The 144179-nt window shown below is 32.9% G+C and overlaps 11 protein-coding genes and 1 pseudogene across 13 annotated transcripts in view; 9 read left to right on the plus strand and 3 right to left on the minus strand.

The window, feature by feature from the left end:
• Nucleotides 1-40644: 40644 nt before the first annotated feature.
• Nucleotides 40645-42806, minus strand: LOC133285053 (uncharacterized). Its single transcript, XM_061482210.1, has 6 exons — nt 42764-42806; nt 42576-42690; nt 42186-42355; nt 41659-41938; nt 40996-41159; nt 40645-40805 (listed from the first exon to the last, which is right to left on the minus strand). Exons 1-6 carry the CDS (start codon nt 42804-42806, stop codon nt 40645-40647), a joined length of 933 nt encoding a protein of 310 aa, XP_061338194.1.
• A 6264-nt stretch (nt 42807-49070) lies between these two features.
• Nucleotides 49071-61739, plus strand: LOC133285029 (lysM domain receptor-like kinase 3). The gene is given in 13 exon segments (XM_061482177.1): nt 49071-49108; nt 54150-54859; nt 55432-55465; nt 55580-55587; nt 55734-55898; nt 56095-56303; nt 59492-59581; nt 60224-60317; nt 60416-60567; nt 60655-60749; nt 60964-61099; nt 61225-61323; nt 61412-61739. Coding segments are annotated over 13 exon segments (1995 nt in total). The 3' UTR covers nt 61577-61739.
• A 2065-nt stretch (nt 61740-63804) lies between these two features.
• Nucleotides 63805-68629, plus strand: LOC133285030 (lysM domain receptor-like kinase 3). The gene is made up of 12 exons (XM_061482178.1): nt 63805-64423; nt 64749-64782; nt 64879-64886; nt 65013-65171; nt 65265-65437; nt 66768-66857; nt 67242-67335; nt 67431-67582; nt 67665-67744; nt 68033-68162; nt 68290-68382; nt 68465-68629. Exons 1-12 carry the CDS (start codon nt 63805-63807, stop codon nt 68627-68629), a joined length of 1797 nt encoding a protein of 598 aa, XP_061338162.1.
• Nucleotides 68630-70091: 1462 nt separating this feature from the next.
• On the plus strand, nt 70092-78194 carry LOC133285054 (lysM domain receptor-like kinase 3; annotated as a pseudogene).
• Nucleotides 78195-85692: 7498 nt separating this feature from the next.
• Nucleotides 85693-89343, plus strand: LOC133285031 (lysM domain receptor-like kinase 3). The gene is made up of 12 exons (XM_061482179.1): nt 85693-86323; nt 86492-86525; nt 86626-86630; nt 86735-86896; nt 86987-87189; nt 87531-87620; nt 87849-87942; nt 88027-88178; nt 88268-88359; nt 88572-88710; nt 88851-88949; nt 89179-89343. The coding sequence occupies exons 1-12, from the start codon at nt 85693-85695 to the stop codon at nt 89341-89343; spliced, it is 1866 nt and encodes a 621-aa protein (XP_061338163.1).
• Nucleotides 89344-93135: 3792 nt separating this feature from the next.
• Nucleotides 93136-94297, minus strand: LOC133285055 (protein MAIN-LIKE 2-like). The gene is made up of 3 exons (XM_061482211.1): nt 94004-94297; nt 93322-93932; nt 93136-93235 (listed from the first exon to the last, which is right to left on the minus strand). Exons 1-3 carry the CDS (start codon nt 94295-94297, stop codon nt 93136-93138), a joined length of 1005 nt encoding a protein of 334 aa, XP_061338195.1.
• A 2299-nt stretch (nt 94298-96596) lies between these two features.
• On the plus strand, nt 96597-99517 carry LOC133285056 (UPF0481 protein At3g47200-like). Its single transcript, XM_061482212.1, has 2 exons — nt 96597-97178; nt 98789-99517. The coding sequence occupies exons 1-2, from the start codon at nt 96597-96599 to the stop codon at nt 99515-99517; spliced, it is 1311 nt and encodes a 436-aa protein (XP_061338196.1).
• A 1427-nt stretch (nt 99518-100944) lies between these two features.
• On the plus strand, nt 100945-107913 carry LOC133285072 (uncharacterized). Its single transcript, XM_061482227.1, has 3 exons — nt 100945-101155; nt 104189-105490; nt 107357-107913. The coding sequence occupies exons 1-3, from the start codon at nt 100973-100975 to the stop codon at nt 107582-107584; spliced, it is 1713 nt and encodes a 570-aa protein (XP_061338211.1). The 5' UTR covers nt 100945-100972; the 3' UTR covers nt 107585-107913.
• Nucleotides 107914-110233: 2320 nt separating this feature from the next.
• On the plus strand, nt 110234-112540 carry LOC133285057 (receptor like protein 22-like; the record flags this gene model as incomplete). The annotated part of the gene is made up of 1 exon (XM_061482213.1): nt 110234-112540. A coding segment is annotated over one exon (2238 nt), but the record flags the coding sequence as incomplete, so codon positions are not given.
• An 11507-nt stretch (nt 112541-124047) lies between these two features.
• Nucleotides 124048-131626, plus strand: LOC133285036 (CSC1-like protein At3g21620). The gene is made up of 11 exons (XM_061482185.1): nt 124048-124361; nt 125464-125610; nt 125923-126058; nt 126621-126722; nt 127625-127744; nt 127921-128001; nt 128629-128969; nt 129241-129486; nt 129738-130062; nt 131048-131281; nt 131567-131626. The coding sequence occupies exons 1-11, from the start codon at nt 124048-124050 to the stop codon at nt 131600-131602; spliced, it is 2082 nt and encodes a 693-aa protein (XP_061338169.1). The 3' UTR covers nt 131603-131626.
• On the minus strand, nt 131539-137247 carry LOC133285037 (uncharacterized). 2 transcript variants are annotated; one of them, XM_061482187.1, is made up of 5 exons: nt 136936-137247; nt 136756-136792; nt 135447-135530; nt 133732-133830; nt 131539-131674 (listed from the first exon to the last, which is right to left on the minus strand). In XM_061482187.1, the coding sequence occupies exons 1-4, from the start codon at nt 137245-137247 to the stop codon at nt 133778-133780; spliced, it is 486 nt and encodes a 161-aa protein (XP_061338171.1). In that variant the 3' UTR covers nt 131539-131674; nt 133732-133777. The 2 variants fall into 2 exon arrangements, with proteins under 2 accessions (XP_061338171.1, XP_061338170.1); XM_061482186.1 differs by lacking the exon at nt 131539-131674 and having other exon boundaries at nt 133624-133830.
• Nucleotides 137248-143125: 5878 nt separating this feature from the next.
• Nucleotides 143126-144179, plus strand: part of LOC133285078 (polygalacturonase 1 beta-like protein 2) — a 1958-nt gene continuing 904 nt past the window's right edge. The window contains exons 1-2 of one of the 2 annotated variants that reach the window (XM_061482236.1): nt 143126-143197; nt 143284-144179. The exon at nt 143284-144179 is cut by the window's right edge and continues 904 nt beyond it. In XM_061482236.1, coding sequence (XP_061338220.1) covers nt 143126-143197; nt 143284-144179 — 968 coding nt within the window. Of the gene's footprint in view, nt 143213-143283 lie in introns of both variants that reach the window. The other variant, XM_061482237.1, reaches the window with a different exon arrangement.

Raw genomic sequence — 144179 nt, forward strand, 5'->3', positions numbered from 1 at the left:
CTGGTTAAAAAAAATGCTTTTGTTATTATTCTCTTTCCTCCCATTTAATGCTGGTGATAAACAAGTTACAAAGAAATCTTGGCAATTGGACGTTCAACATGTCTCGGGTGTATAAAAACTTTCTCCGAATTGAAGTGTCGTGGACATAAAATTTTTGAACGGAGATGTGCTGGTGGTGTGTAACTTAATTCTATAGCCCGAATTAATCTGTTGCAATCCCAAATTGAACGACAATTATATGAGAATTTCATTAACAAGCCTTGAAGGACCAAGAGTATAAGCTAATTTAGAGTTATATGTTAGAGGTAGAAATATATATGTCTAACGAATTCATTATGATTAGTTTAGTGGTGAGGAATTTGAACACTCTACGTGATATTTTAGCTACAAACATATATATATATATATATATATATATATATATATATATATATATATATGAGGTAAGATCCTTTTACACCAGTGTTAAATTTAAAATTTGACACCTCATCTCAGAGTTATTATATCAAAAAAATCAATGGTGTCACACAGTGGCGGACACACACACTTGCTCGTGTCTGCACTTGCAGACACAAGTTTGAGATTTTTTTTTGAAAGGGTGGGTGATTTAGGTCAAATAAAATAAAATAAAAAGATTTAGGAAGATTGAAAAGAAAAAAATAAACATAGGTCCAACCATAGTAGTATAAATCGGGATCTTACCTAAAATCGGAAGGAGGATAAAAAATCATAAAATGTAAAATCCTAACATAAAAAAAATCGTAAAAAATCATAAAATCGTAAAAGTGCTTGAAATTTTGATGAAATCGTTTTGATTAAAAAAATCTTAAAATCATAAAATCACATATTTAAATATGAATTTTAACTAACATGGACCTAACCCAACCAACCCCCATTATTCTTTTCTTTTCTTGTTTATATATTTTTTAATACATTTACAATTTTCTTTAAAAAAAAATATCTTCGGGGGCACTACCCCCGAACCTCCACCTTAAATGTGCAGACATAAACTTTTTTTTTCTAGGTCTGCCACTGGTGTCACATGCTTAGAAATTAAAGTCGTTGATCTTTTTTGATCTAATAGCTCTGAGATGAGGTATCAAATTTCAAATTTGACGCCGACGTCAAAGGATCCTACATATACATACATACATATATATATATATATATATATATATATATATATATATATATATATATATTCGCTACAACAGTTTCTTATTAGAGGTTTATATTTCTCATATTGCATGAGAGAATTTTATCTTATGCACATGCAAAAAAGTGGATGAAACCAACTTCTTTACTTTTTGGGTTCGCTTTTTCTGCAGTTACTGCAGATAAGTTATCTGCAGTAAGCCCAATACGATGTTGTTTTGGGCGGAAATCATGATATTTTTGTAATTTTAATTTATTTTAGGGTTATAATAGTCTTTATATTTATAACTTTTTAAGATTTCAATACCAAAACGATGTTGTTTTGAGAATAAATGCAGATAACTCATCTGCAGAAACATTTTTCCCTTACTTTTTCTTTTCTTTTCCTTAAATGGTTCACACCCTTTTTTTTGTGTGTACATGAGACAAAATTGTCTCGTGTTATATAAAAAATATATTTCCCTTATTATTATTATTATGGAAACTACTCTTAACATTGACATGGAGTATTAGATTTTTTAATTTTATTTGGCCTTCGAAGGGTATAGAAATAAATCTTCTTTGTACTACTACAACTATCCCTCACAAGTTTTTTTTTTTTTTTTCAAGCTTCATATCTTATTTTTTTTTTAGTGAAAGTAGCCTTGAATCTCTCAAGTACGAGTTCAAAATTATTTTTGTCACTTTCTATGTAAACTAGAATTTTAATGTGGAATATAACTATTCGATATTTTTTTGTCTATCCCTTTCACTTTTGCATAATTTCTGTACGTATATGATAAACTAGAGTAAGGATATTCTAACTACCAAAATTTTTTATTACTAACTTATTATCCATCACGTCACTATTGAATCAGAGAAAGAATGTTAAAAAGTCTTTGAAGAGAGAGAAAATATTAATCTAATAGTGATTAGATAGGTAGTAACTTGGTAGTGGAAAATTTTGATAGTGAAAATATTCGTCCTTGATAAACTAATAAATAATTAACATATTGTACGATAAGAATCTCTCTTATTTTAGGGTCTATTTTTGCATGGATAATAAGAGAATAGATAACTACATACACTATATATGCATGGAGGAATCGTCATGTGGAATTCTTATATGCATTAATTTTAATAGATTTAACTTTTTATCTTTGACCTGAGTATTGATGATAGACTAATTTTCGATCACTGTTTCAATAAATTTATCTAATCATCAGAAAGCGTATTATACTTTTTTTTTTATAAAAAAGTTAACCTACGATATTCTCAATTATTTGCAATTTTATATTTTTATCCTTTTTTCACTATATGTAAATACAAAATACTAACATATTGATTGACACTACATGTTTGTTAATTAATATTTTTAATTAAAATAAAAAATTTAATAATAAAAAGTGTTTAAGTGAGAAGCTAAGTAGTAAGAAGTTGAGAAATAATTGAAAACCACTAAGGAAAGTAAGAAATATGTATAACTTTATCCTTTTTCTGTTTATCTTTAAATCTTTATATCAATAATAAATTTTTTTCTATCTTATATTTTCTTTAAATTAATAAATTAGTAATTAATAATTTTTTTAAGAAATTGGATTACTAATTAGAGAATTTCTTTATAATAATATAGAATATAGAACATGATATAGCATAAAAAAATTGGACCTCACTATAATAACACCTTTTAAATTCTAAATTTTGATTGAGAATTTAAATAAATTTCTTTACTAATTTATTTAATTATAAGATTCTTACCCAATTTTTTAACAAGCAGCAGTCATACTATAAATAGCACCTTTGTTGTATTGGCAGCGCCAGCAGATTTCTTTAATATCCAGTATTTAACTTTGTTCAAAAAATAATTTTTTATATCAAACATGTAATGTAATGTAGTGTAGGAGGTATTAATTTTACATTTTTTTTTTTTGGAGTTACCCAACCCTAATTATCTCTTTGAGACGAGTTGGCTCCCTCCGGTATCCCCACGAGCTTCGACTCTTTGAGCCGGCTATGAGACTAATCCGGAGTGCGGGGGAACAGTGATGGCTAAAGGTTCAGCCCCCTCCCCAAGAATGCATTCAGCGGGAATTGAACACATATTCAATCCCACTAACTCAGCGCCAAGTTACCAATTGAGCTGCACCCATTGGGTATTAATTTTACATTTAATTATGTACAATAAGTGTTTCTTTAAATTTTATTAAACAAATACGCAAGATTACTCAAACGCTCTGTTTTACCCTTTTTTTTTAATTTTAATTTTTCACTAGATGTGTGCAAATTTATTCCCTTGTTTTCATATCAATTGTGGAAGGTGTTGGCATAATCTGTAGTAAGAAAAATTAATATGATCAATTTTTTGTTTTTTTTGTGTTGGAAATAGATAATTACACGTAAATCAAAAAATAAAAGAGAAAGAGAAAAGATAATTTTGACACAGCGATTTTTCATAGTTCATCCATATAGGTTATGTCCAAATTGTCTGTACTATATTCACCTCATCGTCATTCGTTACAAGTCACTTGGTTTACAAGAAGAATATAAACAGGATTAGAAAATTCTAACAACAGCTATTCATGGATCCAAGTCCAAACTACTAAAAAAAAGAAAAGAAAAAGTTATAATAAATCAGAGACCCACAACAGTACATAACATCTACAAGCTTGGGGTGATGTCTCTCGGACCCCGCCCGCTCGTCTAGGAGTGAGACCCTAGTTGCCTTTCTGTTGACCCCGCCAATAAAGACCATATTAGCATACGAAATATAAGCAATACCCAACATTTTTAAGTATAATAGCAAACTAGTGAAAATTTTCCTAATACTTTTTTAGTGTGTTAGAAAATAATATAAACTATTAAAAAAACGCTCATCCAACATCTTAAGATTTTGGGTTGAAGTGGTTCTTTACATGATATCAGAGTTTCAGTGACCACAAGATCACGAGTTTTGGGTTGAAGTGGTTCTTTATATAGTATCAGAATTTCAATGACCACAAGTTCGATACTCATCGGCCTCTCCTTGCCCCCACGTGTGAAATTAAATAAGCATTCAAAAAAAATTGTGCCTATATAATATTCGTACTTCAAGCCCAAATGACTCTTGCGTGAGAGAGTATATTATAGAATAATATAAACTATTAAAAAAATTCTTGTCCAACACATTAAAATTTTAGATTGAACTAATTCTTTATACTAAACACTTTTTATAGTAGAAAGAAGATAGGAATATATGAGAGTCATTGGGAAAAAGAAGCAAGCTATAACAGGAAGGGAAAAAAAAATCAATATCATAGAAAACTTTTCCTTCTCAAGGACAAAATGGACACTTTATGTAATTTTTTACCGGCATTTATGTGGAGGTAGATGATAAACCAAAAATTAGAGGGATAAGTCATGATAGATTAAACTGGGTATATCTAAACTTTAGACTAATGACTTATTCAAGATTTCGTACCGAGCATGTGCTCTTGATGATCACATTTTCAAATCAAAAGTCTATTAATTATCACAAAATTGTTGAATGATAAGTGCCACATTAAGAAAATTATGATGGGTTTCTCGTATCTTCCTCCTCGAAGTTAAAAAATGATGCATGCAATTCTTTTTCTAAATATTTTCTGACTTTGATTCAACTATTAATTTTCAACGCTTGCTTTGTGAGTGACTGGGAAGCTCAAAAGAAACCATTTATTACCAGAGCGCGTGGATGGTCCGATAACAAATCATCAATATTTTTTACTTGCCTCTTCAAATCGTGATGGTGGCTTAGCAATTTGCATTATTGATGCAAAATTACAGGGAAAATAGGCTTTCAGGAAAATGCAGAAGTTTTCTGCTATATTATCATTCTTCAATAATCAAAAGTCTTCCCTCACATCCTTCTAACCAGCCTTTTAAAGGCAATACAAAAAGTAACTGACAACAAAGGACTATCAATGGTCTTAAAAACTGATACAAAACGGAAATAACCATAAACAAAACATAAAGTCATGCAAACTGAAACGTCTGCAATTATTAAAATCCATAAAAAGCTTTAAAACTGAAACGTCTGCAGTTATAATAATTTATGGTGACTTAAGTGCATCAATTATCTCTTATTGATAGGGGTGTGCATGGGTCGAATCGAACGGTACTGTTCGAAAATGATTCGATACGATTCAAAAGTGACTCAGTTTGATTAGAAACGGTTCGGTTCGGTTCAGATGGATCATATTTTTAAAATAAAATAAAAATAAAAGATTTAAAAAATAAAGTTATAAAAATCAATTTGGTTCGGTTCGAAAACTGTTTGGTTCAGTTCAATTCTTAAACTGGTTCTAAAAATTGGTTCGGTTTATGAATTGATTCTTTAAAAACCAGTTCGGTCCATGAACTGGTCTTTAAAAATCAATTATTTTAAATGCAGTTCAGTTTGATTCATGATTTGATTTAATTTTTTGGTTATTTTATATACTCTTATTGATTGAGCATATCCAACATATATATTATGGTATGTCACTTTTTATTTATTTTCCAACTACACAATAATTTGGCTCAACACTAAACCATGGTATTCAAAAATCAACACGCGCACAACAAAAAGGCTATAGCTGGAGCTGGTGGGCGTCCTGTATCGAGAATTAGTAAGTGCACTTATTCCACGCGGTGTGGACCACAAACCCCACCTTACAATTTCACAAACCAAAACCAAATAACTCCCCCATTTCCCTCTGTATTTCAGTGCATGGAAGTGAGAGATTTTCTACAGCGTACACCATAGTTGTACCTTTTTTTTATTATTATTGTAACTACTAACTACCCTACCATTTTCGAGTAAAACCATTTTATTAACTTGAAAATGAAAAAAATAGAAAATAGGGGGAAAAAAAAGTACAAGGCTGAGAGGTTCTGGGACCTCAATGTTATGTAGGTAGGGTGAGTGCATGTGAACCCTATCAATCTTAGCTGCCAACAAATATTCTTGTGTGTGCACAAGATGGTGGAGTTATCTTAATTATTTGCATGGTTGTTGTGTGAAGTAATGGGTATTTAACACAGCGCATTCAAGGTTTGGGGCCTATGACACCAGAGGAGGTATGATGAGTGAACCGTTTAATGACTGATGACTCAGTTCTTGCTATTTCATTTTCAAATATTTTGAACTCAAAAGGTCCCCCCCCTATAACAAAGCTAATTGATCTGGTAGAACTTGAATACAAAACCCAAAACTAAGTGTTTTGTGATAATTGCTCTCAACAGTTGTTTTCAAGAGAAGACATAATCCCAAGGATTGACTAATGAAAATTCAGACTCTGTACTCAACAATAACAACTACTAACGCAACCTCAAATAGTAGAGGTTGATGCTTTTCATTTTCTGAATTCCTCCACTTTCCCACCGCAGCAATCAAATAATAAGAGTGGAGCCAATGAAGAACGAATCAAACTGATGGTATAAAGCATATAATTGTGATCTTAAAATTTTGGCTTCAGTTAGTTGCAATGAAACAGGAAACTTTCGTTAAGGCAAAGCAAATGTAAAAAACTAATCACACAAACTCTAAATTAATTTATTTATTTATTTCCATGCTTCCAAAAAACTCAAAATCCTCTTTACCTTCTGTACAAAGGCTCTCTACCAATTAATCTAGCTAACTATTCACTATTTCTAATATTATCACATACAAATGCAACTTCAATTCTGCTAGCATACATCATATATATATATATATGTATTCCCTGTATATGACAGACAAATAAACTAGGGAAAGAAACCATATCTGATTAAACCATCTGAATAATGGATTTTGCCACCAAAAACATACGACATCAAGCTATCTCTTGTTGTGTAAAGGGTTGGATCCTGTAGGAACTCTGCGCTTCTCTGACTTGAACTCTCTAGTTCTGCTACTGATTGGAGAATTGACCCATGGATGAAAAGCTTCTTGGCTTGAAGTTGAAGGGCCTGAGAACTTGGTCCGAATGGAGTAAATTCTTGGTGTAAGGAACAGAAGAGTAAAGAGGATGAAGAAGTGGAAGTGCTTCATATTCAAAGTTTTTTACAATGTCTCCAAGAAGACCAAAAGAATGGAAATGCAAAAAATTTGATCTAGGCTAGCTTTGTTATGTGTGTGTATATATATATATATATATTTATATGGACATGGTTTGGTTCAACATCTGCATACTAAATCTGGTGATATTTATGAAACACTTGTCGTGTTTTCTGTATATTAGGATTGTGGGACATGGCCTTATTACCGTGTGATTGTGATCAAATGGTCAATGATAGCTGGATATCAATAGTGTTAGAGTAGGGTATTACATGGGATCAGGGGGCTTAGAATGACGGTGGTGGGGGTGGTGGTGGGGTGGCAATATTCAATGGGAGATAATGACAAAAAACTAAACTAAACACAGACTCATAGTAGGTGCATATATCTGTATATATGTGAAAGCTTGAAAGCTAAGAGAATGGACTTCGTTTTGCAGTGACTTTTTAACTTCATGGAAGACCAAAATACCTCTTATTCATTCAATCTGCAAGAATCAAAATAAGCAACACCCAAAGCATGCTAGGGGCGTTTTGGTCATGAAAAGTCAAACATCACCGACGTATTCAATTGGTCATATAGGAACGGCAAACAATGAGAGGCATGCGGTATTGTGTTAGCTACATCTATGATCTATCTAATTAATCAAATAGAAATAACATAGTAAACATGTAGAAAGGGACCATACTAGTTCTATTAGGAATAGCAAGAGAAGAAGGGGGTAGGTAATCCTTCCCTCATCATTTATAATTTGGGAATAGTTCAGGAATCTCTATGTGTTTACTCTTTATCATTTATATTCGTAGGGTCTATTTGATGTGATGTATAAAGTCTAATAGTATAAGTTTATACTATAAATTATGATATTTTTAGTTCTTTGATATGACTATTATATAGTATAAGCTTATACAGCAGGATTTCTTTATACAACAAAATAGTGTATAACTTAATTATGCTTAGAGCATATTTGATATACAGTATAAGATAAGGTCTGATTGTATAAAACCTGATAAAATTATAATACTATCTAGCGTTTGACATGATATTGTATAAGATAATATATTGTATAAGATAATATTATCTAATATTTGGTAATGCTCTGTATAATACTAGATACGATAAAAATAAATATTTTTGACAAAAATAGCTTTTAATAATGAATTTATATAATTCTCCCAAATATATCATATGATATTAATTTTTATAGAAATTTGTTGATCAGTGTATCCAAAATATATATTAACTTTTATAAAAACAAAAATCTCCAATATTTTAAAAGTTTATATATTGAAAAAATAAAAAGTTTATATATTGAAAAAATATTTTTATTTTAATATGTTAGTATTAAAATAATATATTAATTCTTGAGAATTGCATTGGTTAATATATCAATCTATTATCAAGCCTAATCCTACCCTCTTAGGTCTGATTATGTTATACATCATTTTGATGTATTAAGGGATACTGCTATATAAGCTTATACTATACGATGGTCACACCAAATAACTAAAAATGTCATAACATATAGTATAAGCTTATACTGTCATGCCTTATACATCACACAAAACAGGTCTTTAGGGGGTGAGATTAGACCTGATAAGAGATTGATATATTAATCTAAACAATTCTCAAAATTAATACATTATTTCAATATTAATATATTAAAATAAAAAATAAATTTTCAATATATAAAATTTTAAAATATTAATTAGAGATTTTTAGTTTTATAAAAATTAATATATTTTTTGAACACATTGATCAATAGATTTTGTTAAAATTAATATCATATGACATATTTGGAAGAATTATAGAAATTATTTATTAAAAGGTATTTTTGTCAAAAATATTTATTTTTATTCTATATAGATTATACATTGCATTACTAAACACTGAATGATATTATCTTATACAATGTATTGTCTTATACAATATCATGCCAAACGCTGGATTGTATTAAAATTTAATCAGGTCTTATACTATCATATATATCTTATACTATCAAGCCTTATCCTATAGTATATACCAAACATGCCCTTATGTTTTTTTTTTCTTATCAACTATCTCTTATGATTTTTTCCGTCCAAGTCTATTTTTAACACCGTAAGTAATTGATCTAACTTGTTTATTTGACTCCTATTTTAATTGCATAAAAAGTTGCTAATTAATCTGATATAAAGATTTTAGTCGCCGACAATAAATTTATTTCTTCTGTTAATGTAAAAACCAAAAAATTCTTTTCAAAATAGTTCTTCTGATTATTTTATGGGATTTATAAATATAATGTTACAGGAAAATCACTACATCATGTCGCACAAACACCAAAAGTGGGTCCCACTATTGGTTTTTCAAAAAAATAAAATAAAAATAAACATCACAAGTATCGATGAGTCTGCCGGAAACGTCCGACTTTTCTGTTGCATGAGTGATTGAAAGCGCTTATTTTATCTTTGACATCTGCCGCAAAAGTTAATCAATTCTATGTATCTCATGAAAGTGCCATAGCTAGAATTCAAGCTCAGTTTTTTCGTTCAAGATTCAGATTGCCATTTACATGCTGCATACTTACGAGAAAAAATGTATTTAATTTAGTTTCCAGTTTGACCCAGTTAATATTTTTATGTAGGTTTCTGACCTTAGAACTAGCGTAAATGTTGTGAATGTTGCTGCAAAAGAGGCATGATATCTTTGTCTTTATACTGAAACATCTTTTTGGCAATTTGGTTTCCTTTCTTTCTTTTTTCAAAATTAGAAACAAAATTTGAATGTTGCGGTGATTTTCTTTTCTTTTTCAGATCAGGCATTCTGTCAAATTAAAGAGAGTTATGCAAACAATACTTTCTATAGGAAATGCTTTGAATCAAGGAACTGCCAGGGGTATGTTAAAACAAATGCACTTAGATGCAACATGAATCATGCAAGTTTGGATAGCAAAGAAAAGTACCATAATTTTTAGAGCATATTTGTGATTTATATAGCCTTCATGCCTGGTGCACCTTCATTAGACTGCTTTCTTATTTTTTGATATTGTGATCTTGCATGTGTAAATATGCTCTATACACCTTATTATAGTTTTCTTTTGCTTTCGCCTGTTACTTAATTTTTTTTTCACCTTGTTTTGAGAGTAGACCGATAAAATAAGGGTATAATTAACAAGTTAGTTCAAATACTAAGGGTGCTAAAACTGAATTTGGATGAAAAAAATAATAAATAAGTAATTGATAAAAAAAACACTGATGTATAAATAATAAAAAAGTAAACCGCACGGGGCATATGAGCTTTTCCAGTATAATTAATTTTATGGGTAGATAGAGGGAATTAATTCTTTCATATTAAAATTTCACATAATCTAATCTGTGAAATTTTTATGTCTATCTCTCTCTTCATTAACGATAATTAGAACTCACATATTTAATGCAGGTGAAGAGAGAGATAAACAAAAAGTTTCACATGAACAACAAATCATATAAAATTTCAACATGAGAGGATTCACTCCAAATACTTATGAGTATCCGTAGATAGATTTTAAGGATTTAAAATAGAAAAATTATAAAATAAATAAATAAATAAAATATGGTGTGTCTGAGCCAAGTGGAATTTTAGGAAATTAAAATATGGTGTGTCTAAGCCAAGACGTAGAATTTTAGGATTGGTCGGTTTTCATGGATTATATAGTTCTTCAAAATAATGCAGACTTCTGTAAGATTTATTAAGCCATCACTCCAATAGAAACCTCTTTTTATTTTATTTTATTAATGATCCAAGTTATAATAGATTATGGGTCTCGTAATGTGAATAGTCATGTTTTAAATCATTGTGTCATGTGCATCACACATGAAATTAGTATAATATCTCTAGACAAAAAGAAGAGGAGCATATTAGTAAAGACGAGGGCACCAATTAATACTCAATGGCAAATCTAGTGGATGGTGTATTTTCTTGCACGGGTGGGAATTGGAAAGGCCAAAAGGCTTCATCCTTAAGCGTCTTTATTTAGCTTTTAGCTTTTTGGTATGATAATAAATAAACCATTTATAATGTGAAAGACTTTTTATGTATTCTGACATTGCTGTTTTACACTCAAAGCTGCAACCATGAACAATTCCTCAAAAGGGTTATATATATATGCCTTATAGTTGAAGACTTGAAGCAGTTGGGTGAGCGTTAATTCAAGTTTAAATGTTCGATTTAATTAAGATAAGTCAATAGTCAAGATTTCAAAAAGGATAAATCGTGTGATGATAGACAATTAAGTAGCTTAGAAAAATGATGGATTTGAGATGAAAGTTCCTTGGCGGAAAGTTATTTATATTATCTAACAGTAAACAAACAAAATGGTAATCCTTCTTTATTACGTTTAATAATTTATCACAGTAGCTCCAATATGAAGTGCAAAAGAAACACAAAAGTCATACATTGTTTCATAAAGTTCAGAGAGAAATAATAAGAGGTCAATTGAGGCACTTTTTAAGCTTGTACGGTTCAAGCCTATCACTTTCTATCCAACAAAAGTAAGAATTTTGAGAATGTGTTGGCACCTAAATTCCGCGGTCCGCCCACAAAGGCATTTTACCTTTCAAAGATGTGTTCATGGGAGCATATGCATTTTTAACCGAGGGGCAGGGCATATTGTACTATATAGTACTATCAATTTTATTATTCTATAGTGTAATGTGAATGTGAGTTTTACCAATAAAAATAGTGCAATGTGAGTAATGCTAACTTGGTAAGAGGCTAAAGTAGAACGGAAAAGTCAGAAAAAAAATGAGGTTAGTTTCCAACTGGAATGACCCCACACAAATACCCCCCCTATAAAATAACATCTATCCTTGTGTAAGTGATATTTATGACTATTATCTAGCAACTAATGAGTGGTTTCATGCGCGTTCAAAGTATTACTTTCATAGCTGTCACATAGAGACGATTCCAATCTAACTTAAGATCTTAGTAATAGCCATCAAATGTTTTGTTGACTATTATGGTTTATAATTAAACTTATGTCTCCTCTTGGGCTTCACCGTCAAAATCAAGTAAATTTTGTAATTATACATATATAGAAGAGCAATTGATTAATCAATCTCTCTAGTCAATTATTGAAGATTTCTGATTTGTAAGTTTAAACCTATCCTTTTTGCCCCGGTAAATAGTCTAAACCTATCCTAATTTATAGTTAATAATTACGTCAAATATCATTAGTTAATTATATTAAAGGTAAGTAACTGTTTTTCATATATATTATAAGGGTAATATTTCTCTTATGTTGCATAAGAGAAATATTATCTCATGCTCAAACTAGGGCCGGCAAAATGGGCTGAGCCCGCCGGGCTGGCCCGCCCCGCCTGCCAAATGGGGTGGGCTGGGTTGAGTCTTTCAACCCACCAGCCCGCCCAACCCGCCCCGCCAAACCCGCCAGCCCATATGGGTCAGCCCGCCACGGGGCGGGCTAGCCCGCCAAGTCATTTTTTTTTTTTTTTTTAGGTTACCCAATTGTTATGTAGCTCCGTATCTTAGATTTCTCTGCTTGCAAGTGGCTTTTTTGAATTGTTGTGGACTGCTCATACAACACTTTGTTACTTGTTTTGTTATTCTATTTTATCCTGATATGATTTTATTTTTTTATTATTATTTTTGGATTGAAAGATGCATATTTATATGCAGATTATTAAACACTGATCTTCTTGGTTTCATAAGCACATTAGGATTTTATACAGATTTTTGTATGCTTTTATGCAGATTTTTTTATGTGATTTTATGCAGAATTTAATTTTTTGTATTTTATTTTTATATTTTTTTTATTTTAGGCGGGCTGGCCCGTAGCCCGCCAGCCCACTCATAAAACGGGCCGGGTTACTCAATTCAACCCATTTTGTCAAAACGGGCCGGGGCGGGCCAGCCCATTTTGGGCGGGCTAGTGGCGGGCCGGGGCGGGCCGGGGCGGGCTGGCCCATATTGCCAGCCCTAGCTCAAACAATAGTTAGGAGAGAGAAAAAAGTTGAAGGTGAGAGAGAAAAAATATTGTGGGACCCATTTGAAAAATGTGAGTGTAGAAGATAATAATTTTTTTATGTAACATAAGAAAAGTAATTCTTATATTATAATCCATATTTCAACCTTCAGATACTGATTGAATAGGCTTTGTTGCATACATAGGTCAGTTCTAGTATAAAATTGGCTCTCATAGCTACTATTAATTAGTCACATTTAAATGGATTGCCGAATAATATTGTGGGCCAAATATGGAACATAGAGTTAGGGAGGTAAACAGGTTAGATGACCTATTAAGAATCTATGGTCCGGCCTACATTTGATTAAATTTAACTTAGTATATTTAATAAAATAGAACAAGTTCGGATCTTAAAAAAAGCTTATTTAAAAAATAAATTGTACGCCTACTTTTACAAGGTTTGACTTACTAGTCTCTGAGTCAACCTAAATTATATTATTTATTTTAATTAAAATAGATAAAACAGTTATTTATATAATTTTATTACTAAAAAATATCATTTTATATTTTTTTCTAATTCTTGATATGCTTAAATAGGTTAATACATATAGACAAGGCCTTTTGATGATTAAATACAGGCCAGACTAGACGTATAATTTAGCATACAGTAATTTAGTAGGTCATACCAGACTTACATATACATATTCTGCAGTTTAAGACATATGAAACCAGACATCTTGGCTTTCGTATAATGGCTACTCCTTTTACTGAATTTACGTTTCATATTCAAAATTCCTTTCCCTTCTTCATGGTTACATTTTCCAATCAAGCAAAGGACTTTCTCTTTTGTGGTTGAACCATTTGCTATATTTCCATTCTCAGACTTATTCACCACATTCGACTTAGAGAGTACTCCTCTAGACATCATTTTCCTTCCTGGAAGAAATGTCACCTTTTGATATGGAACATCGTGGTGAATTTGCTATAGAAAATTGTTACCACACTCAACTAATATTTTCGCCCCCACACACCTAATTTCCTGGCTCTGCCATTGACAATGGACTATTGGCCCTCTCCTATCACTCTACCCTCCAATAATATTCGCTGCAAATTTTTTTACCGCTTTGCACTGTTCTCTCTCTTTCTTTGCAAACTTTTTTTTCTCTCTTTCTAGACAATGTTCGTTGCACCCGATAGCAAATTTGTGAGAGACCGACACATTTATTGCTTTTGTTTAGAACATACTGATATTATGACCACTTAATTCGCTATTACTAACAGCGAATTAGGTGGCCACTAGAAACGTGCTACGTCTGCATTTCAAAAATTTGACCACTAAATTCGCTACCTGTTACAACAAATTTGCACACGTGGTATTTCAAAAAAATTTACTATTTGTGTGGTATTTGGGCAATCTTTTTTTTTTCAAAAAAGGTGGCAAATGGGTTACTATTCCCTCTAAAAGGTTATAAATGTGGGATATTAATATTGAGTCTAACCTGCTGAGCCTATATGTAATTTTAATATTTATTTCATACTTGTAAAAAGTTTTGGACTACCATTGTTCCCGCTTAATAGTTAGGTACTTGCTCATGCAAAATCAATTACGCTCTTTTTTATATTGTTTGGCTTGCAGCTAGATGCATAAGCTCTGTTCCTTTTCTTTGAAATATAGATACATGCATAAGCTCCTTTATGTGGGTAATATTAATGTCTTAATAGTTCACGATTTATAAAGATAACAACACAGTACCTAAAATAATAATTGTAATAACAATATTTCATAACTCTTGCATGTATGACCATCTTAATTAATTCCAGGCGTAATTAGGCCAAGAACTTTAAATTCAGCTTCAAGTATGCAACTATCGTTCACCAAGAAACCATTATCTGGGTCTTTAAATTTTGTCAAGGCCACAAGCTGTCTGGATCCCCATGCTGAACTCGAATTGGAGAACTTTTGACAGGCTACAAGAGAAATAAGTCAATAGTTTAGGATAACATTCAACAAAGCTATGACTGAAGAGCAAGGTCAAGAAAAAGAAAAAATAACATTTTTGTTTTGGGATAATTCTATTTTAACAAGAGTGAAGAATAATGTGTATCGTTGGAATATTTGAGTTTGAAAGCAAACATGGCCTCACATTTTCGTTGAACATGGTTCCCACTGATTTGGTCTTTTGCACGCACAGTGTAATCCACAAGTAGTTTAGTGTCGGGGGGGAGAGTCGAGACCTCGACAGCTAAAAATAATGAGATACTATTGCCCTTGCCCTCAACGTGTCCATTAGGACATAAATTAAGCTTCCTGAAAAAAAAAAATGGCAAATTAGCCAAAAAAAAAACAATATGCATTAAGAACATACCAACAAAGAATAATTATTAAATTAATCGATACACAGAGATATCAAATTGTTACTCAAAACATTTTGTGCATTTATTTGATCCTTAGAGAATAATATAAACCACTAAATAGGCTCTTTCCCCATATTATAAGGTTTTGGGTTAAATTGGTTCTTTATATAATATTAGATTTCAATGATCACAAGTTCACGAGTTCAATCCTTACTGCTCCACTTTCTAGTAGAATTAAATAAGCACAATGTAAACAAAAAATAGGACCTATGTAATATCCACACTTAAAGTTAAAAGGGCTCTTGCATTAGGGGTGTTGTAAAGGATAATATAAACCATTAAATTAACATTTAAATAAACAGCAATTCATTCTAATTTCAATGTATTAATTCGAACATTCTTTAGGAAAGTTAGAAGCATGTATAAGTTTGTATGTATTTATATAGATATACCATTTGTAATCTCCACCGACAAACGATACAGACTCGTACTCTTCTAAATTAGCGATTGAAAAGTTGTTAAATTTCCAACTAAATGAATGAGTGACAGATTCATGAATCATTGATAAGCAATCGCCTTTATTCATGGTCTTGACAACGAAAACCTCAACTCCAAACGCACATGTATCGTCAATGAGATATCCATTTGAAGGGTTGTTAAATGTGTCAAGGTCAATGAATTTTGGGATACCCCGCTCAGTTTTCAAGACATGAAAACGCCTTACAATTGCATCTGCATGCATTCCAATTTTCAAATATGTAATATATGATAAGATATTAAAAATTTAATCATACATTTCCGATATTTTTGAAAGTGAGATAGAAAACAAGTTTCACTCGGTCGGTCATAACAAGTGAAAATGGATTAATGAATAAGAAGAAAAAAAAAGAATGGAAATGCAATGACAAAGAAATTGATGAACCTTACTAGTTAGCTACAAATGTAAAATGATGATAAGTACTGCACTCCAATTCTACCTTGAGTGGCAACATACTCATCGTTGAGAAAATTATAAACAGAAAAATTTATAATGGCGTTGACCTCCCAATCAACAGGTGAACGACATGTATTCATAAGCACCAAATAAATAGAAACATGATCGTGCCCATCTTCTTTTAAGTTCCCAGTTGGGTATATGGACAGGCTCCTGCATTAACGTCACATCCATTGAGCATCACATTGAATATATACATAAGATGAAAAAGGGGAGGGTTCATTTGAAGGGAAAAAAAAGCATGCATACCATTTGTGACCCCCTGCTTCAAACTCTTCCGAGACACATTTTTCTACTAAGGATTCGGAAAGCAATGAGAAGGACTTGATTTTGAATGAGTAATGACTTGGTGGAGCTTTTCTTCCTAAATTAAAAAGACCAGCAAATTTGCTGAGTTGTCATTATTTAATTATATTTAATTGGAGAAACAGATAAAACAACGATTGAAGAGAAGCAACACCTTTCACGGGTCTGATAGAGGACAATATTGGATTTTCAGTTTTCATCTCCACGATTGATGCAGGCAATTCTAGTATTATGGTGAGGACCGGGGAGCTGTAATTTATAATTTCAACTGGTTCATTATAATTTCAACTGGTTCATTATAATTTCTTCCACATTTCTGCTGCAACAAGGAAAGGATTGCTTGCGAGTTATGTAATTGGTGATACTATTATCAGCATTGCTTGCGAGTTATGTAATTGGTGATACTATCAGCATTGCTTGCGAGTTATGTAAGTAATCTCCCTGATGTTAATTGTAGAATAACTACCTTTTCAAACACTAGTTGAGTTCATATATAAAACCTCTGTTTACATATACATATTCTGCAATTTTTTTCTTGTGACTATCTAAGCACTACAAAACTGAACATTTGAAGAATCGATTACATTTATCAAAATCTTAGCACACACTATGGATTTGTTTTGTAAATCCATTTGAAGAATCGATTATATTTATATAAGATTAAAACTGTAGTATCTTTAATTTTACAATTGATTACATAATAAAATTGTAAATTAATTTTATTCTTTAGTTATAGTATCTTTAAATATATAAGATTAAAACTCCTGCATACACTTAATACCTACAACAACACTCCAACTTACGTCTAATTAATTTATTAGCTGGCAAATGTGTTTGTTAATTAATTTCTTTTGGCTAATATTTAATTTTTGCTTGTTACTCAAAGCAGCCACGCTAATGGAGCTTTAGGTATTTTATGTAATGAAAGTGTTTCTCAATATGGAGAGCAAATATGAAAACTCTATTTTGAATGCTTTAATAGTATACACAAAATACTTTTGTTTTTTTAAAAATATTTATTATTTTTAACAAAATAATGTTTTTTTTATGCAACATTATTAGGGTTAACGATTTCCATGTAAAAAGTGGTGGGATATTAATACAGCTTTCTGTCTATGATGCACGGACACGGACACGGGACTCGACACGACACGACACGTTAATTTTAAAAAATGTCATATTTGGACACGTTGGGACACGTTTTGATATTAAATAAATTTTTTAATATATATAATATAATTTATATTTAATACATATAAGGGTCCATAATAAGTCATATAACTAATCAAATATTTAAATTTTATAACATAAATAAAAATAAAAATAATTTTTCGTACTTTGTTAATTTTTCATATCAAATTTCATAATAGAAAAAATTTAAATTATAAATTATTTTTTTTATATTTAGTTAATAAAATAAAATTAAGATTAAAAAAAAAACGTGTCCGAGCGTTGACTGTGTGTCCGAAAAAGTTGACCGCGTGTCCAAAAAACGTCTCGGAACTTGTCGAAGAGTTGACCGCGTGTCCCCAAATGTTGACCGTGTGTCGGAACGTGTCCGTGTCGGACACGTGTCCGACACGCAAAATTTTCACAGGATCACGTGTCGGTGCTTGCGAGCTTTCTGCCACTAAAAAATATTCAACTCTTTTTCCACCTATATCAAGTTTAAAATTCAAAATTTAAAAAAGCAGTGAGATATTAATACAGATGTTTGCCACCAAATAATTTTGAACTCTTTTCCACTTATATAAAGTTTAAAATTCAAAATTTAAAAAAATAGTGGAATATTAATACAAATGTCTGCCACCTAGGGGATGTGCAAAAAACTAGTTCAGTTGTCCTGCTCTTGATCTGACCTATAAATACCCATTTTTTTGAACTGGATTTAAATATCAACCCACTTATATTTTGGTCAATTTTAAACTTGACTTGTTTTAATAATTAAGCCATTGATTCAAAATTTGACCCAAACCATTTTGTGAAAAAAAAAATCAAAGGCAATTTGGGAATTATGTTTTCTCTTCTACGAATCTCTGTTGGAGGAATATCAGTAATGTCATGTGATTTAACTTTACAGTGTGGATGTCTATTTTGTACGGTACCATTCTTCGCGATGCAGAAAGTCTTCCATCTCTAATCTGGTTTCCATTCCCGATCAATATGTCATTATCTGAATACAAAATAGAGAGAGAATTTAGAGGTCAACTTAGAGAAATCACATATAAAGTGTGAGTTAGCCTGCACAAAGCTCTCTCATATCTTAATATAGGGTTGGCAAAACGGGCCAACTCGGCTCGACCCGACCCAACCCGTATTCAATTCGAAAAAAACGAGTCGAGTTAGGCTTGGCTCGAACAAAAATAACTAGCCAGAAAACCCAACCCGACCCGAGCCGGGTTAGGGTTGGCTCGCGGGTTGACTCAAAAATAAACTCGTGAATTGGCTCGGGAAAAAGCTCGCGGGTTGGATCAAATGGAAGACAATAAAAATATAAAAATAAATAATAAAAAGACTTCGGCATGGCAAAAAACCATTCAAATGCAGAGAAAACACTTCAACACCAGCTCCATAGACTAAAGTTCATCCATATCTAGTATCCAGCAGATTTAGTATAATGTCATTGAATCAAAACTTAGTTAACCGAAGAAAAGAAACTCAATCCATTCAAGGCATAATATAACACAACATCCTTATTTGAAAAAAAGAACTACTGTCATAACGTTTTCTTTATCATGATAGCATTAATCACTAATCAGGACTAATCAGGAAGCGGCAAGTTTGCTTCGAACAGAAACAATATATCTCGGTCTTTAGAAGAGAGGACACAAACAACAGGTTTTTGATATTATTATTTTTAATTAAAAAAAATCCCAACCCGCGAGCTAGCCCGTTTGACCCGCGGGCTGGCTCATTTTTGTCCGAAGTGACTCGAGTCGAGTTGGCTCGGGTTGGCAGCTCATTTATGTCAACCCAACCCGACTCATTTTTGACGAGTTACAAGCCAACCCGACGGGTTGGCTCGTTTTTACCAACCCTATCTCAAAACAAAGAAACTAGAATCAACAACATAAATGATGCTTTCGAAAATCACAAATATCCAACTCTCTCTGTTTAAAGCATTTCTTTCTCCGCAATTTGGGGAAGAAAACAAAGATTTGCTTTTTCTTCTCCATCAGGCAAAAGGGAAAGTTATTTTAAGATATTTTAGGTTTCTTATGAGTGGTGAGGACCATGGGGTAGATATTTAAATTACATTCTTTTATTTATTCAATAAATATCAAATTTTTATATAATTTATATATTTTAAAACAAATAAATAATTAAATTACATGAGTTTAAAAATCAAATCAATAACTATAAAAAAATCAAATCAAAAATAAGTTTTGAAAGCAAGTCAAAAGCGGGTCAGGTCGAATTTAACCCAATTTCAAAATCAAGTCAGACTCACTTCAGAAACCAAGTCAGGTCAGATTTAACCCAGTTCAGAACTAGTTCAAAAAAATTTAAATTGGGTCAGATCTGACTTGGATCAAATTAAATTGAGTAATGTCAAAATACCTGACCTACAAAATCAAGTCGGGTTGGGTCGGCACAAAAACCCGACCCGACCTGCCCCATGCACAACCCTACTGCCACCAAATAATGTTAAACTCTTTTTCTACCTTCCCAAAAATTATTTTTTTTGTTACATGATTTTACAATGCAATATGAAAAAAACAACAAACTTAAAATAACACCGAGAGAGGTCATCAAATCTAAATAAGCAAAATCAAAATACACTTAAACCAAGCTTGAAGACAACCAAACATAAATTAGTCAAACAAAATAGAACCCATGTCATCGTCAGATTCTTCAGCTGGCTCTTCTTTCTTTTCCTCTTCCTTGGCGGTGGCAGCAGCTGGTGAAGCATCAGAATCTGCAGCAGGTGCGGTAAAAGCAGCTACAACAAATTTACTTGGGTCCAAAATGTTAAATCCAATACCTTCAAGAACTCCTTAACCTTGTCTTCCCGAGGGAAAAAATATTCTGTCTCAACTGCTACAACAAATATAAGTGATAAGAATTATAGAGAAAATACTTGTAGAAGAAAAACAGATAGAGAAAAATGTCATACTTTCCTATGAGGAAGTATAAAAGTACATATCTTAGAGATTTCAAATCATCCCATTGATTTTGCTTTACAACAGAGCTGCAAAAAAATAAAATATATTACATGTTCATCTAATAGAAGAAAAGCTTGAGAAGATGAAATAGATAAACAGACAGAGAAAAAAAGAAAAGAGATATGTGCACAGAAGCTGATTAGAAAATGAAAAGACCATGTAACACATTCTATTTATACACGAAATAATTTTGTTCTTTTACAAAATGTTTATAATTATTTTTAACAAAATAATGTTTTTTTATGCATCATTAATAGGGTTAACAATTTCTATGTAGAAAGTAGTGAAATATTAATACAGTTGTCTATCACAAAAAAGAATGTTTAACTCTTTTCCCACCTATATCAAGTTTAAAGTTCGAAATTTTTTTACCAAACAAAAAAAATTGAATTTTGAAAAAACAGTGAAATATTAATACAGATATTTGCTACCAAATAATTTTGAACTCTTTCCCACTTATATCAAGTTTAAAATTTGAAATTTAAAAAAGTAGTGGATATTAAAACAGAAGCAGCAAAAGAAAAAAATGGAGCAAAAATCTGCCATGCATGATCCGATTTATACACGCAATTAAAGAAATTTTTTTAAAAATAATACACTTTGAAATAATACATACATTTAACAATTCCTATTTATTTTATATTTTTGTATTCTTCTTTTTTATTAAAAGAGGAAAGATTTTAAATATCTCTAGTGTGAACACAAACTTGAAATTGAAAGAGAGAACGACACGTCAGCAAATTTGTCAAAGAATGACATTCCTTTATAATATAAGATAGTAAACATGTAGAAAGGAACCATACTAGTTCTATCAGGAATAGCAACAGAATGGGGTAGGTAATCCTTCCCTCATCATTTATTATTTGGGAAAAGTTCAAAAATCTCTATGTGTTTACTCTTTTATCATTTATATTCTTATGCTTTTTTCCTTATCAACTATTTCCAATGATTTTTTCTCCAAATATATCTTTAACACCGTAAATAATTGATCTAACTTGTTCATTTTACTCCTATTTTAATTGCATAAAAAGTTGTTAATTTATACTTTGATATAAAGATTTTAGTCACTACCCACAATAAATTTATTTCTTTTGTTAATGTAAAAACCAAAAAATTCTTTTTCAAAATAGTTCTTCCGGTTATTTTACCTTTGACATCTGCCGCAAAAAGATAATCAATTATATGTAGGGAAAAACTAATGTTATGTAACATGAGGTAAAGTTTTTTACCCACTCACCCATTGGTTTCCGCACTATCATTTTTTATTTTTTGTTTTTATTATATGTATGGGACCCACATATATTTTTGTTTGAGTAGGAAAATGTTTTAAGATTATGTTACATGATACTAGTTTTACCCTTATATGTATGTCATGAAAGTACCATAGGTAGAATTCAAGCTCAGTTTTTTTCATTCAAGATTGAGAGTGCTATTTACCTGCTGCATCCTTACCAAAAAAAATGTATTTAATTTGATTTCATGTTTGACCTAGTTAATATTTTTATGTAGGTTTCTGACTAGGGATGTTAACGGGTCGAGCCGACCCGAATTTTGGTCTTAAAAATCTAAGCCTGTGTTTAAATATGTCAGGTTGATCAAGCATGTTACCTGTTATAAATAAAATTATCGGTCTGTGACCTAACTTATTTACAAAAAATGAAAACCTGATATAGCTTGTTTAAAAAAAAATAAGATAACAAAATTTTATCTAAACAAATTGTATAATCAACACTTCAACGGAATTAGTAATTTCATAAATATTCATAAATTTAATGTATATCTAAATAACATAATATACTTTTTATGCGAGCAAATTGTTCGAAGCTTCAATTTGGCATATAAATCCAGTGTAGGAATGCAAGCAGCTATATTTTAATGCATCATTCTAGTAAACATTACTCTAGAGAAAATCCACATCTATATTTTAGAGCCGTGGTCCACATCTAAATTAATTGGGTGGGGCGGCATATGAGAGAAGAATATAAAAATAGAAATAAAACATAACACTATAAATAAAACAAAAAGAAATTAAAAATTAAAAAAATTAAAAAAATTCCACAAAATTTTTCACAAAGCACTTTTTTAAACCTAACTTTTATAATTCATTTAATAAAATTGTATTTCTCATTTCATTTGAAATTACGGCATGAACACCACTTCATGGAAAATATTTAATATGTTTTAGGATCATCTAATGATTTAGTGTTCCCTCTCACAACACTAAATTTTTTTTTTCTTTTTTACTCTTACTATTTTTCTTCTTTTTTAATTTTACCCTTTCATTTATATTAAGGGACCACCCAAAAAATAGTGGTCCCGGACCAGAATAAATTCTCTCCACTCCATGGTCAGCTAAGAAGACAGTAGACAAGTCTACCAAAAAAAGAAAAAGAAAAAGAAGACAGCAGACAAGACACGCTGAAATCTAGCTAGTGAATAAATGTTTTTCTTTTTTTCTTAAAAAAACATTTTCTTGTATTTGCTAAGGTACGTCCAAGACTGAATCCCCTTGAGCATGAGAAGGGACAACCTAACATTTAAATAAGATCAAAATTAGTCCCACCTTTCTCTTCCTCTAAACGAAAAGCGAAGACTGTTCAAAGATAAAAGTCAAACGCAAAATTCTCCCATAAAGATTTTACACACAGCCCAACTCAGATACGTTCCTTACTAAAATAAACTTTCGCCATAAATTAATCACTTTTTTATGGCTTTACAGAGTTTCATCTCATTAATGAGTTATTGATCTTCTAAGCCTTTTGACTTTCGAAAACAAAATCATGCTGGATAATCCATTCAGCACATAAAGACAAACCCGCGCACTTTATTCAAACAGCAAGAGAATCACTAAACATTCCGTTTGTATTCCTTGCATGTATATAATTTTGTGGGCTCTGTCATCTAAAAAAGAAAAAGAAAAAGAAAAAGTGGTACAGTTGTCGTCGAAGGGTGTGTAGCAGAATAGTTTTTCTTATAAACATAGGGAAAAACTAATATTACGTTGTAGGAAAGTTCTTAGGTCATGTCACAGAGATAAGAGATTGTGGGGTCCACTATTTTTAAAATAAAATAAAAATAAAAGAATTGATGGGCCCACTTTTGTTTGTGTAGGAAGATTGCTTGTGTCATGTAAAAGGAGGAAAACATTACCCATAAACATATCTGTCCAAATGATTAAAACTAATCCAAAAAAGTGAAAAACCATGGATGGATGTGCTCACAATCTCATTAACATCCCTACACTTGCCTAACCTTGTATTACTAACTTCCAATCGTTCATGCAGAGTCATCTAAAGAAAATAAAATAAGATTATAATGAAATGATGAAGAAAAACAGAGATATAATTACAAATACAACAGTAGTCCGCTTGAAATACCTCGCAGTCTTCTCCAATCTCTTTGACCAGGCACCACAACGACGAAACAACTATCGTCACACCATATTGCCAATCGCATCAACTCAAATTACAGTTTCAAACCCTAGAAATGGAATTCAACTTGGCAATCTTATAATCCAGAACCACCCAGCGCTTAAGATGCTTCAGCAACTCAAAACCCTCATCCAGTTTTGCCTTTTCTGATTCGTCGTTGGAGGGAGTGAAAGATGGATACGCTTGGGAAGAAGCATCGTAGAATGAAGTTCTCAGCAGCTTGAGATACACTTGAGAGAAATCTGATAGGAAATAAAAATAGGGAATGCTACGGTCTGAATAAGGGGAATACTATATATAGGAGCCTGAGGATGTTAGGGAATACAATATCTTTTTTAAAGAATAGAAATATAAATTTTTTAAAATTCTTTTCTGCAAAAAATAATGTCAATTGTGGAAGTTTAAAATTTGTCAAAAAATTCAATCATTTAGAGGAGGTTTTCTTGACCTACACTAAATAACCTCCCGTAATCAACCATTTTTTTTGTAATATATTATCGGTTAGACAAAGTGTAGTTTGTAAGTTTGTAAAAAAAAAAGTTCTTAAACAGATTTTCCCGTTAAACTTATGTCTCCTCTTGGGCTTCACCGTCAAAATCAAGTAAATTTTGTAATTATACATATATATATATATATATGGAAGAGATTGTTAATCAATCTCTCTAGTCCATTATTGAAGATTTCTGATTTGTAAGTCTAAACCTATCCTTTTTTCGGTAAATAGTCTAAACCTATCTTAATTTATAGTTAATAATTACGTCAAATATCATTAGTTAATTATTTTAAAGGTAAGTAAGTGTTTTGCATATATATTATAATCCATATTTCAACCTTCAGATAATGATTGAATAGGTTTTGTTGCATATATATATAGGTCAGTTCTAGTATAAAATTGGCTCTCATAGCTACTATTTAGTCACATTTAAATGGATTGCCCAATAATATTGTGGGCCAAATATTGAGAGTTAGGGAGGTAAACGGGGTTAGACGGCCTATTAGGAATCTATGGTCCGGCCTATGTTAGATTAAATCTAACTTAGTATATTTAATAAAAAATATATATAAAAAAAAGTATATTTAATAAAATAGAACAAGTTCGGATCTTAAAAAAAACTTGTTTAAAAAATAGATTGTACGCCTACTTTTACAAGGTTTGACTTACTAGTCTTCACGTCAACCTAAATCATATTATTTATTTTAGTTAAAATAAATAAAACATTTATTTATATAATTTCATTACTAAAAAATATCATTTTATATTTTTTTCTAATTCTTGATAGGCTTAAATAGGCTAATAGATATAGACAAAGCCTTTTGATGATTAAATACAGTGCCAGACTAGACATATAATTTAGCATACACTAGGTTAGTAGGTCATACCAGAGTTACATATACATATTCTGTAGTTTTAGGCATACAAAACCAGACATCTTAGCTTTCGCATAATGGCTACTCCTTTTACTGAATTTACGTTTCACATTCAAAATTCCTTTTCCTCCTTCATGGTTACATTTTCCAATCAAGCAAAGGACTTTCTCTTTTGTGGTTGAACCATTTGCTATATTTCCATTCTCAGACTTATTCACCACATTCGACTTAGAGAGTACTCCTCTAGACATCATTTTCCTTCCTGGAAGAAATCTCACCTTTTGATATGGATCACCGTGGTGAATATGCTATAGAAAATTGTTACCACGCTCAACAAATATTCTCGCCCCCCACATATCTAATTTCGTGGCTCTGCCATTGACAATGGACTATTGGCTCCTCAAAGAAAGCCTTCTGACGCCACCCTCCAATAATATTCGCTGCAAATTTCTTTCTCGCTTTGCACTGTTCTCTCTCTTTCTTGGCAAACTTTCTGCTCTTCCCAGACAATATTTGTTGCACCCCGTAGCGAATTTGGGAGAGACTGATACATGTTTTGCTTTTGTTTAGAGCATACTGATATTTTGACCACTTAATTCGCTATTACTTTTAGTGAATTAGGTGGCCATTAGAAACATGCGTCTGTGTTTCAGGAATTTGACCACTAAATTCGCTATCTGTTGCAGCGAATTTGCACGCGTGGGATTTCAGAAAATTTTACTATTTGTGTGGTATTTGGGAAATTCTTTTTTTTTTTAAGGTGGCAAATGAATTATTGTTCCCTCTAAAAGGTTATAAATGTGGGATATTAATACTGAGTCTAACCTGCTGAGCCTATATATGTGTAATTTTAATATTTATTTTCATCCCTGTAAAAAGAAAGTTTTGGACTACCATTGTTCCCGCTTAATAGTTAGGTACTTGCTCATACAAAATTAATTACGCTCTTTTTTATATTGTTTGGCTTGCAGCTAGATGAATAAGCTCTGTTTCTTTTCTTTGAAATATAGATAGATGCATAAGCTCCTTTACATGGGTAATATTAATGTCTTAATAGTTCACGATTTATAAAGATAACAACAAAGTACCTAAAATAATAATTGTAATAACAATATTTCATAACACATGCATGTATGACCATCTTAATTAATTCCAGGCGTAATTAGGCCAAGAACTTTAAATTCAGCTTGAAGGATGCAACTGTCGTTCACCAAGAAACCATTATTTGGGTCTTTAAATTTTGTCAAGGCCACAAGCTGTCTGTGCCCCCATGCTGAACTCGAATTGGAGAACTTTTGACAGGCTACAAGAGAAATAAGTCCAAGTTAAAATCAATAGTTTAGGATAACATTCAACAAAGCTATAACTGAAGAGCAAGGTCAAGAAAAAGAAAAAATAACATTTTTGTTTTGGGATAATTCTATTTTAACAAGAGTGAAGAATAATGTGTATCGTTGGAATATTTGAGCTTGTAAAAGCAAACATGGCCTCACATTTTCGTTGAACATGTTGCCCACAGATCATTTGGTCTTTTGCGCGCACAGTGTAATCCACAAGTAGTTTAGTGTTGGGGGGGAGAGTCGAGACCTCCACAGCTAAAAATAATGAGATACTATTTCCCTTGCCCCTACCGTTTCCATTGGGATAAAAAAGGAGCTTCCTGGTAAAATAAAAATAAAATAAATTAATAAAAACAGATTAGGCAATGAACAATGATATTCTGCTTTTACATTTTGCAACAAGAACATACCAAGATAGAACAGATATTAAAATTAGTCTTTAAAGATACACAAGATATTAATTTGTTACTGTTGAATTTATAAAAATAAAAAACATCAATTTAATCAATAGTAGACATTAACTTAGTGTGCTTTAATTGATAATTAATATAAATTATAAAGAAGCATATCGTTTAAAAAATCATTTGTTACTTAAATTTATTATTGTTTTAAACTAAGAGAATACAATTTCTTCAAAAAATCTTCATAAAAAAAACTAGGGTATATCCTTTTTTTTTTTTTTTTGGGTAACAATATCGTGTATATCTTTAAGCACTAATTTGTCCATTAACAAGAAGCTGATATTGAGTAAGAAGCAATTGAATAATTAATGAGTACTTAAATATACCATTTGTAGTTTCCCCCAACAAACGATTCAGACTCATACATATTTGAACTAGCAGTTGAAAAGCTGTTAAATTTCCAACTATAAGAATGAGTGACAGGTTCATGTATCATTGATAAGCAATCGCCTTTATTCATGGTCTTGACAACGAAAACCTCAACACCAAACACACAGGTATCGTCAATCAGATATCCATTTGAAGGGTCCTTAAATGTGTCAATGTCAAGGAATTTTCGGATACCACACTCAGTTTTCAGGACATGGAAACGCCTTACAGTTGCATCTGCATGCGTTTCAATTTACAAATATGTAATATATGATAAGATATTCAAAATTTAATCATACATTTCCAATATTTTTGAAAGTGGCATAGAAAAGAGGTTTTACATGTTCGGTCATAAGAAGTTAAAATGGATTAATCAAGTAATCATGACCCGGATAAATAAGAAGAAAAGAAAAGAATGGAAATGCATGCAATGACAAAGAAATTGATGAACCTTACTAGTTAGCAACAAATGTAAAATGATGATAAGTATTGAACTCCAATTCTACCTTGAGTGGCAACATACTCGTCGTTGAGAAAATTATAAACAGAAAAATTTACAATAGCTTTGACCTCCCAATCAACAGGTGAACAACATGTATTCATAAGCACCAAATAAATAGAAACATGATCGTGCCCATCTTCTTTTAAGTTCCCAGTTGGGTATATGGACAGGCACCTGCATTAACGTCACATCCATTGAGCATCACATTGAATATATATATATATATATATATATATATATATATATATATATATAGGGTCAGGATCATTTTACACTAGTGTAAGTTACATTCTTAATCTTGTCCGTTAATCGCACTTATATCTAAGGGCTCAAATTTTTTAGTAATATGAGCCATTGGATACAAGTTGATCAATGGTCAAGATTGAGTGTAAAACTTTTAACTCTTACACCGGTGTAGTGTAAGAATATCCTGCCCTATATATATATATATATATATATATATATATATATATATATATATATATATATATATATATATATAAGATGAAAAAGGGTATATATAATAATATATATTATCATTATTGTGAACTAGTTCTGAAGGTAAGCTAGGTTCAACTCGTATATAAGCAAAGGGGGGGAGTTCATTTGAAGGGAAAAAAAAGCATGCATACCATTTGTGACCCCCTGCTTCAAACTCTTCCGAGACACATTTTTCTACAGAGGACTCGGAAAGCAATGAGAAGGACTTGATTTTGAATGAGTAATGACTTGGTGGAGCTTTTCTTCCTAAATTAAAAAGACCAGCAAATTTGCAGAGTTGTCATTATTTAATTATATTTAATTGGAGAAACAGATAAAACAACGATTGAAGAGAAGCAACACCTTCCATGGGTCTGATTCTGATAGAGGACAATATTGGATTTTCAGTTTTCACCTCCACGATTGATGCAGGCAATTCTAGTATTGTGGTAGGACCGGGGAGCTTTAATTTATATTTTGGAATTTCTCAAATATTCTAACTTTAGCGTGCAAGTGCGGCAGTTCTTTCAACTGGTTCGTTATAATTTCTTCCACACTTGTGCTCCAACAAGGAAAGGATTGTTTGCGAGTTATGTAATTGGTGATACTATCAGCATTGCTTGCGAGTTATGTAAGTAATCTCCCTAATGTTAATAATAGAATAACTACCTTTTCAAACACTAGTTGACTTCATATATAATTTTACAAAGCAACTCACCCGTGACCAAACAAACAAATTTCCTTCCACTAATTAATATATTCCATGTACCTGCAAATTGTGTTCCATTAATCAATATCATTCCAAGTACCTAGTTTTCTTCCATCAATTAATATTATTCCATGGACCTACAATTTTTCTTCCATGAATCAATATCCTTAATTTGCTGTACCTACTTTAATTTCCTTCCAATACTGATTGTTCTCGTCCAATTTCACTACTTTACAATTTACTTATATGTGTTGAAAAGAAAAATAAAAAAAACGAGAGGAAAATAATCTGTGTGTACGGAGTCAAAAAATATTTTAAGGAGGAACAAAATTGCAACGTATAAGTTTAAAGGCTTATGTAAATTTAAAAAGAAAATAAATATCCCATATATATAGCTCCTCCCTCCTTTCACTAACCAATAATCAAAACATACTAATATAAGTGCATCAATTAGATGAAGTAAAGAATGAAACACGAGGTTCATGTATAAAATAAAAAAATAAAAAAAATTGAATGAAACACAAGGAAATTTTTTTGTCAAAACAATGGTGCCATATTATGAATATTTCTGTGTGTTTATTCTTCTTCTACTGGGATAATTATATACATAAATGAGGACTCTAGGTCCATTACAAATTAGCTGTCAATCAGCTATGAATAAGGAAATGAAATAACCTGTTACTATTTCTATTTAATACAAAACTCCTATGATTATGTCAATCAACTGCAAATAAGAAAATTAATATATTTAATACAAATCTCCTATGATTATGTAATTGTGTAATCAATGATTAAAATTCCAACAACTGTACAACTCAGCAAATAATCTGTGTAGGGAAATTGAATAATTTTTTAATGTAGGGAAATTGAATAATTTTTTGATCTAGCTTTTCCTTGATAAAGTGTCTATATATCCACTTCTACATGCTTGGTTCTGTCATGTTGAATTGGATTATGGTCAAATTCAATAGTAGCTTTATTATCACAATATAACTCCATAGGCTGATTGTAGCAGATTCCTAAGTCTTGTAGGATGCTCTTAATCCACAACACTTCACACACTCCATGTGCCATTCCTCTAAACTATGCTTCTGCACTCGATCTAGCCGCAACTTTCTGCTTCTTACTCTTCCAAGTAACTAGATTGCCTTCAACAAAAGTAAAATATCCCAAAGTTGACTGTCTGGTAGTTTTATCTCCAGCCCAATCTGAATCTCTGTAGCCTTTAATTTCGAGACTATTATTTTTTGAGTAAAGCAAACCTTTCCCTGGACACCTTTTTAAATACCTCAATATTCGATACACAGCAGTCATGTGATCCTCACTTGGATTGTGCATAAATATGCTCACAACACTAATTGCATAAGTAATGTCTGGCCTAGATTGTGATAAATAAATTAGCCTCCCTACTAGCCTTTGATATCTGCCAACATCAGTCTATACTTAATTAGGATATAAACCCAATACATGATTCATTTCAATTGGTGTTTCTGCTGGTTTACATGCGGTCATTCCTGTTTCTGTAAGTAGATCTAAAATGTACTTTTTTGTGACAAAAAAATTCCCTGATTTGATCTAGCAATTTCAATTCCAAGAAAGTACTTTAATGATCCTAGATCTTTCATTTCAAACTCATTTTCTAAGTGTCTTTCCAATAACTCCATTTCAAATAAATCATCACCAGTCAAAACCATATCATCAACATACACTATTAACACTGTTACCTTTCCTCCATTATGTTTTATGAATAGGGTGTGGTCTGCATTACTTTGTTTGTATCCAAACTTCTTCATGACTAAAGAGAACCTGCCAAACCAAGCTCTAGGTGATTGCTTGAGGCCGTATAGTGCTTTTTTTAGTCTACACACTTCATTTCCCTTCAAGTTGGCATGTTTGGCGCCTGGTGGAATTTCCATATATACTTCTTCTTCTAAGTCTCCATTTAAAAATGCATTCTTTACATCAAACTGCTTGAGTGGCCAGTCCCTGTTAGCTGCTATAGAAATCAGAATACGAATTGTGTTCAATTTTGCTACTGGTGCAAATGTATCTTGGTAATCAACCCCGTATTTTTGTGTGTATCCCTTAACAACTAATCTGGCTTTATATCTGTCAAGGCTGCCATCTGCTTTAAGCTTCACAATAAACACCCATTTGCATCCAATTGGTTTCTTCTCGGTTGAGTTTTTTTATAAGGCCTTTATTTCTACATTCATGGCTTCCTTCCAATTTGGATCATCCAAAGCATCATGCACATTGTTAGGAACAAATATACTAGACAATTGATTAACAGATGCAATATATGATTCTGACAACCTATGATTGGACATGTAGTTACCGATAGGAAATTTTAACCTTAGAGTTTGGATCTGGTTCATAAAGCTGTTTTGGTACACCTTTATTTGGTCTTTGTGACACTCTAACAGGTAAGATGAGACCATCTATGCTAGTAATAGAAGGTCCATTTGAAGAAATAGGAGTAGGATTAGTGTTTACCTCAGGTATGGATTCAGGAACAACCAGGGACGATGCCTCAGTTTTAGGTGTTAGACGCGTAGCAAAATCATTCGTGGGAGGGGTAACATCCGGTCTAGGAGTGTGTTGAAGAGTTATAATTTCTTCTCCAGTAGTAGGTATCTCCCCCTGAGAAGAAGTAACATAATCTCCCCCTGAATAATATGGTTCCAATTCTTGGAAAGACAAGTCCATGGTGACAAGCATTTTGTGGAGAACGGGATCATAACACCTGTAACCTTTTTGTACATTAGAGTAACCCACAAATACACATTTTTTAGCACAAGGATTCAATTTGTTTCGTAATACCTTAAGGATATGGACATACACCGTGCACCCAAAAACACGAGGCTCAAGGTTGGGAATGTGAAGAATGGAGAAATAAGATTCCAGAGTCTGTTGTGGAGTTTTAAAGTGAAGGGCGCTGGATGGAGTACGGTTGATGAGGTAGGCAGCAGACACAACAGCTTCACCCCAATATGTTTTAGGAAAATTCATACCAAAAAGGGAGGTACAAACCACTTCTAGTAGTTGTCTATTTTTCGTTCAGCTAGGCCGTTCTGTTGGGGTGTATAAGGGCAAGAAGTTTGGTGTCGGATCCCCTGTGTGCTCAAGAAATCAATAAAACAGCCATCTAAATATTCCCTGCCATTATCAGATTTTAGAATTTGAACCTTAGACTGATATTGGGTTTGGACCATGCTGTAAAAATTTTTGAAGGCATCAAAGACATCACTTTTGTGTCTTAACAGTGACAACCAAGTCATCCGAGTACATTCATCAATAAAAGTCACATAATAGTAAGCTTTTGAGAAAGAAGGCACCTTTGCAGGCCCCAAACATCGGAATGAACAACTTGAAATGGAATAGAACTTTTATTAGTACTAAAAAAATAAGGAACTCTGTGACTCTTGGCCAATTCACAAGTGCTGCATTTGAAATCAGCATTATTCAAATGGGAAAACAACCGAGGAAATAACTTTTTCAGATAACTAAAGGAAAGGTGACCAAGTCTTCGATGCCAAAGCCAAATGGTAGCACGGGATTGTTCTGGACCGGTTATTGCACATGTAGTAGCCAAAGAAGAATGGCTAGGATCAGGGACCTCCAAGAAGTAAAGTTGGCCACGTCTAACACCATAACCAAGAGTAGTCCGAGTGGGGATGTCCTGAAAAACACAGTGAGAGAAAAAAAAAGTTATTGAACAGTTAAGCTTTGAAGTTAATTGGCTCACAAAGAGTAAGTTGTATTCAAGAAAGGGTACAACCAACACAGAGTCTAGAAATAAGCTATCAGAATGGGTTAAGGATCCTTGACCAGTAATTTTTGAGGTACCCCCATTGGCAGTGGAAATAACGGATTGTGAAGAATTACAGAGATTGAACAACTGTGAAAAATCTTTAATCATATGATCAGAAGCACCTGTTTCAATTTCCAAATATTATTCCTAGACAATGTATAGAAAGCAAGAGACTTACCCAAAATACCGGATTGAGTAAAATGGGCAGCATGGACAGGAGCATCTCTAGCGGAGACAATAGTCATGGCTTTGGCAGGTATTTTCTTCCGGGAACGTTTATTGAAAAAATACGGGGTTGAAGATTCAGAGGAGGTTTTGAGATTATTCATGGGAAAATGGAAATTCGAATTGGGTAACATAAAAAAAATTCGAGTCAGGCAAATTGAACAATACGATGTGGAAAGTTTAATGAAAATAGGTTCCTGGATCAGAAACGCTCTGATACCATGTCAAAACAATGGTGCCATATTATGAATATTTCTGTGTGTTTATTCTTCCTCTACTCGGGTAATTATATACATAAATAAGGAGTCTAGGTCCATTACAAATTAGCTGTCAATCAGCTATGAATATGGAAATGAAAGAACCTGTTACTATTTCTATTTAATACAAAACTTCTATGATTATGTCAATCAACTGCAAATAAAAAAATTAATCTATTTAATACAAATCTCCTATGATTATGTAATAGTGTAATCAATGATTAAAATTCCAACAACTGTACAACTCAACAAATATTATCTCATTTCAACAAATTTGAATCCAAAGAATGCCATTATGCATGTCCAATGTAGGACATTTTTTCACAAGCCACCCTTCATCTTCCCCTCTCTTCTTTAACAACTTCTTATTCATAATAAATACTAATAATTAGGTTTACCAAAAAAAAAATTACTAATAATTAGTAACGTGCATATGTGATATTTTCTACAAAGTGGATTAATGGAACAAATTACCTTCCAATCTAAAACGCATACCTGGATGCACGATGTAGCGATTTTCTATCTAAAAAGTTTTTAAACGGAAAGAGACCAAATTAAATAGAGCAGTCGCAAAACAAGTTAAATTCAATTAGTTTTATTTTACTTAAATATTATGGAAATTAAAAAATATAGTTTCATCCCTGTAAAAAGGTTTCTTTTGGAAACACAAAAACACGATTCGACATATATAGTGAAGATCTCCTAAGCATAATGGAATATATATTTTGATGATGACAAAAAAATTACAAAAAGTCTCAAATTGAATATGGAGTTTGAAAATACATATGGTTAGGTATTTCTAGAATTTTGTCACACACAATATTATATCATAAAGTATCTACCTAAGCTCCATTGCATGCCAATACATATTATTGCATATCATGCTAACTTGTACAAATAACACTGTCACGTTGATTTACTCATTGGTTTCTAAATAAATAAAAGAAAAAAAATATATATATATATATATATAGGTAGGATCCTTTGACACCGGTGTCAAATTTAAAGTTTGACACTTCATCTGAGAGCCGTTAGATCGAAAAAGATCAATGGTATCACATGCTTACAAATCAGAGTCGTTGATCTTTTTCGATCTAACGGCTCTCAGATGAGGTGTCAAACTTTAAATTTGACACTGGTGTCAAAGGATCCTGCCTCACATATATATATATATATATATATATATATATATATATAACTAATATTATAAATTGATTTTTCAAACGGAAAGTACAGTGGTTCAGCTTTGCTTTTAAAGGCTATACTATATAATAATAATAAAAAGTATAAAAAGAAACTGATTGCGGCACCTTTTCGGTAAAAACAAAAGTGATCAGAATTTTGTTGTATATAATAATAAAAAAAGAGAGAAACTTTTACAATTACATACATCTTTCACAGTACCTATTCTTTTACGCTCTCTGAAAGAAAAAATCAAAAAGAAGCTACGCGAACCCTATTCCCAAGAAAAGCTCTCCAAATTTCGTGATTTTGCACTGTGCTATTTCTATTGCATTTACTCTGCAAAAGCTCTCTTTCGTCCATTTTGAAAATTTTCTTAGAGAAACAAAGGCATTAAAGAAAACCATTTCAGATAGATTGAGTTTTTTTGGTTGCGCTTATTGCTGGGTTATCTGGATGCACTCTGTTATGATTCTCTTTTTTGTACGCGGTTTGTTCTGGATCTTTATGTGAGATCAATGAAAATTTTCAGGTTCTTTAACTGAAATATTTGAGGCTTTTTACGGTATACTCGAGAAACTCAAATCTTTTGTGAATCTTTGATTTAAAGCTTTTAATATGAAATTTCTAGATCTATTATTCATATGCTTTAAGGATTTTGAGTTGTTTTATCTGAATATTAAATTTCTTGAGTTGTTCATTGATTTAGGGATTTATTGTTAAAATTCTGAATCTGATTTTTATATTTACATTGTGATATTTTCTGTATAAATCAGATTTCTTGGTACTCATCGTTTAGAAAATTAATTGTGTAATATCCAAGCTCCTTGGTGCATTAATTTTAGAGATTTTGTTACATATGTCATTGGTTTAATTTTCTGCATATGGCATAAATTTGTGGAGCTTAATTTGATATTACCGTGATATATTTGGTGTGATAAGACATTGTATTTTTGGGTTATTTCACTTGTTACAGTTCTGAAAAATTTTGTATTGGCTATTAAAGTGGAGTAGTTGCGTGCTGTAAATCTGTCCTAGGTGTGTGGGTGCAACTGTGTGAGTTGACAACCTTGTGCTTGGCTTGAGAGTGTGTCTCAAGGCTTGGAGCCTCAAGAATCCACTAGGGAGAGTGGAGGTCTTGTGTGAGAGGAGTTGGTGAACTCTGTAGGTTCGGCTTGAGAGTATTCTCAGAGCTTGGAGCAGTGTAGGCACTAAGAAAGTTTTTGATATCTTGTTTGATTGCATGTGTGACGCGTGTTAGTAAAACAGATACACTTGAGATAAATAAAATATCTGCAACGACTTCAGTTTGAACGTAGCACTCTACTTAGGCTTAGTGGGTGTGAATCAGGATATATCGTGTGTCTCTTGTCTCTTTGATTTAATTTCTGAATATTCTGTTTAGAGAATTAAAGTAACACTGATTTCTGGTTTAAAAGTGTTGTAGCAGAATTAATATTTTTCTGTTTTGTTTAAGAAAATTACATTGCTGCGTTTATACTCTATAAATTGTTAAGGTACGCATTCTGTTACTACATTGTTCTTAGCATTGTGAAAAATTATTTTGGGCATATAGGGACTGAAGAAAAAGTTTTTGAAAAAGTTTAGAACACCTATTCACCCCCCTTTAGGTGTTCCGTAAGCGTTCTGTGTAAGAAGTCACTTGCCCAACATATAGTAGCACATTGAGAGGAAGTAGGAGAATACTGGATACCAAAGTTGGAGATTTCAGAGAGAGAGATAGGAGCTTGAAGGAGACTGAGCAACATTGATCCTTTTTTTTTTTCTTCTTCTTTTTATTTCTTTGTTTTGTTTATGCCAGATATGTCTAGTTAATTTTCTGTTGTAGTTAGGGTCCTGGATCCGATGTGAACCCTTTATGATTTCTGAATTGTTTTTATAATTATTTTAACTCAATTTGTTTTATTTTACCTTGAATGAATTTTTCCATATCCTTCTTAGAACTGATCACTCTATTATACGACTTTGCGGGTTAGAGCTCACAATAGGCATATTGAGATTTTAATTCATATTGGGATAAAATAACAATTTGTGCATGATCTAGACATAGACTTGTATAAATTACAGACTTTTTAATTCATCTACTTAATACTTGATTCAAGAGGGATTACTAGAACACTAGGATTCTAATTGGGTTAAAAGGTTAAATACACTAAGACATTAGGGTTTAACTAATTGATTTGAGAAAGATGAATTGTCTAAACTAATGAGTTAATTAATTATAAGAATTAATTCTGATTTCTAAAGGAGGATTAAAGGTGAAATGTATCCTGGCTACAATTATGTATTACAATCTTTATTCGTATTTTTTCTGCGTTCTTGATTATTCTTGAATGTTCTTGATTTTCATTGCAATTAATTTCAATTATTTTTCTTTTAATTCAAAATCTATTTGTTAAACCAAATTGGATTTTCCAAATTAAGGGAATAGTTAGGATAATACTTGTTTTAATCCTCGTGGAACGATACTTTTCTCACTGCTTTATTACTTGAAACGATTGGTATACTTGCCGAAATCATAACAGGTGGGAATGGAATTGGAAAGGCCAAAAGGCTTCATCGTTAAGCGTCTTTATTTAGCTTTTAGCTTTTTGGTATGATAATAGATAAACCATTTATAATGTGAAATACTTTTTATGTATTCTGACATTGCTGTTTTACACTCAAAGCTGCAACCATGAAATGTAAAGAACCTTGAGATATACCATCCCAAAAGCTAGCTCAAAGGGTGGGAGTGCCCAAGGCCTTATAAAGGCCACATTAGTTGCCCACACAATCAATGTGAGACTATATATCTCAACATGCCCCTTCACGCAATAGCCCTTTGGGCTAGAAGCGTGGAACTGCACATGCCCAATTTTTGGTTTACCTGGCGTCGTGAAAATCGAACTTGTGACCTTAAAGTCAATCAAGCTCTGATACCATGTAAAGAACCTTGAGATACACCATCCCAAAAGCTAGCTCAAAGGGTGAGAGTGCCCAAGGCCTTATAAAGGCCACATTAATTGCCCACACAATCAATGTGGGACTATATATCTCAACATGAACAATTCCTCAAAAGGGTTATATATATATGCCTTATAGTTGAAGACTTGAAGCAGTTGGGTGAGCGTTAATTCAAGTTTAAATGTTCGATTTAAGATAAGTCAATAGTCAAGATTTCAAAAAGGAAAAACCGTGTGATGATAGACAATTAGTAGCTTAGAAAAATGATGGATTTGAAGAATAAAGATGAAAGTTCCTTGGCAGAAAGTTATTTATATTATCTAACAGTAAACAAACAAAATGGTAATCCTTCTTTATTACGTTTAATAATTTATCACAGTAGCTCCAATATGAAGTGCAAAAGAAACACAAAAGTCATACATTGTTTCATAAAGTTCATAGAGAAATAATAAGAGGTCAATTGAGGCACTTTTTAAGCTTGTACGGTTCAAGCATCACTTTCTATCCAACAAAAGTAAGAATTTTGAGAATGTGTTGCCACTTAAATTCCGCGGTCCGCCCACAAAGGCATTTTAACTTTCAAAGATGTGTTCATGGGAGCATATGCATTTTTAACCGAGGGGCAGGGCATATTGTATTGTACTATATAGTATTATCAATTTTATTATTCTATAGTGTAATGTGAATGTGAGTTTTACCAACAAAAATAGTGCAATGTGCGAACTTGGTAAGAGGCTAAGTAGAAGGGAAAAGTCAGAAAAAAATGAGGTTAGTTACCAACTGGAATGACCCCAAAAAAAATAATCCATCTTGACTCTCTCCGAATTCCCAGTTCTTCAACATTTCCCCCCCTATAAAATAATATCTATTCTTGTGTAAGTGATATTTATGACTATTATCTAGCAACTAATGAGTGGTTTCATGCGCGTTCAAAGTATTACTTTCATAGCTGTCACATAGAGACGATTCCAATCTAACTTAAGATCTTAATAATAGCCATCAAATGTTTTGTTGACAATTATGGTTTATAATTAAACTTATGTCTCCTCTTGGGCTTCACCGTCAAAATCAAGTAAATTTTGTAATTATGCATATATGGAAGAGATTGTTAATCAATCTCTCTAGTCAATTATTGAAGATTTCTGATTTGTAAGTCTAAACCTATCCTTTTTTTTCGGTAAATAGTCTAAACCTATCATAATTTATAGTTAATAATTACGTCAAATATCATTAGTTAATTATTTTAAAAGGTAAGTAAGTGTTTTGCATATATATTATAATCCATATTTCAACCTTCAGATACTGATTGAATAGGTTTTGTTGCATATATAGGTCAGTTCTAGTATAAAATTGGCTCTCATAGCTACTATTTAGTCACATTTAAATGGATTGCCAAATAATATTGTGGCCAAATATGGACCACACTTAGGGATGTAAACAGGTTAGACGACCTATTAGGAATCTATGGTTCGGCCTACGTTAGATTAAATCTAACTTAGTATATTTAATAAAATAGAATAAGTTTGGATCTTAAAAAAAACTTGTTCAAAAAATAGATTGTACGTCTAGTTTTACAAGGTTTGACTTACTAATCTCCAAGTCAACCTAAATCATATTATTTATTTTAATTAAAATAAATAAAATAGTTATTTATATAATTTCACTTCTAAAAAATATCATTTTATATTTTTTTCTAATTCTTAATAGACTTAAATAGGCTAATAGATATAAACATGGCCTTTTGATGATTACAAGCCAGACTAGACATATAATTTAGCATACACTAAGTTAGTAGGTCAGACCAGAATTACATATACATATTCTGCAGTTTTAGGCATATGAAACCAGACATCTTATCTTGGCTTTCGTATAATGGCTACTCCTTTTACTAAATTTACGTTTGACATTCAAAATTCCTTTCCCTTCTTCATGGTTACATTTTCCAATTAAGCAAAGGGCTTTCTCTTTTGTGGTTGAACCATTTGCTATATTTCCATTCTCAGACATATTCACCACATTCGACTTAGAGAGTACTCCTCTAGACCTCTCCTATCACTCTACCCTCCAATAATATTCGCTGCAAATTTCTTTCCCGCTTTGCATTGTTCTCTCTCTTTCTTTGCAAACTTTTCTCTCTATCCAGACAATAATCGTTGCACCCCGTAGCGAATTTGGAAGAGATCGACACATATTTTGCTTTTGTTTAAAGCATCCTGATATTTTGACTACTTAATTCGCTGTTACTAATAGCCAATTAGGTGGCCACTACAAACTACATCTGCATTTCGGGAATTTGATCACTAAATTCGCTACCTTTACAGTGAATTTGCACGCGTGGCATTTCAAAAAAAATTACTATTTATGTGGCATTTGGGCAAAATAGTCAGTTACTTGCTCATGCAAAATCAATTATGCTCTTTTTTATATTTCGCTTGCAGCTAGATGCATAAGCTCCGTTTCTTTTCTTTCAAATATAGATAGATGCATAAGCTCCTTTATGTGGGTAATAATAATGTCTTAATAGTTCACGATTTATAAAGATAACAACAAAGTACCTAAAATAATAACTGCAATAACAATATTTCATAACACATGCATGTATGACCATCTTAATTAATTCCAGGCGTAATTAGGCCAAGAACTTTAAATTCAGCTTCAAGGATGCAACTATCATTCACCAAGAAACCATTATTTGGGTCTTTAAATTTTGTCAAGGCCACAAGCTGTCTGGACCCCCATGCTGAACTCGAATTGGAGAACTTTTGACAGGCTACATGAGAAATAAGTGCAAGTTAAAATCAATAGTTTAGGATAACATTCAACAAAGCTATAACTGAAGAGCAAGGTCAAGAAAAAGAAAAAATAACATTTTTGTTTTGGGATAATTCTATTTTAACAAGAGTGAAAAATAATGTGTATCGTTGGAATATTTGAGCTTGTAAAAGCAAACATAGCCTCACATTTTCGTTGAACATGTTGCCCACTGATTTGGTCTTTTGTGCGCACAGTGTAATCCACAAGTAGTTTAGTGTCGGGAGGGAGAGTCGAGACCTCCACAGCTAAAAATAATGAGATACTGTTACCCTTGCCCTCAGCGTGTCCATTAGGATATAAATTAAGCTTCCTGAAAAAAAAATGGCAAATTAGCCATAAAAACAATATGCATTCAGAACATACCAACAAAGAATAATTATTAAATTAATCGATACACAGAGATATCAAATTGTTACTCAAAAGATTTTGTGCATTTATTTGATGATTAATTAGAGAATAATATAAACCATTAAAAAAGTCATCTCCCAATACTTTAAGGTTTCGAGTTAAATTGGTTCTTTACATGGTATCAGACATTCAATGATCACAAGTTCATGAGTTCGATCCTTACTGCCCCACTTTCGAATAGAATTAAATAAGCACAATGTAAACCAAAAATTGGGCCTATATAATATTCACGCTTCAAGCGCAAAGGACTCTTGCGTTAGGCGTGTTGTAGAGGATAATATAAACCATTAAATTAACATTTAAATAAACAACAATTCATTCTAAATTAAATGTATTAATTCGAACATTCTTTAGGAAAGTTAGAAGCATCTATAAGTTTGTATGTATTTATAAAGATATACCATTTGTAGTCTCCACCGACAAACGATACGGACTCGTACTCTTCTAAATTAGCGATTGAAAAGTTGTTAAATTTCCAACTAAATGAATGAATGACAGATCCATGAATCATTGATAAGCAATCGCCTTTATTCATGGTCTTGACAACGAAAACCTCAACTCCAAACGCACAGGTATCGTCAATGAGATATCCATTTGAAGGGTCTTTAAATGTGTCAAGGTCAATGAATTTTGGGATACCCCGCTCAGTTTTCAGGACATGGAAACGCCTTACAATTGCATCTGCATGCATTTCAATTTTCAAATATATGTAATATATGATAAGATATTCAAAATTTAATCATACATTTTCTATATTTTTGAAAGTGACATAGAAAACAAGTTTCACTTGTTCAGTCATAACAAGTGAAAATGGATTAATGAATAAGAAGAAAAGAAAAGAATGGAAATGCAATGACAAAGAAATTGATGAACCGTACTAGTTAGCTACAAATGTAAAATGATGATAAGTACTGAACTCCAATTCTACCTTGAGTGGCAACATACTCGTCGTTGAGAAAATTATAAACAGAAAAATTTACAGTGGCGTTGACCTCCCAATCAATAGGTGAACAACATGTATTCATAAGCACCAAATAAATAGAAATATGATCGTGCCCATCTTCTTTTAAGTTTCCAGTTGGGTATATGGACAGGCTCCTGCATTCACATCCATTGAGCATCACATTGAATATATATATATATATATATATATATATATATATATTTATATATATATATATATAAGATGAAAAAGGGTGTATATAATAATATATATTATCATTATTGTGAACTAGTTCTGAAGGTAAGCTAGGTTCAACTCGTATATAAGCAAAGGGGGAGAGTTCATTTGAAGGGAAAAAAAAGCATGCATATATACCATTTGTGACCTCCTGCTTCAAACTCTTCCGAGACACATTTTTCTACTGAGGACTTGGAAAGCAATGAGAAGGACTCGATTTTGAATGAGTAATGACTTGGTGGAGCTTTTCTTCCTAAATTAAACAGACCAGCAAATTATATTTAATTGGAGAAACAGAAAAAACAATGATTGAAGAGAAGCAACACCTTTCATTGGTCTGATAGACAAAATTGGATTTTCAGTTTTCATCTCCACGATTGATGCAGGCACTTCTAGTATTGTGGTGAGGACCGGGGAGCTGTAATTTATATTTAGGAATTTCTCAAATATTCTAACTTTAGCGTGCAAGTTATGTAATTGGTGATACTATCGGCATTGCTTGCGAGTTTTGTAATTGGTGATACTATCAGCATTGCTTGCGAGTTATGTAAGTAATCTCCCTAATGTTAATTGTAGAATAACTAACTTTTCAAACAAAATTGCAACGTATAAGTTTAAAGGCTTATGTAAATTTAAAAAGAAAATAAATATCCCATATATATAGCTCCTCCCTCGTTTTACTAACCAATAATCAAAAGATTCAAAACATACTAATATAAGTGCATCAATTAGATGAAGTAAAGAATGAAACACAAGGTTCATGTAATATATATATATATATATATATATATATATATATATATATAGGCAGGATCCTTTGACACCGGTGTCAAATTTGAAATTTGACACCTCATCTGAGAGCCGTTAGATCCAAAAAGATCAATGGTGTCACATGCTTACTAATCAGAGTCATTGATCTTTTTTGATCTAACGGCTCTCAGATGAGGTGTCAAATTTTAAATTTGACACCGGTGTCGAAGGATCCTACCTCATATATATATATATATATATATATATATATATATATATATATATATATATATATATGAATGAATGAACGAAACACAAGGAAAAAATTTGAATCCAAAGAATGCCATTTCGCATGTCCAATGTAGCCACCCCTTCATCTTCCCCTCTCTTCTTTAACAACTTCTTATTCATAATAAATATTAATAATTAGGTTTACCAAAAAATAAAAAATAAACTAATAATTAGTAACAATATGTGCATATGTGATATTTTCTACAAAGCGGATTAATGGAATGAATTACCTTCCAATCTAAAACGCATACATGGATGCACGATGTAGCGATTTTCTATCTAAAAAGTTTTTAAACGGAAAGAGACCAAATTAAATAGAGCAGTCGCAAAACAGGTTAAATTTATTGGGCTAGTTCAAATAATTTACAAAAAAATGTACGAGAAAGCTAATAAAATTTAGAAATAGCCTGGAAGTTGGGGTTCGTAAAGTTGAGCTGGAAGAAGACGCTTCAGAAGTTATTACGATGCTTGCTTGTAGAAGCAATGCAGCTTGTCTACCACACATAGTGGCAAGAGTACAAGCTCTTATTGATCAAGATTGGACAGTGGCTCTAAAGCACATCTCTAGAGTAGCAAATGAGTGTGCTGACTGGCTAGCTAACTCTTCCATCCAAAGTTCATTTGGTCTATAGTACTATAAGATTATGCCTGCGGACCTGATTCCCTTTTTTAATTTAGATCTCCAGGGAACATCTCATTGCATAGATGTTGATCCTGGCTAGTTTGAGTACTTTTCTTGTCTGTTTTGTTTTCTGTTTTCTTGGGGCTTAGCCCCTACCTGTTATAAAAAAAATTAGGGAGGGTTATATTGATATTTTTTTTCTTACAAACTACATTAAGTCTGACTAGTCATACTTCAGTCAAGAATGTCTGACCAGTCAGACTTAATGTTAAGAAAAAAAAAATCTTAATATAACTTTCTCCTAAAATTCATGTTTGAATGTAATTTAACTCAATTTACCTTAATCTGATTTGACTTGCTATCCGTCTCGGGGGTGTTTTTTTATCTTGTCTAATTTTTAAAAGAAAAAGCTTAGACAAATATATTTTAATAAAACTATTATTATAAAAAGATTTTAATTTTATAATGAATGAAAAACTAAAAGCTCATGGTCATAGGAGGAACTTCTTAAAAATATATGCTAATATTTTCAGGGCCTTTTATTTATTTTTCTGTTAGACTTTTATTCTAAATTTGTATTTAGAAAATTTACCCTCTACCCTAATGATAAATCATTCGATCTCCTCGTTCTCTCCTCCAACACGCTGAGAACATCACCACGAGTGTTTGTCCCCGAAATGTACTTACCTTTGGTTCATCTCTTTTCTTTTGCACAAGGTAAGCCTTTATTTTTAATTTTTTGTATTTTTTCTTTTCATCTTAGCATGTATTTTAGGTTAGAATTAGTATTAAACAAAAAAGTTATGATTGGAGAGTTAAAAAATTCATATGCGCCAAAGAATAAGCTTCTCCACCATTTATTTTCTTCTTTTTTTTCTTCCAAGTTTTGGTGGTGAATAGTGAAAAGAAAGAAAATTAGATGCTTGAATAGAGTTTTAGAAAGAAAAAAAACAATAAATTAAGAAATACGGTAGGTTTAAGCACTCCAAATTGTGGTAAGGTTACTCCACATTTTGTACTCATGCTAGAAAAGTATTACAAGCATAAGAGTGTTGTTAGAGACTTAGAGCTAAGGAGGAGATAATTGTGAGAGAAAAGAATGAGTGTAATATAATGTAAAGATAGAAAGGGTATATGTGAATCTAAAAAAAAAAGAAAAAAGAAAGAAGGGGTATTTAGGAATTAAGTTCATCATTAAACTTTTGGCAAGTAAAATGGGTAGAGTCACGTGTGTTTTTGTGATTTGATCCATCCATAGAATTTTTTTTTTTTGGTAGACATCCATAGAAATTTATTAAGGTTAAATGATTGAAACTTTTTTATTTTTATTTTCTAGGATCTCTCCACTAATTTACTGATTAATCGACTATTTCGATTCAAACTGCGTGCTTGGTGTTAAATTTTTTTCACTTGACATTTAGGAGATAGACCCTCCAAAAATGTAAGCAAAAAAAATAATAATAATAATAAGAAATGAGTGATATAAATAGCCCAATCAAATTCTTAAAATTCAAGATGTTGAGGTGAATGAAATATCAATATATTGAAAACGTATTTATTTTAGTAAAAAAAATACTCCCCGTTAAACCCGACTAACAAGTGTGAGATGAAGGAAATCTTTGTACGCAGCCTTACCCTCGCATAATTCTAAAGAGTAAGTTTCTTGCATAATTGCATAATATTTTTTATAATATTAATATATTTAAAAAAATTAAATTTTATTTACATAAATAAATATTTGATTAATAAAAAAATTCAAATATATATTATAAACTGATATGTTAGTTTTTTTTATAAATAAATTCGATTTTATTATTAAATATATTGATAAATAAGTATTTATTATTTTTATTACGAAATTTTATTTTTATATATTATCATATTATGTTTATTTAAATAATTTTCAATTATATGTTTTTATTACAATTTAATTAGAAATAGAATTTGTGGAAGTTATTTGATCAAATCAATTATTTGTAACTTGAATTTCAAAGTTATTTTTAAATTAAAATTTTCACTTAATCACCAATTCACTTTTAGTTGTACTTTTTTAAATCTTATTTTATAATTTTTGCTTAAAATTTTTTTTGTTAAAAAAACTGACTCGAGTGGACACTAAGCTAAATAATGTCATAATTAACTATATTATAATTAAGTTTATTAATAGAAAAAGTTACCTAATTATAATTTTAAAACAACTATCCATTTATTCTAAATAAAAATTAATTTTAATTTTTTATTACAAATAAATATAATTTTTCAAACACAATTTAATTAAATTAATTAATTAATTTTAATTTTTTTACCTGGCCTAATTATATTACTAAGTAAAACAAAATGTGAGACTTGTTGAATTGTCCGTAGCCTGCACAATGCTCCGAACTATACTAGGTCTGATTTTATTTTTATTTTTTTTGAAAACATACTTGGTCTGATTTAATTACATTGGATTGGTTTCAATGGGTTAATTACGCCCTCCAAAATTGACACTTTGACTTGTGTTAAAAAGGTCAAAAAATTATATTCAATCTTTTCTTTCTCCTTATTTTTAGTTTTCAAATTAAATACAAATTTTTTATTACAAAAAATAAAAGGCAAAATCAGTAATCCAGGTATATAATATTTCATGCGTTAAGAGTTATTTTGTGGTTGGTAGCTGTGTTATTAAGTCCGACTGGATGTTAATCCCGCGAAGATACTGAATTATTGGATCATTAATCAGACCGGTGGATAACTGATCGGATCATTGGATCCGAATTAATGTTATAAGAATCGGACCGACTCGGTTGGGTTGACTCGGAAACCGGTGAACCGATCATGTAACCGGTCCGGTTTTCATATTGGACCAGCCATGTTACAGAACCGGTGCGACCCGACCGATTTTTGCAAAAACCGGTGACCCGGTCGGTTCAACTAGTGACCAAGCTCGGTTTGCAAAAAAAAAAAACTAATTTATTCTCATCAATTGATTTCTTCCTTTTTTTAACTCTCAAACACAAATAATTTGTTTTCTTTTGAAATATTTGAGCGATTTGTAGCTTATTAATTTACATAGATTATGTATATACAACACTAATATTATCTTGGTTGTGCAATATGTAAGAAATTTTGATTTGGTGTATAGTTAGATATGTCGTTTACTGAACCTGAAACATTAGTATAACAAATATTATATGTTTGATTACTTTTTTGTTGGACAATGATATGTAATTTATTATTTTTCGGAAGAGGTTATAGTTACTACATCTTTTTCTTACTACCTCTTATTACCGAATCTTAACCATTGATTTTCGTTAATCTAACGGTATAACTTATTAAGTCATACTTATTAATTAATTATTAATTTTCAATAAATTATAACCGTTGAATTGACAGAAATCAACGGTTAAAATTTGATAATAAGAGGTATGAAGAAAAATAGGTAGCAAGTATAATCTTTTCCTTATTTTCATATTAAAATATTTAAAATTGATATATTTTTTTACAGGTATTTAAGTATATTTATAATTTTTTTAATATAAATTATAAATTTATATATATTTACCGACCGAGTCATGCGGTTGAACCAGTGACCCACTGATTGAACCAGTGACTCAGTAACCCAGTACCTCGACCGGTTCGATAACCGGGCCGGGTTTAATAACATTGCCCGAATATATATAAATATATATAAATATGAACATACGAAATTAAATTATATTTTTCATATCTAAAATGAGTTAAACAAAGTTTACTAAATAAGCTAAAAAATTACTCAATCACACTTTTAGAAGCTTATGAAGCACAAATAAATGAAAATGCACTCTGTTACTATGTCAATTTAAATTGCAACTCAGAATCTCTGGTAGCATATCTCTTAATGACATTGAGCTCATATTTTTCAAATTCATCTATATTGAAATGACATGTCACATTTTTTTAATTTGATGTTCCGCAAATTGTTTCAGTACTGGAAGCTGAAATTTGAAGTAATTGTAAAAGAGTATATCATTAGCAAATAAAATTATAAATTTTTTATATTACCAAAAAAAATTACAAATTTTTTAAAATGAATTATACATTTTTTTTTTGATAAGGTGGAACAATTTTCATTTTATTTATTTATAAAAATACACGACCTGACTGAGTCACTGAGTTTGATCGATTTTTTTGCCGGGTCCAATACATGGTCAGTCCAATATTTAACTTGAGCTGATCCGATAATCAATTCGCCATAGCTGGGTCGGGCGGGTTGGTTTGCAAAAATATAAAAAAGAGAAGACGAAGAAGGAAAAGAGAATGGGAGAGAGAAGAATCTGGTTGGAAGAAAGTAACTTTCTTTTTTTCTGTCTCTTCCACATTTGGTCTTTTATAACAATCGATTTGAAATCAATAAATGCTAATAATCAATATTAATATCAATCGCAACTAAATTAATATCAATATAAATATATAATTATTTTTTGATTCTCATTGATATCAATAATAATTACTTGATATCGATTTAATAATTAAAATGCTAAAAAAGGTAAAGTTAACTAATTAGGATTAATTGATAACAATATAATCCTTTATTGATAAAGGTATAAAGTTAAGGATAATTGTGTGTCTTTTTAAAGGATATAAGCTGCGTTCTTTTAATTTTTTAAGCTATGTATTACAAATGGGTAGTACATAAATAGTGATAATATAAAAAATCGTTTTCTTTTTTCTCTTTTCACATTAACAGAAATGCCTGTGAGGAGAGAAAAATAATAATAATTTTTTCATATTATATCATGGGGAAGGATATACATATCACCAAAAAAGTTTACAACCTTTACAACCAACTTAATCACCGTTGATTTCCGTCAATCTAACGGTTAAAATTTATTGAAAATTATTGGATGACATTTATTAATTAATTATTAATTCTCAATAAATTAGATTGACGAAAATTAAAGATGATTAAGTTGGTTGTAATTGTGGTAAACTTTTTTGGTGATAAGTATATGCTGCCCCTTATATCATATATTATCCATAATACATAGTGTTAAAAATTAAAAGGATACTTGGTTCCTAAAACTAAATACTAATTTGATATTAGAGTGGATGGATTTTGAGAAACTAGTAGTTGAAAGTGGACAAAGAGCCTTTTTTTTTTGGATAGTTCCACTGATTTTCGGGGCTTCGACCCGACTATGTCCAGTCTGACCCGAGTAAGTTACTTAGCATTGACAGATAAGTCTCCAGCGAGAATTTTCTGCATACACAAGGTCTCGAACGAGTCCTTAAAAAGGCTAAGCTTTTGTATTGATGCTCGTGGACGAATTTCTCGTAGCAGTTGAAGCATAGTCCATTGTCACGTCTCAAAATGTTAGGGTATGTTCATTGTGGTATCTTCATATTCTGATGGTTTAAATCGACATCGAAGTGCATGTACGAAAGTGTCCCAATTGGTGATGAGACCCTTGTCCACAAGGCCTTGGTACCACCTTGCCGCTGGTGCATCAAGATCAAGGTACGAGAAGCGTGGAAATGTGAGGTGATAATTGAGGACCATCGCCCATAAAGGCATTGCACTTGATTGTGGGGGCAAGGGTTTTCCTTGAGGCTTTCGTCCCTTTTGTCTAGTAGTTCCCATATGAGGATCTCCACTGTCAATTGCTGGTTCTTGATGGCGGACACTTGATTAATTTCAGAATCGGTGGCACAAATTTGTGATGGCTTCCTCTTATTCCTGCGATGAAAGCACTATTTTAACTGTTAACTAGGGTGACTCTATAGTTGGTTGGTAGAATGACAAAGAGAGAAGATAAAGAAGAAAGAATAAAAGACTACAAGAAAAAAAAATAGTAAAAAAAAAATCAAATGTGTTATTTGTCTAAATAAAAAAAATAAAATAAGAAAAAAAAAAGATCAAATATATTAAAAATCACAAAAGTGATAGAAAATATTAAAATTAAAAAAAATAAAAAGAAAAAAATTATACTTACTACTATTTTGGGCTTATTATTCTTACTACCTAGTGTAAAGAACTAATTCAACCCAAAAGCTTAAGCTATATTGGGTGAGACTCCATTAGAAAGAAATTCCACTAGAAAGAAAGTGGGGGCAGTGAGGATCGAACCTGGTACACTGCTGCTCTGATACCATGTAAAGAATCTAGGGGTGTCAATATAGGTTTTGACACGCGGGTCGACCCGCGACACGACACGAAAATTCGTGTTCGGGTTGACCCGTAAAAAATTCGTGTCGTGTTCGTGTTGGAAAAAAATGACACGCAAAAAATTCGTGTCGTGTTCGTGTTTATGAATTCGTGTTCGTATCGACCCGTATTTTTTTTTAATTATTTTATTTTTATTTTTTTATTATTTTTTAAATTTTTATTAGTTTCGATATATTTTTTTTAAATTTTTTATCAATTACCGTTTTGACCCCTATTTTGCGTGTTATTCGTGTCGTGTCGTGTCAACCCGCAAAAAATTCGTGTCGTGTTCGTGTTATTGTATTCGTGTCGTATCAAATTCGTGTCGTGTCAACCCGTTTTGACACTCCTAAAAGAATTATTTCAACCCAAAAGCTTAAACTATTGGGTGAGACTCCATTAATGGTTTTATGTATCTCAACACCTAGTTGGTTACCATTGAATCAATTTGAAATCAACGCTTAAAAATTGGAAAGAAAAAAATAGATGTCGTTGATTTCAAATTGATCAAATGATAACCGATAAGGTAGTAAGAGTATTAAGATTAAAATGGTAGTATATATATATATATATATATATATATATATAACTTTTTCCTATATGTATATAGGGTCCATCAAAAATTCAGTCATTGTATATAGCTATAATATTAAAGTTATTTTTTTTCTCTCTCTCCACATTAGTCAACAAGTTTCTAAAGAGAGAAAAAAAAACTTTAATATTATAAATATGTATTTCTCGAAATACATAATTATAAGGAATTGACGGGATAAAACCTTATATCCAGTCCAATGACAAACAATTATAAAAATATATTGCAAAGCCATCTAAATTGCCTGTACATTTTATTACCAAAAAAATTGCCCACGCATTTTCTATTTCCTATGAATGTATATTTGTGTAGAGAATCATTGAGAGATATTGTAGGAGAGAAAGCAATGGACAATTTCTTGGGCGGAAAATGGACATTGTTGGTATGGCAACGTTGGGTGTGGCATCAAGTCCATTAAGCCTGAAAGGCATCTTTTACCTTTGTGCGGTTGTTTGTCTCACAGGTCACTCGGTTGGTTGTTGAACAAAGTTTCAATTCAGTACTTGTCTTTATGATGCCAAAATATAGGTAAGTCAACCCACTTACAATAAGTGCTGTTCATATTATAAGTTGCTGGTTGTTGGTTAGGCAAAAAGTTAAGGAATTGCCATTAGTCTAGGCCTAGAAAGGCACTTTCACACAAGCACCCTTGCCTCTCATCTTCACAATTTTGTACCTAGGATGGTGGCCATTTACACTCCCAACAAGACAACATAGAAGATTGAACTCATCGCCTTCCGCCCATAATGGCAAAACCAACATCCCGATGATAGTTTCTTAACATATATAATAGAGAAAAACTAATATTATGTAACATGATATAAAATTTTTTACCCACTCACACATTGGTTTCCGCACTAGCATTTTTTATTATATGTATGAGACCCACATGCATCTTTGTTTGAGTAGGAAAAATTAGTTAGGTTATGTTACATGATAGTAACTTTACCCTATATAATATGCTATGCATATAAATCTTATATTAATTCAATTTAATATGTCTCCTTAATCTCTTTTTTTTTTTTTAAGTTTGATAAAACCCCACATTTTCTCTACTTGGGCTATCATTTTATTTCATTTTCTTTATAATACGATATATTTTTTTTTTTTGATAACATATAATACGATATTTAAGAGGATGGGAATTAATTATATTCAACGTCAAAGCATGTTACAACTTACAAGCTTCAACGAAAACTTCTGATAGTGTTTACAAGATGCGATATGGAAATAGGACTTTCCTCGAGAAAAAATCGACGATGGGTTTAGGTTAACATTATACCCTCCAGGCCCAAACGTATTTGCATGGGCTACGAGCCAGTCAACATCCCGTTTAGTGGTGTGCCAAAAGATGAGCGAGCAAGGGCAAAGTCCCCATTTATTACTTGATTAAAGATTGAAGAATATGTAAGATTAAATTACATTTTAATCATTGAAGAATTTAAATATTATAAATAAGCCTAAAGGAAGGCAAGTTGCAAGAATTATTTAATTCTTAAATACCAATGGATGCCTCTTTGGTATAGGCGTAAGGAATTTGAGGATTTAAATATTGAGAATTGGATTTTGGGGCCCATTTAAAGAGTTGCTCATGAGTAGTAACATTTCAAAACATCATAAATATATCATAGAATCTGTAATATTTAAATAATAATTATCAATGAAATACATATTTTTCCGCAGATCAAAATGTAATTTAATTCCCAAATATCATAATGTAAAAGTTCTTAAATAACGGAGAATTTTCTTTTAGTGAGGGAAAAGCTTTCTAGTTTAGTGCATATTTCACACTTCTCATTGATGCAGATTTCACTCGTGAGCGAATAATATCTTACATTAAATGAAATACAATACGAGAAGAGATTAAATAAATAAAGGATTCTAATGTGTTAAAATTTTGGATTAAAACGCAATAATAAATAAATTTTTGCGATTCCTTATCTAACTCAGTGTAAGAGGCTAGATTTTCGCTTAAATAAATTAGGTCTGTGTGAAAAAATATTAGGTCTGGCTTGGCATATTAGCCTGTATAGGCCTCAAATTACAAGTCTGGCCTGACCTATATTTAAAAAAAAAAAATTAGCCTAGGCTTGTTAGTTTGTTTAAGCCTATTAAATATTCAATAACTAAAAAATAACTAAAATAATATTACTTTATTATTTAAAATTATTAAAATAATAATTTTATTTATTTTATTTAAAATAAATAACATATATAGGCCGGTCTATAGGCTTATAAGCTCAACACGTACAAAAAAGCCTATAACCTGTTTTTTAAATAGATGTTTTTAAAAGTCTAAACCTGTTCTATTTTACTATTTGTAATAAGTCAAATATGATCTAATAAAGACTAGATCGTAAGCCCTTGTAGATGAGCCTAACCCATTTAATAAAAACTTCCATAATTCTGTGTTTGGTTGGTTGGTTGGCTTTGCATACCTTGTTGCAATGTAAGTTTATATGGCTTATACACGTTTTAACACTGGATCAGCACAAAGTGATTCTTATTATTATTTTACAAGGGTTCTGAAGAGCATATAATCAAGGGAAGACAGATGATAAATGTGAGTGGAATTTGATCAAATCAATAACTCAATAGTCAATATTATTATCTTATCCGGTTATATTTATTATTATTTTAATTTTGTTATATTTATTATCTGATTGATTATTGTTAGATTAATTTAAAATTAACTGTTAAAAAATAAAAAAAAATTAATTATCATTAATTTTAAATTAATCTAACAATAACCAATCAAATAATAAGAATAATAAGCTTAAAATTTGTAATAAATATAACATTTCATTATCTTTATCGTACAAAATAGAAAATAAAACTATTTTTAGATTTCATTTTTCCTAAGTCGGGTCGTGTCATTACGAAGAAATTCTTGTCCAGACGAGAAAAAAAGGTCGGAAGTAGAAGCTGTTTTTTGTCAACATTGAAAACGGTTGAAGTGTGATGGAGTCAATGATGACTGTGACTGTGACTGTGAGTCTGAACTTGTCGTGTGGGCAATGTTACATTACAGCCCCAAAAAACGGGGTAATTGCCGCTAACATACCTTCTCTGATGACAGATGCTCTGTGATTACCATTAAGCCAACCCCCAACACACTTCACTCTCCAAAGTACATACTATCTTTAAATCCACGCTGAAACGTGCTAAACTTAACTACCTAATTAACTCGCTAGAAAAAGAAACAAGGTTCATTTTTTTTTCTCTTCCGAAATTAAAACTTTGGTATAAGAGTAACAAGTTTCAATTTTTGTTTCTGCTTCTCTTCTCCAGCACCCATTTGCGTATTCATCATACCCAGATTCTTGTTTTGTGTTCCTCTTAATAGGTTTCACAAGCTTTTCTACTCTACCCAATGGAACCCAGATTCAGATTATCACTTTTCATCTTGTTGCTGGCCTCTATATCCTTCACTGCAGAATCAGGATGTAGCAAGGGTTGTGATTTAGCTTTAGCTTCATACTATCTTTGGGATGGTTCTAACCTCACATATATTTCAAAGATTATGTATTCCCAGGTTCTTTCTAAACCTGAAGATATTGTCCCCTATAACAAAGACATAAAAAGCAAAGACTCTGTCCAATCCTTTACCAGAGTGAACGTTCCATTCCCTTGTGATTGCATCAATGGTGAGTTTCTGGGTCACACATTTCTGTACACGTTTCAGCCAGATGATACTTACACATCAGTTGCAAGCAAGCGTTTTTCTGATTTGACCACCGATGAGTGCATGCAAAGGTCAAACATTTATCCACCAGACAATATTCCTGATTTTGAATTGCTTAATGTCACTGTTAACTGTTCCTGTGGGAACAGCGAGGTTTCCATGGATTATGGATTGTTCATCACATACCCACTTAGACCTGAGGACACTTTGCATTCAATTGCAAACCAGACCAACCTTGAGCCCGAGTTGCTGCAGAAGTACAACCCGGGTGTAAATTTTAACCAAGGGAAGGGTCTGGTTTATATTCCAGGGAAAGGTACATTCTTATTTTGCTGCCATGCTTTGGTTTTCTGATATGAACGAACTCATGAGGTTTTTTTAACATACTATGAGATTGGTATTTTGGGCTCTTCTAAAATAAGTGGTGCATTTTATAAAGAAAAAGTATGGAATTATAACTATTGATTAAAAAAAAAAATTAACAGATGAGATTGTAATAAAATACATGTAGGCATATATTACAAATCCATTCTTTACCTAGTTGGGAAGGCTGTCGCTGCTATTTTTTCCTTACTTTTTCAGTGATGCTCAAATAAAATAATAGTCATGTCACTTCCACATCAACTATAGTTTTGGCATTAGTGATGATGATTTCTTTTTTAGCTGTTGAAAAGCATGTAATACATATACGAAGAAATGGTGATGATTTCTGATTATCTGATTAGTGTTACCTTCAAATTGTTTACATGGTAAGAAATGCATTGAAGAGTATGCTTAATTTATGATCATCATGCTTATAGCTGTATGTCTGTATCTTTCAATTTGTTTCTGGTGAACTGTAAACTTTGAAGTATGTGCCTCACATTTTCATGTTCCTTCACTTTCCAGACCAAAATGGTAGCTATGTGCCCCTTCGCCTAAGGTGATTTTTTTTTCAAACCTTACTGTCCATGGTATTTGCACATGAAGTTGAATAATTTTTCATTCTTTAATAACCTGCTAATCTTAATGACTGTGTTTTCATTTTCCTTTTCAGCACTGGAGGTTTGACTTTCTCACTCCTCAGAAAGTTGATTTATTGATGAATGTTTAATACTTGATTTTGATATGATATCAGACACAAGGTAAATATATCCTAAAAGGAGAATGTTAACCTACTTTCAGCTCATATATTGTTTCTGCATAAGCAGGTCTAGCGCGTGGGTTCATCGCTGGAATATCTGTTGGAGTAGCAGTAGCAGGACTTCTGCTATTGGCATTTTGTGTGTATTTTACATATTACCGAAGAAAGAAGGTATTGAAGAAAAAGTTGCTCTCTGTAGAAAAGAGCGTGAAGTCTGTTCGAGTTAAGAATGGTAAATAGATTTCTACTTATATTTCATATAACCTGTTCTTCCCTCCTTCCCTCTACCTTTCCCCTTTAAATGTGGGCAAATAGTAAAGTGTTTGAAGACTTAGTAGCATATAGAATCATACTCAAATTATGTTATAACTTGTCAGTATAGTTTGATAACAGGGGAGAGTAAATTTTATTTATCATCCCTTTTTCAGATAAAGCCTCTGGTAATGCTAAAGACGAAGCTGCAGATTCTGGTGGTCCTGCTGCTGCAGGTGGTACTAACACCATAGGCATTAGGGTGGACAAATCGGCTGAGTTTTCATACAAAGAACTAGCCAATGCCACAAATAACTTCAGCATGGCTAACAAAATTGGTCAAGGTGGTTTTGGGGTAGTCTACTATGCTGAGCTGAATGGCGAGGTTTGTAATCTGTGTGTTGTTAGTTTTGATTTTTTACTCTATGTATTTGAAAGAAAAGTTGCATAATTTTTTAGTTAATGAAGAGCTTACAATTATTGAAGCATATATTCTGTAGCTGTTTAACTGATTCTTTGAGAGTAAGTGAAATGTTAAAATTCAAATATAATACTTTCATTTTGTTGGAACATTCTACCAAATGTAGAACAGGTGTTATAGAGTAGAGTTGGAGACTTGGAGTAAAGTAAACCTAATCAGACAATGTTTTCAAATTTAAAACGATGAGAATCTTGACAATGTATAATTAGTCAATGGCATATACCATGATAACTAAATTTGTCTTACAATTTCAATATTAAAATTAAGGATTTGCTCTATAATATGCATGATGGAGATGTCAGATAAATTAATGAAATGCTTTTTTTTTTTAAATTTCTGAATGTGTTACTGTGTCCTCCGATCTCAATTTGTTTGAGATAAAAGTGATGTTGATTTATGAATGTCAATGTGTTAACCAATACTTTCAAGAATCATGGGAAAGACAAGTCACTTTGGAACTTGTAAAGAACCTTGGGATACACCACCCCAAAAGCTAGCTCAAAGTGTGGGAGTGCCCAAGGCCTTATAAAGGCCACAGTAGTTGCCCACACAATCAATGTGGGACTATATATCTCAACACGCCCCCTCACGCAAGAGCCCTTTGGGCGAGAAGCGTGGAATTGCACAGGCCCAATTTTTGGTTTACCTTTTTGTGCTTTTTATTTTAATTCCACTTGAAAGTGGGAGGCGGTGAAGATCGAACTTGTGACCTTGTAGTCACTCAAGCTCTGATACCATATAAAGAACCTTGGGATACACACCCCAAAAGCTAGCTCAAGGGGTGGGAGTGCCCAAGGCCTTATAAAGGCCACATTAGTTGCCCACACAATCAATGTGACTATATATCTCAACAGAACTCAATTCAGAAATGAACTAGTGAAAAAGGGTTAAGAGACACTTCCAATGTGTTTTAAGAGCCACATTGGATGAGAGGAGATGAAATGATGAATCGGAGATTTATTAAGGTTTGATCAAATATTCACCTGCACTCATTTCGTGCAAACAAAACATATGTAATTATTTGTTATATCTGTGCCTTTTTGACCCCAAACAACAGATGAATAATTTTTTTTTTATATTGAATAGATAGTTTAAGCAGCACAGATGTTACATATTGTTGAATATCATAGATACAAGAGGAAATGATAGTAATCCTTGTTGTATAAAACTACACAACATTGATGCTATTATATAGCAAACCAATTGAAGAATACAAAGAGACACACTCAATGTGGGACTTCTACACTATTAACACTAACACTCTTAACACTCCCCCTCAAGCTGTAGCATATAGATCATATGCTACAAGCTTGATACATAAATAATACTCCCATTAGGAACCAAAAACAACAATGCTACATCAACGAAATGAAATGACTAAGTACAACAAATCAACTGGAATGACCATCAGTGTGAAGAGCTGATAAAGAGACAGTGCTGGAATGGACATCAGAGCATGGATGGTGCCGGAATTATCATCGGCAAAGACAACTGAGCTAACCAGGACATCAGCATCAAGATCCCTCTCAGACATTTCATTTAACAGTTGGTGAGCAGTCGTGGTTTCCCCTTGACTATGCTACAAGCTTATTACAAGAAAGACCAAGTAACATAACATCAAAATAAATCTCCTAAATGAGAAACCAAAAATCAACAATGTGCTAAAAATGGCGTCAAAATGAACATCAACATGGAAGATGTCGGAATGATCATCGGCAAAGACAATTGTGCTGGAATGACCATCAGCAACATGGACGGTGCTCCCCCTCAAGAGGAACTTCTAAACAGTGCCGAAATTATCATCGGCAAAGACAATTGTGCTGGAATGACCATCAGCAACATGGACAGTGCTCCCCCTCAAGAGGAACTTCTAAACTACCGGAATTATCATCGGCAAAGACAATTGTGCTGGAATGACCATCAGCAACATGGACAGTGCTCCCCCTCAAGAGGAACTTCTAAACAGTGCCGGAATTATCATCGGCAAAGACAATTTGTGCTGGAATGACCATCAGCAACATGGACAGTGCTCTCCCTCAAGAGGAACTTCTAAACAGTGCCAGAATTATCATCAGCAAAGACAATTGTGCTGGAATGACCATCAGCAACATGGACAGTGCTCCCCCTCAAGAGGAACTTCTAAACAGTGCCGGAATTATCATCGACAAAGACAATTTGTGCTGGAATGACCATCAGCAACATGGACAGTGCTCCCCCTCAAGAGGAACTTCTAAACAGTGCCGGAATTATCATCGGCAAAGACAATTGTGCTGGAATGACCATCAGCAACATGGACAGTGCTCCCCCTCAAGAGGAACTTCAGTGTCGGAATTAACATCAGCGCAGACAACATCAGCAACTTGGACAGTGCTCCCCCTCAAGATGGATGATGAATCGTATAAATACTCCATCTTGGGAAGAAAGAAGATTAAAGAAAAACAAAGCTTCGCGGAATCGGAAAAGTCGCCGGAGACGGCGGTGGGTCGTTGGAAAAGTCTTCGGAGATGGTGGTGGATCGCCGGAAAGTCACCAGAAAAGTCACCGGAAAAGTCGTCGGAGACGGCTGTCAACGGTGGACGACGCGGTCAACGGTGGTCGGTCAACGACAACGGTGGTCAACCCAACAACTTCCCAAGGATCATTCTTTTCTGATGTGACAGATCAGTCTAAGCTGCAGTCACAGAGCGTACAAAGAAAAACCCGAAAAAGAAATAGCAACGGGAATCCCTCAAGGAGGGTGATATCTCTCTATAACCATATTGAAATTATGGAAAATAGAACTAAGTTAAACGGATTAAGATTCCTCTTGTTAGGCTCTAGATACCATGTTGAATATCATAGATACAAGAGGAAATGATAGTAATCCTTGTTGTATTAAACTACACAACATTGATGCTATTATATAGCAAACCAATTGAAGAATACAAAGAGACATACTCAATGTGGGACTTCTACACTATTAACACTAACACTCTTAACACATATGATGATGCTGTTAGGATAAATCTGCAATTGTTCCTATTTGTAGCTTTCCCATGTTGCCCCTTTTATTATTTATATCTCTTATAATGAAGTCCTCTCTAATCACACAGAAAGCTGCAATAAAAAAGATGGACATGAAAGCATCGAAAGAATTTCTTGCTGAACTGAAAGTGTTGACACATGTTCATCACTTGAACCTGGTAATATTTGAAACTTAATGCATTCTTTGCTTTTAGTTTTATGTTCTTATAAAATAAAAAGGATTGTTGCTTTAAAACCTGAATTGAACAGACAGTATGTTTTCTTTTTCCTGTATTTTTTTTTTTGTTCGATTTTCCTCTACTTATATAAGATATTAGATGAACATTTATTCCGAGAAGATAATGATGGTTTTGATGAAGGGGTTTAACGTTATCCTGGGAATAGCATGGATATACACCGGAAAGAGCTAGAGCCTGCTATACCTAAAAGGAAAAATTCAGGAAAATGAACAAAAGAAAGAAAATGTCCTCATATTTGGCTGAAACTGATGTATCAATATATTTGGTATGTGAAATCTAAAAGAAAAATTGTTTGTTTTGGAAAGATGTTGTGACTTGTGACTCAAACTAGTGTTATAAGATTTTCCTTTGTTTATGTTAGTTCGAAACTAGTATCTTTTAAGTTATCTGCTTTTATATTTTGTGGAAGGTATTTGATATTCACTGCTTCTGTCAGTGTTAATTGTGTAGCTACACATAAAGAATTTGATCCACGGTTCTCATATTTCATAGATTGTTTTATCTTTGTTCAAATGATCTTCTTTCTTCATATGCTTTATCTATCTATTGATAACCATGTAGGTACGCTTGATTGGATATTGCATTGAGGGTTCCCTTTTCCTTGTCTATGAATGCATTGAAAATGGAAACTTAAGCCAACATCTACATAATTCAGGTGATAAAAGGACATAGCAAATATCTATGTTCAGTGCCTGTGCATTAATGTGATTGTAATGAGTAATGGCTTAGTTAATTAAGTCAAACTGTTTCCAGATGTAGGACCTTTGCCATGGTCTACACGAGTTCAAATTGCTCTGGATTCAGCCAGAGGTCTTGAATACATTCACGAACATACAGTGCCTGTATATATCCATCGTGACATAAAGTCAGAAAATATTTTATTAGACAGAAACTTCCGTGGAAAGGTATGATCTATTTAATAACTTTTGAGAGCTTGTTACTATTTTTATACTGGGATAACTTTGAGAGATCCTATATTATTTTATTTGCAGGTTGCAGATTTTGGATTAACCAAGCTCATTGATGTTGGAACTTCATCATTTCCCACTGTTAACATGGCTGGCACATTTGGTTACATGCCACCAGAGTATGATAAATTATGTGTCTCTCTTTAGGTTATAGCCAGCTTAATAGGAGATAGGATTTGAAGTTTATAAGGATCATAGAATCTTGTTTGAGGCCAAATATGATAATATAAGTTTGTAGCTGACACATATTCATTTGTCTTTTTAGACACAAAAGGGAAAATCAGTTAACTTTTCAAGAGCATGAATTTAATGATATCATTCTCTTATCTGCAGATATGTGTATGGCAGTGTTTCTCCCAAAATAGATGTATATGCTTTTGGAGTTGTTCTTTATGAATTAATTTCTGCTAAAAAAGCTGTGATCAAGGATGGTGTGTCTGGTGCTGAATTGAAGGGCCTTGTAGCTTTGGTGATTCTTGACGCCCTACTGTTTATTATTTTCAAATGGAAGCCTGGTGATTTTACATGAACAATTAAGAACTACATGTATCCTTTCTAGTTTTTAATTTATTTTTTTGGTGATGTGTATGGCAGTTTGATGAAGTTTTTGATGAGCCAGATCCTACAGAAGGTCTTAAAAAACTGGTAGATCCTAGGCTTGGAGATAATTGCTCAATTGATTCAGTTCGCAAGGTATCAGTTATCACAAAGCATTTAAACTTTTTTTTTTGGTGTTTCTGATTTCAACAGTTTTGGCCTTTTTTATTTTTCCCACTTGCAGATGGCACAACTTGCCAAAGCGTGTACCGAGAGAGAGCCACAACAACGTCCAAATATGAGCTCTGTTGTGGTTGCTCTTACAACACTTACTTCAGCTACTGAGGATTGGGATTTTGCTTCCATCTACAAAAATCCTGCTCTTGTAAATCTAATGTCTGGAAGATAGGAGTAGAATGTAGGATACAAATATCACCGTTTTTTTTTTTTTTTTGTTGGTAAGCTCAAATGTCTGAAAGGTTGAAAGGTTATGGGTCATATATTTGAATTCAGGAAACTGCATCTTTGTAATTATGTAAGGGTAAGACTGTGTACAAGTATTATCTCCACTTCACACTCATTAGTCGAATTTAACGAGAAGTGATTTTTGTTTTTAAGCTGAAATGTCACCATTTAATTCCTCAGTTGCACAACAAATTTTGGAAAACAGCACTGCAAGTAAATTAGTTTTAAGATAACTTGCCAAACAGGTTCATTTTATATTTACAAAATTTCTTTACCTAATTCCCTACAAGTCACTCTAAATATAATTATACTTTAACTTATTTTAAATAGTTCATGTGATGTGAGTCTACCTTGGCACTCTAGATATATTAAGTCATTTTTCTTTTTCTTTTTATTAAGTCATTTTTCATATATTAATTAAGGCTTTAATAGCTCTCCTGTTGCTGCAGATCAAAATATTTGCAGCAACACTTACTTTCACCAGGATCCAGTTCCGTATATTATGTAAATATATTTGCTGCAAGTTTTTCCATCAGCAGTCACCCATTAATTAAAGTCAACAAATGTTCATGACAAAATAATATTTGAGTAAATATCCTTTTTGGTCCTCAGCAAATTTCACGACGCCCATTTTAGTCCCTAGCAAATAAAAAGGCCCATCGTGGTCCCCAAGAAATTCAAAATGGACCCATTTAGTTGAAATCGTGGTCCCTCACAAATTCAAAAAAGATTCATATTAGTCCCTAAAAGGACTAAAATAGATACATTTTGAATTTATTAGGAACCACGATGGACCTTTTTATTTGCTAGGGACTAAAGTGGATATCGTGAAATTTGCTGAGGACAAAAAAAAGTATTTACTTATAATATTTGGATAATTAATTCCCAATAGTCTCATCCTGGCAAGTGGGGTTGCCTACGATGTTCATGACAAAATAGTATTTGGATAATTAATTCCCAATAGCCTCATCCTCGCAAGTGGGGTTTCCTAGGAAGAGTGGTTATATTTTATTTTATTTATAATGCTAATATTCAAAAGACTATATTAGTTTAGAGGTAAGATCCTTTGTCAAATTTAAAATTTGACACCTCATCTAAGAGTCATTGGATCAAAAAAGATTAATAGTGTCACATGCTTACAAATCAGAGCCGTTGATATTTTTTGATCCAATGACTCTTAGATAAGGTGTCAAATTTGATTTGACACTGGTATCAAAGATCCTAACTCACATTCAGTCCTATACAAATTACCAAGTTCAGGATTTAGAGCTTTTTTTATATAAATTATTAATACTATTTTCTTGAATCTCAACACTTAATTAGATGAAAAAAATGGAAAACAAAACTAAAAACCAGATTTCCTCAATGAAAGAGGCCCAATGAACCTAAACTGTATCGTTGAGTTTAGGTTCATTGGGCCTGTCTCTTTAAATTCATTTAATCAGACAAGCCTTTGGCCAAAGCCATTAAGCCATAGCTTAACTCAAAATATCTTTATTACATTTTGTCTTTAAAGAAAATTACAAAACGCACCAGAAGGGGAAAGACCAAGGCTCGTGATGAATTCTGTTCGGTTCCCAAATTTCAAGATAACATTTTAAAAGTAAAAGTCAACACAGCAGCCTTGAGAATGTGCATGACAATGACAGAAGTACACAGCAGCCTTGGGAATTTACGTCCACACACAAAGTTTCTCTTCTCCCGTTAACATCAACCTAACAACATTACGCTTTCCATTTTAAAACTTCAAACCCAATCCCAAACATTCTTAAATTAACCAACCAGCTAACTATCTTTTTCTCCTCTAAAGTCAAAACCTTCGTATAACTGTATCAAACGGATGTGGATTCTATTATGTGAAAATTCATATAAACATGTCATATGGAAAATTATAATCATACAAAGGTGTATCAATGATAATAAAAGAGGAGAGATAAAAAATATTAAAATAAATAATTTCAAAATCATAACTGTTTATTTACCTTTGTATGGTTGTGATCTTCTGCGTCTATCATATCATATTTTTTTTTTTTCAGGATTCATTTCCGTATCAAACTTACGACTTGACTTTCTTTTTGTTACTACAGCCACCACCCATTCGCATATTCAACACACCAAGATTCTTGTTTTGTGTATGTGTGTATTTTATCTTTGACTTTTTTCATCTACCCAATGAAACCAAGATTCAGATTTTCACTTTTCTTCTTCTTGTTGGCCTCTATATCATTCAGTGCTGAATCAAAGTGTAGCAAGGGTTGTGATTTAGCTCTAGCTTCCTACTACCTATGGAGTGGTTCTAACCTCACATATGTTTCAAAGATTATGAAATCCAAGGTTCTTTCCAAGCCTGAAGATATTTTAAGTTATAACAAAGACAAGTTGACCAACAATGATTCCATCAGGGTTAACATTCCGTTCCCTTGTGATTGCATCAATGGTGAGTTTCTGGGTCACACATTTCTGTATACGTTTCAGCCAGAGGATACTTATACATCAGTTGCAAGCAAGAGTTTTTCTAATTTGACCACCGATGAGTGCATGCAAAGGTCAAACATTTATCCACCTTACAATATTCCTGATTTTGAATTGCTTAATGTCACTGTTAACTGTTCCTGTGGGAACAGCAAGGTTTCCATGGATTATGGGTTGTTCATCACATACCCACTTAGACCAGAGGACACTTTGCAGTCAATTACAAACCAGACGAACCTTGAGGCTGAGTTGTTGCAGAAGTACAACCCTGGTGTGGATTTCAGCCAAGGAAGTGGTCTGGTTTATATTCCAGGGAAAGGTACTTACTCTGAAGTTGGTTTTCCATGTTTGTGATTGTGAAAGGTTACTTAGTGTTGGATATTTTGATTTTAGATCTTGGGAATGAGCATATATAGGACTGAATTGCAGTGCCGTTGAACTAGTCAATCAATCTTAGCTTTTTGCTTGTAAAATTGAGGCTCCAAATTGCTGAGTTTAGCAAGACTCATATCTCCTTGATCTTTAACAAAGCTTAATTGATGAGCATCATGATTTCATGCCTGTAGATGCAACTTTCAAATTGTTTCTTCTCACTTTAAGTTTTGAATACTTGCCTCACAATTAATTTCCCTTTCACTGTCCAGACCAAAATGGTAACTATGTGCCCCTTCACCTTAGGTAAATATTCTTATCGTACTGTCCTTGTTCTTTCACATAAAGTTCCTTCATTATTCGTTCTTTGAAAAACGTTCATGTTTTCATTTTCCTTTGCAGCACCGGAGGTTTGATCTTCTCACTCCCTCAGAAAGTTGGTTATTTTGTATTCTTATGAGACCCAAGTTAAGGATATGCTGTAAAATACAATGTCAATGCTATTTTCAGCTCATGTATCTTTTCTACATAAGCAGGTTTAGCAGGTGGGACTATTGCTGGAATATCTGTCGGAGTAGTAGCAGCACTTTTATTATTGGCACTTTGTGTGTATATTTACTACCACAAGAAAAAGGCATGGGAGAAAAATTTGATCTTGGATGATTCCACAGTGAACTCTGCTCCAGTTATTCAAGGTACATAATTTTACTTATATTTCTTCTAAGCTGTTCCTTCCTACTTCCCTCTACCAAGGTCTTTCTGGTAATGATGAATATATGAAACTTCAGATTCTGGTGATCCTGCTGCCATTGGTGGTACTGGAGTCACAGGGATTAAGGTGGACAAATCACCAGAGTTTTCATATGAAGAACTAGCCAATGCCACAAATAACTTCAGTATAGCTAATAAAATTGGTCAAGGTGGTTATGGGGTAGTCTACTATGCAGAGCTGAGAGGCGAGGTTTGTAATCTCATGTATAGTTTCAGTTAAATGTATTAGAAAGAAAGTTTGCTTATTCTTTTAATTTACGAGGATTGTGAAGAACCACTTCAACCCAAAACTTAAGGTGTTGGGTGAGAGCCTTTTTAATGGTTCATATTATACTCCAACACGCCCCTCACACGAGAGCCCACTGGACTTGAAGGGTGGATAATACACAGGTCCACTTATATGTGCTAAGAAATTCCACAAGAGAAAGTGGGGGCGATGAGGATCGAACCTAGAACACGAGGCTCTGATACCATAAATATTAAGCTTTTAGGTTGAATTGGTTCTTTACATGGTATCAGAGCCTTGTGTCCCGAGTTCGATCCTCATCGTCCCCAACTTTCTTTTGTGGAATTTTCTTAGCGCAGGTAATTAGACCTGTGCATTGTCCACCCTTCTAGCCTAGTGGGCTCTCGTGTGAGGAAGCGTGTTAGAGAATAATATAAGCTATTAAAGAGACCCTCATCCAACAGCTTAAGCTTTTGGATTAAATTGATTCTTTACAAGGAGTTTTCAATTAATGATGCATCTATATTTGCTGTTTCACTGATTCTTTTACTTCTTAGCTAAGAGTGTCAATGAAATGTTTTAAAGGGCCGACCCAGTTCAAACACCCACTTCGTGAGTGTCAATGAAATGTTTAAATTGGAAAATTATATTTTCTCTGTGGAATATGGGGTTCTACCAAATATAGGAGTGGTGCTAAGAAGCAGATTGAAGTAAAACTAATCAAAGAATGTTTTCAGATTTAAAGGCTGAGAATCTTGGTAATGTGTAATTAATCAATAGAGCATTGTATAGAGAATAAATTTTTCTTGCATGTTGGTATTCGCAAAGAAATATTCATTGTGGAGATGTTAGATAAGTTCATATAATTTTGTTGATCTGAATGTCAGTGCGTTAGCCAATACTTTCTTGGTCATGGAAATGACAAGTTATTTTAACACTAAAGCTAGAATGAACTAGTGTCAACGAATTAAGAGCCGCTTCCAATGTGTTTTAAGGGCCAGACTAGATGAGAGGAGATGAAAAGGAGATTTGTGAAGGTTTAATCAACATCCACTTACAATATTTTGTGCGTACAAAACAAATGTAATTATTGTTGTGTATTCATTTGCCTTTAAATTAAAACTACAGACAAGTACAGTTTTTTCATTGAATAGATACTTCCGCACCACATATTATTATATACATGATAATGCATGTAGAATACATATGCAATTTTTTCTGCTATATAGCCTTTCCATGTGCCAATAATCATGTTTACATTCTTATATTAAATAAGCCCTCTCCAATCACACAGAAAGCTGCTATCAAGAAGATGAAGATGCAAGCATCGAAAGAATTTCTCGCTGAATTGAAAGTCTTGGCTCATGTTCATCACTTGAACTTGGTAATCTTTTAAACTTGAAGCATGCTTTGTTTTTTATTTAATGTGCCTATAAATAAATATGATTGTTGTTTTAAAACCGGAATTGAAAAGAATCTATATCATTGTTTTTTACTACTTAGATGTGATAGTATTTGAAGATTTGAGATTTTCCTTTGTTTATGTTCATTTACAGCGGGCATTTTTAAGTTATCTGCTTCTATATGTTGTGTGGAGAAATTTGTTCATTGTTGCCTCTTTCATTGCTCTTGTTATTTCAGTTATTTCTTGTGTTTCTGCTCACAAAAAATTAGATCTTGCTTGCTATGTTTCATGGATTGTTTTAAGTTGTTGTATACAGTATCTTCTAATTTCTTATGTTGTATACACCAATTGGTGACTATGTAGGTACGCTTGATTGGATATTGCGTCGAGGGTTCTCTCTTCCTTGTCTATGAATACATTGACAATGGAAACTTAAGCCAAAACCTACGTGGTTTAGGTGGGATAAACACAAGCCAAATATGAAATATCTATTTTTAGTGATGATGCATTGTAATGACTTAGTAGTTAATGATCAAGTCAAAATGTTGCCAGAAAGAGAACCTTTGCCATGGTCTACAAGGGTGCAAATAGCTCTGGATTCAGCAAGAGGTCTTGAATACATTCACGAGCACACTGTTCCTGTATATGTCCATCGTGACATAAAATCAGAAAATATTTTATTAGACAGAAGCTTCTGTGGCAAGGTAGGAATTGTATTTTTTGAAGCTTATTGCTATTTTTCTTATTGGGGTCATGATGAGAGATCCTATATCATTCCTTTTGCAGGTTGCAGATTTTGGATTATCCAAGCTGGCTGACGTTGAAAATTCAATCGTGGCGGGTACATTTGGTTACATGCCACCAGAGTGAGATGATTCTGTTTTGGCTCTTCAATTGCCAGCTAACTTTGCCATAGGAGATAAGATTTGAGGTTTTATGGGGAAGGAGCAGAAAACCTTGTTTGAGGCCAACCAATGACTATGATATAAATGTTCCTTGGTTCTAGCTCCTTGTTTATCTTTAAAAATACTTAAGGGAGAAGTTTTTAATGTTAACTTCACACATATAATTCATCTTTGTAGACATAAAATAGAAATTAGTTCACTTTTCAAAAGCTTAAGATTAGTGATTCCATTCTCTTGCCTCATCTGCAGATATGCGCGTCGCCATGTTTCTTCTCCCAAAGTAGATGTCTTTGCTTTTGGAGTTGTTCTTTATGAACTTATTTCTGCTAAAGAAGCTGTAATCAAGGATGGTGCTGAATCAAAGGGCCTTGTAGCTTTGGTGATTCTTGACGCCCGAGTGTTTATTATTTTCAAATGCCAGCCTAGTGATTCTGCATAAATAATTAAGAAACATAGTATATTTTCCTTTCTTGTTTTCTAATTTTTTTTGTTGATATGTGTGGCAGTTTGATGAAGTTCTTGGTCATCAGTCAGATGGTCTTAAAAGTCTGGTGGATCCTAGGCTTGGAGATAATTACTCGATTGATTCAGTTCAAAAGGTACCAGCTATTTAAAGCATTTAAAATTCTTGTGCTTCTGATTTCAACATTAATCAAACTTTGGCCAATTTTCAACTTTCAGGTGGCACAACTAGCCAAAGCATGTACAGAGAGAGATCCGCGACGACGTCCAAGTATGAGATATGTTGTGGTTGCTCTTATGACACTTAATTCTACAACTGAGGATTGGGATATTGCATCCCTCTACGAAAATCCAGCTCTTGTAAATCTAATGTCTGGAAAATAAGATTAGGAATATAGGATGCAAACGTAACCATGTAATTGTTTTGTGGAAAATATAATTTGGGAAAACAGTGCTGCATTTCCTGCAGTTATCTACACTGAATTCCATGGTCTGCAGTCTGATTTGCAAGCTGAGTAAAAAACGTGAAATATACAACAAACATTGATAATAAAAACCAAAAACCACTTCCCATTAAAGGCTGTTTTCCGGATTCGAATCCGTGATCTTTCAGTCACAAAAGAGCAGCTTTACCACTATTTCAAACTCACCCTTTTTAAACATTTATAATAGTAATAGGGGAAAGTACTTCTTATGTGACTGCAGAAGGGAAAATTTGCAGCAACATAGGATACGCGTCCGAATCCTGGATTTTTTTAGTTTTTTTTGTTTTGATAGGATCCGCACGTGTATCCTAGGATCCGCACGTGTATCCTAGTGTTAAAAATTTGCTGCAACTTTTCTCATCAGCAGCAACATGAGAACCGACGGACCCATAGTAATATAATAAAAACAAAAAAAAATTCAAAATTATAGTATTGTATAAAATGCAGCACTAAGATATGCTATAGAATCTGATTAAATTAAGAGTGCAAGCACGCTTTGAAGTTTGAAGAGGCTTAAAGTTCCAAATGTTAATGCTAAGAGCTACCACATGTTAGCTAACTCTCTCCACGCCATTCCAAAATCCAGCACCTTTTTTCTATACAAAATACATGTTTAACTTGCAGCCGTCCAAAAATCTTATACTAATGGTATGTTGGTAGCAGAAAGTTGACCTGAATAAAAAAAAAGAGGGACGGGAGAGGGTGGGGGCTTCTACAACATGAACCTTCAAATTTCAAACCAATACCATCCATATTGTAAAGAACCAATTTGTTTGTTGAGATATATAAAATCATTAATGTAGTCTCACCCAACAGCTTAAGCTTTTGGGATGAGGAGGGGCCTCTACAACATGAACCTTCAAATTTCAAACCAATACCATCCATATTGTAAAGAACCAATTTGTTGAGATATATAAAATCATTAATGTAGCCTCACCCAACAGCTTAAGCTTTTGGGATGAGATATATTATAAAGAACTAATTCAACCCAAAAGCTTAAGCTGTTGGGTGAGGCTACATTAATAGTTTTATATATCTCAACACAATTCAACCCAAAAGCTCAAGCTGTGTTGGGTGAAGTTACATTAATGGATTTATATATCTCAACACGCCCCCTCGCACGAGAGCCCAGTGGCATGTTACGTCAAATAGTTAGTTACCAAAATACAATAATACAAATAAAAAAAAAAAGTCAAACATGGCATGTTCCCCCATGAAACAACTGTTTTGGAAACCACATGTCAACCTGGGATGGGATCTCTAAATAGAATATCCTAGATATCCTAATTTCTGATTTGGGTTCATTGTACTTCTTTTTATGTTCCTCTCTGCAGCCATTTTGATTTGCTCTCCGTGATCAAATGAAACTCATAAACGGTTTATTGTTGTTGTTTCTGTTGCTTGAGTATGTCTGTTTCAATGCGGAATCCAAGTGTAAAAAGGGGTGTGATTTAGCTTTAGCTTCCTACTATGTCATGCCTAATGTTTCACTCAAAAACAATATAACTCGCTTTATGCAATCAAATATTGTGTCCAATTCTGATGTTATAACCAGCTACAATAAAGACAAAATATTCAATGGTGAAGCACTATCCCCTGAGAAACTCAATATTCCATTCCCGTGTGACTGTATAGATGGTGAATTTCTGGGGCATGTGTTTGAGTACTCATATGCTGCCGGAGACACCTATGATGTGATTGCCAAAATGTACTATGTCAATCTTACATCAGTTGAACTTTTGCAGAGGTTCAACAGCTATGACCCATATGATATACCCCTTAATGCCAAGCTTAATGTCACTGTCAATTGTTCTTGCGGGAACAGTGACATTTCAAAGGATTATGGACTGTTTATTACCTATCCTCTCAGGCCCGGGAATAATTTGCAGGATATTGCCAAAGAGACTAACCTTGATGCACAGTTGCTAGAGAGTTACAATCCTGATGTCAATTTCAACCAAGGGAGTGGAATAGTTTTCATTCCAGGAAGAGGTTTACTCTCCTTTTCCCATCACTTTTTGATTCTTGCAAGTACATTGGTTTATGTTTGGTTCTATCTTTAACTTTTCTTTCCTTCTTTTACTTTCCAGATAAAAACGGAGATTATGTTTCCTTGACCCCTAGGTAAATTTTATTGTGTTACCTTTCATGCTGAATGCTCATAATAATGTATATTGGTTTATATTTGGTTCTATCAATATAACTTTCATTTTTTTTCCCTGTTGCAGAATATCTGGTTTGGCCGTCTAACTTCTCAAACAAATTGCTATAAGATGATTATTTTCAGCATGTTCATATAAATATGAGGAATGAAAGAAGGATAGTGCCTCTCTGAGCTTAAATTTCATTTTATGTAAGCAGGTATAATAGCCAATGTAGTAACTATAGGAGGAATATGCGGACTTCTGTTACTAGCAATTTGTAAGTATGTTAGACACTTTCAGAAAAAGATGAAAAAAGAGAAGGCTAAATGGTCACCAGAACATTCTATGGCGCCTTCTACTGAATATGGTATTGAAATATGTGTTGAATAATATGGGTGAATGTAACTGCACTGAATAATATGTGTTGAAACTAATCTCTTGCTTATTTTTAACTTTCACAGTTTATCGTACTACCAGGGTTGGTACTGGCATCAGATTTATTACCACGGACAAATCACCTGAGTTTTCATATGAAGAACTAGCCAATGCCACAAATAACTTCACTTTGGCTAATAAAATTGGTCAAGGTGGTTTTGGGGAAGTCTACTATGCAGAGCTGAGAGGCGAGGTTTGTTATCTTATGCATTGTTAGTTTGATTACATGTATTTGAAAGAAAAGTTGCATATTTAATACGATATTATGCCTTTCTCTTTTTCATGTCTACTTTACCTATTTCTCTTCAACACTATTAGATCACAATCTTAATTGACTTTTACCTTTTCTCTCTCCACCTATTGTTAGTTGAGATTATGATCTAACAGTACTGAAAAAGAAGTAGATAAAATAGGCATTAAAAAAGGTGGGAGAGGTTATATTTACTACCTCTTACTATCACATCTTAACCGTTGATTTCCGTCAATCTAACAGTTATAATTTATTGAAAATTTATAAATTAATAAGTATGACCCAATAATACAATCATTCGATTGACGAAAAATAAGTAGTAACTATAATCTCCCAAAAAAAGGTAGGCATATATCCTGTCCTTATTTTTTAATTGGGAAATGTTATTCGTACTATTTTTTTTTTACTACCTCTTATTACCAAATCTTAAATGTTGATTTTCATCAATCTAACGATTATAATTTATTAGAAATTAATAATTAATTAATAAGTGTGACTCAATATATTATTACTGTTGGATTGACGAAAATTAATGGTTAAAATTTAGTAGTGAGAAAATAATAATAATAAATATAACCTCCTTTTTTTAATTATACGAGGACTCATCAAAATGACGCATTTCAATTTGCTGGGAGGCGAGGCTTGTTATCTAAAGTCACTCACACTTTTTTGTTGTGCTACAAAATTTATCTAATTATTACAGTATACTCTAACTAGGTGCCTTTAGCCCCAAACTACAGACGAATACAACTATTTGATTGATTGGATTCTTCCTGAAGCACGACAGATTATATATGATAACACATTAAGGATATATATGCATTTGTCTCTAGTTTTTGACCTTTTCCGTGTGCTTATTTGAATATTTATGTTGTCTTATTAAGTAAGCTCTCTTCAATTTCACAGAAAGCAGCAATCAAGAAGACGAAGATGCAAGCATCAAGAGAATTTCTTGCTGAACTGAAAGTCTTAACACGTGTCCATCACCTGAACCTGGTAATTTTTAAATCTTAAAAGCAATTTTTAAACTTAAAATAGGAGTAGCAGAAATAAGGATGTCAAGATGGATGTATAGTCATACAAAGATGGATCGGATAAGAAATGAAGATATTTGATGAAAAGTTTGACTAACAACGGTGGAAAAAAAAGAAAAAGAAAAAAGAGAGAACATGGGTTGAGATAGTTTAGGCGTATTCTTAGAAGTAAGAAAAGAAGTTTGACTTGAAAAGAAAAGTAAATATTATTGCTAATTTGCTATTGTAAAGAACACATACAAAAGATTAGGATATATGGAGAGACTAATGAGCTTAAAGGAATAAACCCAAATATAAGGAATCCTAAGAAGATAAGGAAACAAATAATCAAAGATAATTACAACATTAATTAGAGATAATTCTAATATTTAAGTTGAAGAATTAATATTTATCATTCTCAGCTTGTTAGTGTAAGTTCTTGAAATATGTCTGTAGAAAGTCCCTTAGTCAAGACATCAACTAGTTGACGACTATAAGGAATATATGGAGTAGTGATTAGTCCACTATCTAGTTTCTCTTTAATGAAGTGGCAGTCAATCTCAATATATTTGGTTCCATTGTGTTGGATCAGATTGTGGACTATACAGCTGATTGACTTATTATCACAAAGTAACTTCATAGATCCTTCGCATCTCACCTAGAGACTATCAAGAATGATTTTCAGCAATAACAATTCACAAATACCTTGAGCCATGGCTTGAATTCTACCTTTAGACTTGACTTAGTAACCACATTTTGCTTTTACTTTTCCATGTTATTAGGTTTCCAAAAATAACCATGTTATTAGGATAGAATGAAGGAAAGCTATAAACATTGCCCGGAAACAAAAAATTTCTCTGTTTTTATTTATTTATTTTTTAGATCTATATGTATTTATTATTTTTCATATCTACTATTTATTTTCCCTTATCCTGTCCTTGCTTTTATTTAGTTTTATCTATAAATAAAGATGTTTATGTTGAATGTGCCAATATCTTCAATTGTTTGTTTATATTATATTCCATTTTGTTATATTGTAACTTGTATCTACGTATTGATGAACAAGTAGGTACAGTTGATTGGATATTGCATTGAGGGATCTCTCTTCCTTGTCTACGAATACATTGACAACGGAAACTTAAGCCAACATCTACGGAATTCAGGTGAGATATGCACACTGCAAATATCTATTTTCAGTGATGGTTCATTGATTAGAATCTATTGACTACTTATTGATCAAGTCAAACTGTTTCCAGAAAGAGAACCTATGCCATGGTCTACCAGGGTAAGAATTGCTCTGGATGTAGCGAGAGGCCTTGTGTACATTCACGATCATTCAGTGCCTGCATATATCCATCGTAACATAAAATCAGAAAATATTTTATTAGATAAAAATTTCAGTGGAAAGGTACAATATATCTCGATATCTTGAGAAAGCTTCTTATACTATTGTTCTTCTTGGGATAATTCCAGTATATCTTATTATATTATTCCATTTACAGGTTGCAGATTTTGGATTAAACAAGTTGATTGACGTTGCAAGTTCATTAGATGCCACTGTCCATACGGCGTGCACCTTTGGTTACATGCCACCAGAGTATGATGAATTCTGCATGTCTTTTTAACTGATCTCTCTATCTTCAAATTGATTAACTTGTGTTGCACACAAATAAAAGCACTAACAAGGACATTCAAATATTTTAACACAAAAATAATGAACTTAAAATTGTGAATTACTTTTTCATAATCGCATGCAAATCTTATAAAGATTTATTGGATTATTCTTAGACATAAGAGGACAAACTAAAAACTATTACACTTCCTAAGTTTAATTATACCATTCTATTTTTCTACAGAAATGCACATGGACATGTTTCTTGCAAGATAGATGTCTATGCTTTTGGCGTTGTTCTTTATGAACTAATTTCTGCTAAAGAAGCTATGATCAAAACCGATGAACCTAGTTCCGAGTTCAAGAGCCTTGAGATTACGGCAGATGAATCTAGCGCGGAATTCAAGAGCCTTGTAGCTTTGGTGATTCTTGAAATTCCTCCATTTATTATTTTTCATAGAGGAAGGTTATATTGACAAACTGTTTATTTCTTACAAACTACATTATGTCTTATCGGTAAGATTTCACTCAAGAGTGTCTTACTGGTAAAAAATATAGTGTATTTTGTAAGAGTTTGTAAATAAAAAAATTGTAAATATAATCTTTCCCTTTTTCACATGATGGCCTAGTTGTACACATTTAAAGTGCTATGTTTTCATGTTTTTTCTTAACTCTTTTTGTTGATATGTGTGGCAGTTTGATGAAGTAATTGATCACCAGGGAGATCCTACAGAAGGTCTTAAAAAACTGTTGGATCCAAGGCTTGGAGATAACTACTCAATTGATTCCATTCTCAAGGTATCAGTTATCATAAGCATTTGAACTTTGTGTGTTTCTGATTTCAGCATTAGTCAAGCTTTGCCTGTTTTTTCCACCCGCAGATGGCACAACTTGCCAAAGCTTGCACAGAACAAGATCCAAAAAAACGTCCAACAATGACATCTGTTGTGGCTGATCTTATGACACTGTATTCTGATATTGATGATAGGATACACGTGCGGATTCTATCAAAAAAAAAATCAGGATTCGGACGTGTATCCTGTGTTGCTGCACTTTTTTCCTTCTGCAGTCACATAAGAAGTACTTTCCCATATATATATATATATATATATATATATATATATATATATATATATATATATATTTCATAATAACTGCAAATGAAAGTTTTAACTTAAAAATTGTAATTACTTTTTGTATATATATGTATTACTATAAGGGGCCGTTTGGTTTAAGAGTTTTTTTGGGATTCTCGAAAAACTAAGGGTGTGTTTGTTTCAAGTTTTTGGAGAGGATTACTGGTAATCCTTCTTTGGTAAATGTAATTACCACGTTTGGTAGGAGGAATAAATTACGATTCCCGGATATCCAAGGATTACCGATAATTTGATTTATAAAGAAAAGTCACTATTCAGATTACCAAAAATAATATGGTAATTCGAAATACCAATCAGAATACCAAGTAAAGGGAAAGCAGAACAATAAATTTTGAGACAAAAATACCCCAATACACATAAAAATCTAGACCCGATCTATCAATTACAAAAGTAAAAATAGTTTGGGGTTATTTTTGTAAAATAACCTCATATTCCGTTCTAAACCAAATATGGAATCAGTAATTTTTACCCAATATTCCCGGTAATATTTTAGCGAACCAAACACCTCTTTCGTAAGATTCCAAGTAAACTCAATTTCTACTGTATTCCCATCAATCATGATTCCCGGTCACCAAAAAATTTCTCTTGTACCAAACACACCCTAAAAGTGGTAATTTTATTTACCTAAATCTGGTACAAGATTTTTAAAATTTTCTCGGGAATCTGATTTTTCTGGAATTTTATTTTGTGTAATTTTTTTTGAATATACCGTCCAAAATTACTATCCAAAGGGTGGTGTTTTAGGATTTCTATGGTAAGGTAAAATTTAATGGGGAAAGTACTTCTTATGTGACTGCAGAAGGAAAAAAGTGCAGCAACACATGATATGCGTCCGAATCCTGGTTTTTTTTTTTTTATAGAATCCGCACGTGTATCCTAGTGTTAAAAATTTGCTGCAACTTTTCTCATCAGCAGTCACATGAGAAGCGACGGATCCAAATTTAATATATCTAAACATAGCATCAAGAAAATTAACCCAACATTTTCGGGAATATTTTAGTCTACCAAACAACTTTTTGAAACATTCCCAGAAAACTCATTTTCTCATTTCTCATCATATTTCTGGAAATCGTGATTCTCGGATAAAAAAAAAATTCCTCTACCGAACAAGAAACAACTCTTTTAATTTATCAAAGATAAAGTGTAATTATTTGGTTTAACAGTGTTTTTTACACACAAAGTTATATTGGTTTAAAACTAAGATGTTTCGGTTGTTAGATTAAAAAGAAGAAGAAAAAAGAAAGTGGGTAGCATCTATTTTTTTCTTTTTCTCTTTTTTTTTATTGGGTGTCATTCATTTTTTTGTGTTGCATGAGACGAATTAAATGAATTGTCTTGTATAACGTGAGAAACATAATATGAATTTTAACAATTTGTCTCCTTGGTTATGAAATTTTTTGGTGTAGATAAAATTTGAATTTTAACACATAAAAGATCTCTAAAATTGTGGTTTGATCTTATCAGGTTTGCTAGATCTATTGATGTACAAAAATCATTTGCAGGAGTTTGCTCAAAGGGAAAACATAACACTTCCCAAGTATATATAACTAGAGTAAATACAATTTTTTAGTGTCTAACAAAAAACACGGTTCCCACTTTAGTCCCTTACAAAAATAAATTAGTCAGTTAGTCTCTAACAAATTCAAAGTAGACTCATTTAGTTGAAATCGTGGTCCCTCACAAATTCAAAAAAGACCCATATTAATCCCTCAAAAGGACTAAAATGGGTTTACCTTAAATTTATTAGGGACTAACTGACTATTTTATTTTTATAAAGAACTAAAATGGATACCGTATTTTTTTGTTAGAGATGAAAAAAGTCTTTACTCATATAACTATTAACGATGATCTGACCATTCCCCAAAGTTTAGGTCAACGGTACGTGTGGACGGAGTGAGTTACATTTCTAAGAACACTTTCTCTAAACGAAAAGCTGTTGAGCAAGATGTTGTCAGAATTGCTTTTGAGAATCTTTCTGCAAAATTTAGAGTTGAAGGGTGCCCTCTTTGTTTATTGTAAATAAGTTCCAATATCAATTTTGAAAACGGTTATCGAATTTCAAGCCAAAATAGATTGCTTATTCATAGTATCTCAGTAATTGTGTCGTTGTACATTGTTTTGTGGTTGAGTATTTGTTTAGTCTCTCGCCGTTGTGCGTTTAGGGTTATCCTCTCTCTCTCTTTTTTGGAGATTTTTTTTATTTTTTTGATAACATTTTTGGAGATTTTCTTAACTAATAAAAAAGGCATATTGTAATCAATGTATAGAAAATTTCTATAGCGTCACCCGGTGTCCTTTGGTTTAGGCTATGTTCTTAGGTTCCTTTTTTTTGGTTGGCATCGCAGCTACAACACGTTGATTGGGAAGTGAGAGAATTTGACGTGCCACTTACTGAGTGTGAGAAGTTTTTATGTCAGGACTGCTAACCCTTTTCCCCAATCTAACCCCTTATAAATACTTACCCTCACCCAGTGATTCAGTTAATAAATACTTACACACTAAAACATATAATAAAGCGCTTTCATTCTGTTCACCGTAGCTCTATAGCGGCATGAAATATGTACCACCTTCAAGCACCCCTTTCATTGTGTCTGTGTTCCATTCATATGCAGATACACAGCCAGCAAGCACAACATCAAACCCCGCTCCTTTACCTGTGATGATTGTGGCCTTCTATGCATTTGTCTCCATGGGCTTCGTATTACTCTACCTTCGTTATTGCTTGCTCTGAGTGTAACATGTGGGCTTTACACAAAAATTTGTCGTGTAAGCTTGCTCTCCTCTGATATCAGCGACATTGCAATTCCCATCCCAATGCTCACGTCCAACACCACTACGTACCACACCTCATGAAATGGAGCAACAGCTTCACGCGGTGCCTAATGACATAGAACAAGGACAAAGCAGTACCTTCGCAGGCTCAGGTCAGGGATAGCAGCATATGAAGAACCTCACACTACTCTATGTCCTGTCAGGTTCATGTAAATTTTTATTTTAGGCCATATTCTAACCTAGATAATAAAAATATTTTTACACGAAAAGTTATTTATATTTATTTTCAAAATGATGTCGTCTTGGGTTGAAAATTAAAAAATTATAATGAAAAAGACTATTATAATCTTAAAATAAAATAATTATAAAAATACTTTGATTTTCGCATCAAAACGACGTCATTTTGAACTCAATATAAATAAGTTATGAACGGAGAAAAACATAATCCTAACAATATTAATGTACAACAAGTTTGCCCCTCTAGGCCCTAGGCGAATTTTCGTTCTTATAATTCAAATCTAGTAACAACAATGTGGAGCGGCGGTGGTGGTTGTCGACAGGATGTAAATGGATTCGGCTAGGCTAGGTTTTAGCTTAAATAAGTTAGGTCCATGTAAAAAATATTGGATATGGTCTGACCTATTAGCCTGTGTAGGCCCCAAATTACAAGTCTGGTCTGACCTATATTTAAAAAAATATTAGCCTTGGTCTAAGCCTATTAGCCTGTTTAAGTCCATTAAACATTCAATAATTAAAAGAATAACTAAAATAATATTATTTTATTATTCAAAATTATTAAAATAATAATTTTATTTATTATGTTTTAAATAAATAATATGATATAGGCCGACATGTAGGCTTATAGATCTTCCTGTAGACTTATAGGCCCGTTATGTACAAAAAAACCTATGACATATTTTTTAAATAGGTTTTTTTAAAAGCCTAGGCCTATTTTATTTTATTATTTATAATAAGTCAAGTCTAACCTAATATAAGCTAAGCTGTAAATTCCTGTAAGCCGGCCTAATCCATTTACACCTCTAGTTGTGATGGTTCTGCGGTGCACAGCCCACATGTTTCACCAATAGACCAAACAAATGATGTTAAAGGATCCAGGCCCAAAATAATTAAAAGCAAGCCCAACCTGTTTTTGGACTAGTGTTAGCAAGAGCCCAACATCTACCCCTGCACATTAATTAGTTTCGCCTACTTATTTTCTGGGCAGTTATAAATTTTTTTTTTAATCTCTTAAGCAGTTCTGTCTTTATCCTTTATTAGTTAGTTTGATTGTTATCACTGGGATTTGGCTTTTCAATTACTTATACCTTATCTTTAGCATAATTTTAAGTAGTTTCAATTACATTGCAGTATTAGGATTATTAAAAAAAAAGGAGATTGTAATCATATTCGACAATGAATTATTGATGAATTCTCACATCTTCCTCTCTCTTGCCTTCTCCTTTCTTGATTTTTGCTAAACCCATACAGACTATGTCATTTTTATATAAAATTTAAAATAATATCACTTTTATCTTGTAAAAATAGACTTGTAATATTAGGAGAGTAACAAAACGTGAACAAGTTACAAGCTAAGAGTGTAACTTTGGTTGTATTGAACTCTTTCATCACATGTCCGCACTTGCGGACATGAAAACTTTGATTTTAGTTTTTTCTTTTCTTTTTTTTCTTTGTTGGAGGTATTTATTTATTTTTTTGGTTCAATATTTATATTAATCATTGTTAATTTTTGTGTTGAGATTAAATGTCAATAATTTTTATGGCAGATTACTATAGTAACTGAAGAGATAATATGACTTGATTTTCTGAGTTTGCACAGTTCAATCACTCAACTCAATAATAATTGGACATAGCTTCACTAGTAACCTTTAATTTATGGGAAAAGTGTTTGTCCTTTTGAATAACATAACTTGTGCCATTTCACTCTCACAAAAAGGTGAAACCAACACCTTTATTTTTTTTTTTGTCCACTTTCTCCCCCATGATCTATCTCTTTCTCTCACTTAAAATGACACAATTTTACCTCCTTTAAAATGACACACATTTTTCCCTTAATTTATACATCATCTTTTACTAGTTTATGTTTTTATCAGTCTAGAATTGCTATTTACCTTATATATTTTTCCTACATTAATAAGTCAACTCTTCCATATAAAAGTTATATCAAAAAATTTCGGAGGCGCTTCCGCCGAACCCCTGTTACGCGGACATGAATTCTTTTTTCTGGATCCACCGCTTAGCCTTATAGATATTACCTATGAAGGGGTAGGCTGTCAAATCGGGTTTGATGGTATTGGGCCAACGATGGAACGTTTCTGTATCGAATTGCATTCATGCTCTTCTAATTAAATCGACTCTTACCATTCCGACGGGGAAAATGTCTAATGAGGGGTCCACCCAAAATCGACGAAGGTAAAGTAAGTGCCTAAATTTTTTATGCAAAAAGTATACAGTCATTTTAATAGATGTAAAGTTATGTCATTTTAAAACAGAAAAAGAGATAGATAAAGAATAAGAGAGTTGACAAAAAAATAAAAGTGTGGTCCTACTTTTGTGTGAGAGTGAAAGAATATAAGTTGTGTCATTTAAAAAAATAAACACTTTTCCAATTTATTATTTATAAATTATACTATATTTTACGGTAAAATATTAATATAATTTATAAATTTATAAAAAAATGGTTTATGAATATAATTCTCCTTGTTATTAAAAGGGAAAAATGTCTATCATTTAAAATTACACAACTTACATCCTTTCACTCTCACAAAGAAGTGGGGCCCACATCTTTATTTTTTTTGTCAACTCTCTCTCCTCCTTTATCTATCTCTTTCTCTCTCCTAAAATGACACAACTTTACATCCTTTAAAATTATACACACTTTTCCCTTATTAAAAACATCCAAAATCGATGAAGGAAAAATAAGCGCGTACATGCCAAAAAAATTAATGAGAGTCATTAAAAAGAAAATGACAAAATAAAAGATCGTGTGTTGAGATGAGATCACGAGACTACTTTCATCCCACACGGTTTATTAAATTGTGATTTGATGCCTCCCTCTATTAATTCTAATTCAACCTAACCTCTTACGTTTCAGAAATGCCAAATGCCAACTGTATATTGATTCTATGATGTCACTTTAAGAAAATAGACTTTCTGTCTTATTGAACTCTTGTATGAACGAAGCATATGAGCTTAAGTTAAACCTATCTAATCTCATTCAACATCAATTTTCTCATAGGCTAGAGACTTAACTAACAAAAAAAAGTTATGCTTTATAATTTTCCTTGTGTACTATCTTCGAACCAAGTGCATATTAAAAAAGCATGAATTTTTTTAAAAAAATCAATGAAAAAGACTACCTTTAATTTGCAAGGTCAATAAAAAACACAATAAATAACGGCTACTCCTTTTTTTAATAATTATCAATGAGTATTCAGCATGTATTATGTGAAATTGAATTCAATTTATTAAATAAAGAACATTAGAAAAGGGAGGGTGAAAAACCTATGAAAAAAAGGGTTTCAGTAGTTTGCATTTTGTAACTTTATATGAGGTTATAAGTTTAAACCCTAGTGTTACCATTATATCAAAAATAAAAATAAAAATCATGCTTGAGTGTATACACGCGTGTTTTTTGTTTTTTTGTTTCTTTAATGTCATGCTTATTAATAATGTACGCCTATTTCTTGGATAAATTTATGCACCATTCTTAATAATTATTAGTTAATATCAATGGAAATAGATGAATATAAGATGTTGAATCGAATTACTGATCGGTTATTTAGAAGGCACAATTTTATAATCTCATTACATTTTTTATCCAAATTTAGAAATATCAAAATTGGTCATAATTGTCTTTGTTTGCCATCAATTTTGAAAAATGTGACAAAAAAAGGTTACAAAACTTCGACGGTTTATCCATTAGATGAACAAACATTTTTCATATTTATGCATTTCTTAAATTAATAAATAAAAAAATAAAACTAAAATTAATAAACTTAATCATTCATTTACATTGGTAATATTAACTACACAACTCCCTTCAAATCATTAAGGACTGAGGTACAATATTTGTGCTAGCACAATTAAAATTGTGATTTTTATATTTAACTGGAGAGGTGAGACGGTACTACCACGTGTCAGCACAAGAGAAAATGCATTAATTCGCCATGGCTATTTGATTCGGCATCACATGTTCTTTTTAATTTTTTTAAATAAAGGCCGCATTAATTGTAATTGCGCAGCTCTTTCAACCTATCGCTTGTTAATTATTCTTATCTCAAACACAATAAATATGTTCAATTTTGAGAAATTTGTTACCAAAAAAATGATTGACTACATCCGAACGACTGTTAGTGAATAAGAACTTATTTGAATTTTTTTAAAAATATAGGGTCTCTTGTATTATGTTTTTGTTTGTTATTAAAAATATTTTGTAAAATAATTAATGAAATAAGTATTTTTCTCTATTCTTTTTTGTTTTAAAAGTTAAAAATAAAAATAACTTAGATATATTCTCTAAATTTGATTCTAAAAACTAAAAACGAGTTATAATTTTTAAAATTATTTTTATAAAAGAGGACTTATCAAATATGTTTTTTCTTCTGAAAATCAAAAACCTATTTTTAAAAACAGAAATTCAAACCCACCTTGTTCCAAATTATATACTTTGTCCTATGTTTGTGAGTATTAGATATAACAATTATTTGGCAAAAATGGTAAAAAGAACAAATTAATGGTTATTGTTGGATCCAACAATTATTATTCAAAAGTTATAATTATTAGGTCATTAGGATTTATCTAATGGTGAGGGCTTTGGATAGTTTGTATTAGTTATGTGTTGAATTCTCATAAATGTATAAAAAAAGGTTATAATTACTAGTCAATACATAAATTCATTTCTTTAAATGTTAATGCTAATAATATAATATAAAACAAATGTACTAGAATAAATCATAATCTTTAAATTTTTTTCAAGTATTAATATAAGAATATAATGTATAATCAAACAAAATTTCAGTCAATTATGATTTCTCAATGTAAGATACAATATTTCCAATTATGGAAAAGACCCGGTCTTTAAAGTGGGCAAGTCATGATATACGCATTTTTTATTTTAAAATGCATCAGGGTGCTAAACGAGCTAGGGGCCTTTGACTCGGCTCGTAAAGGCCTGAGCTTACATGTCTAAAATTGATGGTTGGATCCAGACTTGGACTTGTATAAAAGCTCGTTTAGTAAAAAGGTCTTAGGCTCCAATTCAAAAGCTCGGCCTTAGAGCCTCTCAGGCTTGCTTAATATATTAATTTTATTTTTTTATATTTTTTATACTACTTGTGATAGCCCTCTCTCTTTCGTCAATTCATTTCATCTCATTTTATTAATTAAACTGACTTTTTGAATGATTTTATTTTATATTATGCTATTTTGATATACATTAAATTTATGAATATTTATGGAATTATTAGTGCTCTTGATTGTATATTTTGTTTGAATAAATTTTTGTTGTCTTATTTTTTTAAACAGGCTAACAGGTTAAAACAGACTTTTATTTTTTGTAAATAAGACAGGCCACAGGCTGAAATTATATTCATGACAGGTAACAGGCTTGGCCTTAAATACAGGCTTAACCTTTTAAGATCAAAGCTCGGCTCGGTCTGTTAACACCCTAATCATAATGTTAACAAACTCAATAATTTAAGGGTGTATACACCTTTTTACTCGCTTGAAAAGATTATTTTCCTACAATTATATATAAAAAGTTACGTTAACCTCATAGACAAAAAAACTTTATACACTCATTTGGTCAAAAATATCCTTTGTGCACTCATTTTGTCAAGAAAATTAGCTCATCAAAGAGTACATCAACTAGCCATTCCATCCTTTTGAAGTTTTAGGTAGAAGTGCCCATTTGTTTAAACTTTCTTAACACCAGCACTTTCCTCCTAGATGGGCTAATAATGAACTAAATAAGATACAGATGAAACAAGATAATTAATCCAAATGTTATAATATCACAAATCACCAAATTGAAGGCAACACAAGACTAAAATGATGACACTTTCAATTATGGATGACTAAATTAATGACAAAAATATTTTAATAACTAAAGTGATAACGTTTATATCTTTGAAGGACAAAAACATATGTTTACTCTAAAATTATATAGATCAAAAAATTTATATTAGTTGCAATAAAAACATGTCAATCAATTAATTTATTATTTGTCATCTTCTTATCTTGTTGAGGCGTGGATGACACCAAGCAAAGCTACCTCTTGTCTCTTATTATGTTACTTAAAATTAAAAATCAAATTAAACTGAAATGTTCAACTATATGCAACTGGTGTTATCACGTAGATTCCTTTTTGTTTTTTTATGAGAATTAAGTCAACGAAATATGATATCCCCATATCACTAGCATATCTGCACAAGCATGCCTCAAAATTTAAAATGGAAAATTGTTTGTAGCTTGTTAGAATCATGAGAGGACACAATTCGAAGTGGTTGCGAAGTTGCCGACAGGATTGGCATTTCGGGTGCAAAGGATTAAAAAAAGCCAACAATGTGCAATCAACAAGATTCCCTCGTCGTTTTGTGTCCCTACATGCCAAAAAAATTATTCAAAGTACACCAAATATGACCTCTATAAATGACAAGCAAGTTGCTACCTAGTAAGTATATAAATAAATGGTTTGTTGTTTGTCATTTTAAATGACATAAGTTATGTCATTTTAAGAGAGAAAGACACAGAAAATAGAAATCATGGGTGTAAAGAACCTTGGAAATACATCACCCCAAAAGCTAGCTCAAAGGGTGGGAGTGCCCAAGACCTTATAAACTTCACATTAGTTGCACATACAACCAATGTGGGACTATATATCTCAACAATGAGAGAGAGAAAGTGGGTGGGTTTTTTTAATTTAAAATTTAAATATTTTTTTCTGTGTCTGTCTCTCTCTTAAAAGGATAGAGTATTATGTCATTTAAAATGATAAATACTTTTCCCATAAATAAATAAATGACATTAAAAACGATGACAGCTCATGAATTTAATCCTCCGCGGTATCATTTTTTGAAGTGTTTGAAACTTTAATTCGAATTGGACTAGTCTTGAAACAATAAATCGATTATAATATCTCCAAAATAAATAAATAAATGAATGCAAGTCAACTTCAATTATTCTAGCCAACTGTTACTGTGTTCCCTCCACATTCTCGTTCAAACTATTAGCTGTATAAACCTATCAGGTGTTTTTTCCTAAAACAGCAAAAGCGTGTGCATATGAATTTTCAGTTTATGATACATTCACTTACAATCAAGAGTTCATCACTATATTTTTATGTTTGAGAGTCATTTTCCATATAAAATTCTATAGTCTATTAATTAGGAGAGGAAGTGTGACATTAGTTTCAAGAGAAAAAAAAAATGAATATGATTATATATGATAAAACTTGTGATGCCCGGATATAGAGAGTCCTAGAAATCCAGTTTTCTGATTTGGGTTTCTTTTTTTGCTGTGTTACTCTCTGCATCCATTTTGGTTTGCTCTTCGTGATACAATGAAACTCGAAAATGGTTTACTGTTGTTGTTTCTGTTGCTGGAGTATGTTTGTTTCAATGTGGAATCCAAGTGTATGAAGGGGTGTGATTTAGCTTTAGCTTCCTACTATGTCATGCCTACAGTTTCACTCAAAAACAATATAACGCGCTTTATGCAATCAAATATTGTGTCAAATTCTGATGTTATAACCAGCTACAATAAAGACAAAATATTCAATGGTGAAGCGCTATCCCTTGAGAGACTCAATATTCCATTCCCATGTGACTGTATAGATGGTGAATTTCTGGGGCATGTGTTTGAGTACTCATATGCTGCAGGAGACACCTATGATTTGATTGCCAAAATGTATTATGCCAATCTTACAACAGTTGAGCTTTTGCAAAGGTTCAACAGCTATGACCCAAATGATATAACCCTTAATGCCAAGCTTAATGTCACTGTCAATTGTTCTTGTGGGAACACCCAAATTTCGGAGGATTATGGGCTGTTTATTACATATCCGCTCAGGCCTGGGGATAATATGCAAAATATTGCAAACGAAACTAATCTTGAAGCAGAGTTGCTCCAGAATTACAATCCTGGTGTCAATTTCAGCAAAGAGAGTGGGATTGTTTTCATTCCAGGAAGAGGTATGTTCGTTTTCCCATCATGTTTTGCTGTTCTGATCAAATTATGTTGTACATATCAGCTAGAGTTCATTCAAATATATTGAAGGTTAAGTTACCCATTTAGTTTCCTTCAAAGTATTTGGTATTTATGCATTTGCCTAATGTTTTATCTCTCTTTTAACTTCCCAGATAAAAATGGAGTCTATGTTCCCTTGTATCCCAGGTGGGTAACTTTAATAGTCTCGCCTTTCATGCTGAATGCACATAGAACTGAACATTGTTGTTCTATCTTTTTAACTTGCATTTTCTTTTCCCTCTTGCAGAACAGGTTTGGCCCTCTAACTTCATTGAGTTGGCTATATGATGACTATTTTCAGCATAATGTTCACGTAAAGATGAGAATGGAGCTTAAATTTGCTTCTATATAAGCAGGTCTAAATTGGGGTATTGCTGTTGGAGTACCTATAGCAGGAATATGCGGGCTTCTATTATTAGTAATTTGTATATATGTTAGATACTTCCAGAAAAAGGATGGAGAGAAAGCTAAATTGCCTACAGAATATTCTATGGCGCTTTCAACTCAAGATGGTACTGGTATATTTTCATATTCCTAAAATTTGAAATGCAATAGCTAAATTGACGTGATGGCACTTGCTGATTTTTCTTTTTCTTCGGGGTGTAAAGCCTCTAGTAGTGCAGACTATGAAACTTCAGGATCCACTGGGCCTGGTTCTGCTAGTGCTGCTGGCCTTACAGGGATTATGGTGGTAAAATCAATGGAGTTCTCGTATCAAGAACTAGCCAAGGCTACAAATAACTTTAGCTTGGATAATAAAATTGGTCAAGGTGGATTTGGAGTCGTCTATTATGCAGAACTGAGAGGCGAGGTAAGGAGCCACATGAGTATACGTAGTTTCATTGAACAGAAAAATATATGTAGCATTGTTTTTACATATTTGATAGGGAAAGGTTATATTTACAAATTTTTTGTTTTCAAATTCTTACAAATTACACTGTGTCTGACCGGTCGTACTTCAATCGAGAATGTATGAACGGTCAGATTTAGTGTAATTTGTAAAAAAAATTTATAAACAGATTCTTCCCCGGTTTGATAATGTTCTTAAGGGTGGATAGGCAAGTTTCTGCTTTTTATGCCACTTCAGGTTGACTATTTACTTTTTACACTCAATTCATGAAAAACCTGTCTCAAATAATTCATTTTATACAGAAAACAGCAATTAAGAAGATGGACGTACAAGCATCAACAGAATTTCTCTGTGAGTTGAAGGTCTTAACACACGTTCATCACTTGAATCTGGTAAAACTTTCTTCAAACAACATAAAGCATGTTAAGAAATAAAAAATAGCATTTACTACTATTCTATAGTTACTTAATGAAAAAGTACCAAATGCTTTTTGAATTTTGAAAATATCAAATAGTTCCAATTTTTATTTAATTGTGTGTATTATTGTGTCAATGGGGTTATTTTTGCATAAACAATTCAAAGTAAGTTCTAAATCTACCTACCTTTTATGATAATCATAGGTGCGCTTGATTGGATATTGCGTGGAGGGATCTCTTTTCCTTGTATATGAATATATTGACAATGGAAACTTAGGCCAATATTTGCATGGTACAGGTGAGATAAGTATACAGCAATGGTCTTCTCCTGTGATATTACATTATTGTCAAACAACTAACAATGATGATAACATGATTCCAGGTAGAGACCCATTAACATGGTCTACCCGAGTACAAATTGCTCTAGATTCAGCGAGAGGCCTTGAATATATTCAGGAGCACACTGTGCCTGTGTATATCCATCGTGATGTAAAGTCTGCAAATATATTAATAGACAAAAACTTCCGTGGAAAGGTTACCAATCTTCATGATCCACACTCCAAATCCTGATATTCCATTTCTTCTTTGAGATTAACTGAACTATGTAAGCTTTTTTAATTCAGGTTGCAGATTTTGGTTTGACCAAACTTATTGAAGTTGGAGGCTCCACACTTCACACTCGTCTTGTGGGAACATTTGGATACATGCCACCAGAGTATGATTTGTTTTGTTGTTGTATTAATTAAATGATACGAATGTCACCCTTATAGGAAAGTATGTGTACTCTTATGTTGTTACAAGCTGGCAATCTTTCAGTGAAGCACCAGCTTAACAAAATAGCATTTTTTATGATTAATTAGTAAAATCAAAATAAATTTTGAGAACATATAATCAAGTGAACCTGAACTTTTCCTGGTTTTTCTGCAGATATGCTCAATATGGTGTCATTTCTCCAAAAATTGATGTATATGCTTTTGGAGTTGTTCTTTATGAACTTATATCTGCAAAAAATGCTGTTCTGAAGACAGGTGAATCCGTTGCTGAATCAAAGGGTCTTGTAACTTTGGTGAGTCTAGAATCTAGATTTCCCTTTTCATGACCATATTTACAAACAAAGCACTCTAAGTTCACAAATGTACATGTACATTTTAATTCCAGTCAACAGTCTCCATAAGTAAAGTTACCTTGACTTGTTTTATATTGCAGTTTGAAGAAGCTCTTAATCAGAGTGATCCTTTAGATGGTCTTCGCAAACTGGTAGATCCTAGGCTTGAAGAAAACTATCCAATTGATTCAGTTCTTAAGGTGCAAGCATTTCTCTGAAAATAATTTGAATGTTATCTTTACTCTTTCTAAATCCCCCACTCCCCAACAAAAAAATAAAAATAAAAAAGCAAACTTTTGCATATGTGGAATAGCCTTTTGAAATTAACATAGTCCATAAGCAGAGTTGTTACTAGTTTTCTTTTGTGGGTTTGGGGTTAGATTTTCACATTTGATAGAACTTAAAATATGGTGATTGTTTGAATTGTAGATTGCCCAACTTGGAAGAGCTTGTACAGGAGATAATCCACTACTACGCCCAAGTATGAGATCTATAGTTGTTGCTCTTATGACACTTTCATCACCTAATGAGGATTGCGAGGATGACACTTCCTACGAGAATCAAACTCTCATAAATCTACTTTCAGTTAGATGAATGTAGTCTGCCATATTATATCATGTTTTCAATAACTTTCAGAAGCACATAAAGGATTTGTACTTTTGTACATGAATGAAGTTGGGGTTTTATAACCAAATTGATGCATCTCTAATTTTAATTTCCAAAATGGCCAAAAAGTCGTGGACTCGTGGGTGTTGTTACTATTTTCATGATGAACGACAATAAACCACAATGAAAAGAAAGGAATTTTACAAAAAAAATTTCTACCTATCTTTGTCTATCCTTCTCCAACATCGTTAGATCAAAAACTAAAAAGAAAAGAGAAACATAAATGTTAATTAAGATTATGATCTAAAGGTGTTGGAAAGTGATAGGCAAAAGTAGGCAGAAAAAAAAGTAGATAGAATAACCTATCTCTAACGATATCAGTGCGTTTTTTCCTCACTCTCACACTTCCTGGAAAAACTTCCCAGGAAGGTCATGCATCTTGTTAGTATAGATTACTCCAATTAATTCTTTTAAGCTACCCCAAACTGTGCAGTCTCATAACTGCACAGTCTTTGGAATCCCTCTCTTTCGGGTGTCGATTCAATTCATTCGCTCATGTAACCCCCGCTGGAAATCCGCTCCTTGTCCATGCCCTTTTGCACCGGCAATCACTCCCCGCCCTCGTCAGCGCCGAGATGTTACACTATTTCCGCAAATTACATCTTTTTTGGTGGAATTTTCAATGTTTCATTTTTTTAATCTAAAATTACTCGATAAAAATCCTCGGGGACATTTGATTTTCTTTTGTAAAGAATTCAAACAAGTTATTTTATTTTAATCATTTTAAATAAATTTCATTTCTGGTTTAAACCCTATATATACTTTATCTGAACACAGGGATATTTTTTAATAATTGCCAATGAATTTTTCTTTCAAGAACATTTAATAGCATTCTTATTCGAAAAATATGCAATCTTTTATCACAGAATTTGAAAAAAAAAAAAAACTACTTTTACTACAAATAGATTACTTGGAAAATCATGTTATGAATTAGTTTCCACTAAAAATTTAATGAGAAATTGAGCAAAAATACAATGAGGTATTTCTTTGCAATATATTAGTTTGAGATAAGATATTATATTTATTTATTTTTCATGTCTACTCTACCTGTTTATGTCAAATACCATTATTCACCCTTTGTCTCCCCTCTTGAGATATTATGCTTACCTTTTTCTGATACCTACTCCACTTGATTTATGTCCAATACAATTAATTCAAAATCTCAATTAATTACATTCATCTTTTGTCTCTCCTCTTGAGATTTTGATCTAACAGTAAATAGAAAAAAAAATTGTGTTATCAATTTTTTTTTTCTCAAAAATTCTTCCAAGCACGTAAATTTCTTTTTTTTTAAAAAGGTGAAATAATAAAATGGCATACTCCTCGTATCTTTTCCCCCCAAGAGCATAGCAATAGAATCAAAAGTACTTTGTCAGAGTTGAACCATGTGATGGCAAAAAAATTAATTTAATACTTTTTTAATAAAAAATTACGAATAAGTTGTCGTTTTGCAGAAAATTACGAATCTATAGCACCCAAACACGCCCACATGAGGCGTGTTCTGATGGAGAGAGACACGCCCATATGGGGCGTGAGCTTGTGAAGGAAACACGCCCTACGTAGGGCGTGTGTGGTCACGCCTAAGATAAGGCGTGTTCAGTGGGTTGACACGCCCAAATATGGGCGTGAGTGACTAAACTGACTGCTATTTAAACACCCACCCCCCTACACACTCTTCACAATTCTGTCATTGTTATGCTAAACTCTCTGATAGTTTGCACTTGTTTACTCATATTTTGTTTTATCTTTTAAAATTTTGTTTTTAAAAATGAGTGCGAATTCTGATACTATTCGTGCCGTTCTATATTTTAACGGTAGGAAAGAAGAAGGTCGTCGTGGTGTTATTTTTGTAGGGGAGAAAAGGCCATCACGTATTAAACGAAACTCAACGGTTGCTGAGCTGCATCAAAAAATACGTCAAAAATTATGTCTTCAAGACAACCAATTGATCACTCTTGTCACGGCAAGGTTATGGCAACGTGAACAATACATTAGCTTGCAAGTGGTCGATGACGAAGACATCGATATGGTAATGGAAGAGTTCTTGAACCAGTGTAGAAAGGATTTCTTAGAGTTGTATGTGGATACTACAACCGCGGAGGAAGTTGTCATACCAATGAGGTCAGTTAGGTCTACTTCTCCTCTTAATGCATCATCATATGTTGTTCCTGTTGTTCCTGCTGTTAACATGTCTGAGGAAGATGAACATGACCCTACTTGGGTTATGGATGAGGAGTATGACGAAGATGATGAGGAAAATATTGCAATAGAGGATCGTCTTCTTTTAGAGGATGCGAGTGCATCGGACAATGACGAAGAATGTGGCAGGTCTGGTACTGAACTTCAACCAGTGCATGATTTGGGGGAGTCTCGTATCGTTGTACATCATGGCACAACATCGAGTCAAGTACCAGAACATCCTGAAGGTATGCTATCAATTAATATACTGACAGTTTGGTTGTTGCAATTTTTGATTAAGAAAATAATTCAATTCTATTATTATTATTATGTAGTACATGTAGGCGATGCACCTGTTGATCCTTTTTGGTCAGAAATTCCACATTACACATATATTGATTGGGATTATCCGAGTGAGGCACAATCATGGACGCAGAGTTCGGGTTCAATCCAGGGTCCTTGGCAATTAGGAGAAAAGTTGTTTGTTAACCAACAATTTACATCCAAAAAAGAGGCTCAGATGGCAATCAAGCGCTACCTCATGAAGGAGCATCAAGAAGCAATTGTGGTTGAGAGCACTCCCACAAAATTAAGCATTAAATGTTGTGCACACGTCCAAGGTTGCCCGTGGAGGGTCAGGGTAATTAAACCAACGTATGGTGAAAATTGGAAGGTGACGAAATGGGGTGGGAAGCACAATTGCTTGAATGACCATATTTCTCAAGATCATCGACAACTTGATTCTGACGTTATTGCAGCACTTGTAGTAGGTACGTAATTTCAAATTAAAAAGCTGATTAAAATTGCAGTTGATATACCTGTTGTTCTGTTAATGTTTATATTCAGCTTTTGTGATTCAGAGATGATAAAAAAGGAACCTTCAGTGGCCATTTCGCTCGTTCAGGAGAGGATAACGCATTCATATGGATTCAAAGTTTCATATCGAAAAGCATGGTATGCGAAGCAGAAAGCAATGGCAATGTTATATGGTGATTGGGAGGAGTCCTATGCATTTTTACCCAACTGGTGTGAATATATGCTTCGTTTTTCACCAGGTTCTTTTTACAATATTCAAACAAAGGATTGTTTTGTTGGGGGGCAGTTGGTTTCTGGAAAACGTGTATTTGTTCGTTGTTTCTGGACTTTCAGACAATGTTGCGAGGCATTTAAATTTTGCAAACCAATGATACAAATTGATGGCACTCATCTATACGGGAAATATAAGGGAAAGTTATTGATTGCCACAGCTCAAGATGGTAATAATGAATGTGTGCCACTTGCATTTGCCGTTGTTGAGGGTGAGACATTGGAGGCTTGGTCATACTTCCTTGCCAATCTTCGTCAGCACGTCACTCAAGCGGATAATATATGTCTAATTTCAGACCGGCATGTTAGCATATTATCGGCTGTTGAAAATAATCCCCTATGGCAGCCACCCCATGCATTTCATGTGTTTTGTCTGCGACATGTTGCAAGCAATTTTAATCAACGATTTAGAAATGACAAATTGAAGGCTATAATATGTAAATAAATAAAAAACAATTAATAATAGATATCACAAACCTCGTCTCTATAAAGCGTGTCAAGGTTTGCCCGATACCAAGACTGCTCATGTGGCTTAAAGGGAGGTAGGGAATTAAACCTGTAATGGAATGTGTAAACCATTATCATACTCATTCAACAAATGAACATGTAATAAATTAGTCAATATGAGTTAATAAAATATACCTGTGACCAAAATGCCACTCCAGGTGGGTAGGCTGCATGATAGGTGGTGCAATGGGGGGGAATCTAATCCAAGCCCATATCTGCAGTAATACGTGACAACCACCCAGATTTACAGTCCGCGGGTTTGTTGCCACACATAAATGTCTAAAGAGATGGGCGAGAACCGCAAACCCCCAACTGTATCTGCCAATGTCGGTAAAGTCCCCTGCAAGCAGTGGAACGTAACGACAAGCAATTTTGCTCCCACCTGATCTGTCACACACTAACCATGAGCCTAATAGCCGCAAAATGTGTGCCTTGGTGTAACGCCTCACCTCCTCTGGATTGTGTGCTACTGTAAACCAATCAGCGTATATCTTGTCTAAGTAAGATATACGTAGATCGCCTCCGTGAATGTCTGTGCCCGTAACTGGGGCAGTCCCAAAAACCTCCTCACACATAGCAATCCAATCCAACGCTGTAGATCCGGTAACTGCCTGCCCGTCAGTAGGCAAACCAAGTATACCAGCCACGTCCTGTAATGTAACGGTCATCTCTCCCTGCGTCATATGAAATGTGTGTGTCTCCGGTCTCCAACGCTCAACCAAAGCAGATATCAAGGGGGTATCGATCTGAAGGAAAAACAACAATTATACAAAGTCCACATACGGTAATTTAATTAAGCTATTTGAACATTACATACCTGAACATGACTCATACGTGCCACGTGTATGAACCCAGCCTGTGTCAAATAGTCAGCGACAACATCTGGTATATCATCGTGATGGGGTCCCCCCTGAAGTTTCCCTCGCCTCGTCTTTAACCCCCTAACCGTATCCTCGTTCCACACAACTTGTGATACGTGACTGCGCTGTGTCCTCTTACGGAGTACCTCCCACCTATATGGACCAGGAAGTACATGCGTACAAGGATCGGATGGCTCAAGATCACCATCGGATCCAGAGCGCGAGGACTCTGATGAAGACGAATGGGCCATAATAGAAACTACTACAGATGAAAAAGATGTACCCAAATTAGTATTGATATTATATTAATTTACACTAAATAAAATTTAATTGCACTTAATTAAATAGCATTTAACTAATAACTTCAATTGTTATATTAATTTCAATTACATTAACATCATTGACAATTAATTCATTTAACATTACATTATTCTATCAATATATTTCAATACAAATATTAATTCAAATTCAATTTAAATTAATATTGCATACGTTATTCATTCGTCTTTAACCCTAATTATAATGTGGTTAATTGAAAGGTCAATATGTTTGCAAGTGTCATTCATAAAAAAAAATTAATTGTGACAAACTAATTTCTAAGTGTGTAAATAAGTCATAAAACCAACATATACCAAATTAGAAGTAACTAATTAATTTGTAAGTCCATATAATATATAAGTCACATCACAATCTTACATAGGTCACTAATATTTTTCTAACCCCCCTAACAATTAAATAAAGTCACAAATATTTTTCTAACCCCCTAACAATTAAATAAAGTCACAAATATTTTTCTAACCCCCTAACAATTATCTAAGTCGCTAATAACTATCATATATTAATTGCTGTTAATAAAAAAAACAATAAATAGGGACTTACATGAGAGAGAGACAGAGCTTCGCTGCGCAAAATCCTCCAAAAGAAATTTAGAGAGAAGGAGGAGGAGGAGGTTTAGAGAGAGGATGGGAGGGTGGAAATGAGGTAAAAAAGTGAAAAACGGATTTATATACACCACGGATAACACGCCCTATCGTGGGCGTGTCTCTCTCCTGGAACACACCCTTCCTTTGCCGTGTTTGCTTCATAGCTCACGCCCTATCGTTGGCGTGTCTCTATCCTGCCACACACGCCCTACCTTGGGCGTGTTTCTTTCACAAGCTCACGCCCCACATGGGCGTGTCTCTCTCCATCAGAACACGCCCCATGTGGGCGTGTTTGGGTGCTATAGATTCGTAATTTTTTGCAAAACGACAACTTATTCGTAATTTTTTATTAAAAAAGTAATAAATTAATTTTTTTGGCACCATGTGATACTATAAACATTGAGTTCCTTATCCTTTACATATCTCTAAAATGTAGTTACTCTTTGCTTTCTAAAATATTCTTTTTATTTCTTTTATTTTTAAATCACCTTATCGCATTTTCATGTTGGTTTAAATATGCGTTCAATAATATATGAGAATGGATCTTCTCATGTGGAGAAGTGATCATATTATTTGATCACAACTACTCATTGATAATGAGATAAAAGAGAAAAAAATGTATAATTTTTCAATGAGTAGTTGTGATCAAATAATATGACCACATGACTACTTCTGCACGTGAGAGGATCCATTCCCATAATATATAATTCTCCAATCCTTAATAATTGAGTTTTAAATGACTGGTGACAGGAGTACATATTCTTTTCTTCATACAAGAATAGTAAGGGTGAGAAGCTACGTACCAAGAAAAATTAAGTTAGCAAGGAAGGAATTTTAATTTTGTTAAAAAGAAGTTTCCAATTCGGCATTGCTATTATGACAACTTATGAACGTTGATAAACATTTTGAATCTTATACTAGTCTTAATTATGTGCGTGAAAAGCAATTGTAAAATATTAACATTCATAAGCTGTCATAAGTATATCAAATATCAATGCCTAAGTGGAATATTCTTTTTAACAAAATTAACATCTCCCTTTCTTTTCGCTGCAATTTATTAATTTTGGTTGTGCATAATAATATTTTTAAAAATACTCCTTGGAATGTTAATTTTGTTAAAAAGAAGATTCCAATTAGGCACTGATATCCTCAATAACGAAGCCAATTTAGAACCAACAAGTGCCTTAGCGTTGACTAATTTTAAAAAATGGTTGACTTCCTATTCATAGAACTCTGAAAATAACAAAAAACTATGAAAATAACATCTTCTTCCATGCATGACTTCCTTCATAACTGGCACTTACTGATTTTTTTTTCATAAGCGAATGCCTAATTGGAATCTTCTTTTTATCAAATTAACATCTCCCTTTCTTTTGGCTGCAATTTATTAATTTTGGGTGTGCATAATAATGTTTTTAAAAATATTTTTTTATTCGAACAAGAAGTTTGCAAGGAAGGAATGTTAATTTTGTGAAAAAGAAGATTCACATTAGACATTTATATCCTTATGACTGTTGATACTTCACCATTACCTTTCATGCACATAATTAAGACTAGTATAAGATTCAAACTGCATAGCCTAGAATGTCATGTCATGTCTCTATAGTAGCTAATCTAATTGGCATAGATGGATGAAACGAATTGGGTGGTCCAAATCAATGAAGAACTGAAGAGCGATGGTCCTTCACTATCTGAGAAGGAACAGTGGAAGAGGCATTCCATTTACAAGGTACCCTCGCGTGTCACCGAGCTGAATGATAAGGCCTACAAACCCCAAGCGGTGTCGTTTGGTCCTTACCATCATGGCGAGGTGCATTTGGAGGCCATGGAAGAGCACAAGCACCGAGCTCTGCTCCATTTCCTCAAGAGGTCCAAAAAGCCGGCGCCCCTGCAGTCGCTGTTCCTACGCATGGATCAAGTGGTGCAAGATTTGAAAGACTCGTACAAGCCACTTGATTCAACTTGGACGCAGGACACAAGAAGGTTCCTGCAAGTTATGATTGTTGATGGCTGTTTCATGTTGGAGATTTTAAGAGCGAGCTGTAGAACTTGTACTCCGGAAGGCTATGCTGACAATGATCCTGTCTTTGGTGAACATGGGAAACTATATGTCATGCCATATATCAAGCGTGACATGCTTATGCTTGAGAATCAGCTCCCCATGAAGGTTCTTCATACATTGATTAAGTTTGAAACTGACAAAACCCAGGTAATTGTCATTTTTTTTATGGGTTTTCGTTTTATCCTTTAACATAACACAACAAACTTTCCTACTCTCACAACATTTTGTGGGGTCCACACTTTTTAAAACAAAAAAATAAATAAAAAATTAAGGCACGCAAAACGAATCTTTATAACATTACAAAATCACTTTTCCTAAGACATAACTCTTATAAAACCTTTTTTTATATCCAAGTCCGATTTTGGGGGGTTTGGAGTCATTAATTCATCCATTACTATTCTTTTACATGCTTATAACTGACTTGCTAAATCATTCGGTTATGTAAAAGTAAGCAAATATATAATTTGGCTAGTTAATTAATGGGATTTGATTTTCTCATGTTGCATGAGAATTCAATTCTCATGTAGTGACTCAACTAGTGGTGGGCCCCATATTTATTAAAAAAAGAAAAAGAAAAGAAAAGCTTTGCACGCAAATCGAAGAGTCACTAACATGAGAGTTGAATTCTCATGCAACATGAGAAAAAGTTTTCCCTTAATTAATATTAGGGAATAGGGATTGCTTATCATGCATGAACTTAGCATGTCCTTCCAGTGAAGATATATGAATATATTTATATGATTTAAAGTTTCTAAAGTTATTTTAGATAACCTTATTTAATGTTCATCAAAATACTCATAAAAAATATGTGAGATTCATGTGGACTCATGTGATGAGAAGAGATAGAAAAATAAATATGAATCTCACACACTTTTATGTGTGTATTTTAATAAATATTAGATAAAATTTTCTAAAGTAATTTTAGAAATTTTAAACCCATATTTATATCAAATCTCAAGCACGTTCTTTAAGGTCGTCAAGAGTAGGGATGTTAATGGGCCGAACCGAGCTGAATTTTGGTCTTAAAAGGCTAAGTCTGTATTTAAATGTGTTAGTCTGACATAACTTGTTACCTGTTATGAATATAATTATTGGTCTGTGGCGGTGTGGCCTGGCTTATTTAAATCTGTTTTAGCCTATTAGCCTGTTTAAAAAAAAAAAAACAACAAAAATTTATTCAAACAAAATATATGATCCACAACACTGATAATTTCACAAAAGATTCACAAATTCAATGTATATCCAAAGAGCATAATATAGAACAAAATCATTCAAAAAGTTTATTTAACCAATAAAATGGGGTGAAATGGATTGAGGAGAGAGAGATGGCTATTATGAATAGTATAAAAAATATAAAATAAAAAAAATTAGTATATCATGAGAGTCTGAGAGTCTCTAAGGCCGAGTTTTTGAATTAAAGTCTGAGGCCTTTTTATTAAGCAAGTTTTTATATAAGTTTAAGCATGGTTCCGACAACTAATTTTAGACATGTAAACTCAGATTTTCACGAGTCGTCGTGCCAAAAGTCCTGAAAGGCCCTTGATTCGTTTAGCACCTAGTGAAGAGAGATTTTTCATTTTTCAGATTGAAGCGTGATCGATGTACAAAATCAACTATTTTATCTCGATATTTTTATTAAAAGAATGGGGAGACGTAGATCGAGCTCTAAACCACTTTGTTTTATAAACTCTCATGCCATGATATGAAATACTAACTAATTAATTAACAATTCGAAATGATTTTATATTACATGACAGGAAGATGATGAGTCGTTGAACTTGCTAATCCTCGAGTTCTTCAACGCAAGCAGCAAAGAAAACCGAAGCATGGGGAAATGCGTGCACGTATTGGATGTGTACAGAAAAAGCCTAATCGAGGAAGGACGTCCAATGCAACCAACATGGTATAGCGAGGAGCGTGGGGACGAGATCATTCGCTCAGCAATAGAGCTCCACGAGGCTGGAATTCGGTTCAAGAGAAGCAAAACACACAGCCTCAGAGATGTTTCCTTCGATCATGGGGTGCTTAGGCTCCCAACCATGGTGGTTGACGACGCCACAGAGTACATGTTCTTGAACCTCATTGCCTTCGAGCGTCTCCATGTTGGAGCAGGGAATGAGATTACCTCGTACATATCCTTCATTGACACCATCATCGACAATGAAACGGACGCTGCAATTCTGAACAGGAGAGGGATACTAATCAACGCTCTTGGGAGCGATAAAGCTGTTGCAAAATTGTTCAATTCACTGACTAAGGATATAACTGTGGATAAACATGGATTCTTGGATGCGGTGCTGATGAATATGAGCAACTATTGCAAGAAACCATGGAACAAGTGGCGTGCCAATCTCATTCAAACATACTTCAGGAACCCTTGGGCTATTGTGTCTCTTGTTGCTGCCATCTTCCTTTTTGCTCTTACCATCGTTCAGACAATATACACTGTTGCACCATACTATCAATCCCCGAGCCCTTCTCCATGACAACTACTCACATGCCTCGCCATCTTTTCCTTAATCACCACCTCCTTGTTTTCTTCTCTTTTTTATTTCTTTATATCTTCATTTTGATTCCATGTATTTGCTTCTTGTTTTGTGATTATGACTTTATGTGGATTCCATATACACAGGAATATCAATTGGGACTCGGTGTCTATTAAATGTAAGGGTTTAATATTTCTCAACTTACCTTTTGAATTGCATGAGATAAGAATTATTTTATGTCATAGCATACTTTATTTATTTTTTCTAAATCTAATTATGTATAACTATTGTCATGCGGGTTCAAGGAGAAGACCGTGGCGGGGGACTGTTACCAATGGGTTAAGCTAGGCCAAATACACCAAGTGATTCTGACACCACATCTTAACCCAAAACTTTAAGGCATTGAGTTCATGAGTCATTCCACTTATATACTCTTCACTTAGTCCATTATTAACCTGGGACTCATCATAGTTGAATATCTCAACAATCTCCTCCTCAAGTGTGCAACCCAACATTGATATGTTCCTCCTCAACCAAGTACCTCAGGGCCCAAATACTCAACCCGCCTCCTAGCCATTTACCAGGCTAGCTCAAGCACAACCCGACTCTGATACCATTGTCAGGCGGGTCCAGCGGGGGACCCCACCAATAGACTAAACTACTCCAAATACACCAAGTGAGTCCGAACCCACGTCTTAACCCAAAACTTTAAGTCATTGGGTTCATAGGTCCTTTGTGGTGTCGGACTCACTTGGTGTATTTGGAGTAGCTTAACCTATTGATGATGGTCCTTCGCCATGGGTTTTCTCCAGACCTGCTGACAATTATACTATAGATATACCAATTTGAAGTAGGGAAAAAAGTTTCCGATGTTACTTTAGATAATTTTATCTAATGTTCATCGAAACGACGTCGTTTTGGGGTTGAAAAATTAAAAAATTAGAGTGACAAAGACTATTATAACCCTGAAATAAATTAAAATTACAAAAATACCATGATTTCCGTCCCAAAACGACGTCATTTTGATGAACATTAGATAAAGTTATCTAAAGTAACATCGGAAAAAACAAACCCTTTGAAATAACTTGTCTTCAAATTTTTAAGTGAACTAAATTTATTAATAAATGTGACGGTACGAAATTAAATCATATTTTTTCTTAATATGAAAAACGAGCTCAAGGATACTAAACGCAAATTTGTTTCTTTGGTCACGAAACGGAAGCAAAGTCAATTTTTTATTTCTCGAGTAAAAAGAAAGAGAGGGCTACATGGAAACCACCATTGGGCTCGTGGGCCCGTAAGAAAGGCCCAGACCTTTGTGGAATAGGAGAACTAACCAAACAAACGAGTGACCAATAACAATATAAGGAGACAACTCGCGTATTCGAATTTCATTAGCAAATCGCAACTCGTTTTCTTAATCAACACGAACGCGAGCGAGAGAGAGAGAGAGAGATGGATTTTGAACTGAGAAGAGCGAGAGAGAAGATAGAGAAAGAGCAGAGGGAGAGGAAGGAGAAAGCGAGATTGAAACTGCAGAAGGAAAGGAAGGCCAAAGAAGAGGCTCGGAAGCAAAGGGAAGCCATCGAAGCTACTCAAAGATCTCGTCGTATCGATGCAGCCGAAGCCCAACTCAAGGTACCCCCTTTTTACTCTTTTCCTTACTATCCATTCTTTTTGTTGTTTCGTTTTCTTCTTCTTCCTTTTCGTTTCTTTTTTCGTTTCTTTTTTTTTTTTTTTGGTAAACAATATAATATTTTTAACTACTACGCCGTGATTTCTGAAGGGTAATCTTGTTATAGGATCATTGCGTCTTTGAGATTGATTTCCTCGTATATTTTGTTGTAAATAAGAGATTGACCAACTTTAGATTGTTCCTTACAGATTTTCATCTTTTTCTTTTTGGTTGGTTTGCTATTCAAATTTATTCTTTCTGCCTTTTCCAAGGATCATACATGTTATAGTATGATTATCTCACTGAAAAACCGATCTTTTATGTCTTCAGTTTGTTTTCTTGGGCTGGGGAAGTTAAAGATCCCTTCTTTATGTTTTTGATGTCTATATACTGCATCACCATTGATTTTATGTTCCCTGATTTGCTACTTTTGTAATCTTTTTTATGGTGAGTCACTTTTCTACCCTTTACACAAGCAACTATTTCACACAAAAGCTTATGCTTAGGCGTTGGTCTAGGCTTGGCTTCATCTCTAGTAACCAATTGACTAAACACAAAGAATAATGAATTGCGAGAAAATATTATTTCTCTTTTCTTAAATTCATTTAACCAAAAAAACTGAATAACAACAGGTTCTCAAAGCCTTAAATACGCGAAATAAAATATTTGAAATAAAATAACAAAAAAGTAAATAACTATAATCATGTTTACTCATAGGAGATAACGCACAATCAATGCACACTCAAACATAATCTAAAAATAAAAAAAGGAAACAATAAAAAAAGGAAACTAATTAACAATTATTGAAGAGCCCTAAACTATGAAATAAATTATAGAAAAATTCAATCCAAGTCAGTCAGCTCGGGTACATCATCGTCCCCTGCTAGGAAAAGATTCGCACTCGAATCTGCTTCATCTTCATTGATATTAACTTCTTCAGGTGGTAATCCAGGTGACAACTCTTCTGGTACAATATTATCAAATTCCCTACATCTGCATTCGAATTAAATTGCTTGGGAACTAGAAATATTGCGAGTCTTCGAATTAAACTGTTTGATGATCTCCAATTAAACTTTTACCAAAAGCTAAATCTTTATCTCCATGGATCGTGAGGTTGTGATGCTCGTTGTCCCCAAATTCATAATACTAAATTCAAAATACTGCTTGTAAATTAAAGACTTCTTAAATGAAGGATCATTTTGCATGATATATTTGGGTAGAACTTCATCTTTGTCAGAGATATTAGAATTTCTAATAACTGACTTTCCACCGAAATCACTATAAGAGATTTCTTCCACCTCTGGATTCTCATTGTTTTGCTCCTAATCATACTTATCATAAATAGGGAACTCATCATAAACTGGAGCATCCATAATAGGATTCTCATCATCTTGCTCTTCATCAAATTCATCTGAGATCGAGACCTTCTGGTCTTCTGTCAAGTCTCTGATGTCAAAGACCCTTTCGACGGTGTGTAACCCGTCTATAAACTCATAGGATGAGTAGTCCCTTGAATTCCGGGATCTTAATCTTCACCCCAATATTAGCAAAAAATGATTGATTTTCAGGTTGACTTCGTCCTCGTCGCTCTTGGTTCCAGTTCCAGAATCTCCTTTCCTTCTCATGAAATGATCTTTCAGATTCTCATCCTTCATCTGACTCGTCCAACTGTATTTGGGCAAACAGTTGTTCGAGCTCCTGAATTCGTCTACCTTGTTCTGCCATTGTAGCAGCCATTGCTACAATTATGCTGTTTCACACGTCGATGTGTGGTTGTTCGTCGTCGTCGTTAAGGGTGTTACCACGTCCTCTACCACTGTCGTCACCTCAACCTCGTCTTCCACGACCTCGACTGCTATTGTTCTGTTCAGCTATTTATGTGACAACCAGAGCTCTGATACCAAATAATGCCAAAGCAGTAACCAATTGGTTAAACAGAAAGAAGAACGAAACAAGAATTGCGAGAAAATACTATTTCTCTTTTCTTAATTTTATTTAACCAAAAACAACCGAATAATAATAGGGTTTTCCAAGCCTTAAATAGGCAAAATAAAATAACAAAAAATTAAATAACTATAATCATGCGCAATCAAAGGAGATAATGCACAATCAACGCACACTCAAACATAATCTAAAAATAACAAAAAGGGAAATAATTAACAATTATTAAAAAGCCCTAAACTATGAAATAAATTATAGAAAACCCGATCCAATTCAGTCAGCTAGGGTGCTAGGGTGCATCATGACCCTTCAAGCAACAACACTTTTAGGTTGAAACCAGTCATATGCTCAACTTATCTTGTGCCTAAATATAATTTGACTAGAACAATGGGCAGTGTATCAAGTATTGAACTCTTGATAAGTTGGTCAAAGAGTATTCAATACCATGTCAAATAACCATCACTCAAAAAGATTAAGCTAATCAAAAACAGGTCTATGAATGGTTTCTTATCTGTAATAAACCAACAATCACTTGTAAAATTGCCAACCAGCTGGTGTGAATTTTTTCGTTTTCATTTTGTTACATAAATGATATTTAAACTTAGTCTTTTGTTATTTAATCCCACTACTGTAGAAGATAAACTTGTGAATCCATGTATTCAAATGTTTACAGTATCTTCCAATGCAACATTTGTGACTGCAATTACTTTCTTTTGTCTAGGATTTTAATGTGAAAATGATAAATGTGTTGTTGAAGTAGGGTTTTAGGTAGGGAAGGAATAAAAAAAGAGAGGAATGGAATACTCAGAATAAGAAAAATATATCGATATTGGTGTGAAGGATGTGATATGATGTGTTGCAAAAGACAAAGCACTAACCCTATGTATACTCTTTATCCTAATTAAACAAGGAAACAAATCATGAAATATAATGAAATATGGAAACCATTCCTAAGGGATCATAGAAGATTCTTAAACACATTTATGATAGAATAGTGGATATGATTTAGATATTCTAACATGTATGATTCCCTTCATTGACCTTGCTCAATTCAGGCTGACCAACATATGCAAGAAAACCTACTTGCTGGGAGAGGAATTGTGTTTTATCGTTTACTAGAAGCTGTACCTTATCAAGGTAGTGGAGATAAGATCAAACTACCTCTTTCTTGCTTCACAGAATTGTCTGATCAAGGTGCCTTTGATAAGGGACCCATGTACTTTCAGTTGTTGTTAGTTCATCAGGAAGGCTCTTCGGGCGTTAAAGGTGCTGATAAAGAGAAACAGGGGACCACCCATTCAGGAGTTTTAGAATTCACTGCTGATGAAGGTTCAGTGGGTCTTCCTCCTCATGTATGGAAAAATTTATTTTCTGAAGGCGCTACAAAATCTCCATTGGTTGAAGTCCGCTATGTTTGGCTTCCAAAAGGGACTTATGCAAAACTTCAACCTGAAAGAGTAGGATTTTCTGATTTGCCAAATCATAAGGCTATCCTGGAAACAAGTCTTCGGCAGCATGCTACTCTTTCTCAAGGTGACATTTTAACAGTAAACTATGGAGAACTTGCATACAACTTAAGGGTGCTTGAGCTAAAACCTTCTTCAAGTGTATCTGTTTTAGAAACAGATATTGAAGTTGACATAGTTGATCCTGATACGTCCTCAGAAAAGACTGATCAGCATGTTTTAATGCCAGTTGTATTTGGGACGTCACAAACGGGAACAGTAGATGAAGGAAAGTTTGTGTATTATAAATTTTCAATAGACAATGGCACTTGGGAGAAAATCTCTACTGGGAATTCTAGTGTTGAGGTAAAATTAGAATCAGAGACAGATGGGGGAGACACTGATCTTTTCATTTCTAGACATCCTGTCATATTTCCTACACGGCACCAGCATGAGTGGTCTTCCCATGATATTGGCTCAAAGACTTTGATTCTTAGCTCTAAAGATAAAAATTTAGGTGCAGGGACGTACAGCATTGGTATATATGGCTTTAAGGGAATGACTAAGTACAAAATATCAGTCACGATCCAGGATAATTTCAACCAAAAAGTGGGTCAACAAGCATCATCTTCCATGTCATCTGCAGAAATGGATACTCAGCAGTGTAGGAACTGCAAACATTACATACCCACTAGGACTATTGCACTGCATGAAGCTTACTGTAGCAGGCATAATGTTGTCTGTCAGCATGTAGGCTGTGGAGTTGTTCTTAGGATCGAGGAGTCCAAGAATCACATTCACTGTGACAGGTGTGGTCAAGCTTTCCAGCAGGTAGAATTGGAAAAGCACATGAAAGTTTTTCATGAGCCAATTCATTGCCCTTGTGGAATAATCCTTGAGAAAGAGCAAATGGTGAGTTGCATTTGTCACACCTATTATTTTTAGTATTCTGTTACTTTTTTATTTTCCCCATTGGTATTCTTCTTTCTGTCTCTCAACATCTGTGATCCATTATTTTATTGTGCTCTTTTGGTGCCATTTTGTCTGAGTTTATATTTTGCTGAGGTATGTGTTTAATTTGGATAATCAATTGCAAAATCCCTCATCTTATTTCAATTTGATTATCAAACAATGTTGAGTAGGCAATGAATAATTATGCAGTTTCCAGTTGAAAGCATAGTATGTTATTATTGTGCTAGAAAATTTTCTATTAGGAATTCTTTTTTGTCGATTTAAACAGAATTTAGAAGAATGGAAGTTTAATTGTTAAGGTTAGCTAACAGACGTGATGGAAACTTCTAAAAGTTGGAAGGTGTTTGGATTAGCTTATTTTATTTTAAAAGAAAAACAGCTTTTAATTAAAAGCTTCTTGAGGGAGCTTTTGAAAAAAGAAAATGACTACTTCCCCAAAAATATTAGTTACCAAACATACACCTAGTGATAAGAGTTTAGTTTGAAGCCTTTTCTGAGTCCTCTGCAATTCGATACATTTAATAATATGGTAGCTTTTGACTGACTCCTTGTATCTAACCACCTTGTTTTCTTTCTTTTAATTTTTTTTTTTTTTTTTCTATTTCCTCTTTCTAATTGAACAGTGAACAGTAAGATTCAGTTCCCTGTATTTATTACATAACAATAATCAACAATTAGAAGCATTGCAAGATTAGATTGTTTTTATTGATTGACTGCCATGCAAATTATGATGGGACCTTAAATTTCAAACCGCTTGGAAGCAGAACTATGTGATATTTAGCTAATAAATAATATATATATATAGGGAAAAGTGTTTGTCATTTTAAATGACATAAAGTTATGTCATTTTAAGAGAGAGAGATAGACACAAAATAAATTTTTTATTTAAAATTTAAATTATAAAAAAACACCCACTTTCTCTCTCCAATGATTTCCATTTCTTGTGTCTATCTCTCTCCTTAAATGACATAGCTTATGTCATTTAAAATGACAAGCTTATGTTATTTAAAATGACAAACATCAAACCCATATATATATATATATATATATATATATATATATATATAGGCAGATCCTTTGACACCTGTGTCAAATTTTAAATTTGACACCTCATCTGAGAGTCGTTAGATCAAAAAAGATCAATGGTGTCACATGCTTATAAATCAGAGCCGTTAATCTTTTTTGATCTAATGGCTCTCAGATGAGGTGTCAAATTTTAAATTTGACACTGGTGTCAAAGGATCCTACCTCATATATATATATATATATATATATATATATATATATATATATATATATATATATATATACCCCTATTGTCGATTCTCATCCCAAATGATAGGGATCTCGAATTTTCTATCTATCATATTAAAAAATGTTTTATGTTCTGATACTTTTGGAGATTAGGGTTCCTGCCTATCAAAAACTTTTTGAATTAGAGGTTTGATGAGATGAATATATTTTCAATGAGCATGTTTGACATTGCCTCCTTTGAGAGAAGATGGAAGGAGAAGATGGAAATTCTTGAAGTGTGTGTTTTTTTTTTTAATTCCTAATTAAGGTGTGGAAGGGACCTCAAGAAATTTAGTTTGTCTTTTGTTGCCAATTTAGTTAAATAATTATGAATTAAAGTTTTAATCTTATTATTAACAAATGTGGTCCTGGTTATTGTTGATTGTCAGGATTCAATTAATGTCTTTAGTCAATAAAAGGAAATATAAAATCTTTCAATCTAAATTCATATGAAAGATGTGCAAATTATTAAAAATGTATCTATCTGAAGAAATTATTGACTTTTTTTGGTAGGTGGAGCACCAAGCTTCAATATGCCCCTTGCGTTTAATTCCATGCCGGTTTTGTGGTGATATGGTTCAAGCTGGAAATTCTGCCATGGACGTCCGTGACAGATTAAGAGGATTGTCTGAGCATGAGAGTATTTGTGGGTCTAGAACTGCCCCCTGTGATTCTTGTGGGCGTTCAGTGATGTTGAAGGACATGGACATACACCACATTGCTGTTCATCAAAAAGGCTAATTCTCATGTGTTCACGGCCCTTGCTTAATAAATTCAAATTAAAAGAATCTGGAAGAGAATTTGTGGGGCAGAAACCTCTGTATTTACTACTACGGAGGATGACAAGCTGTTGATATATGAAATTGTTGTTAATCTTGTCATTCAATATGTACTAGATTATTATTTGAGATATCACTATTATTTCTTTATGGAAAATGTATTTCATATTACAATTCTTTTGTAAGATCTGGTTAAAGGAACCACATGCAAGTGGGTTTGTTGTGCCACATATTAACCAGGTAGTGATTGACAAAGTGTAAGCTATTCTGCAAATTCCTCTTCCTTTAATTAGGTATGATTTAAAAGTTACCTCCCAAGTATATTAAAAGGATGTGGTGCATGGATGTGCTCTTCTAGAATATGATCTTTAATTCTCACTCTTTTTCTCTCTATGAATTGAGATATAAACGGAAAAATACAGGGAATCCAAATCTTAATAATATAATAGTTCGTAGTAACTCAATTTCAATCTATCATAGGAAAAGATGGACAGATATTTGTTATACTTTCGTTGTTTAATTGATTTAAAATATATTTTGATAATTATAATTAATTTAATGTTAATTTAATTGATAATAATTTATTGTTTTAAAATTACTAATGAATTGATTTTATAATAATATTTATTCTGATTTGAAACAGTATTCAAGATTGCATGAAGATTGGAGAAAATAGAGAAGATATCATTAAGAGAGAGAAAAATATGAAATCAAGTAAAGTTTATGATAGATTTTATCTATTTAGATTTCATATAAGAGAAATAAAATATTCTTTGCCAAAAATTTATATTAGTGAAATTTAAAAAAATAATTATCACCAAATACTATTGGCACAATGGTAAGAAACTTGTGTTTCTTAATCAGAGATCTCGAGTTCGAGTTCTAAGAAATAAAAAAATAGTGTTAGGAGAATCGCCCCTCGCTTGGAGTCTGATAATACTTGAACTGGACTAGTCCGGATGATGAACCAGTTGAGAAGATTCAAAAAATAATTATCAAAGTAATTCACTTATAAAATATAATTAAATTAATGCCATCAACTTCGCAAGTTAACGTGAAACTTCCAGTTATCATATGCTGGCAAGTTTCATATGATTGATATATATGACTAATTTCGTATTAATAGCAATTTAGCAGAGTTATTAATCAATCAATGTTACACGCTGCTGTGTAAAATACGGGACTATTTCCACATTAGTACATTTGCTGTGCCGCAATTAGAGCGGGCAAAACGGGCTCGGCGGGCCAACCCGCTAAACGAAGTGGGGCGGGCTGAGTTTTTCAACTCATCTCAAAAGCGGGGCGGGGCGGGCGGATTCATTTTTTGACGGGTTAATGGCGGGTCAGTGTAAAATAGGTTCGGACTGACGACCCAACCCGCCCAACCCGCTAAACAGGGCGGGATGAGCTGAATTTTTCAGCCCACTTTCAAAAGCGGAGTGGGGCAGGCTGACTCATTTTTTGGCAAGTTGATAGCGGGGCGGGGCGGGTCGCCCACTTTGCCACCTCTAGCCGCAATACTATATTGAAGAGGCTCATTTACTTAAATGCAATAAAAAATAAGATTAATGTAATATTAACCATGATAAGTAGAATAAATATAATTAATTAAATTATTTTTCTAGTTTAAATGAGTGTTGTTATAGAAGATAATTTTATTTTTTAAACGAATATAAAAATACATGAGGCTCATATAAAAAGAAAAAATATATAAATTCTACATTTTTTTCTGTGTATGTAAAAAATAAATCTATCTCTAACATTATTATAAACATTAAGAGAAATAGAAATATAATGTTGTAGGATAGTTGTTAGGATATGTTATAGATATAGGGATTGTGGGACCCACACTTGTTTTATTTTTTTATTTTTTTTAAACAAGTGTGATCCCACAATCCCTATTTTTATAACATAACCTAAGAAGTCTCTTACAACATTATTATTCTTTTTCCCAAACATTAATCCCTCGCAAGATGAGCAAAACTTGTCCAACTGGAGTTATACTTTGGGAAGTCCAAGTCAACCCTCGTGGTCGTGGGTACCCTATTAATGCTTTTATTTTCTTCAATTTCTACGAAAGTTTTTTGTGGATGTTAATAAATGACTATTTTTGTCCCATCAGCAAAGCTATAGCCAGCCAAAGACTTGCAAATTGACTGGTAAATGGGGTTGAAGAGTCCAATCCTCCCCAGCTAAAGTTCAAGAGCATACCTTCCAAGTCTCACATGTTTTTTCCAAGTCATTTCCAAAGTTAGAAGAGCAACTGGCTATAAATATTACGTTCCTACCTCAAAAGAAGAACATCAAAAGATCGAGTTTCTAAACCTGAGACAATATCGATATTTCTTCAACATGGGGTGGTTTTTGTTGCCATGTTTTATCCAATGTTTGTTGCTTCTTCTTTTTCCATCCTACAATTGCTCACTATTGCCGCTGTGCAATCATGATGACAACTCTGCCTTGTTACAATTCAAAAACTCGTATGCTTTCGACACCCACGCTCCATTTCGTTGTTCCTCTCTTTCTTTTTCCAATATAGCATCTTGGAAAAACGGCACAAATTGTTGCCAATGGGATGGGGTCACGTGCGAAACCATGTCAGGCCACGTGATTGGATCTCTGTTCCATCGCTTTCTCAGGAGAAATTCCCAGTTCCATAGGTCATTTGAAGTCTCTTAACACCCTAGGTCTTAGGGGTTGCAATCTTCATGGATCGCTTCCTCTATCTTTGTGGAACCTCACTCAACTAACCTTTTTGAGCCTGCCATACAACAACCTTAACGGTGAGATCCCATCACTACTCTCAAATCTTAAACATCTCACTTCCTTTGATCTTCAATCTAATAATTTTACTGGTCACATCCCGGATGTGTTTGCCAAGTTTATCAACTTAGAATTTTTTTCACTTTCCAGCAATAACCTGACAGGCCAAATTCCATCATCATTGTTTAATCTAACACAACTTTCTCACTTAGATTTGGCCAATAATAAATTAGTAGGCCCCGTTCCTAGTAAAATCACTAAACTTTCAAAATTAAGTCTTCTAGCTTTGGCTTTTAACATGTTAAATGGAACAATTCCGCATTGGTGTTATTCTTTGCCTTTGTTGACAGAGTTAGATCTTAATGACAACCAGCTCACGGGGTCAATTAGTGGATTCTCAACTTATTCTTTGAAATATTTGTTTTTCTCCAATAACAAACTTCAAGGTAATTTTCCTAATTCAATATTTGATTTGGAAAATATTACCGACTTAGGTTTGTCATCAACTGAATTGAGTGGTCTTGTAGACTTCCACCGTTTTTCAAAGTTTAAAAATCTAATCTTCCTTGATCTTTCTCACAATAGTTTTCTCTCTATTAACTTTCATAGCAGTGTTGACTACTTCTTATCCAACATTGACGTTTTATATTTATCTTCCTGTAATATGAGCACTTTTCCTAAATTCTTAGAACGAGTTCAAAATCTGCAAGAATTAGATCTTTCTAATAACAAAATTCATGGAAAAATTCCCAAATGGTTTAATGAGAAGCTCTTACTCTCGTGGAAGGACATTCAATATATTGATCTCAGTTTCAACATGTTGCAAGGAGATCTTCCAATTCCACCGTATGGCATTCAGTTCTTTTCAGTCTCAAATAACAACTTGACAGGAGACATTTCTTCAACAATTTGCAATGCAAGCTCCCTCTCTATGCTCATCTTGGCTCACAACAACTTCTCAGGCATGATTCCACAATGCCTGGGAACATTTCCTTCTCTTCGGGTGTTGGATTTGCAAATGAACAACCTTTACGGAAGAATACCTAGAAACTTTTCTAAGGGAAATGCGTTTGAGACTATAAAGTTGAACGGCAACCGATTGGAGGGACCTTTACCACAGTCTTTGGCCCACTGCACAGGACTTGAAGTTTTGGATTTTGGAGAGAATAACATAGAGGATACATTTCCCAGTTGGCTTGAAACCTTACAAGAGTTACAGGTACTTAGTTTACGATCAAATAAACTTCATGGTGTCATCACTTGTCCCAGCACCAAGCATCCATTTCCCAAGTTGAGAATTTTTGATGTCTCCAATAACAAGTTTAGTGGCCCCTTGCCAGCGTCATGCATCAAGAACTTTCAAGGAATGATGAATGTTAATGAAGGCCAAACTGGTTTGAAATATATGAGTCACTACAGATCGTTATACAGATCATATAATGATTCAGTAGTGGTCATAATGAAAGGTGAGTATATGGAGCTAGTGAGGATATTAACTACTTTCACAACTATTGATCTATCAAACAACATGTTTGAAGGAGAAATTCCAAGTGTTGTTGGAGAATTAAATTCTCTCAGAGGGCTTAACCTTTCCCACAATGGAATCACTGGTACAATTCCACAATCTTTGAGTAATTTGAGAAATTTAGAATGGTTGGACCTCTCATGGAACCAGCTGACAGGTGAGATTCCCATGGATTTGACAAATTTGAATTTTCTCTCTGTCTTGAACCTTTCACAAAACCAGTTTGAGGGAATCATACCTACAGGGAGCCAGTTTAACACATTTGAAAATGATTCATATGAAGGAAATCCAATGCTATGTGGATTGCCTCTGACAAAATCATGCAACAAGCATGAAGAATGGCCTCCACATTCAACATCTGATCATGGAGAATCAGGATTTGGCTGGAAAGCTGTAGTAGTGGGATATGCATGTGGGATGGTATTTGGAATGCTCTTGGGATGTAATGTGTTCTTAACTGGGAAACCTCAATGGCTTGCGAGACTTTTTGAAGGGATGCTTAATGAAAGAGTGAAAAGGACAAGCAACAGAGCCCGTGCAAACCGTAGAGGAAGAAATTAGTTTGATACGGTTTCTTTTTTAATGCATATATGCAGTTTTCTGTAATTTTAACTTCTCTGTTTGAGGAATGAAGTTTTATCTCTATTTTTACCATTGAGTGATTTATTTCAAGTTGTCGTGCAAATAAGAAAAATCAGTGATCATTTGCTCTTGTTTTAAATTGTCGTAAATTTTCATAATACTGACCTGCAAAGGCTTCAAGGAAAACCCACGCACGCATTCAACCCTTCAATCAGCACAAGATCAGGATTTTATTAGGAACAATATGTATACTTCACACGCGGTAGACAAAAAATAAAGACATAACAGTTATCCTCAAATTATTTTTAAAAAAATAAAAAATATTTGGTTTTATTAAGGAAAAAATATTTGTCCTTTAAAAAGACAGTAACTTTAATTAAAACTAGTATTTTTTTATTTAATATTCAAATTAAAAAACTCTTAATTTATTTATCATGATTTCTGTTTCTCTTATTATAAATTATTGTAATTTTAACTAAAATAAAATACTTGTATACCCTTTAAAAAGATAAATATTAATCCCATTTATTAATTTGTGGAAATTTTATGTGACGAATGAAATTTTACAATGGATAGGAATTAAGCAAGCTGATCAGGAGGATACAACTGGATTGGTATAATTAAGTAGGATAATTATATTATCAGTCACGACTTTCCCTTAAAAAAATGCCTAATATCCTGCATTGCACAATGGAGGGGTATATGTTGGTACTGAAGTAGGTACTCTTTATCTATTAAAAATAGGAAAAAGTAAGATTTATACGACATTAACTATGATGAGTGAAATAAATACAATTTGATATTTTTCAACTTAAATAAATGATGGTGTACTGAAGATCTTCGGTGCTTGGAGAGTAATGAAAGATATTTTCCACATCGGAATATACATGACAGATGAGCAAAAGTTCCAAGAAGTTCGAGTCTACCCTTCTGGGTATCCTACTAATGTTTTTAGACTAAATATTCTTTTCTATCCTCGTCAAATTTTACATGGTCGTTTCAGTTCTTAGCAAATAAAAAGATTATTCGTGGTCCTATGAGTCTTTTTTAAATTTGTGAGGGATCATGATTTCAACTAAATTGATCCATTTTCAATTTCTTAGAACCACGAAAAGCCTTTTTATTTGCTAGGAACTAGAGCGGGTATCGTGAAATTTGCTGAAGATCAAAAATGATATTTACTCATGTTTTTATTTTCTTCTATTCCTAAGAAACTTTTTTTGTGGATGTTAATAAATAAATTTTTTTGTGGCATCAGCGAAGCTGTAACCCGCAAAAGACTTCCAAATAGGGTGCTACATGAGGTTGAAGTCCAAATATTCTCTGCAAGAGTTCAAGAGCATACCTTCCAAGTCTTACATGATTGGAGTCCTTTTTTATTTTTATTTTTTTGGAGATTATACGTGATTGGAGTCCTTTACTCTTCTATAACTTTCCTCTATCCCTCTCTCTTATGGAGGGTAATGGATGAATATCCTCGTCACATCAGCATAGCTACAGCCAGCAAAAGTCTGTCAACTCCATTGCTACACACGGTGCTATTTGACCAGTTGTTCGGTGTCTGAATGATTTATGAAAAATGGGATAAGATACTTTGATGTTGTTGTCAAACTTTGAAATTCGACGCCAAATAAGTATCGTTAGATTTCTGACAATTAATGATTATCATTTGTTGTGCCACATGTTAACCTGGTAGTGATTGACAAAGTGTAAGCTATTCTGCAAATTCCTCTTCCTTTAATTAGGTATGATTTAAAAATTACCTCCCAAGTATATTAAAAGGATGTGTTTGCATGGATGTGCTCTTCTAGAATATGATCTTTGATTCTCACTCTTTTTCTCTCTATGAATTGAGATATAAATGGAAAAATACGTTCTCAGCGTTGATAGGGAATTCAAATCTTAATAATATAATAGTTCGTAGTAACTCAATTTCAATCTATCATAGGAAAAGATGGACACGGTACGGTTTGGTCTATAAAACAAAACCAAAATTTTCTTGAGATAAGATGCTGAAAATAAATCCATTCTGGAGGTTAGTACAGTATTATACTTAATACTGTTGTGATAATTATCTTAAGCTACAAGGCCTTACAGCATAGAATATTCCTTTAATGTCAAGTTCAATCAATGAATAGCCTGAAGCACAAAAGATAAATTCTAAATTCCATGAATGAAATACTCGGATTAAATGAAAATATCAGTTAAGAGATTCAGAATTGAGCTACATCAATATCCCAAAAAATAAAGTATAGCTATACATAGCGAAGAACTGCCAAGAGAAAGTGAAAAAAGAATTTCATTCAAACGATTTGGGAAAGGAAGTTGATCTTGAATTCTTCCACAACTAGTTTGGAAGGGAATTATATAATATAATCATATTCAATGTTACAGTAATAATGAAAATAATGACAATCACATTTTGGAAGACTTACTTGGATTTTGTTCTTGTTGTGTGAGGCATGGATGTGATTGGTCTCGACCTCAGTTGCAGCAATCTCAAAGGTGAATTCCTTCCCAATAGCACCATCTTCAAACTTAGACACATTCAACAACTCAACCTAGCTTTTAATGATTTTTCTGGCTCTTCAATATATTCTGGTATTAATGATCTTGTGAAACTCACACATCCAAAGTTATCACACTCTGCAATCGGTGGTAATATTCCCTCCACAATCTCTCACTTATCAAAATTAGTATCACTTGATCTCAGAGGCTTGAGTTTGACGAGAGATGATCCATCCACAGGAAGAAGCTCATTCTTAACACAACAAATTTAAGAGAGCTTCTTATAGATGGCGTAGACATGTCTTCAATCAGAGAGAGCTCTTTGTCATTGCTAATGAATTTGTCACCCTCTTTGGTCTCTCTAAGTATTGCACACAAGGGATTGCATGGGAATTTGCCAACAGAAATCCTTAGGGGGTGTTTGGTTGGAGGATTATGTTGAGATAGATGGGTATTTGAGAAGTGGGATAATTGGATGCCTTTGTTTGGTTTAAATATTTGGAATATATGGCTACTTAAATGATTATCCCACTGAAACAATTTGCATAGTAATCTGTTTGAGAAACCCAGCCAAATAATCCCTCTTGATACATAGTATTATTGCATGTTAGCCGGCCAAATAAACTATGCAGGATGTCAACCGACTAACTAATCCTCCTACCTAGTATCCAAATTAAAATGGAAGCCACAAAAAAAAAAACTAAAAAGACACTTGTCATGCTTTTCAAAAAAAAAATTATAAACAGGGATATTTTTGTAATATCAATTTTTTTTTCATCTATATTTTATCTACAACCAAACATAGACTTTATAAAAGTTATCTAATTTTCCCGGTTAAATTTTTTTCAACCAAACAACTTTTTTCTATATTTTCCTACCAAACTTACTTTTCTACCATTTTTCTATGAATATCATTTCCTTATTATTCATAAAATTTCTCCTCAATTAAACGCGCCCTGGAAGTTTACCTAATCTTCGTGAACTAAGTTTGTAACAAAATGAAGAGATCAGAGCTCAACTTCCAAAGTCCAACTGGAGCAATCCTCTATGGTATTTGGATCTCTCTTTCACCTTTTTCTAACACCATCATCAATTTTCTTTATATCGACCATAATTATTTTTTTGAGATATGTATGCTTAGTCACATATAAACTCTTCGCCCCTCCGAAAGCTAATGTTGCCAATTGAGTTACATTTTTTGGGTACCATTATCAATCTTCAAGTCAATTTAAGATAAATATACTGTATTTTTCCTCCCATAATTTTTAAAAAATATCATTTTGTATTCGTTTTGAAATATTTTTTTCTTCATTTTTAATTTTTAAGATACTAATAAAAAGTTACTCAAATAAATTTTTTAATGCGCCATGTGAAAATATACCTAGTTTAAATGATATAAATTTATTACCAAAAAAAAAAAGACATAAATTGTATCAATGTATGTATTACTTACATGGACCTTTTTTTTAATATTTTCAAAAAAAAAAAGATAGGGTGAAACTGACCCATGAGGTTAGCCCAATTATTGTTAGCTTCAATAGGTTCAAACTGCATTCAATTTGGAGACCCCTGGCATACACGTTTTATTGTGTTGTTCTCATTATAGCAGTAGGGATTCGAATCCCTCCCTTTCAGAATCTAAATTTTGTCATTTAAATAGTGGGGATTCGAATCTCTTCTAAAATGATTTGAATCCCTCCTGAACAAAGGCCAAAGTAATAGCATATGCATAAATGGTAACTTAACCCCAAAACTGAACTCTCTTATCAACTAACATGCATTTCTACAGATAGTTTCATATTTCAACTTACATACCTTCGAATTCCTAATTTTCCATACCCTAAGTCATGATATTTTCACAAAATTCAAAGGGGAAAGGTTATACAACCTTACCTAGAGGCTTCACAAACTTGATTGAAGACAACTCAAGCTTCCAATCATAAAATACACCTCCTCCAAACCCGCAATGACAATGCTTTAGGGTAAGTTTTTCTCTCTCAAAATCCTCTCACAAGATGAAAGGAAGGAAATAAAGTGATGGAGGATGAACAATGATGGTAATTCTCTCTTGTTTCTTAAGGGATGAAGGAGCACAATGGGGAGAAGAAGAAAAGCTCTTCTTTGGCTGAATAAGAGGGAGCATCCAATGGGAGAAAAGAGAAAAATGAGGGTTGTGTGTGTTTGAAACACAACTTAAGTGAGTTATGTTATCAATGTGGGTATAAACTTATCTATCCCGCTCACTTAACTTCCTTTCAAACTTGTCACATTGACATATAATATTTTTGTGATAATATTTACTATTTTACTTTTAACTTTCTGGTAACTTTGCTATCCATATTTTTACCCCATAAATTGTCACTATTCAACCTTTTCCACAAGGTAACTTTAATTCTTCTAATTAGACCTCTCATCTAATTAATTTTCATAAATTATGATTAAATCTTTAATCATTTCGTAATTCCCTAAGTTATAGGTTAAGGTCATTATACTTAGCCTGTTGATGGGTGGATGGTAGTCTCCTCAACTTTGAGCTTTCCTTGGTCGCCCAATAGTGGTGTTATAGTCATTGTGTGGTTAGCCTATATGAATTAATATTTAGAGATAATGATTGGTGTTGAATCCACTTATTGTTGTTTAACACTTCGACCCAATGTTGTCAAACTCTAGTTTTTACGTAGAAACGGAAAGGGGTGGTAGAAACGTAAAACGTAGAAATGACACGAAACGTAAAGTTTCTACTTTTTACTACTTAAGGTCAAGATACAAAATTATATATATGCATGTAAAAAAATCACATAATGAACATGTGTGTTGAGCCACTTATCTATCTAAAAAGAAAAATTATTTGTGATAACCAAGTATCAAAATTATAAACAGTGATAACTAACAAGTAATAGGTAACAATCTGCTCTAACTGCTTCATACACTCTGCAAATTTTGGATCATCGCTCATCAGGATATAATTCCACTTCTTTTAATGCACACAATGATCTAAAAAAAACAAAACGATTCTCATAACATAACTTATAATAGAATTGCAGCTTTATAAGACATGATTATTAAAGACATATATCCAAACAAAAAGATATCAAGATACTGTGCATATGATTTGGGAAAAACGAAAATTGGGTTTTTTTATTTTTACTTAAAAAAATTCATTTTGGGGGCGTTTGGTTGAGGATAAATTTTTATGAATACTAGGGAAATGTAATTGATAGGGAAATAGTTGGAATATGAGTTTGGTAGGAAAATGTAAAAAAAGTTGTTTGGTTGGATAAAATTTTGATAGGGAAATTAGATAACTTTTATAAAGTCTATGTTTGGATGTAGGTAAAATATAGATGGGGAAATTTTTTGATATTACGAAAATAACCTTTTATTAAGTGAATGGTGGAAAGGGACAACAGTACCAGTTGCACAATAATTAGTGGCTAACATCGAAGTATTCTGAGGCACAATAACATCGAAAGTATCTTGGTGTTCCCCCCAATATCATTTGCACTCATTCTTCTGGATCCGAAATTTGTCCTTTCGCGCGCTTAAACTGGGGGTACCCAAGTCTTTTGGACAATCACCAAATAAAGCAGATTGGTAGGTTTCCATGAATACCATATATCACGTGGGAAACGGAAAGCTATCTATTGGATGAAATTGATGTCGAAATACATTTACCCTGCTATCACATTTAGGTAGGCATCTTCAGAAAACACTCCCTCCCAAACATGGTTATCTGAGAAACACACCTATCACTTACCTATCAAAATCCCCAAAATTCCTAAACCAAACACCCCATTTAACTAAAAATGGTAAAAACGTAAATTTTTACCGTTTTTACACGGTGTTTCTATCAGTTTTTACCAAGGACCGTTTTTACTTGTGTTTTAAAATTGCACCACTCTAGTAAAAACATAAAAACGTAAGTTTTTACATTTTTACACTAGTTTTTGACAACAATACTTTAACCCATTGATGTGTGTATGCCCCAACCATGGTTTGATAAGTTTGTCAAACTCATGTTATGGAGCCAAGGACTTGATAAGTAGCCAAGACTTGGTGTAGCCCATGAGTATTTTACAAAGCTTCCGTTTGAGGGGAGAAAATGTGGATTTGAAACTCACACAATAAGAAGAATGTTGAGAATGCAATTGTGAATAATGAAGTCTCGTATTAATTAAAATTGAAAAAGTTGAAGTACCCATAAATTCATCGCCTTAATGTTTTGGTTTTAATGTAATGTTGCATCCACTTATTGTGAAATATTGTCGTTTAACGTATTAATGGTAATTCTTTGCTACCATGATTTCCTCGACCACCCAACCATTATTATGAAATAAATGGAGAGAGATGAGTTTTTTAAGAATTTGAAATTTGAGATATTAAATTAATAAAATTAATTTTGAATAAACAAAATTAACAAAAGTATTTATGGATAAAAACTACTTTTAATTGAACCACACAAAAAAATCTACTTTTAAATTTTTATTAACTAAAATAATTAATATTTTCGTAATACTTCGATTCATTGTATCGCTTATTAAAATTAAAAAAAAATCACATATTTAAATTTATTATATACATTCCTTTATAATTAATAAGTCATAATTTATTCTCATTTTTAGCGAAGGACCTACTCCAATAATATCGAAAACTCATGCACGAGATTTTGTAGGCCAGAAATGGATCTCGCACTCTTAAAGGGAGAAAGGGACAACCGGACAAGTACGTTGGAAATGGGTCCCTCTTGTTGTGTTCAACTTTTCTGTGTTGAATGAATTAATGTTCATAATTATCAATGAGCCACTGGATTTGGTCTAGTAATGAAAGATTTGAGTGAGTTATATTAGATTATATGTTTAATTTTTATTTATTTAAATAAATATAATCATCACTGTCATATCAGTTTCTCATTTCATGTCTGCATATTCAAATCTGTTAGTTTAGGAAACAGAACCCTCCAGTTCTTTAGCATAATTTCGATTCATTTATATGATATGATACATTATTAAATCAAATCTTTTACTGATATAGAACATCTTTGAACTTCTCTATGTGTCGGGTGTGATATGATTTTACTATTGTGGTGTGATTCATAATCTTTTTATTAAATGTAATTCGTCTGATATAGCACTAGTCTTTCTAAAATAATAATAAAAGGTTAAATTTTTGTTGAATAAAAACATAAAATTTATATTTATATTTAATATATGAAACGATGACTTCATATAATATAATAGGAATGGGATAAAATAAAAATATAACCGAATTATTACCCTCAGTTTATACCGACAGCTTTGGGTATAAAATAACTTTCTTAAAAAACAACCAAAAAAACATTTTTAAACACTCACTTATTTAGTATGTGAAATTAATGCAGAATATAACTAAATTTGGCTTGAATGTATAAATTTCTCTTATTAGAAAAAATAAAAAATAAAAATAAAAATAAAAATACAAGATAACTTTTATTGGAATTCATTATTTATATTTTAATAACAAAATGTTGTTAATTTTTTTAAAAAAAATTGGTACATGGAATTTGTTTTATTTGAGAGAAGAAAGTACCGTGAATACAATATATTAGATAGAAATGCTCTATACATTTCTTATACATACTATTTTTTCCTTTCGAAAGTAGAATTCGATAAACAACAATTAAAAAAAAACCTGTACGAAGAAAGTTATGACAAATTCTGGGGTGGAAAGAATAGCGGTTTGTGATCGGAGACACTGTACGAGATAGACAGCCGTCAAACATAAACTACTGCAAAGGATATAATTTAGCATAAATTTTTTTTTAATGGTTTCTTTTTTTTTTAGTTTTAGTGCAGTCCTTCTTGTGTGTAGAACATTGGACCGGGAAAAATGGACGGACCGGACTATACCCTGGTCCCTCGGGTCCAATGGGTGCACCTGACTGTCCCCAGTTCAGTTGGAACAGAAGTCACCAACATTCATTGGTGGGGAGCTGGACTGAGGTCTCCCTATTTGACTATGGTAATCACGTGGACGACCTAAGGGAATTATTTCTTTTCAGTTGAATAGTAGCAGCGTTTTAGAATTGTATTAAAAAATTTATATTTTCATATATTTACTTAATTATTATTCTTTTAAATTTTACATAAGTATTAAAATTAATTACAAGGAAAAAATATAAAGTTAATGGATGATAATAAATGTCGTTATATTAAAAAAATGAGGGTATGTTGAGAAAAATAAATGAAATCTCATTCATAAAATATGAAATCATCGATTTTGCTTCTGTGGAAAGTAATGATAATTTCTAACTTTATGAAACAAGATACGGAATAAACGTAATAAATAAATTAAAAAATTTGATGCATAAATAACTTTTAAAAGTCGAAATATTAAGATGATGCAGTGTTATTTTATTTTTTATCAACTCCAACTACACGTAACTTCAATAATGGTATATTTTAATTAATTTATTTTATATTTAAAAAATGTTACTTTTTTTAAAAGAGCATTTAAAAAAAATAAAAATAATTGTCAATGTCATAAATATTCCTTATAATTCATAAATATTCCTTACAACCTATTATAATATTTATTTTTATATTAAATCAATTCTTTAGTGATATTATTTTTTTATTATTGATTTGATTTTGATATAATAATAACAGAAATAACTATAAGAGTATTTTTTTTTTTTTTTTTACATTTTTGTTAAGTTGTGTGTCCAAAAATCATTACACAAATAGTTATTATGAATAGTTATTGTAATTAAATTCATTTAATTAAGGAAACCACTCTGATATTATAGTGTTTTAGGGTCAATCATCATCATTAAATCAATATTAAATCCGTATTCATTTAACGTCTATCCCTAAACATCCACTTGACCATTGAACATTAAAACACATTTATTAAAAACTTATCTTTTATTAAAAAATAAAAAAGGAAACGTTCATTCATTTATGCGTTGTAGCGTTATACCACGTGGGTCTGTGTGTTCAGAAACGACGACTATAAAGAGTTTTTATATTTCTGTCGGTAACGCTTATTCAGCTATCAAGCGATACTTCCAGTCGTCCACTGCCGCCGAAATCCTTGATTGTGTCAAGTGTCCAAACAAAAAAAACAAAAAACAAAATCTCTTTGCAACAAAAAAAAATAAGAAAAATGATTTCTGTATTTACCGTAAAAATTTTCACCATAACACATACATAAATATTCATTTTTCTCTCGTAATTTTTTTCTCTCTCATTAGAGTATGATTTATCTCTATGGCAGAGAAAAGATTTCTACAATAAATACAAAAAGGGGATTGTTTTTCTCATTTGACACGAGAGAACAACAATCTTCTACACTCACATACGGAAGAGAGAGGAGAGAGAATAAAGGAAAAAAAAAAATTAAAGTGAATCCCACGTCCAATTTGTATCTAGTGCATGAAATAATTATCTCATGTAAAATGAGATAATTATTTTCCGTAATAATTTTCTCATGTAGTAGAAGATAAGTATTATCTCCTATAGACTCATTTGTGTAGGCGGGATCCACTTTCAGATGAGAGAAAAAAAAATAAAGTGAGATCATATTGAATTTATGTGTGTAGAAAATAAATTTTATCTCGTGTAACGTAAGAATAATAAATTCCATTATTTAATTATGTTATTATTTTTTTTTTTTTTTTTTTTTTTATAAGGGAATCCCACCCTGTTTGGCTGGCTAAGGCTTTAACCGTTGTCATGATCTGTTCGTTTAAAAAAATAAATAAAGAATAACAAAGTAGCCGTTAGGAAGAAAAGAAACGACAAAAGCAGTGTTTCCTTTCTCTCTACCTCGTCGTTTCACATGCTGCCGACCAATCACAACTTGTCGTCGGCAATTTAAAACTTTTTCGCACTAACTATTCATTAATTTATTTTTTTTAGTTTAAAATATATTATAATTACTTACTAATGACACGACTGTTAAAGGACCTTCGTGTTTGAGCGAGCATGCTGGACAGAGAAAATAGGTGCGGAGAGAGTTTTTGTCTTTTTAAATGAGTTCATACAAATTATATTAACTTTTATTTTTTTAAGCAACATGAAATTATCCAAATTCACTTTACTGTTCAAACACTCCATTTTTCTCGTTAAATGATTTTTATTATTATTATTAATATTAATTTTCTATCACTTTCATTCCTTTTCAGGCAAAATTTATAATATAAACCAAATGGCGGACATTGCGGTGTCTGAGTAGGCGTAAATCCTACCTCACCTGATTGAGACATCCGGCGACTAAAATCTCTCTATACATTGAAATTATTTTCACCCTTTTGAAAAAGAAAGTCCATAAAGTTTGTCACTTTTGATGATTGCTGACCTTTTGGCTTCTGGGTTTTCTCTCTTTGGTCCGTTGAAACTAACACTGCGACTCTGCGAGTGTGATCTTCTATCTCAATTGGATTGAAGTACTACTCTGTCTTTTTCCTTTAGGTTTTTCAGTTCGTTTTCTCTCACACGTGTCTCTTTCTCTGCTGAGAACTGTTGTGGCAGACAAGGTAATATACCCAACGGAATGGATCAAATGTATTTTAACCATGGAAGGTTTCTGCATTTTTTTTTCATTGTTGTGTTTCCAAATGTAGATTTTTGCTGAGTGTTGACTTGTGATTGCGTGTGTCTGTGTGCTTTTTTCTTCTTTTTTTCATTTTTGGTTTTTCTGTGAGAGATTGGGGATTTAGATTCATAACCGGTCATGGCTAACAGAAAAAACATGTTCTTTCGATATAAGAAAAGGATATAAGGGGGCGTTTGACAGACGATAAATTTTTTTTAGAAAAATTCAGTTTAGAATCCTGAAAAATACCGGCTAGCAAACGTGCCTAAAGTAAAAATTTACATCAGCTCTGAAATCGGACGTTAAACCTCTTTTGTCTGTAGTTGTTTTGTCCTCTACCTATCACTGTTGCAAAAGGAGATTGTAATTGAAATTCAAATCTTATAAATGAAACGGTATTGTTTGTGACATCATGCTTATTTTTTGTATATTTTGCAGGGAGTAGCTTATTGTTTAGAAGTTGACATATTCATATGGCTTCGCTTGGTGATATAGGACTTGCAGCAGCAATAAACATTCTTACTGCTTTTGCTTTCTTACTGGCATTTGCCATTCTTCGTATCCAACCTATAAATGATAGGGTGTATTTTCCAAAATGGTATCTGAAGGGTTTGAGATGCAGTCCATTGCAAGGAGGGGCGTTTGTGAGCAAGTTTGTCAATATAGACTTCAAGTCATATATAAGGTTCTTGAACTGGATGCCTGCAGCTTTGCAAATGCCAGAACCTGAACTAATTGACCATGCAGGCTTGGATTCTGCTGTTTACTTGAGGATCTACTTGCTTGGGTATGTCCTGATAAATCATTCCTTGCAGCATATCCATAGAGCTCTATCTGATATTATTATTATTATTTTTTTGAACTTGTATGTTTGAGTCGTTTGGCAACTTGGTTACATAAACATTAATTTGGAAAGGCATTGATGTTTAGACAGTACTCTTTGTGTTTTCTTTCTTTTGACATTGTCTTGATAGACTTAAGCATGTTAATGGATATTGATTTTAGGCATCACAAGAGAAATTATAGAGTTTGCATTAAGAACTGACTGTTATTGGCCTAAGGCCAGTGAATGCAATCAGGTTTTTGCCTTCACATGTTAATAAAAGTCAACAAATGAAGAAGGCAGTATGTTGGAGGATTTTAATCACTAGGAGATCTGTCTTAACTGTTAGTCCTATGCAACATTGCTGCAATGAAGTTCATATGTGTAAAAAAAATGTACAGACGTCCAAACCTCGACCATTATTTGAAGTTACCTTGTTTTGTAAACTAGAAATGAGACATCCACAACTAATTTATACAGCAAAAATTCCCACTCTTCATTCTATTAGATTACTTATGGATCTATGCAAGGGTGATATAAACACTTTCTGCATAGATGTATTATAATCTAATAACTATGCACTCAGTTTGGGACACTCATCTCTAATCATTTTCATTGTAAATTATCTGTGTTTTTTCTGGTGAGATAATATTTTTCAATTCGTAAAAATAATTATCAGTATTTGTCAATTTGTTCCCAACTAGTTTGGGATAAAGGTGTTTTTGATGTTGATATTGTTTTCTTAATTTGTTGTTACTTTTTAGTTGCAGCTTTTCGAAATAATAAGAATGTGAAACTTGCCAGGCTTAATTTATTAATAAGTACATACCGTCCCAGGGCTTATGATTTAAATTTTCCAAATAACCATATCTCTGCTTATGTTTTTGGAGAATTCTAGAGCAGGAACTCCACATAAAGTATTTACCACGAGTTTTTGTTTCCTTCATACTACATTGTTCCAACAGGAGCTCCTTATTCAGAAATATCCATTTTTTTAGCTCCAATTTTACTTTTATCATGTCTGTCCTTTTGACTAACTGCATCCTCTGACCCAATTGAAGTGCAGGCTGAAAATATTTGTCCCCATTGCTTTCCTAGCATTTTCTGTCATGGTTCCTGTCAATTGGACCAATCATACCTTGGAGCGTTCAAATGTGGCTTATACTAGCATAGATAAGCTTTCAATTTCAAACATTCCAACAGGATCAAATAGGTATGCAAACTTTTCAATTGGTAGGATTATTATTTTTTAGTTTTATGCCTTTTTTCGGCTGTTTATATATTATCATTTAACATGAACTTTCTACTGTGTGTTTCTTTATTTAAAAGAATAATTCAAATTACATACATTCATACTTTTGTTTTGTCCTTGTTGATGTGTATGTATTAATTAGCATGACATCTCTATGCAATTCCATTCGAATCTTCTTAATCAATTTGAAACAATTTAACCCTTTCTGAAGTAACTGCCAATTTTTTCGTACAAGGATGATTATCTTCCAATAACTTGTTACATGTATTGCAGATTTTGGACTCATTTGGCAATGGCTTACGTTTTCACCTTCTGGACATGTTATATCTTGAAAAGGGAGTATCAGATAGTTGCAACAATGAGATTGCATTTTCTTGCATCAGAACGACGCCGTCCTGATCAATTTACAGTAAGAACAAGTTTTATCACTCTGACAAATATGATAGGTTCATAATCATAGTAGCACTGCTTCCGTGATAGATCCTAAGATTGTTAAACTCCTTCTAACTCCTAAGATCTGACTTTAAAGGTGTATTCTTTTGATTCAAGTAATGATCCATTTGCACCTTACTTCCTTAAATAATATAAAGGAACAACTTCGTGATAATAAACTCTGTCCTCTGTCCTTACTGCTTATCACAGTATAAAAGGAAGTGAACTTCATAGTACTTCCTCCCCTCTTATCATAAACATCTTGGTCTATATTTTGGGAATAAAATCTTCTGAACTCCATAAAAGCTAGGTAAATATCGTGTTTAAACTTTAAATATAGTCTAATAGTGATTTGTAGGAGTATTCATTAATTTTCTTTTTAATTTTAATTTTTCAAGCATCAATGTTTGCTAATATTTGTTCTGTCTGGATATATGCAACTATCTGTTGTACCAAAGTCACAGTACTCTGAAATAACTTTGCTTTTTCATTTGTTCTCTCATGTACCTTCTTCAAGTAATTACTTTACATTTGCACAGGTACTTGTTAGGAATGTACCGCCTGATCCTGATGAATCAGTCAATGAGCTAGTGGAACATTTCTTTTTGGTCAACCATCCAGATAACTATCTCACACATCAGGTCTGACCCTTTTTTCTCACAACCGCACACGCCTAATTAGGTCTCTCTTTTTTGGAGCTTGTAATATGGTTGTGCAATTTGAACTATTTGGTTATGTATCAAAATAATAAAGTTTACCTGTTGTGCCTTCATATTCATATTCATTTTTGCTGATGTTCAAATGGCTAGTTCTTGCCTAGTATGAGGAGAAAATTAAAGAGAAGATAAAGCTGGTACAAATATTCAAGTTTGGGTGTGGTTGTGTTGTTTTCCAATAAGTTGGGGTAAATTTCAGTGCAACATAGTTGTTCGTATTATGTTTGACGAGCTCTTTCCTTCTCTCGTTCTGGTTTTTCTATTAATTATTGATTATAGATTGAGCAGAAAGTTTGATGTGAAACTTCTTTTTTCGACTTTAATCTTTGTATAGCATGATCAAGTCTATATGGCCCTCTTAAGAGATTTATGTTCAGTGCATTGCTGAAATAGATTAAGCTAGGACAGACCTTGAGTTCAATGGGATGATCTCTCGTTATTAAATAAAACATCATACAAGTTTGTTTTTCCGAAAAAAATCAGCTCAGCTCCTTACCACTTTTACAAAGCAAAAGGATCCTATTATGGTTCCTTCCAATATTTAATTTCAGAATGACCCAATTATTATCACTGAAAAACCACCTTTTATCACATTATAGCCATTTTCTGGAAACAAAATGGAAACTTCTACGTTAAATTGAAACTTTGACGGAATTCTCCTAATTTTTCATTGTCCTTACCATACCCTTCATTTGATTTTGTTGTTATAATGATACTGCAATACAAACCCTTTTATCACCTAGCATAAATTCTAGTAGCCTGTTTATTGTGTTTTATCCTATCAAGTTGTTTTCTTTTCCCCCTTACTTTAAAAGATATTTTTGCAGGTTGTCTACGATGCAAAGAAACTTTCTAGTCTAGTTGCTAAGAAGAAGAAAAAGCAGAATTGGCTTGACTACTATGAACTTAAATATTCTAGAAATCAATCTACAAGGCCATATAAAAAGGTACGCCAATTTCTGTAATCCGGTTTGTGTGAACTCCAAATTATCTTCCACTTCTCTTGCATTATCTTCCATTTCTTTTTTCTCTCCAGCATAAGCTGGTGCCATATATTTTAAGGTATTTACTTTCTATGTTCTCTTGCACCATGTAATTCCAGTGGTTAACATTGTGCTTGCAGACTGGTTTTTTAGGTCTTTGTGGTAGTAAAGTGGATGCGATTGAATTCTATACTGCTGAAGTCGAGAGACTATCAAAAGAAGTAAGCAGTGCCTTCTATGCTTATTTTACAATAGTTCTTGCATACTTATCTAAAATGGTATTCTTGTTCCCAAAACAAAACAATAGGTCTTGTCAGTTATATGTTTCTTCTGTGATATCAGTGCGACCTACCTATCCTCATATTTGAGATTCAAATTTGTGCATATGTTCATCACTGCCCGTTTTTCTATTAAATATTTTTCTTGCATAATTTTACTAGAAGAAATCATTGAACTATTCATTATTTTCAAAAAAAAAAAAAGGTCTTTGTGGTAGTAAAGTGGATGCGATTGAATTCTATACTGCTGAAGTCGAGAGACTATCAAAAGAAGTAAGCAGTGCCTTCTATGCTTATTTTACAATAGTTCTTGCATACTTATCTAAAATGGTATTCTTGTTCCCAAAACAAAACAATAGGTCTTGTCAGTTATATGTTTCTTCTGTGATATCAGTGCGACCTACCTATCCTCATATTTGAGATTCAAATTTGTGCATATGTTCATCACTGCCCGTTTTTCTATTAAATATTTTTCTTGCATAATTTTACTAGAAGAAATCATTGAACTATTCATTATTTTCAAAAAAAAAAAAGGTATTTGATTTAATTTATGTTTCTGTAAGCTTTCAGATAGAATTGGAGAGAGTTAAGGTCATGAAGAATTCTAAATCTGTAATGCCAGCAGCTTTTGTTTCCTTCCGAACTCGTTGGGGTGCTGCTGTTTGTGCACAAACTCAACAATCCAGAAATCCAACTACATGGTTGACTGAGTGGGCTCCAGAACCTCGTGATGTGTATTGGGATAACATGGCAATACCATATGTTTCACTCACAATAAGGAGGCTTATAATTGCTGTTGCTTTCTTCTTTCTGACATTCTTTTTCATGATTCCCATTGCATTGGTACAATCACTTGCTAACATTGAAGACATTGAAAAAGCAGCACCTTTCCTAAAGTCCTTTATTGAAATGTAAGCGTTATTTATTTTTTCAATATCATCTTCTTTTTCTTCTTTTTTTGGTTAATACATACATTCGTTTGTTGGTTGACTTTTTGCTATTTTTATGATTCCAACCTAGTTTGATTACAGCCCAGAATATGTTTGAAGTTCTATCATCTATGTCTTGCACTGACACAGTTCGATGGAAAAACAAATTGTTGCTTATAAGTCTATTGTATGGCTCTTCGATACCTCAAAGTTGTCCACGGTAATGTCTTATGCTTCAACTTATTTTTTGCAGAAAATTCATAAAGTCTTTTATACAAGGTTTCCTTCCTGGGATTGCTTTGAAGATATTCCTCATTTTTCTTCCAACAATATTGATGATAATGTCCAAGTTTGAAGGGATTATAAGCCTGTCTTCTCTAGAAAGGAGATCAGCCACAAGATATTATATCTTCCAGTTCATTAATGTATTTCTCGGGAGCATAATTACTGGGACTGCGTTCCAACAACTTGATAAATTTATCCACCAGTCTGCAAATGAGTAAGTCCTCGCTATTGAAATTGTTATGCACCTTCAAACACAGGAGGAGACATTACAAATTTTAAAAAATGGATTTTTCCATTATAATTTTCATGTATGCAAGCAATTAGGTTAGTAGAAATTATGTCTTGTATTCCAAAAAAATTTAGTGACTAGCATTCTCATATCTCAAGTGATTTTTTTCCTTACATTTCTTGATTGATATTTATACTGTGTTTTCTTCATAATGTTAACATTTGCTATGTATGCAGAATTCCAAAAACAATTGGGATCTCAATTCCAATGAAAGCAACTTTCTTCATAACTTACATAATGGTAGATGGGTGGGCTGGATGTGCTGCTGAGATTTTAAGATTGAAGCCATTGATATTTTATCACTTAAAAAATTTCTTGTTAGTGAAGACTGAAAAGGACCGTGAAGAAGCAATGGATCCTGGGACTTTAGGTTTCAATACAGGCGAACCACAAATACAACTTTATTTCTTACTTGGCCTTGTGTACGCTGTGGTCACACCATTTCTACTTCCATACATCATAGTGTTCTTTGGTTTGGCATATGTTGTCTACCGTCATCAGGTAAAAGTTGGCTCATGAAAGGTCTTCTGTTTTGATGCTTTTAGTCACTGTTTTTACATACTTACCATGGAAACGAAGTGACAATGCATTTGTGATAACAAGAAGTTTTAAGAATGGCTATTTATTTTATATAAAAGTGCAAGTTAAGCAATGCATGAAGTAGATAAACAGGACCAATTGATAATCATTTAAAGCAAAGTCAATTTTAAACAATCGAATAATTTTTTTATGTAGAATTTACCCACATTACCTAGATTGTTTATATAAAATTTTATATTAATTCAAACAGAAAAATATTTCTGGAGTTACTGCAGATAAGTTATCTGCATTTACTCCCAAAACGACATCATTTTGGGATTCAAATATTAAGAAATTATAATTATAAAGACTATAATAACCCTGAAATAAATAAAAATTACAAAAACACCATGATTTTCGCCCAAAACGACATCGTATTGGGCTTATTGCAGATAACTTATCTGCAATAACTGCAGAAAAAGCCAACTATAATTCAAAATTGGTTTTTACTCCATCACAATATCTTAAAATTAACATTGAATATGTTACTTGCAAACTATTTAATACTGGTTGATGTACATGTATTCTCAAATTTGACATATCATATCAATATGTTATATAAAATGTGGGATAGATAAAATCAGTTCTATAAAATGTTCTTGAATGGTGTAATTATATTTAACACTGACATCACTAGATCGGAATGCACATATGCACACATTAGCTTAACTACAGAGTTTCCTTCATAAATTATAACGCGAAGAAAAGGGGGCAACTAATGCAGCTTCAATGCAAGCATAGTATAGTTTCCTTTGTGTCTGAATAATATTTTGGTGTGTGGTTACTAAAATTCCAACAGCTGAAAGGGAACTAAGTGTGCCCTTCATTCTTTTTATTTACTTAATATGTGAATGGAGTTTAAGTATGTATGTCTTATCTAATGCTAATGCCTCAAATCGAATGGCAGATTATAAATGTCTACAACCAAGAGTATGAGAGTGCTGCTGCATTCTGGCCTGATGTCCATGGGCGTATTATATTTGCGTTGGTGATCTCACAGCTGCTGTTAATGGGATTATTGAGTACGAAAGAAGCTGCTAATTCAACTCCATTGCTCATCACTCTCCCAGTTTTGACCATATGGTTCCATCTGTTTTGCAAGGGACGATATGAACCTGCTTTTATTAGACATCCATTACAGGTTAGTCTTGATATTGCAATTGGCATGCTGTTTTTTCTCTCATTGCTTTGATCAACCATGGTAACAGAAAATAATGGATGTTTTAGGGGACACCCTTTGTTTTGATCCATTTTCCTCCTATTCTTGGTCATGACATCTTAGTTCAGCCATGATCAAAGTAATGGTAATTCTCTTGTGACTTGTCTTGTGAACTTCAGGAAGCAATGATAAAAGACACATTGGAGCGTGCACGAGAGCCAAACTTTAACTTGAAAGAGTTCCTTCAAAATGCATATATCCACCCAGTCTTTAAGGGTGATGAAGACACCGACAGTGAAGTAATGAGTGAAAAGTGGGAGGAGGAGCCTGCTCTTGTTCAAACAAAACGCCAGTCGCGGAGAAACACACCATTGCCTAGCAAACATAGCGGTTCATTATCATCCTCATGATTCCTTCGCCCAATATTTTCACACCGGTATTAGAGTTGAAGTAAATGACCGAGTGAGTTGGAATTTGATGGAGAGTACAAGGTTAATGCAGCATAATACAAGTATTAGATAGTTTTAAGGTCACAATTGGTGGCATAGTTAAGTTCATAATGCTCTATTGATTTATCCGACTCTTATGCCAAGTGACTCTTATAAAACATTGTTGAATGAGTTCCTAACTTTTATTTGTATATAATGTGAAAAGCAAGAAGTTTTTGAGATGAGGTAGATAAGAGCAGTATTCATGTCAATTTTTAACAGTATTTATCGTATTTTCTTTTATTTTACAAATTTAATAGCACTTTTTTTTTATGACTAGGAGCAAGATGGAGTATATAAAGTGTGAATTTTCTCTTCCGATAGATGGAGATCAAAATTGTGTATTTGTTTGGAATATGGAAATTTGTTTTGCAAAAGAGCATAGAGATTGATAAGAGTGTAAACCATGTAATCAAAGCATGTTGAATGATGCAATGTTATATGGAGTTGCAAAAATAAGTAATATGTGCATAAAAAGAGAGTAGCAAAAATAAGGATATTATCTTGTTATATAATGGTAGATAAGATAAAAAATGAAGATATTCAAAAAAAAAAAAAAAAAAAAATAGTGGCTAAAAAGAGAATATAAATTGATATCGTGTGGGTATAAAAAAATAAAAATAAAAAATTGATATGGTGTGAGCATATAATGTGAAGGGCATATAATGCAAAGACCTCCTGATAATAGAATTTTTTTACAAATAGCCTAGTTAGGGGTGTTAAAATAGATCGATGTCAAAATCTTCCACACGACACGACTTTTTTGCGGATTGACACGACACAAATGACATGCAAAATAAGGGTTAAAACAATAATTGACCAAAAAATTAAAAAAAATAGGTCAAAATCTAAAAAAAATAATAATAAAAATAATAATAATATATATATAAAAAATACGAGTCGACACGAATTTGACACGACAAGACACAAATTTTTTGTGAGTCATTTTTCCCAACACGAACACCACAAATTTTTTTACGGATCAACCCGAACACAAATTTTCGTGTCATGTCGCGGGTCAACCCGTGTGTCATAACATGTTTTGACACCACTACTTCTAGTCCCTTTTCCCCATATTTTCCTAATTTTTTTTATTTAATCATTTTTCTCTTAAAATTATTATTTTCTTGTTCCTCTTATTTTTATTTTTGTTCTATTTTTTTAGTTTTCTTTTTTAATTTTTAATTTGTTATTTTATTCTATTTATTTGTTATTTTATTTATTTATCTTTTCTTACAATCTTTTCATATGGATTTATCAATCATCAAACCTCAATTAATTTATGATAAAAGAGTTGTTAATTATATTTGCTCCATAATAAAGTTGCTAATGACAAGTTACGCTCGACACTACGCAATAGTATGTCAGTTTCGGAGTGAAAATCACGTTAGGGAATTGGGAGATGGTGTTATAAAGTATCACAGTTTCTTTGGTTGGTTATTGGGTTAGCCTAATCTAGATTTTAAAAGAAATAAAAAAAAATCAACTTTTTTTCCCCGAAAAATAAAACTAATTCTAAGCGTGAAATTAATAAAACTTTAAGAACATATTCATATTTACACTTTAAAAATAATTTACATTATAGTTATATTACATAAATAAACATATTGATATTACACGTTTTAACCCCATAATTTAGCCTCAAAATGTAGATAGCACGCGAACAATAAAACAGTTACATTACATGATAAAAATAAATCACCAGGAAATTTTTTTTTACATATTCCTGACTCCGGTGATATATTTAGGAAGAAAATATAAACATTTTTTTTTCCATGAAAAGATTGCTACAAACTTTATATGATAAATTTTGTAAGAAGATCAAAATTTGACTCATTTAATGCTTCAATTTATGCAATAGCAATTAGCAAAGACATTAACGCGAAGCTTAGTAACATCATAGAAAAAGAAACTATGAAAAATAAAATTGTTACAAGATCTTACAGATTTGAGAACATATGGTTTCCAGACACAAAAGGAAATTCACAGCTCATAGCCTTCGGGAATAGCCAGAACCTCCACATTTCTTGCAGAGTATTAATCCTATAAATGGAAAATTAAACACGGGTATTCACAGAAAGAACTGTAAAGGCCTTGGATATGCTATTCTTGAAAGAAAAACAAAGTATAATATATATATATATATATATATATATATATATATATATATATGAAAAAATATTTTCTCATGTTGCATGAGAATTCAATTCTCATGTTGTGACTCAACTAGTGGTGGGTTTCACATTTATTAAAAAAAAAAAACTTTGCACACAAATCGAAAGATCACAACATGAGAACTCAATTATCATTCAACACGAGAAAATCAAACTCATATATATATATATATATATATATATATATATATATAAACACATTCTTAAAGGTGGTAAAAGGAAGCCCAAAATGATTGGCTTTTTTACCTTTATAACCTTTTATTAATAATTAATTACCAAATTGACCTTCATTATAAACTATTTCAAAAATTTAACCTCTCCAACAAACATAACACCAATCTGCCCCTGTTTGACCGTTGACCACCAAGTCTACCCGGGTACTCCCCTCCCTACCCGGGTATTTTTTGAAATTTTTGCCTACCCGGGTAGGGAGGGGTGTACCCGGGTAGAGTTCTTCAATCTGGAAAAATAGTTGAATTATTTACCCGGGTACATAGGGGTGTACCCGGGTAAATCTCCACCAGAAACCCCAAAACCCCTCCTAGATCTCTGCAGCAGCCAACAGACATACAATTTACAAAATCGGTTTCTCCTCCTTATCTTCATCTTATGTTAATTTTTTTATCCCATCTTCCCACGGTATTGTCACCTACCATTTGCTATGTTTTTTCAAATCTTGGGTTGGTTGAAAGTTCTAAACTTTTTTTTGATTTCTTTGCAAGTTTGGTTTTGAATGAATGCTTCTGAGAAAAGGGTACCTTTCAACTTTACTGCTCTTGTACTTGTTCCTCATACAATTTTTTCCTAATCTAGTTTGTTGCAGTTTTTGAACAGGTATCGCTTCTTGTCATTGGATGTGTGAATTTCTGAACCTATTCGACAGAGGCCATGCATTATTCTGCCTCCTCCTGCTTCATTTTGCATCCAAGGCCTGGTGTCAGTTTCCGAGTTCTGTTAGAATTCCTGGTGATGACTGTTAATGTAAGTAAACTTACAAGTGCTATAGGAGTTGTTATGTAGCAGTCTCTTGAGTTTAATGGGATTTCATTTTAGTCTCTTGAGTTTTATTTCATTTTGGGGTTTTTGACAGAGATTTACCCGGGTATACCCCTCCCTACCCGGGTAAATAATTCAAACATTTTCCCAGATTGAAGAACTCTACCCGGGTACACCCCTCCCTACCCGGGTAGACAAAAAATTTCAAAAAATACCCGGGTAGGGAGGGGTGTACCCGGGTAGGCTTGGTGGTCAACGGTCAAACAGGGGCAGATCGGTGTTATGTTTGTTGGGAGGTTAAATTTTTGAAATAGTTTATAATGAGGGTCAATTTGGTAATTAATTATTAATAAAAGGTTATAAGGGTCAAAAAGCCCAAAATGATTCATGTTAGTTAAAGAATAGAAAATAAAAGCAATTTTGTTAGATGTACAAAGCAATCATAGTAAAATATATTTTTTTAATGCACACGATAACAGAAAGAGATACCTGAACCCTTGCATACTTTACAGTCAATTAACCCCATATCTTGCTTCATCTTGCCATTGTTGCAAAAAATACATTTTGTCCCACCTGCTTGTCAACAATGGTATTTAAAATTATAACTTTTGTCAATAATACTAATACAAGTAACCTCTTTACTTCATATACAAATCATAACACATGCCAACTTGCAGAAATCCTTTTGATTAATAGACAAACAGGGCCCCAGAATAATAAAAGCATTGAGAGGCCAAGGGCATAGAAAGTAAAATTCTCATTTACAGTGGTGGAGGGACGGGGAGGGGATGGCGGGGATTTCGCTCCCCTTCAAATATATATAAACCTTTAGAAGTGAGCATTATTCTAATTTTTTGGTCATATATCTAATGCTCGCTTCCCTTCAAAATCTACATAAATCTTTAGTTGTAAGCACATTTTTTTTTTGTCATATAAATAATTGATTTTGACTCCGCCATTGCTCATTCATAACCATCACTAAAACAGGTATGAGACCTTCTTTCTCCAGTCCAGTGACTTGTTGAAAGAAGAGAGCAAAGATGGAAAGGGGTAAGGAAAACAAGTTGGCCACAATGAAACACCATCTTAATCTAAAAACAATTCCTTGAAGCTTTATATTCTACTTCATACTTATAGTGGCTGGAAAATCCAATGCCACATGTCATCAAGCTGAAATTCGAACACGATATTGTATCCACAAACTTATACAGGTCACACTGATTGATCATCATCTATTCATGCAAGGTTTTCTTTTAATTTCTTTAGTAAACAAACAAAGTTCACACTGCACTTGATACTCACTCCCCCTATGGGAATACAATTCTTGGGCATGTTATTATTGGGAATACTATTTTAAACTTGAGCCAAATGCCCCTAATAAAGGCCTGGTTGGTTGAATAGGTGGAAAATGGGAGGTGAAGATTTTAACATGAAAAACACCATACATTTGACTGGCATGACAAAAATATGAGAATGTGGAAAACAAAATATTATCTTTTCAACTCTGATCATAACTTCGGTTCAAAATTATTGATCTCACTCTATTTTCCTCCATTACACTTTCAAAATGCTCAATCAAGCAGACCCCAAGTATTCTCAGTCAAAGCAATCATTAATCCCCCTTTTAACTACAGTTATTCAAATCAAGTAAATGTTTCTAAACATGTGAATTGTGATATCCTCACTGTTAATATTTTAACATATTCCTCATATACTAGGCATAAAGCCTCAATAACTTCCATAAAATTCAACACAAAAGCACACCCATAATGAAGCCCAAATGCAGAAAGATAATTACCATTTCCACCACAACGCTCACAAGGCACCGGATCCCCCTGCAAAACCCCATCACTCATTACCCAAAAGAAGTATCAACTTTAACACACAATGGCATTTAACAAATAAGAAAAAAAGAAAAATTATATGAAAAAAAACCCGGAATTGAAGGAAAAGAAAGAAAGTAAGCAGGAAATGAAACCTTAAGGCCGAGGAACAGAGAAAGAGCAATGGCGGCCAAAACACTGACAGTAACGAGGAGTGTTTGCGTATCGAAGTAGAGAGTGCTACCGACGCCGTTAAAGAGCAAAATGGGGTCGACGATCATCAAGAGCCTAGGCTTCGTCGGTTTGCGTCTACATTTGGAGGGGAAACGGAGGAGCGAAGGGAATTCGAACTTTGATGGTGACTGAGAAGATGTGGAAGAGCATGGACAAAGGTGAACCAAGCTTGAAGATGAAGTGAGAGAAGATAGAGGATGAAGAGTGTTGTAACAAACACAAACACTAGCCATTGATAAAAGAAAAACAATTATTATTATTATTATTAGTATGTGAAGGAGCTATGCCTCACGTCACAATGCTTCACCATTTTTTTTTGGTTTTTTTTTTTTGGTAATTCTTTTTATTTTTTTATTTTTTTTATTTTGTTTACTTCATTGTAATTTTTTAAGTTAATTTAATTGAGCCTTGTCTTTTTTGAATTATATATATGGCTTTAATCTTTTTTACTGTATATGTAGATAAGTTACCTATATTTGCTCATAAAATGATGTTATTTTGAGTCGAAAAATTAAATAATAATAATAAAAAAATTATTATAATCCTGAAATAAATTATAATTACAAAAATACATTGACTTTCGCCTCAAAACGATATCATTTTAGACTTAATATAGATAAGTTAAAGCAAACCCTATATATATATACACACGCATTGTTTTATATTTGGCTTCATTTTTTTCGCAGTGATATCTCTTGGGCGAAAATCAAGGTATTTTTATAATTTTAATTTATTTCAAAATTATAATAGTTTTTATCATTATAATTTTTAATCTTTCACCGTAAAACGACGTCGTTATGGGAGTAAATGCAAATAACTTATCTGCAGTCACTATAGAAATAATATTTTTCTGTTCATATTTATGGGAATAAAACATCTAATGTTACTTTAGAAAACTGTCTTATGCTCACGGAAACAATGTTGTTTTGGGGTTGAAAAAGAATAAATTAAAATTACAAATACACCATGATTTCGGCCCTAAAATGATGTCGTTTCGGTGAATATTAGATAAAAAATTTTAAAGTAACATTAGAAACAGCGAAACCTATATTTATAGGGAAAAGTATTTCTCCAGTCACTGGAGATAAAGTTATCTACAGTTAGCTCAAAACGACGTCGTTTTGGAGTTATAAGATTAAAAACTTAAAATAATAAAGACTAATATAATCATGCAATATATTATAATTATAAAAATATCTTGATTTCTGTCCCAAAACGACGTCGTTTTGGACTCACTGGAGATAACTTATCTCCATTCACTGAAGAAATCATTTACCCATATTTATATATATATATATATATATATATATATATATATATATATATATATATATATTTGTTTAATTAGACAAAGGGAAAAGTGTTTGTCATTTTAAATGACATAACACTCTGTCCTTTTAAGAGAGAGACAGACATAGAAAAAAAATTTATTTAAATTTTAAATTAAAAAAAAATCACACACTTTCTCTTTCCTATGATTTTCATTTTTCTGTGTCTGTCTCTCTCTTAAAATGACATAAATTATATCATTTAAAATGACAAACACTAAACCTTAGACAAATTATAATACTTTCTTATTTTGGCTCCTATTCTCCCATAAAGCTAGCTAGCCTCCTGTTTTAAGTCAAGGCGTATAAGATGTTCCAAAAAAAAAAAGTCAAGGCGTATAACTAGTCCAGTAGACATACTAGCCCAAACACGGAAAAAGGTAATGGGCTTTTAGGCGCATGTTTAGCCTGTCCCCTCTACCATGAACACGTACCATTCCAATAATCAGCAATTGTCCAGGTCATGTAATTTTCATAGATCCAATGACAAACCTCAATTCGCTCTATAATTTTCAGTAGCACATACTTCTGCATTAAAATTAAAAATAAATGGATTCAAAGATGACATGAGTTGGGCCTATATATAACACTACTGACCCATGCATTGATTTGTGATCCTTTGCTACAGAGTACAATTACATATAAACTGATTAATATTGACACGGATCAAATTTAACCAAAGAAAGGCAGATAAAAAAAATGGAAATTCAATTCCTTTCTCCTCACCTAAGATTTGGATTAGGAGAGAAAAGGATGAAACGAGTGTTATTAAAACCGGTCCGGCCCGGCCCGGCTGGCCTGGGAACCGGCCCATCAACCGGTTTGATTTCAGTATTGGATCGTTTGAGCGTTCGACCCGGTGTAAACCGGTACCGGTTTGACCGTTAAATCAGTTTTCTAAAATAAGTTACAAAATATTCCAATTTTTGGATCAAATGGGAATTGAACCCAACCCTTTGAAGTGAGAAGCGCACCTTTGAACCACCACGCTATCATCACCTGTGAGTATAATGCACCATTTAATATACTTATTATATAAGTATTAAGTTAATAGAATTATTTCAAAAATTGCATTTAAAAAAAATCGAACCCCATACATTGAGGATAGACAATATAGTAATTACCACTAGACTACATCAGATTATTGTTTGAATTGCACCTTTTAAAATATTTATTATATAATTAAGTATAAAATATAAATTTATATATATACCCGGTTCATGCGGTTCAACCAGTGACCCACCGGTTGAACCATTGATCCAGTGACCCGGTACTTCGACCGGGTCAATGACCGGTGGTTCTAATAACATTGGATGAAACAATTGAGAATCCTATTATATTTATGGGGTTTGTAACTTGTTCCAACTTAACCTTACTAATTCATTTTAACATCGAGCTTTTCTTATTAATAAAGTCAACTCTTTTTTTTTTTTTTGGGAAAATTAATAAAGTCAACTTTACTAGCAAAAAATGTTGACGGAGATATAATATATTTATTTAGTATTAAATTGATATAAAAACTTACAGGAATGAATTTAAAAATTAAAGTTTTAATATGCAAAACCTTAAAGTACACTTCTATAATGTTATTAAATTGATTACCTACTACACTAAAAAAAAAACAGAGAGGGGAAGTTCAACTATTCCATAAACAAAAATCTAAATCTAAAATCACAATTTCCATCCCAAATTTGCAAAGTTGTCTCATGAACCATCTAAAATACAAATCTCGAAATAATCATCCTTTACTTTCAACTACACTAGACCAGCCCGCCAAAATCATTTTTCAAAAATCAGAATAGTCAACATCTTTTTTATCCTATCATTCCTCTAAGAATGCTACGCTTTTACACCATCTTAACACTTAAAAATTTCCTCGTAATCTTATCCATAAACAAAAATCAAATCATTATCAACAAAATAATGAAAAAACTTAATTAACACGTACAATGTCTTTAAGAAAATTAATTGAGATGAACAAGGACAAATTATATGTGATAAACCTTCAATATACATTAATTTGTAATTACCCCGATTATACTTGAATAATTGAAGTAATAAGGAGGTCAAATACTTGAAAAACAATAGTTTTAAATTTATTCTTAAAGTTTACATTTTGTCTTAATTTGATTACAAATGAACAAGTAAATATTTTTTATTAATAAAATTAATTCTATTAATAGAAGGGATAGTATTTGATCAGAACCGGTTTTACAACTGGACTGATCACGTGATCTTCCTCTACACAATCGGTCTGGAATCGCCTTGGATCAGAACATCTTGCACTTGAAGCAGCTTTAACTCATGGGTCTTCAATGAAACATGGTGAGGATGTACCTGCAAGACACTCCGACGCTCAGATCAGATTTAGTTCAAGCAGGTTTTAATTATGTAAAAGAAGATGTATACCTTTGTGTTAACATGTATGTATTTATAGTGGAGAGATGAACAACTTGAGAAATGACCAGCTTGCAAATGGTGAGGTATACTTGGAGATGAAATATTCAGAGGATATGGTATTTAATATTGAAGAGCTTGCTTTAATATTGAGGAGCTTGCTGTCATGTAGCCTTTTAATATTGTGGAGCTTGATGAGATGAGGTTGCAGTCTTCATTGATTGTCATCTTTCTTAGTAATAAAGACTTTTAATTTGAGTCTTGTGTTATTATAATATTATTCCAGATCAGTATTAAAATAATTTAGAAACATTTTGTACCAAGATAATAATAATAAAAATAATACATTTAAGACAACTTTAACGAGGAAACAGAATTTTGACGGACGTGTGTGTATATATATATATATATATATATATATATATATATATAGCTATGAAAGTAGTAAGTAAGTAGTAAGTAACCCTCAATGATGCATTCAAATGCTACAATTGTAAAGAAATAAGGATCAAGCAAGCGTATGCACTATACGAACAGACAATGACAAGTTTCAACATCAATGATAATAATATATTATCATTTTGGATATATAATGTCGACATTCTCCAAAAAAAAAATATATATATATATATATATGATGTCTACACATTAATATACAATTTTTTAGCTCAAGTTGTTATATGTGAGCCCCGCATAATCTGCCTAGTAAAGTGAAGATCTAAGAGAGAGGCATTGAGCTCCATACATAGCACCGTATTTAAGAATCCACGTGCTTGAAGTAGTCCCCAAACAAGACTACACAGTAGTAAGATATAGGAAGTGCGATGACGGCGATGATGATAGTGGGTTGAGTTCATTCTTGTTTTCTTCACCACCCATGACATCGTGTCGCGAGACGCCGACCCCAGCCCACCTCCTGGGGCATGTTACTAATGCAAAAGTTGAAGCTTTTATATTAATTAGTAATGTATATTTTTTTTTTAATATTATATGTTATTTGTGTTGGCAATTGGAGATATCTTTGAATACTGCAGACAGCATGATAGTATTAGAGTAATTGTATTCTCATGTCACAGCAAAATTTTTTTTTGTCTCCTGTGCACTTAATTTGAAGTGGAGCTCATTAGAAAAGAGAAGAAAAAAACATAAAAAAAAAATGACACATGTATCGATGTATGGATAGAAGATAACAAAAAAATTTTGTTGCATGAGATTAACATTGCCCTTTGTATTATATCTTATTATATTAAGTTAAAAAAAATTTCCTATTATTTGACTACTTTCTTTCTCTATACTCTAATTCCTTATAATTTTAACAATTTACCGATTATTCTTTTATCAAATAATAATTTATTACATAAATAATATATGCTTTTAATAAAAAAATTAAATATCAATAACTAATATAAAAGTGATATGAAATTCACAAAAAAAAAGTGATATGAAAAATAAAATAAAATCTAAATATATAGAAGTTTGAATAGAAAAACTATAGAAGATGGAATTCACAGTGCAAAATGCAAGTCTAATCAAATCAATGTATCCACTAAAACTCCTGGGTTTTTATTACCAAACAAATTTCTCGGATGTATTATCATGTAGGTGGGGCTAGTTCTATATGTTAATGGCCGTTCTCATTTTTCAGCCAGTGAAAGGAACGTCCACATGGCTGATAACAAGATAACGATAACAGAAAGGAAATGATTAATGAATAAGAGGATTGGATAGAAACAAAGGGGGACAGAATAACTTCAATGGCGGCTAGACCTTGAAGTTAAAAGCAAACAGCAGCCTCATAATACACTCTTTACAAATCAAGATGTTAATGCGATTGACACTATAGTAAGAAGCTTATGTTTTTGGAAAAACCGCCCCCCGCTATAGTAAACCGGTTAGTAGAAATACTAAAAAAAAGAAAATCAAGCTGTTAATTGTTAATTGGCATAACAAAACAAAACAATAACAAGAAAAGGCAAACAGATACTCAAGGCATGCAAATTAACAAGAGGGTAGCAGAATTAATAGATGATATATACCATTGTCTTTTTTCTTACTTTTGCTAAACATCATTTGTATTCAATTATTCATTCTCTCTTTCAATATCCAGTCAAACTTTTCTTGCTCAAACTTTGACTGATTGAATGAATAGCATTGCTATCTATATCAAAATTCACCATTCATATACTCAATAAACAATCCAGGCTTAACTCGATCCATTCAATATCATATTCTTCCACACATGTTGCAAAGACACTACACTGTGTTAATATATACTTCACAGTATAAGCTGTTAACAACCACAACTCAATCCACCAGCATTTTCAATCTCTTCCACTTTCTTCCCTCTCTATATTTCTCTAGCAATTGAGAGAAAAAGTTGACGAATATGCACAAACCACTGAGCCACATGAATCACTTCTTTCTCTTTCTCCTCTTTTCATCTCTCAGTGTAATTAGAGTCTTCTTTACTGCTATTTTTTTTTCAGTATAATTGAGTCCTCCATGGTTTTAATTAATAAATTATGATTGAACCTAACAATGCAGGTTATTGACAGCGCGAGAGAGAAAAGCGAAAACCCATTCACACCAAAGGGTTTCTTGATTCGTTACTGGGAAAACAAGATAAGCAACAAGAAGTTGCCAATACCACAGTTTCTTCTCTCCAAGGCATCGCCACTGAGCGCGGTGGAATGCGCCACCTTTTCCAAACTCGCAGCCAACCACACCCTCTCCACGCGCCTCACACGCTTCTGCATCTCCGCACACTTGCTCTGTTCCCTCCATGACAGCGATGATATCCTCTTGGCCAATCACACAAACAAAGACGCCAACTTCGCCGTCTACAACAACAAAAACTTCACCAACTACGGAACGGGTCGACTCGGTGGACTCGACTCGTTCAAGAACTACTCAGACAACGCGCGCGTGAACATTCCCATCAACGATTTCCGTCAATACAGCCGAAACTCCACCGATCACAACGACGATTTCTTCAGTTACGGTTCCTTCGGCAACTTCATTGAAGACAGCTTCCACAACTACTCCGCCGGATCCACCGCCGGAGCCTCCAACTTCAACAACTACGCCGAGCCAACCAACGGCGACAACAAACTCAGATTCAGCTCGTACTCCGACGCCGCCAAGGGAAGAAGCCAATCCTTCACTAGATACTCCGAGAACGGAAACAGCGGAGACCAAGCATTCACCGGCTACGGGCAACGCGGGAACGACGCCAAGAACTCATTCGAAAGCTACGGCACAAGCTCAAACCCCGTTGTTACCGGATTCTCCCGTTACGGGAAAGATGGTGTTAAAGCCAACGACACCTTTAAGAACTACGCGAACCACGGGAACGGTCCAACGAACACGTTCAAGACCTACGGTGACGGTGGCAGCGAGGCCATTGATAGGTTCGATACTTACAGAGTTGAATCCAACGC

The sequence above is a fragment of the Gastrolobium bilobum genome, unplaced genomic scaffold (genome assembly GCF_033153095.1).
Source record: "Gastrolobium bilobum isolate Gb01-03AN ecotype WA unplaced genomic scaffold, APGP_CSIRO_Gbil_v1 utg32371, whole genome shotgun sequence".
Lineage (NCBI taxonomy): Eukaryota > Viridiplantae > Streptophyta > Magnoliopsida > Fabales > Fabaceae > Gastrolobium > Gastrolobium bilobum.

What these genes read in the sequence shown, in the direction of transcription:
- LOC133285072 (XM_061482227.1), top strand. Translation starts at nt 100,973, where the DNA reads ATGGATTTTGAACTGAGAAGAGCGAGAGAGAAGATAGAGAAAGAGCAG. An exon ending in CAGCCGAAGCCCAACTCAAG is followed by an intron (nt 101,156 to 104,188) that starts GTACCCCCTTTT and finishes TGCTCAATTCAG; the next exon opens with GCTGACCAACATATGCAAGA. An exon ending in TCCTTGAGAAAGAGCAAATG is followed by an intron (nt 105,491 to 107,356) that starts GTGAGTTGCATT and finishes TTTTTTTGGTAG; the next exon opens with GTGGAGCACCAAGCTTCAAT.
- LOC133285056 (XM_061482212.1), top strand. Translation starts at nt 96,597, where the DNA reads ATGGATGAAACGAATTGGGTGGTCCAAATCAATGAAGAACTGAAGAGC. An exon ending in TTGAAACTGACAAAACCCAG is followed by an intron (nt 97,179 to 98,788) that starts GTAATTGTCATT and finishes ATTACATGACAG; the next exon opens with GAAGATGATGAGTCGTTGAA.
- LOC133285055 (XM_061482211.1), bottom strand. Translation starts at nt 94,297, where the DNA reads ATGGCCCATTCGTCTTCATCAGAGTCCTCGCGCTCTGGATCCGATGGT. An exon ending in CACGTATGAGTCATGTTCAG is followed by an intron (nt 93,933 to 94,003) that starts GTATGTAATGTT and finishes TTTTTCCTTCAG; the next exon opens with ATCGATACCCCCTTGATATC. An exon ending in GAGTGGCATTTTGGTCACAG is followed by an intron (nt 93,236 to 93,321) that starts GTATATTTTATT and finishes ATTCCATTACAG; the next exon opens with GTTTAATTCCCTACCTCCCT.
- LOC133285036 (XM_061482185.1), top strand. Translation starts at nt 124,048, where the DNA reads ATGGCTTCGCTTGGTGATATAGGACTTGCAGCAGCAATAAACATTCTT. An exon ending in GCCGTCCTGATCAATTTACA is followed by an intron (nt 126,059 to 126,620) that starts GTAAGAACAAGT and finishes ACATTTGCACAG; the next exon opens with GTACTTGTTAGGAATGTACC. An exon ending in CTACAAGGCCATATAAAAAG is followed by an intron (nt 127,745 to 127,920) that starts GTACGCCAATTT and finishes TTGTGCTTGCAG; the next exon opens with ACTGGTTTTTTAGGTCTTTG.
- LOC133285031 (XM_061482179.1), top strand. Translation starts at nt 85,693, where the DNA reads ATGAAACTCGAAAATGGTTTACTGTTGTTGTTTCTGTTGCTGGAGTAT. An exon ending in ATGCAGAACTGAGAGGCGAG is followed by an intron (nt 87,190 to 87,530) that starts GTAAGGAGCCAC and finishes CATTTTATACAG; the next exon opens with AAAACAGCAATTAAGAAGAT. An exon ending in CCAATATTTGCATGGTACAG is followed by an intron (nt 87,943 to 88,026) that starts GTGAGATAAGTA and finishes ACATGATTCCAG; the next exon opens with GTAGAGACCCATTAACATGG.
- LOC133285037 (XM_061482187.1), bottom strand. Translation starts at nt 137,247, where the DNA reads ATGGCTAGTGTTTGTGTTTGTTACAACACTCTTCATCCTCTATCTTCT. An exon ending in TGAGCGTTGTGGTGGAAATG is followed by an intron (nt 135,531 to 136,755) that starts GTAATTATCTTT and finishes GTTGACAAGCAG; the next exon opens with GTGGGACAAAATGTATTTTT. An exon ending in TAAAGTATGCAAGGGTTCAG is followed by an intron (nt 133,831 to 135,446) that starts GTATCTCTTTCT and finishes TTCCATTTATAG; the next exon opens with GATTAATACTCTGCAAGAAA.
- LOC133285053 (XM_061482210.1), bottom strand. Translation starts at nt 42,806, where the DNA reads ATGAAAACTGAAAATCCAATTTTGTCTATCAGACCAATGAAAG. An exon ending in GTCTATCAGACCAATGAAAG is followed by an intron (nt 42,691 to 42,763) that starts GTGTTGCTTCTC and finishes TGTTTAATTTAG; the next exon opens with GAAGAAAAGCTCCACCAAGT. An exon ending in GTCGGTGGAGACTACAAATG is followed by an intron (nt 41,160 to 41,658) that starts GTATATCTTTAT and finishes TTTTTTTTTCAG; the next exon opens with GAAGCTTAATTTATATCCTA.
- LOC133285030 (XM_061482178.1), top strand. Translation starts at nt 63,805, where the DNA reads ATGAAACCAAGATTCAGATTTTCACTTTTCTTCTTCTTGTTGGCCTCT. An exon ending in CTCTGCTCCAGTTATTCAAG is followed by an intron (nt 65,172 to 65,264) that starts GTACATAATTTT and finishes ATGAAACTTCAG; the next exon opens with ATTCTGGTGATCCTGCTGCC. An exon ending in ATGTTCATCACTTGAACTTG is followed by an intron (nt 66,858 to 67,241) that starts GTAATCTTTTAA and finishes GTGACTATGTAG; the next exon opens with GTACGCTTGATTGGATATTG.